Here is a 144,179-nt window from a genome sequence, read left to right as displayed (position 1 = left end):
CCTGAAGTCTGTGACTGCCCTTCTTGGTAGCACCAGAACATTTGACACGCTTCCAGCGAAATCTTCCTTGCTCTGCTGCCACCTAGTACATCTTTGTGTCTGGCTATCCTCACAGATGGGAAACTCTAAAGAGAGCTACAAGAATGATCTTGAGATTAATGAACCTTAGCTCCTTGGGCTTAAAAACCTTGGTGTATGCTAGAGGTGACTTAATGGTCTATGAAGTAATTTATGTGGCTGTATTATATCTCTGAGGGGTCAGTTTACTCAGTTGGTTAGATGGCTAGAGTGTATTGCAGATTAATATCACTAGTGCATATCAACTGTATAATTCGTGGAGGCGAGCTTCTGTCACTTTTGTCTCAACCAATTGTCTCTCTTTAATGCAGAGAGACGTCTCAGGTCCTCCGCATGGCTAATTACCTATCCATCTGCAGTGTCCCTATTGATTATTCCAGATTAGCAGATTAGAGAGGAGCCAGGACATGAATGTAAACAATGTAACAGTCGTAATATATTTGGATATCAGGCATTTGTTCTATTCCCAGAGAACGGAGTGTCTCTGGAATACATTGCTGGATGTTTAGGTGGATTCTGGCTTTCTGTGTGCCTTTGAAAATAAGCAAGACCAATCCCTGACTGGGGCAGAGATCATGACATATTGAAGAGCTGCAAAAGATAATACTTGCTCCATGAAATCTCCTGGACTGGCCCTGATAGGGAAACTATCTTGGTCGAGGATTAAAAGAGGAAATGATGGAAAATCTCAGCACGTCTGACAGCATCTGTGGAGAAAGAATAGAACCAACGTTTGAGTCAGGATGCTTTGACGAAGGGTCATCTTGACTCAACATTAGCTCTATTCCCACTCCACAGATGCTGTCAGAACTGTTGAGATTTTCTAGCATTTTCTGTTTGTGTTTCAGATTCCAGCATCCGCAGTATCTTGCCTTTATCTTGATAGGGGAACTATTAGAGAAAATCATCTCCACTTGGAGAGGCAAGGTTTGACCAGGGATAGTTAGTATGGCTTTGTCAGAGGGAGGTCATGCCTAACAAATTTGATTGTATTTTTTGAGGAGGTGACCAGGTGTGTAGATAAGGGTAGTGCAGTTGATGTAGTTTATATGGATTTCAGCAAAGCCTTTGACAAGGTCTCACATGAGAGACTTATAAAGAAGGGGGGATGTGAGGAAAATCTTTTTTACCCAGAGGGTCTGGAATGTGCTGCCTGGGAGGGTGGTAGTGACATTCTTAATAAGTACTTAAATGAGCACTTCGCACATCATCACATTCAAGACTATGGGCCAAGTGCAGGTAAATGGGATTAGGTCGATAGATCGGGTGTTTTTCACATGTCGGTTCAGACTCGATGGGCTGAAGGGCCTCTTCAGCACTGTATGATTATGATAATTTTCCCTAATTGGTCTTGTTTTTATTACTTCTCCTGGGAGATTATATAGCTGCAAGGGTGGGTGGGATAACTGTTTAGCTATGCTGGTGGGGAGCAAGCTTGATGGGTCCTTTACTTAGCTGTCACTCTTGTATATTTGTATGTCATCAATCAGAACATTTTTCATATTTCTTCTCATGAGAAACTTGCAGAATTCATCAGCTATTGTTGTCTTGTCCTTGAGAACTCGATCTTCCAAAATGTCTTTGGATTTTATATTATGTCCCTCAGGCAAAGTAATCTTCATCAAATGTCAAACCTGCTGCATGAAAATGTCAAGAGTGGCCTTTGCCTTTAAGCAAGGCTCTGGAATGATATTTAGTGGAGGTGAACTTTAACTCAAAAGGAGAAAGGCTCCCATTTATAGTGCCTTCTGTGACCTCAGGATAATCCAAGGCGCACCCTACAGTCAACGAGACACTGTGTAGCCAACCTGCTCACAGAAGCTGCGCGCAAGCAATAATGGCCAGGTAACCTATTCTTGTGATGTTGACTAGGGTATAAATATTGGCCAGGACACCGGGGAGGTTTCCCCTATTCGTTTGTGAAACAGTACCTGAGAGAACAAACAGGGCCTTGTTTAACGCCACATCTGAAAGCTGACACTTCTAACAGGGCAGCACTCCCTCAATACTGCACTGATATATCAGCCTAGATTTGTGTGCTTTGAATCTTGGAGGTGGGGCTTAAACCTTTTCTGCCTCACAGGCAAGAGTTCTGTCAACTAAGCAATCACTAGCAGCAGATGGAGCACTGTAAAGACACACTAAAGCCCACCTTAAAATGTTGCAGCGTTAACCTCAACACATGGAGAACTAGTGCACATTTGTTGGGTTGGTTGGAATGAATTTGAGGCTGCAAGATTGACTGCTAAAGTGTGAAAGGCAACACACCTTCCCACCCAAATTTAGCTGTCAAAGTATGTGTGACTGGATATATGATTCTAAGATTGGGTGGCACAGTGGTTAGCACAACTGCCTTGTAGCACCAGGGACCTGGGTTCGATTCCTCAGCTTGGTTCACTGTCTGTACGGAGTCTGCACATTCTCCCTTGTCTGCATGGGTTTCCTCCAGGTGCTCCGGTTTCCTGCCAGTCTGAAAGATGTTCAGGTTAGGTGCATTGGCCATGCTTATTTTTTAATCAGTGTACCTGAACAGGCGTCGGAGTGTGGCAACTAGGGGATTTTCACCGCAACTTCATTGCAGTGTTAATGTAAGCCTACCTGTGGCAATAATAAATTAACTTTAAAACTTTTAAACTCTTTTGTCAATCGGCATGCTTAATTTGACAGGAGACTTCACAATCATATACCAAAGGCAGATAGCATGAAATAACTCACATTCCTCGAACCTCTGAAGTTTCTACTTTCTGGGTAGTAAGTCCTTAATTCCTGCTCCACACTCTTGTCCCTTTTTTTTAAATACAGTTGAGTTGTGCTACTCTATGGCTTTAAGGAACTGGCTTCATGGTTCCACACTAGAAACTGCAGGGAGCATAAGCTTCTTATTTCCTGTTGATAGAACAGCGAGATGCCTCAGTCACATGTCCTGGCCCATTGGGGTGATTTCTTTCTTTCTTCTTATTTCTTACTATATCTGTAGAGATATATAACCCTCCATGTCCGGTTATGTTTCCCACTACTGCCCCTATAGACGTAGAGCGTGATGTTGTTGCTACTCACTCACTGTGGCTTTCAGTCGCAATTATCATTTGGTTGACATTCGATTCTAATGAGCTGGTGGAAAGTTTTAATTATCCCCTACTCGTCCATAATTCAGTCTTCAAATCATTGATTTCAGCTCTGGGGCCTTTCAATTCCTGAATCTTGCCCATTAAAATGTTATTCAGATGTCATTGGTTCTCTTTTTAAATGAGTGATCTATTCTTGGTGACTGATGTTCTTTCTTGCGAGATAACTTTGCCAGTTCCACTAATATTTCACTCAGTCAGGGTGTCCTTCCTTGGACAGCTCATATAATGGGTGCCTTGCCTCAGCAGCATACCTTTCACTATCCATATCCACTTTAGTAACTAAGAGTAGAATGAATTATTATAAGTCACTCCCATTAGTTACTTTTCCTGATAAGATTAAAGTTCACTTGAGTGTCACAAGTATGCTTACATTAACATTGCAATGAAGTTACTGTGAAAATCCCCTAGTCACCACACTCCAGCACCTGTTCGGGTACACTGAGGGAGAATTTAGCATGGCCAATGCACCTCGCCAGCACATATTTCAGACTGTGGGAGCAAACTGGAGCAACCGGAGAAAACCACCGCAGTCACGTGACCCAAGCCGGGAATCGAACTTGGGTCCCTGGTGCTGTAAGGCAGCAGTGCTAACCACTGTGCCAATGTGCCACTCAAAGATACCAGCTCCTCATCTTTGTGACTCATCTGATTAATACTGAGAATAATTGAGCCAAAGCAAAATACAGTGGATGATCTAAAATAAAAGCAGAAAATGTTGGAAACAATCAGTTGGCCTGGCAGTAAATGTGAAAAGAGAGAGTGTGTTAATGTTTTAGGGCTGTGGCCTTTAATCAAAACTGGGAAAGGTGAAAAATGTCATAAGTTTTGGATAAAAATCCTAAAATCCAAAATACTCCTAAAGAGAAACAACAAACAGGGTTAGTAAGATAGACAACAGGCTCTTATGTTAAAAGGGTATTAGGAAGAACCACTGGAAAACTCATCAAAGGTTTAATTGATCCGGAGACTTCCAGTCTCGTAGATCCTCAGTTCTGTGGTAGGCTCTTCTATGTTTAAAGGGCCAGACTGGACAGATGCAAAAGGCAGGCTCATTAACCCTGGATCCAGTGGCTCTTCGGCAGCTTCTGGCCCCTCAGTCACCACAACCATTGGTTGCCCTGGTCCCATGTTCTCCACCAAAATCCTAGTAACCATACCCGGCATCCCAAACTATTTACAAGGGTCTCCCATGTATCCCCTGTGTCCATTCCTGCTCTCCTCCTCGGGTGGGCCATGTGTTTCCTAAGCCTGCAGCCTTGTAGCTCCACAATATACGAGACCGGTCCAGTTCTCTCCACAATTTTACTAGCCACCCATTCCGGAAGTGTTGCACAATTTCTGACCAAGACTGTGTCCTCCACTTTAAATGCTGTTTTTGTTCCTGAATCATGATTTTTCTTCTGGAGGTTGCCTAGCCTCCACCTTCCCCGCCAAATTAGGGAATATCATGTCCAATCATGTTCTTAAATGGTGCCCCATCAGAAACTCGGCTGGCGTGACCCCTGTGGTCATGTTTGGAGTGGTGGTATATATGGTTAGAGCTGGCTATGCGTAAAGGAAGAGGCCTATTTACCTTTCTTATTGATGGTTTTAATGTTTGTACCGCACGCCCTGCCAACCGATTTGATGCTGGGTGGTAAGGTGCTGTCCTCGCATGGCAAATGCCGTTGGACTTGAGAAATTTTTTGAACTCTTCTGCCTTGAATGATGTGCCATTGTCCAACACAAGCACTTCTGGAATGCCATGCATGGCAAATATCTTATCAGTGATGGCCGTGGCTGTTGTGGACTTCATCCCTTGCACATCTAACCACTTGGAGTGTGGGTATAATATCATAAGAAACATATGTCCAGCAAAATCTATATGTAGTCTTGCCTAAGGTCAGCCAGGCCACTCCCGTAGATGCTAGTTTGTTGGTGGTGGTAAAGCCTGTTGAGCTTCAAAACTAGAGGATTGACTAACTATCCCTTTGTCAATGCATGGCCACTACACACAACTCCTGGCCAGAGCCTTTATTCTACTTTGACCTGGATGAGAGTTATGCAATTCTTCTGACAGGAGTCATCACCCTTGGAGTGAGGCTATAACTCTCACCCCCCAGAGTAACACCCCGTCTTCACAGGTTATTTCTGACCTTCGACTTTGGTAGGGTTTTAACAACTCTGACTTCTCATACTGCCACTCTTACGTGATTATCTTTCATACTTTCGCCAATAGAATCTCTGTCCACAAGTTAATGTGCTTTATGGCAAGATGTCTACCCAAATGCAGAGCTGGTATTATCTCTTGAGGAACCAGTGGTGCTGCTATTTTTTGTGGCAAAGGGAACCGGCTAAGTGTGTCTGCATGTGATATATGTATCATGGGTTGATGCTGAAACATATAACTGTATGCTGCTAAAAGAAAACTCACCGCCACACCCTTGTGGAGGCAATTGGTGGCACCAGCTTATCTTCTCCGAATAGACCTGACAATGTCTTGTGGTTTGAAACTATTATAAAATGTCAACCATAAATACACTGATGGAACTTTTTGACCGCGTGGATGACAGCCAAATTTTCCTTGTCTATTTTGGGAGTATTTCCTCACCGAATTGGAGAGTGTTCTAGAAGCGAAGGCAATGAGCCTTTCTGCACCATCAGGCATCCGGTGGGACAAAATAGCTCCTACTCCATATGATGAAACATCGGAAGTTACTAATAAGGGTTTATTTGCGTCAAAATACTCCAACAAGACAGATGATTGCAGAGCCCGTTCAACTTTTATGAAAGCTTTCTTTTATTCTTTTCCCCATTTCCAACTTTGGTTAAGTGGGGCAATAAGGGTGGAAACATTTTTTAAAAAATCTGCTGTGGCAGTTTACCATCTCCAGAAATTATTTCAGCTCGGATACATATTTTGGCTGTGGGACGTCCTTTGATGGCTTTTACCTTTTCTTCCAAGGGATGTAGTCCTTTAGAATTGACCCTGAATCTTAAGTAGGTAACTTCTTCTGATTGAAATGCACACTTCTCCTGTTTCAGCCTGACACCTGCTTCCTTAAACAGTCTCAATACTTCTAGGTTGATGTGGAGATGCCAGCGTTGGACTGAGGTAAGAAGTCTCACAACAGCAAGTTAAAAGCCAACAGGTTTATTTGGAATCTCGAGCTTTCAGAGCGCTGCTCCTTCATCACTCACCCACTCACCTGATGAAGGAGCAGCGCTCCGAAAGCTCATGATTCCAAATAAACCTATTGGATTTTAACTTTCTATTGTGAGACTTCTTCTAGATTGGATCTGTGTTCTTCAGTCAAGGTACCAGTGATCAGTACATTGTTCAGATAAACCACTACATTGGGGATGTCTTGCAAAAGACCCTCCATCGTACACTGGAAAATGGCACAGGCTGATGAGACTCCAAAAGGCAACCTTGTATATTGGCACAAACTCCTGTGTGTGTTGATTGTCACCAGTTTTTGCAAGTCCTCATCCAACTCCAGCTGCTGATGGGCATGGCTGAGGGTTCAATTTAGCATATGTTAAATCTCCTGCTAGTCTAGTGTAGAGATCTTCAATTCTGGGTATAGGGTATCTGTCTATCTGTGCTCCTCTATTGACAGTTAATTTGTAATCTCCACAAATTCTTACTGTATGACCCGGTTTCAAAATGGGGACTTTGGGTGCATCCCATACAGAGAATTGTAACAGGTTTTATGATAGCTAAATATTCCAGTCTCTTAAGCTCCATTTCCACTTTCTGATGAAGGGTATAAGGCACCAGGCGGGCCCCAAAAAAATGTAGGCATTTCTTACTGCTTCAGATAGATTTCAGCTTTAACTCCCCACTATACATCCTAATTCATGTCAGAAGACCTCAGATTATTAATATAGTTGCTCCTGAGAACCCCCATCCCTCAGGTTTAATGTTTCCAGCCAGTTTAGCTGTATTTGCTTAACTAATCATGCTCCATTAAACAAGGTCTGTGACCCTTGATTACCAAGGCCGGCAGCTTTGCTGCCTGTTTCTGATATGCCACAGTTACTGTTGCTGCACCTGAAGTCTGCAGTGTCTCTCTGGTATATGTGAGCAAAATGGCACCTGACTCACATAATCTTAATAGTTGGAGCCCTTTTTGAAGATAACAAAATGCCTTTTTCCCTATGACTGTGGCCGCCGCCCCTGTATTAACTCCCATTTTGAGTGCTTTGCCATTTACCAACAAGGTTCTCTCTACTGGAGGCACTTTGCTTAGCTGGACCTGGTTTAGGATGAATGACTAGAATTCCTTGCTGGGTTCCCCATCCAATATGTTTAAGGGAGTTAAGCTAATAGTCACTGCCTTTTTTTGTACTGACTGTACTGGTTGCTTTGCTCTGCAGCATGCCTTTAAGTGACCCTTCTTGTTAGACTTGAAGCACACACAGATCTTGCATCAATAAATTTCTCCCCACATTTGATTTGATTTATTATTGTCACATGTATTACCATACAGTGAAAAGTATTGTTTCTGCGTGCTATACAGACAAAGCTTACCGTTCATAGAGAAGGAAACCCCACCTCAGCCCTCACTGTTGCACCCACTCTAGGGTTGTTTTGCTCCACAGTCATTTCCCACCACAAACAATTTACCTCATTTGTAATGCCTGGCAAACATTGCAACTCTGTTACTCCCTGCTCCACACATTCAGTCGGCTGGACCAGCTCCACAGCCTTTTCAAAGGAGACTTTGCTCTCCGCAAGTAACTTTTTTTGTATTTTTTTAAGCTGTTTATACCACAGACCATTCTGTCCTTTAACGTCTCTGTTAATGCTGGGCAGAATTCAAAGTGCTCTGCCAGTCCCCTAAGTCTTGCTACAAAGCCTGAGACTGTCTCTCTAGGCTCATGGATAACCAAATGATATTTGTATCAGCATAATGATGAAGGGACGGGGGGTTAAAATGATTTTTGACCAGATTGTGGGTGAGACTTTGGGTGGGAATTTCCAGCTGCACTCGTCCCGAGACCGGAAAATCACACCCGAGGTCAATGGACCTTTGCCTGGTCCGGCCCTGCCTGCTAGGATTCCTGTGGCGGCGGGATGGGAAAATTCTGCCCTTTTGTATCTGGCGATGTTAATCTCCACACTAAACTGCAAGTCTGTGGATCACAGACTGTAAGCAAAATAAACTTTAGCTTTTGTCCAGTGGTTATTTCATTCGCCATGAAGAATTAATGCAGCCTCTCTATATATTGGCCCCAGTTGTCCATTTTGGTGTCAAAAGGCTCTATTTTCCAATTATAGGAGCTGTACTATAGGAAATGTACCTTATTTCTTCTGACATTATCGTATTCTCGGCGCTCAAGTCTCTTCTTCCTCTAGCTGGGCACTGCGTTCCCCAACAACTTTGATGTTTTGCTTCATTGTCAATGTAATAAATCGAGGGTGACTTAATAAGGCTTTATCAATAAAAGGCTTTATTGCCAACAGAAGAAATATCTGTATAGAGATATATATTTCTGTATATCTATGTACCGATATAGAGAAATCTGTGACTAGATTACAGTGCAACTGCTCTGCTTGACTCCCTAGCTCCAACTGCCAGTCCCTCCTCAATCCATGATGTGCAACCAACCCGCCCCCCCACCTCCCGCCAATTGACTCAGCTTACCATCGGGACAATCCATCGGGTCCTCACCGATCACATGGCCCTCAAGAAATGTCCCCCTTTGGGATGCCAAAAATCACATTTCCACCATAATAATGCTGAACTCTGCTTCAGTTTTAACTATTGCAAAACCTGGGCCATTGACTTGGAAAAATGTAAACAATTCGATATAAATATAAACTGTATAAAGGGAACCTTGATTTCCTTAACACAGTTCACAAATAATTTATCCAGCTCATACAAGATTTAATATTTTGAAATGGTCATCAGCATCTCTCCACAGATATTGTCAGGTTATCTGAACTTTTTTCCGTATTTTGTTTCTGATGTCAGATTTCCAGCAGCTGCAGTATTTTGCATTTTATTAATACTTTGAGTACTATTGCCTTAGGAGAAAGATGAAATGTGAGAAAAAAACTGTAACATAATTAAAAAAAGAGGAGAAAGCTGAAGTGCAGGTCAGAAGTCTCAGCGTGATGCTAATCTCATTACTAGGCATTAGCTAAACATAACGATAGAGACAAGTTATTGGCATGGTTTCAATATTGTGATTTGCAGAACAGCATATGCTTTTTTTTTTAACCTCTGTCTCTCTTGCTTCAAGTAAGAGTTTTAACACCAGGTTAAAGTCCAACAGGTTTATTTGGTAGCAAATGCCATTAGTTTTGCTACCAAACCATTTGCTACCAAATAAACCTGTTGGACTTTAACCTGGTGTTGTTAAAACTCTTACTGTGTTTACCCCAGTCCAACGCCGGCATCTCCACATCATCTCTTGCTTCTCCCAGGGTTTTTGCACCATTTTGAGTTTTCACTTTTCATGCGGGTGCATGGGGGCCTTTGTCTTCAGCTACCAAGTCCTGTTGGTCATGCAAATGGACCTGACCAACTTGAAACATCCTAACCCCGTGTGTGCGGCTCTTTCCCAGCTGGCGCATTCACGGAGGGCCTGAGGTTCATTAGGTCTTGGAGATGCTGACCGCAGAGCTAAAGATGGAGGTTAGTTTTAGTTCAATAACATTAATTTTTAATAATTTTGAATCTTTTCTTCGCAGCACATTTGGGGGGGGCGGAGGGGGAAGTGCGGTGTCTTGCCACGGCACACCATTTGGGAACCACTGGTCTGGCAAACCACCCAGTACAAGAGCTATTAGTAAGAAGTCTCACAACACCAGGTTAAAGTCCAACAGGTTTACTTGGAATCACGAGCTTTCAGAGCACTGCTCCTTCATCACTCAACTAATGAAGGAGCAGTGCTCCGAAAGCTCGTGATTCCAAATAAACCTGTTGGACTTTAACCTGGTGTTGTGGGACTTCTTACTGTGCCCACCCCAGTCCAACACCGACATCTCCACCTCAAGGGCAATTAGAGATGGGCAATAAATAGAATCATAGAGGTTTACAGCATGGAAACAGGCCCCTTCGACCCAACTTGTCCATGCCACCTTTTTTTTAAAAACCCCTAGGCTAGTCCCAATTGCCTGCATTTGGCCCATATCCCTCTATACCCATCTTACCCATGTAACTGTTTAAACTCTTTTTAAGACAACATTGTACCCGCCTCTACTACTACCTCTGGCAGCTTGTTCCAGACACTCACCACCCTCTGTGTGAACAAATTGCCCCTCTGGACCCTTTTGTATTTCTCTCCTCTCACCTTAAACTTATGCCCTCTAGTTTTAGACTCCCCTACCTTTGGGAAAAGATATTGACTATCTAGCTAATCTATACCCCTCATTATTTTATAGACCTCAAAGATCACCCCTCAGCCTCCTACACTCCAAAGAAAAAAGTCCCAGTCTATCCAACCTCTCCTTATGACTCAAACGATTAAGTTTGCTGGCAGATCTTTTGTCCTTCTTCTCACCCCTATCCCACCTCCCTTACCTATTACATTTCTAACTTTTTCCAGTTTTCATGACTTGAAAGATTTAACTCTGAGTAACTGAACCACCTAGGCAAGTTCCCAAGCTTGTTCTGACTCCTCTGTGAGTCAACTGTGGCTCAATGGTAGCACTGGTTGTGGGTTCAAGTCCCACTCCAGAGACTCGAGTGCAAAATCTTGGTTTACACTTGGTTGTGCTACTGAAGGAGTGCTGCATGTTAGAAATGCTGTCTTTCTGATGAGATGTTCCAGCAAGGCCACACCTGCTCTCTTTGCTGGATGCTAAACATCCCATGCACAGTTTGAAGAAAAACTGGGAATTCTCTCTGGTTTCCTGGTCAACCTTTATCCCTCAACTAGCATCATGAAGACAGATGATCTTACCACACTGCTGTGTGTGGGATCTTGCTGCGCTGTTCTGTGTGAACACCATTTTGTGTTTCAAAAATGCGATTTCTTCTATTGGATGTTAATGGGAAGGGGTTAGCAGCACCAAGGCAATATTTTTTTCCTGCAATGCTGACAGGCGGCACAGTGGCTGCCTCACAGCGCCAGGGACCCGGATTCATTTCCGGCCTCGGGTCACTGTCTGGAGTCTGTCGTGGAGTTTGCACATTTTCCCCCTGTCTACGTGGGTTTCCTCCGGGTGCTCCGGTTTCCTCCCACAGTCCAAAGATGTGCGGGTTAGGCTGATTGGCCATGCTAAATTGACTCTAATGTCAGGGGATTAGCAGGGTAAATGCATGGGGTTACGGGAATAGGGCCTGGGTGGAATTGTGGTCAGTGCAGACAAAATAAGCTGAATGGCCTCCTTCTGCACTATAGGGATTCTATGATTATTCTATGAGGTGCTTTGCTAAGAACAGGCGATGATTGAACAGATGTTTTTGAACTTTTCAGGTTATAATGTCTTGCTTTACGCTTCCTTTACACAAGAGGGAACTAAAAGGGACATTCCCAACATCAACTCTTACTCCCAAAGCCTGTGAGTCACAGGCAAGTTTGTCTTTGTATCATTGAATTAATGTTACTTCCAGTATATTGTGTCTTTTTGCTCCAATGTATTATTCTGCCTGTAACTATGATAGATTGTATAATTTTAGTCTGTAAACATTGTTCTGGTGACATGATAAATATCCAGAGACCGTGGTGCTGGTAAGCAAGCACAGATGCTCCAGTTAGGCCATGCTAACACTTGTGTCAAAGTCAATAGAACACTAGTTATGATTACAAGGGTGGGACTTCCAGTCTGTTTCACAAAATTTCTTAAACACAAGAGAAATGGGAGTGGGCAGGAGGGGTGGTATTTTCAATGTGGGTGAACTTGAGATTTGTGGGAGGGTGGTTGGTGAAATCCAGGAATAATGTGAATACTTCAACCTGCCAACTTTTATATTTGGCCCCAGTGACTCAGACTGTGTGTGTGCAATCTCCTTGACTTGTCAATTTCAGCTTGCTAATTATTCAGTTCGGATGATATTAACATAGGTTTTGCTATTTATCTCGAGCTGCGAGGATTTACCGGGCTTCCTCTGAAAGTCAGGTGCGAACCCAGCAGCAATTGAGTGGGCTGAAGACATAACAGGGAAATGTGGCAATAAGTACTGACACCTCAATGCTGCTTTCTGATCTGCCAATGTGAAAGAGGCTGAATAATAGGAATCAGAGCGTATGGTCAATGCATTTCTTTCAGGCTGGAGGAAAGCTTATAGTGGTGTTCTCCAGGGGTCAGTGTTAGGACCCTTGCTTTTCCTGATTATACATTAATGATCTAGATTCTAGATCTTGGAGTACAGGGGACAATTTCAAAGTTTGCCGATGACGCAAAACTTGGAAGTATTGGAAACTGTGGAGAGGACAGTGCAGCATGTCAAAAGGACTCAGACAAGTTGGTGGAGGGGCAGATATGTGGCAGAGGAAGTTCAATGCAGGGAAATGTGAGTTAATGCATTTGGTAGTTAGAACATGGAGAAACAATGTAAATTAAGGGGAATAATTCTTCACGGGGTTCAGGAGCAGAAAAACCTGGTTGCATATATGTATAGATCATTAAAGGTGGCAGGACAGATGGAGAATGGATGAATAAAGCCAGGCTATGCAGGCAGCTCCAGTCTTCAGTTGCTTCAGGAACACTGCCTTGGCAGTGAGTTCAAGGAACTGATCAGAACAGCTTCTTCCTTCTCTGAGGCCTGTGCTCATTTGGGAGGGTGACATCTAAACCCAGTTACATCAGTCAAGGAGCGGCCGTTCATCCACCTTGTCGACCACAGACAAAAGGACAATGGGTTTTGGGATTGTTGGCTGGTTTTCCCTGCTTTAGGATAGCAATGACTTTGGATCGATGCCTGATCTCTGGGATTATCTGAGATCGAAACTGAGTATGGCAAGCCATAAATGTCAATTAGGGTCTTGATTCCTTAAGAATTGAGTGCATGTCAGAAATTCTGGTAGCTGTTCGCGCTGTCCCTGCCTTTTTAGTGATAGAGGCAGCCGAAACAATGGTGCAAAAAGTGGCTTTTTACAGCTTTTTCACTCTGCATTTGCTTTCAATGGTAGTATATACCCTTGAACTGGTTAGGATGCAGGCCACAATGGCATATCACATGAGGACAGGGAGGCAGCACCAAGCCAGGGGAACAAATACCAGGGTTTTCAACTGGAGTGTGGTTTCTCACTGTCATATCAATCTGTCATTATCGAGGGAATCTAGGAATGCTGTTGCTGTAACTGGGTCTTGATTGACATTAAGCTCACTCCATCAGTCTGCTGGGACCAACTTGACATTTATTCTTTGCTGTAGCCACATGTGGACAGCCCCCACTTTCAGCAGTTGAATCAAGATTGTATTAATTTGGTTGCTCTGGATTGAATTCTCAACGCCATTCTTGAAGGTGGACCAGGAAATCTTGCGCAAGTCCCATCTTGGTTTGAGGTCCAAGGTGACTATTGCCACCTCAATCCTTATATTTACAATTCTGGGTCAGTATTGTGGATGGGGAAGGTTCTTGAGAATCTTGACCCAGCTGAAAAGCCATCCTTTGCTTTCACTAGTCGTGAAACAGAGGTCTGCTGAGTGGGCAACAAAAGGTTGTTTGGCTGTTTGGTATCATGAACAAAATGGATATCAAAGGCTGTGCGCGATCTTCTGGTTGTTCATTTGCTCATTCAGCAATGGCTGTTCAAATTGCTAATGTAGATTAGAAACCTGGAAATGTAGGGGAGGACGTAGAAAGTGCTGAAGATCAGAGGGACCTTGGAGTACATATCCACAGGTAACTGAAGGTAGCAGGGCAGGTAGTTAAGGCAGTTAAGAAGGCATATAAGATAGTTGCCTATATTATTAGCTGAGGTATATAATACAAGAGCAGGGAGGTCATGCTGGAATTGTATAAAACTCTAGTTAGGCCACAACTGGAGTACTGTGTGCAGTCCTGGTCACCACATTTACGAAGGATGTGATTGCACTGGAGAAGATACAGAGGAGATTTACCAGGATGTTACTTGGGCTGGAGGGTCTGAGCTATAAGGAAAGATTGGGTACGCTGGGGCTGTTTTCCTTGGAGCACCGAAGATTGAGTGGAGTCCTGATAGAGGTGTATAAGATTATGAGGGGCACAGTGGATAGGAAGGTAGCTTTTCCATTAGTAGAGGGGTTAATAATCAAAGGGCATAGATTTAAGGTAAGAGATAGAAGGTTGAGGAGAAACGTTTTCACTCTATGACTCTATATGGGATTAGTGCAACTTTAAAGATAGTTATTGTCGGTGCAGACTCGATGGGCCAAAGGACTCTATGACTTAGAGGGTAGTGGGAGTCTGGACTTCACTGCCAGAAAGGATGGTTGACTCAGAAACTCGTGTAACATTTAAAAAGTATTTAGATATTCACTTGCACTGCCAGAACCTCCAGAGCGATGAGTGTAGTCAGATCTTTGTTGAACGACATGGACACAATGGTTGAATGGTCTCCTTCTGTGCTGTATATGCCTATGAATCTATAGCTAGGTGGTTGGTAAGACGATAGTTCACTATATCTTCATCAGCTTATGGGCATCCATGATGGTCAATGTGTCCACTCTGACCATAATGGGGACAAAGTTGTCAGCTGGTGGAATTTCTGCAGCTTCATTAATTAGAGCAGTCTGGAGATATGTGATCATGCCTCCTTTTACATGGTTTCAACACAATATCATGTAGAATTCATGGATCAACAACAAGTATGGGTAGAATTATGGAAGATGGGTTTCTTGGAGCGTAAAACCTTAATCATTTGTGTTCTAAGTTCCTTTGACAAGATATCACACTTCACTCAAGGCAGGCCTTCAACATTGCATTAATAAATGAGGAATACTAGACTGATTGTCTTCATCAGTCCTTTGGTTGATACGTTCAATGCTTTCATGTTTGGTGGATCAGGAGGACACCTTCGGGCATATTGTCATCTGCTTGATATTCTTAATGAACTAGCACAAGTATATCGTCACCTTTCCTAAATGCCTCAAAGTGCAAAATTAAGCAAGGTATAACTTGACCCAAGCCAAAACTTAAAGTTATCTTTTGTGTATACAAACTGTACCAAGTTCTTTTACACAACTTGCAGTACTTACCTGGGAGAGGGGTAAAATCAAATTCAGGATTTATGCCCCAGGGACTAGATACATGCTATTATTTTAAACATTAGACACTGTCAAGTTAAATCAATACCTTATAGTAATTCTTCTATCTATTTCTTCTATCTATTTTAATATCTGAAGGACTAATTAAGCCCAATACCCGTTGCTGCATATACATCTTAAGTGCAGATTACCGATTTCTTAGGCCCTTGATAAAAAGGTCAAAAGCTATACCACGATCTCAGAGTAAGTCCATTAACACACAACACACTTAATGCAGGTGGGGATGGCAAAACTTGTAATTGTACAGTAAAGACCACGAAACAGCAGAAACCTGCTGCAAGATAACGTAACTTCATATTTTCCTTTAGCATAATTGGTTTGGGTCTCAGCTACACAATAGACTGCCTATCTATTTGGAGTTTTAACTTAATTGTAGGCAATTTTATTTTTGTGAGTTGGGAGAGCTTTTAGTCTATCCGCCTGTTTTATCTAATTTAGTGTTGTGTGATTTCACTAATGGTTAGCTGAAGCTTTTAAGCGAATCTAATATTCGGCAGAATGATGATGTTGTACTCTTATTAATGGACCAGCTTTATAAATACAGAAATACAAGACAGAAGCTTGTTCAATATAAAATTTCAGTGAGGGCAAAGTAATTGGTGGAAATTTTGACTGTTTTCACTGAAGGTCATGCTGCTGCAAAACACAACGCAGGCGGGGGCAGAAAATCCTACCCAATGTATTTTGCTTCTATATATGCAGTTATAGATCAATCTCAGTCCTGCTGTACCCTTCGTATGTGGCTCCACAGTGCAATGCAATCTCCCCCCTGTGCACCACCATAAGATTTCCACTCTCCACAGAGTTAACGGTCTATATCAGTGGCCAATGAGAACAGGAGCAGGTTGAAAAGAGACGCTAAATGTAGGAAGATTAGAGAAGCTTTAGCAGTACAGGTGGTGGCCACAACTTATCTCACTGAGGGGTATCTGCATACTTTCTACTCTTTTATTCAAAATTACATAGCTCAAAATGTTTGATGGTTTTATATTTAAGCACAAAATTCCCACTGCGTGCTCTTAATGGCTGGAAAATTTGTATCTTTTGTCTGCAAACAACAACTTCAAATATATCAGGAGTTGACTTGTATGAAGAGTTTCAGTGATAATTGAAAAGGTTTGTATCATGCACAGGTCAAAGTTGACTCAAATATGTTTGTGAAGCAGCAGCAAATCACAACCAAACAGATGAATAAGCTGCAGTTTTGCGAAAGAAAGAAGCGATCTGCTGCTTTTCCGCATCCTCGCCTGTCCCACGGAGACTTAACCAGCAGTTGCCATTCTACAAACTTGCCTCAACAGCAGCAATTGATCTCAGAATGTTCCTATTTGTGTCAATTAGACTTTGTGAACTCACTTGGGAAGGCTGCAGTGAATACAGCTCCATTTTAGCACTAAAGTAATGTAGGTTATGTAAAGCAGTATTTCTGTGATTACAAAGCAGAATACTCTTCATGAGTAATAAGGCCAGGAGATTGAGCCCAAGATATTTGTAAATGGTTTAGGACTGACGCAATTACATCTGAAAAGCTCAATAGGCAGTGAAATTATAGTGCAAACTTACTGCATAATTATTTTCAACTCCAGATGCCAAGGGTTGGTTTTGTGCAGAGGTTATGTCACCAGGCTAGTAATTCTATAAAACTGGACTAATAATCCAGACAATACAAGTTCAAAACCCAACATAACAGTTTGACTTCAGTTTTTTTAAAATTGGAAATAAATAACTGGAACCAGTAAAAGCTGTTGAATTGTCACAAAATCCCAACTGGTTCACAAATGCTCTTTTAATCAACCGTCCAGAAGCAGTCTGACTCACGTCCAATATAAATATATGGTTAGCCCTTAATGACTGCCACTCAAATGTTTCAATACATGATTGGGACACTAGGGATGGACAATAAATACCAGCCTTGCCAGTGATGGCCTTACCCTGAGAAGGAATTTTAAAAATGTTTTGGAGATTAGTGACAGGAGAACTTCATGTAAATCGAATTGAAAGGTATGGGACAATTTCAGTGAAGTGCCTCAAAGAGGAAACAAACATTATGGAAGCATTTCAAGGACCCTATAAGGCATCTGAAACCTTTGGCAGCCTTTAAGGGCATGGGTTTACAAGGGGACAGGTAAGAATGAAGGATATATATGTGTTTCTGGATATCTGCTGGAGCAGTTCATTACCCAGTCCCCTACTTGATTGCTGCTGAAGTAGAGATAGGGCTACTTGTGATTGGGAGGCTGCTAAGTGTGTCACTCCATGGTATCATTCCAATTAGTCAATATTGCAGCCTAGTTTGAGGCCACTGCTAATCACGGCCTTCCCTGGCGGTGTCAGGCCTGTGCTACATGGTAGATGCCAGTATTTCTGCAGTTAATGATGGGGCTCAGCATCTGCTGTACCAAGATCCAGTTTGGGCTGACATGTGGCAATTAAGATTCACACCACACCAGTGCCAGGCAATGTCCATCTCCAACAAGAGAGAATCTAACCATTGCCCCTTGACATTCAATTATATTACCATCATTGAATCCCCCACTGTCAACACTCTGGGGTTACCATTGACCAGACACTGAACTGGACTGGCCACATAAATACTGTGGCTACAAGAGCAGATCAAAGGCTACGAATCCTGCAGTGAGTAACTCACCTTCTGATTCTCCAAAGCCTGCCACCATCTATCGGGTACAAGCCAGGAGTGTAATGGAATACTCTCCACTTACCTGGATGAGTGCAGCTCCAACAACACTCAAGAAACTTGACACCATCCAGGGCAAAGCAGCCCACTTGATTGGCACCCTTTCCACAAACATTCAATTCCTCCCCCTCTGACTAACAGTGGCAGCCATGTGTACCATCTACAAGATGCACTCCAGGAACTCACTGAGGCTCCCTAAGCAGCACCTTCCAAACCCAATACCATCTAGAAGTACAAGAACAGCTGATATCTGAGAACAGCACCACCTGGAGATTCCCCTCCAAGTCACTCACCATCCTGACTGGGAATTATATCAACATTCCTTCTCTGTTGCTGAGTCAAATTCCTGGAATTCTCTCCCTAACAGCCCTGTGGGTATATCTGCATCTCAGAGACTGCAGAAGTTCAGAACGGCAACTAGGGATGGACAACAAATGCTGACCTAGCCAGCAACACCCTCATTTCATAAAATTAATGAAAATAAAGTAGAGAGGTGCCCATTTTCTATTGCTATCCGTGTGTGCCAGGGCCTAAAGAAATACTGTTTGTGAGAGTGCAGCCAATTGGGCAAACTGGCTCGTGATCACACTAGGTTTCCTTCATTCCTGGGATGTATTTGAGTGTTTCTGGTGAACTATTATAAAGGACAGTCAGCATTCACAAACCTAATACCCACCATCATGGACGTGTTGGTTCAGATCCCTTGGGAAGAGAAGACTCCACACCAATACGGTGTCAAAGTGAAGTGGGTGGATCCTAGCTGAAGAACAATAGAGGACCTCTCACATAGACAGACCTGTTAGTATCCATCCACAAGGGCTGGCTTTCTTTAGGTCAGGCCAGCTTAGAGCATTCCTGCTGGGAAACTTAGAATTATTAGTAATGATGCTGGGGGCAGAAAAACATCAACTCAGGACAACTGATAATGAGAATCAGAAGCATTTAAGAACCATCCGGAGGAAAAAAACTGTTCCAAAATATCTTAAAGCCACTTACTTTCATCATTTGTGTCCTCCTGTTTGAACACTAACTCAGCATCCAACATATCTGCCAACCAGAAAATCCATTAGGGACCACCTTCTCCCCAACCCAACTTGCCTGCTTTGGACAAGAGCTTTCTTCATCCTCACCAGATAGAACTAGAAATAGGAAGAGATTCCAAAAACAAGTGGAAATCTAAACAAACTGATCTCTGCTGAATCTATTGCTTTATCATGTCTTACCTGCTCTCTATTTTGGGCACATCATAGGGACTGAAACCAAATCCACTAGAGATATGGCAAAAACACTTTGCACTGAGAGTGTTTCTCCCTTGCCTCGTAGTCACTCAAGAGTTTAAATTACAAAGATGCTTTCCCAACCCAGAGCCTTTCTGGGTGGCCATTGGAGATGGAAATGAAACAATACAGCCCCGATTCTCCAACTTGTGCTTGTTGGTAGAAGAGCATTTCCATTCCAAAGCCTTGATGTTTCAATCCATACAATTCATTGCTGTTACAATCTTATTGAGGCCAGTCTTTGATCACCAATCAATTTACAATTTACAAAGGGGCGGCACAGTAGCACAGTGGTTAGCACTGCTGCTTCACAGCTCCAGGGTCCCGCGTTCGATTCCCGGCTCAGGTCACTGTCTGTGTGGAGTTTGCACGTTCTCCTCGTGTCTGCGTGGGTTTCCTCCAGGTGCTCCGGTTTCCTCCCACAGTCCAAAGATGTGCGGGTTAGGTTGATTGGCCAGGTTAAAAATTGCCCCTTAGAGTCCTGAGATGCGTAGGTTAGAGGGATTAGCGGGTAAATATGTGGGGGTAGGGCCTGGGTGGGATTGTGGTCGATGCAGACTCGATGGGCCGAATGGCCTCCTTCTGCACTTTAGGGTTTCTATGATAATCTATGATTACAATGTGTTCAGGACTCTGTTCAGTGGCTATGAAGTGCAGGTCAGGCCCTGAGTCTATCGACTGCTGGCCTGAGTGGAGCCAGCAGGTTTTAAATCCCCCACTGCTCCTTCCCTATCGGGCAACCTTCCACTCACCTAATAGGGCAGCTCATATTCCACAAGGCCCACAGGGAGATCTGTTGACACTCCTCCATGGCCATCATAACATCCCTCCCCCCAAAGTCTGTTTCATCCCCAACACCTCCGCCATGGGGGGCCTCTTCTGCTGTTTAGCAATCAGCTTGGGGTTGATTGGAGGCAGGACTGAATCAGGGGGTGTGAAGTGGATTGAAGACCTTTATTTCAGAAGGAAATGCTGTATAACCACCGATGGTGGTTCTTCTTGAGGTCTTGTGTCAGTGGATGTGCCGGTCTCTTCCGCTTCCATCTCGGAATCCGTGTCCTCATCACCCAGAGGTGCAGGAATGGGGTCGACTTCTAGTTGTGGCTCGATGCTGGAAGTTGTTGTCCCCATATTTGGTGATGAGGCCTGTACTGGCATAGGCTCCCTATGCCTGAGATAGTCCAGGTGCTTCCTGACAATTTTGCCCTACATTTGGACATTATGAAATACGGGCCCTGTTTTCTCCATTATGATCCTGGAGACCCAACTGAGGCCATCCCTAAAGTTCCTCATGTGGATGTGATTGCCAGTTTTGAACATTCTTTCTGTCCTTGCAAAATCATAGCTCTTTTTCTAGTTCTCTTGTTGGGACTCCACCTTCCCCCGCTAGGTTTGGTAACAGTGCGGGTAATCTTGTCTGAAGCCTCCGTCCCATTGACAATTCTGCTGGGGTGATTCCTGTCGTTGTGAGGGGTCGTCTGTAGTTGAATAAAAATCATGCCAGTTTGGTCTCTATGGACACTGGGTTGCCTCTTCGTGCCAAGCTTTAGTCTGCATCGCCCATTCAGCCAACCCATTTGATGATGGGTGATAAGGTGCTGTCCTAATGTGTTTGATTCCATTGGAAAGCAGCCAAGCAGGTAACTCCTGAGTCTTTCGACTGCTGGCCTGAGAGGAGGTAGCTCGTTTTAATTACCCCCTGCACACAAACCTACACACAGACATAGACACAGACACACACACACCGGTGCTTCTTCCCTATTGGTTGAGCCTCCACTCCCCAAATAGGGGAGGCCATGGGAAGATCTATTGATGTTCCCCCATGGCCATCATAGCAAGTATACTGACTTCAATGTAAACATTGCCCCCCAATATAGAGAAAACAATCCCACAAATTTCCCTTCTACCATTTTCAATTGTTAACATTCTAATCAGTCAGGCAAAGGGTAGATCTATGATTCATTAGTTTTCATTACCGGGCAAGTCATGGTTCTGTGTTAACATCATTACCGCTGAGTCAGAAACTTGAGAGTTCATGTCCCATTGTAGAGAGCTGAATACAAAATGCTCGCTGATACTTCCCGTGTCAGTAATGAGGGAGTGCTGCACTGTCAGCGGTGCCATCTTTCAGGTAAGATGTTAAGCCAAGACCCTGTCTGCTCTCTCTGGTGAATGTAAAAGATCCCATGGCAATATTTCGAAGGAGATCAGAGGAGTTATCATGGTGTCCTGGCCGATATTTTCTATTTGACCAAGTAAAGACTATTCATTTATTTTAGAATTACTATTTTGGGAGCTAACTATGTGCAAATTGGTTGCTGCATTTCTAACGTCAGAACAATGACTAGACTTCTAAAATTGTAGTCTGCTTTGAGGTAACCTGAGGTTATGAAAGACACTACAGAAAAACAAATTGATAACTTCAAGTCTTATATTAGGGGAAAGATTAAACCATTCATAATTTAGTAGTAAAATTGGGAAAGATTTTGCTTGATTAGCTCTTTATATAGAATCTTTCTGTTGGGAAACAATAAGAAATTGATGTAATTCTAAAGGCCTGGATTGTGCACAAGTTCATACTTTTGGTTTATGAAGGAAACTATGGCTAGTTGTGATGATATGGACAATCTTTTTACAAGCGAATGTATCTCTGGTTGGGAAATGAAGGGTAAGGCATTTGGCATGCCGACTCAGGTTATGTGTATTCCTGGAGGTTTCATCACATGATTTCTCACTGCACATTGCCCAGCCCCTACATTTTTTGAGGAAGTAACAAGGAGGATTGACAAGAGTGATGTAGTTGATGCGGTCTACATGAATGTTAGTAAAGATTTTGACAAGGTTGCACGTGATAGACCGGTTAAAAAGAATAAAAGTCCATGGGATCCGGGGGATATAGCAAGCAGGAACCAAATTGGCTTTGTGGCAGGAAACAAAAGGGTAAATGTTGATGGATGTTCTTATGACTGGAAGGCTGTTTCCAATGGTGTTCTGCAGGGCTCAGTACTCGGTCATCTGCTTTTTGTGGCATATATTAATGCTTTGGAGGTAAATGTAGGGGTAATGATCTAGAAATTTGCAATTAACACAAACAATTAGCTGTGCAGTTGAGAGTGAGGCAGATTGCTGTAAACTGCAAAGTGGCAAATGCAATTCAATCCAGAGAAGTGTGAGGCAATGCTTTTGGGGAGGTCAAACAAGGCAAAGGATTATTCAATAAATGGAAGGATAGAGAGAGGTATAGAGGAAGTGAGGGGACCGTAGAGTGAATGTCCACAGATCACTGAAGGCAGCAGGATGCATATGGAATGCTTTCATTTATTAGCTGAGGCACAGAATATAAGAGCAGGGAGGTTATGCTGGAACTATAAAAAACACTAGATAGGCCACAATTTGAGTACTGTGTGTATTCTGGCCACTTCATTACAGAAAGGGTGTAATTGCATTAGAAAGAGTGTAGAGGAGATTTACAAGGATGTTGCCCAGGACAGGAAAATTGCAGCTATGAGGAAAAATTGGATAGCTTGGATTGTCCTCCTCAGAACAGAGGAGGCTGAGAGGGGATTTGTTTGAAATGTACAAAATTGTGAGGGGCCTGGATAGAGTAGATGAGAAGGGCCTATTAATGTTAGCAGAGAGGTCAGTGACTAGGGGGCATCAAAGTGATTGGTAAAAAGATCAGAGGGGAGATGAGGAAAATAATTTTCACCCAGAGGATGTGGGGACCTGAAACTCACTATCTAAAAGGATAGAAGAGGCAGAAACCCTCATTTAAAAGGTGTCTGGAGATGCACCCCAAGTGCTATAACCAAATGCTGGAAAGTGGGATTAGGCTGGACAGCTTCTTTCTCATCTGGCCAAGACATGATGGGCCAAGTGGCTTCTTTCTGTGCTGTAAACTTTCTCTGATTCTATTCTCTGATTCTTGCCATTCATCCATCCTCTGGGTGCACTGTCTCCCCAAACGCATTGGAAAGCAAACAGACTCTTTGATGCCCGATTAGAATAAACTTGATTGTTAATCAAGCAGCCTTTTTTTTCCAATCGATAATTTGTTTATGGAATGTGGGGTCACTGACATGGCCAGCAAATATTGTCCATTGTTTAAAAGTTAACAAAAAGAACACTTTTCTTTTAATGTCCTTTAACTTATCTCATGGATTGCTCCCAGCAGTGCCTAGAAAATTGATCTTCAATTCCTGGAGGCTCCTATAGTGTTGCCAATCCTAGGTGCTTGACAGTGTAGAGGGATTAATTACTTGCAAGAATGCTCCAGTGTGCAAGCTTCAACTGGAACTTGCTGAGCGGATCAAATTCCTTTTCTGATTTTAAAGGTCCAATGGATTTTATATGCGCATTGAATATTGGACAGACAAACCCTTACTGACCCCATTCATAAATTTACTTTGCACATTTTGAACAGTAGATTGAGCATTTTTTTAAAATAAGTTTAGTATTAGCTCTCTTTAATGGGTAAACATAATGTGGTCTGATACACAAGGCTGAAGCTTCAATTTCCCTTCCATATATGTGCACACGCACGCGCATACGCACATGCACACCACCTCAAGGCCTTTATAGAGGGAAAGTTGACCAGAACTGTAACTCTGGATCACTATCTGTGGCCTAGTTTAGGACATACATGTGTTTGGCAACTGGAGAGTACAAGATTGGATTTGGCTGTGGTGCCTCCCAAAGTTGGATAACCTATTGCTGCTCACAGTGGGTTTGCATGTTGTTATATATTTAGAAAGGCTGCAGGTTGCTTTAAGAGCCAATTTGATGGTGATGTCATTAGGGTCTTGCAGAGGCTACTTTTTTTACTTTCAGTTTAGTATTTGATGCAGTACGGAGAGCAGCTCATCAATAAAACTGTTGTGTGTTTGTTTGAATCCGTGTGCAAACCATTTTTTTATTTTTACATTAAAACCCAGTATCCCTCACATAATTAGGACATTATACATATAAAGAATGATCACCTCGCTAGGAAGCCAGAGGGTGAAGGGACACTGAAGAACTGTACCTTAGTAGGGAGAGGAATGAGAGAGTAAAACTTTTTAAACTGAGTATTTTAGGTTGAGTGGCAAGAGAGGACCTTTAATTTTCGCTGCGAGCCTCAGTGAAGATTAATAGTACATGATAACATTGTACTCACTCAGCCTCGATCTTATGAGAAGTGGCACAATTCAGGGCTTTAACCGATGCAGCACAGCTATTGTTTGCTGCAGCTTTCCAGCTTAGCTGGTTTTCAGTTTATTGCATCAGGGGGTCATGTGTTTGGGCATGAAGGGTTCAAATAAAATGTGACACAAGGCCTGCTGTGAAACTGAACACAAAATATTCAACTTATTATGTTTAAGAAAAAGACAGCCTTTCAGATAACAAAAATCCACAGGATATCGAAGCTACAAAGAAAGACTTGTATTTGTGCCTCTCAGAATGTCCTAAAGTGCTTCACAAACATTGAAGTATTTTTGAATTGTAGTCATTGTTGCAATATAAAAAACACAGCAGACTAATTATGTATAGTAATGTACCACAAACAGCGCAATGATAAATGACCAGTTTATTTCTGATAGTATTAGTGTTGGCCAGGACATAAGGAGACCTCCCTTGCTCTTCCTCCAGTGCTGTTGTGGAATTGCTTGCATCCACCTAAGCTGGTGGGGAAAAGGTCTTCAAATGAGCCCTCATTGTAATTGGAAACTCTGTCAATGCAACACATCCTCACAAATGTGCAAAGTCTTTCAGATCAAAAATTCAAACAATACCGTTCCATACATTATGGGGGGCGATTCTACCAAAAAAATTCGAAGTGTTGAATTCTCGTAAAAACTGGAGTAAATCACGCTGGAGTTTCAGAAGGATTTACAAAATGAATCTCCCACACTCTGTGCACTGCAGAGTACACGAGCGTAAATCAGTCCAAAAAACTGGGAGGGGCCTATTGCTGAGATCGGTGCATGCGCAGTGGTCCCTATCTGTCGGTATCCCAATTGCTGGCTAGCTCAATCACTGGCCAACCCCACGACCCCAGCCCCCAGCCCACCTCAATCACTGACCTCCCTCCTTCTGTCACTGTGCCTAAAGGCAGAGTGGTAGTGGAACCCCCCCTACCTCCACCAATCACCCCCCGGAGGCCCCGCCCCTCTTGGCACTGCCTGATGCTCGAAGGGCAGTGCCGAGGTGCCCCTTGGGCATCAGCATTTTGCCCCTTGGGCAGTGCCAGGGGGCTGTGACAGGAGGCCCAGCCTGGCACTGCCAAGCTGGCAACGCCCAGGGGCACTCCCCAGCACTCAACCCTCTGTGGGGGGGCCTCAATTGCACCCCCCCCCCCCTTCATTCCAGCGGGGTCAAGCTGCCAGCTCCCTGCCAGTGGGGAGCTATACTAAACCCTGCTGGAGTGAACCACTCCTGGGGGGAAGTGGGGGGGGGGGGGGGGGGGGGGGGAGGGGGGGGGTGTAGGGGGAGAGCTTAGCGGGCCCGGAGATTTCAGTCCTGGGTCCGTTAATATTGAAATTGTAGGGAAATGAGGATGTGATGATTTATGCAGGTCCTCACCAGAAATACAGCTGCCGGAGACGCGCGGAGGCCATGGCGGCCAACAGAGACCCGCAAAAGGGCTTCCACTCGAGTCTCCTGGCCTGCTGCTCTATAAAAGCAGTGCAGCGGGATGGGAGAATCGCCCCCTATCTCTTTCTCCTCTTGACTACTACCACGATCAAAAAATATGCAGCTCTCTCTTAAACTTGGTGACACTCTCCACCTCCATCTATCTCTGCGCAAAGCTAAAATCAATTGTATGTTACTCTTTTTTAATAATTAATTGGAAAAGCTGAAATCTGTGATATGTCCAATGATTATCGGTCCAAATCGCAGAATCTTCCCAGTGCAGAATGAAGCCATTTGGCCCATCGAGTCTGCACTGACTCTCTGAAAGAGCATTCTGCCTGGTCTCACCCACTCCCCTGCCTTGCCCCAAGTCATTCATCTTAAGACTACCTACAAAGAATTTTGTGCTTCCTTGTGCCAAGAAACTCAAATTGAAATAACTTCCCAGGAACAGAGACTATCATTTTGTCAAATCCATCCCCTGTGCTTTGTAGCTACTTAAAAAGTAGCTAAAGTTCCTACTGAATTTTACGTTGCATTTCTATACCATTTTAAAAAAATGAGCATTGTTGTCTAACTCTTACTGAGGTTTATATTGCCTTTTAGATCGTAGAAAATAAAATGATAGAGACCTCATGCCTGATTAATATCCATCTACATTTCTGAAGATTTCATTCTTTGAGAACCTTTGCTTCCTGCCTTTGCTGTTGCTGAACTATAGCTTTGTTCCTTGAATGTCAATGTGTTAAACAACCCCTCAGAATTTGCTGTCAGAATATTGCTGAGGTTAATGATGCTCGCTATGTGTACCATGCTACAGCAACTTCAGGCGGGGGCAGATAGTGATTAAATCTGGAGATCCAGAAGCTGCTGTCTGATACACCACTCCATCATTGGCTTCATGAAAACGACATCTCATAGAATCATAGAATCCTACAGTGCAGAAGGAGGCCATTTGGCAAATCGAGTCTGTACCGAACACAATCCCATTCAGGCCCTAAGGGTGAACTTAGCATGGACAATCCACCTAACCCGCACATCTTTGGACTGCGGGGGGGAAAACGGAATACGTGGAAGAAACCCACGCAGACATGGGAAGAATGTGCAAACTCTACACAGTGACCCAAGCCGGGAATCGAGCCTGGGTCCCTGGCGCTGTGAGGCAGCAGTGCTACCCACTGTGCTGCCCCCAATGGTCCGCCTCACCATTCATTTGCACTGAGCAGCACAAAGTCGCTGCATTTGAAAGACGGCCACAGAAACTTAGAGCTGGTCTGAAATGATGCAGGAAACCATTCAAGGTCTTTGGTTAATTAATAAAACTTGTATTAGCTGATGGAGGGGGGGATTTTCTGGCCATGCTCACCCCAAACGTTGTGTGGGATTTTCCAGGTGTTCCCTCCAGTGGGACTGTAAGCAACCCCCCGCCATTTGCTCCCCAGCAATGGAGGGTGCCAATAACGGAAAATCCCATTGACAACAGCGAGACTGGAAAAGTCACACTCACACTGCAATGAAGTTACTGTGAAAATCCCCTAGAAGATTCTGTTACTGGCCAATGGCAGGCCATCTCTCCCGCCACAAAACATGTTATGGAAGGTGAGGAATATCTCAGCCATTAATTACCCTCTGGCACCAAACATTCATTCAATCTCATTCCTTCAAGTTTCCATTGTTGCAAATTTAAGGACATCAAATTTAAAAGTTTCTTTTCCCTTTCCTTCAGGAGCCGGCTATCTTGGAAAACCCATGTGCCTGCTCATCCTCATCAGAGGAGGGTGAGGTCCCCTTTCCTCCCCTAGAACACCTGTCACCTTCTAGACAACTCTGTGGATGGCAAACTGTCACACATTGCTAAGGTCACCAGCTCCCACTTGGAAGTTGTGAAGAAAGAAATGGCAGCAGTGGTTATCACAGCCACCGAAAGAGCAATCTGGTTTGAGGCTTCAGGTCTTCATGAATGAGATGACAATACTCCATCACCACCTTCTTAATGAAGTGAAGCCTCCTGTAGCACTGCTCCTGGCTAATCCTAACAGGGCCATGCTTCTCCTGAAAGACCTTCCTCGAGGTAGGGTCTTCTATGAGAGCCCTCTTTTTTTCCTCCATCCTTACAATGGTTCCTCTCTCTGCCTGTAATGTTTATGATGCAGAGCTAGCGATACTGCAGTGACTGTCCCCATACCATATCTATGCAAGGCATTGCCATTCTCTCAACCTATCTGTGGTCAACTGAAACTGTCAAACTCATCCAGAAACTCACCAAATGGGCTGAGTCCAAGTCAAATGTACCCCAGCTGAAACCTGATGAGTGGTTCTGCAGATAGCTCTAAAACAAAGCCAACACTGCTTGCTAGGGTGTGATCTTTCAAAGATGAATAAGGAAGATGTTGTCTGCACAATATTCTGTAATTGGCTGTTTACTCTGGAAGAGATCTTGCTGGAGGCAATGGTCCTTTGTTCAAAAATCTTTATTTTACATCCTGATAGCCTACAAAGGTTAGACAATATCACAACATAGCTAGAGCTACTCGCTGAGATACTTTCAATCATTTTCTGTCAGAGAGTGACAACACAATAACACAGCTCCTTATGCACATGCTCAGCAGCTACCATTAGAGTTACCCCATTACTTTACAACACTCCCCCCCACCCCCCCATCTTTATCTTTGTATCATTATATACATGTCTTCCTATACCTCCCCCTAAAATCTCTTCTTTTAAAGGGGAAGTCTCTTCAGGGATTTAATCAGTCTTCCTGAATGATTGTGACCTCCTTCTGGGATAATGGGAATCTGGTTTCTGAGGTCAGTTTCTGGGGGTTGCCGTGCCTGGTTTCCATCATTTGTGGTTCTGTAGTATTGATGATCTCCTGAGGTTCAGGGTACTCTGACCATGCTGCTTATGGTTTTATGTCTGCTGAAATTAGGCAGCTCTGTTCCTTTAAAGTCATGGAGTCATAGATTTTTATAGCACAGCAAGAGGCCCTTCGGCCTATTGTATTTGTGCTGGTCATCAATAATTTATCTATTCTAATCCCATTTTCCAGCACTTGGTCCATAGCCTTGCATGCAATGGCATTTCAAGTGCTCCTTTAAAGGATGCTTGACCAGATACAGTCTCAGTTGCTGCAGCTTCTACTTTACAGTACTTTCTTGGTGCCAGTCCCTGATTCATACGCTCTCTTCCCTTCCAAGAGTTGGAAAGTCATGAGCCCTGTGTCTCTGGTTAAAGTTATAAGTTTGACATGCTTGGTAGGTTTCTTCCTTTTTTACAATTCGATCTTCCACCACAACGTTTGGTAGCAACATGTGTGGAAGGAAAGGAAGTTGGATTCTTAGCCTACGGTCCATCAGAAGTTCACATGGGTCAAACACATCATGCAACGGCAATGAGCAATAATTAAGCAGAGCAAGCTCAAAGTCATCATTCTTCTCTAGTAGGTTTTTTATAGCATCTACTCCTCTCTCAGCCTCTCTATTTGACTGAGGATACTTTGGCAAAATTGCGGCATTCACAAACTCATAAGATGCTGCAAAGGATTAGAAACACTTGCAGGTGAGTTGTGACCTGTTTTCAGATATGGCAGTGTCCTGAATGACTTGTGTGGAGAACATTTTCTTCTTGGAGGTCATAACAGCTTCATAGGTGAGGCTATGTAGCTTTTGCATCTTTATCCAACAGGAATAATAGTCAACCATTATTTCCCTTTAGGGTTAAACAAATCCTGCCAAGGTGTTGCCAAGGAGGAGGGCAGAAGTGGCTCTTTCTGTGAATGCCTTCAACCTTCTGAATGACAGGTTTCTCTTCCTGTTTGTTGATTTTGCCAACTTTCATAAACAGATTTAGAGCTGCAGAGGCTTTTCTGCTCAGCAAAGAACATTCTTGATTCTTGATAATGCACAATGTTTCAGAAATTTCTCTATGTTTGTGTTTGTGTTGTTCAATATGACCTTTGACATTTAGCTTGATTCCACCCGAACCTTGGTGTTGAATAGAGGACAGTTACTTTATTCAACCATGAAAATCTGTCAAACAACACTGAGACACCAGTTGCTGTGTCCAGCTTGAATTCAGTTGGATGTCCACTTGCATCAATGTTAGTACTCCAATTCTATATTTCTGCTTGCCTTCATCAGCCGGGGCATTGAGTTTAAAAATTGGCAAGTCATGTTGCAGCTTTATAGAAGCTTAGTTAGGCCGCACTTGAAATATCGTGTTCAATTCTGGTCGCCACACTACCAGAAGGATGTGGAGGCTTTGGAGAGAGTACAGAAAAGACTTATCAGAATATCGCCTGGTATGGAGGGCATTAGCTATGAGGAGAGGTTGGAGAAACTTGGTTTGTTCTCACTGGAATGACGGAGGTTGAGGGGCGATCTGATAGAAGTCTACAAGATTATGAGAGGCATGGACAGAGTGGATAGTCAGAAGCTCTTTCCCCAGAGTGGAAGAGTCAATTACTAGGGGGCACAGGTTTAAGGTGCGAGGGGCAAAGTTTAAAGGAGATGTACGAGGCAGATTGTTTACACAGAGGGTAGTGGGTGCTTAGAACTCGTTGCCGGGGAAGGTAGACGAAGCGGATACGTTACTGACTTTTAAGGGGCGCCTTGACAAATACATGAATAGGATGGGAATAGAGGGATATGGTCCCCGGAAGGGTAGAGGGTTTTAGTTCAGTCAGGCAACATGGTCGGTGCAGGCTTCGAGGGCTGAAGGGCCTGTTCTTGTGCTGTAATTTTCTTTGTTCTTTGTTCTTTGATTAGTGGGGTAAATGTGAAGTTACGGGGATAAGGCCTAGGTGGGATTGTTCTCAGTGCAGACTGGATGGGCCAAATGGCCTCCTTCTGCACTGTAGGGTTTCTATGATTCTATGATTTCTAAGGTTATGCACCATCACCTTCTCAAGGGCAATTAAGGATGGGCAATGAATGATGACCTTGTCAGTGATGTTCACGACCCATGAACGAATTATAAAAAGGTGTTGGATAAATTCAAGTTGTTGTTTTGTAGCTCAGATTCAGAAACAGGGCAATAAGTGCTGAACAGAAAAGTGATTAACACCAAGTATCCGTACGAACAAGGAACAGTTTTTTCCTGTTTTTTCATAGAAAGATAGGAACATAGGAATAACTTCACACTTATTCACATTATATTCCATCTGCCATGTTCTAGCCCATTCATTTAGACTATCCAAGTCTTCTTAAAGCCTCCTTGCATCTTCCTCGAAACTTATATCCTCAACCAGTTTGTAATATTTCCAAATTTGCTGATGACACCAATTGGTCCCCACTTCTAAATTTATATTAATTATGAATAGCTGCGGACCTAGCAATGATCCTTGCAATACTCCACTAGTAGCAGCCTACCATCCTGAGAATGACCCAGTTAAATTGTGGGGTTTTAGCCTCTTCTACAGCAAAGAGCAAAAGAATAGGTAGCCACACCATGGATTACTTAACTAACAAATCAGAGTTTATTGAGATAGGTGTTGCTTCATCGCAGTCTAAGATGGGAGAGAGAGAGAACCCTGTGAATGCCTCTGGTGATGTCACAACACATTGGGGCCGACTTTACCAAATCGGCTCTAAGTGCCGGGTGCGGTCGTAAATCAGACCCGCGCCCAGCAGCCGTGCTCCAGCGCCCCCATACGCCTTTTTTTGGCGTGGGTCCAGTGGGCGGGGCCTAGCGCATTTGCATCTGTCAGGAGCACCGACCTGTGGGGGGGGGGGGGGATGTGACGTCTCCACCCCGTCACATCCCTCCCCCTACCGCCCCTCTCAGGGAAGAGATGTCACATACCCCCCCCTCCCCACCCCTCAGGGAAGTGACGTCACATCCCCCCCCCCCCCAGGGAAGAGATGTCACATTCCCCCCACCCCTTCAGGAAATAGATGTCGCATCCCCCCCCCACACACCCCCCCCCCCCCCAGTGAAGAGATGTCATCCTACCCATCAGGACCTCCGGAGCAAGGCCAGGATCCAGGATTGCAAGATGCTTTTGACGGACACCAGCGATCAAGGTAGGTCGGGGGCCTGGGGGGTCCGATCCGGCCGGGGGTGGGGGGGGGCTGCTGGCGGGGCCTGCGTCCCAGGGTGCTCCAATCGGGGAGGGGCGGGGGGTGGGCTGCCGGGGTGGTTCGCGGGGGCGGTCCGCGAAGGGTGGTCGGGGGCGATTCGGTGGTTCAGTTGCTGAGTTGAAGCCCTATCGGACTTGAATTCAGCAACACGGTAAATGCGCGGGCGCCGATCGGATCGGAGCCTCGTAAAGTGGGAATCCTGGGGCAAATTGGGCGCGGGCTTCATTATGCTGATTTAAATGCATGCAAATGCAGTTAAATCGGCCCGCTGGCTGATTTGGGCGTGCGCCAGATCGGCCATTGGTAAAGGCCTTGGGTCAGGTCTGGACCGCGTTTTAGGCCCGACGCCCAACTTTACCACGATTCGGGCGTGAAACTTTGGTACAATCGGGCCCATTGTGTGACTAATCACACAGATAGATGCATTGCTTTACAATACATAACATCCCTCCCATTTTACTTCAGCAGTATAACAACAAACTTTTAAACATTACTGATTATCTATTATGAACATCAGTTACATTGCCAAGTATTATTATCTACAATTAATACAAGTCGGCACAGTGGTTAGCACTGCTGCCTCACAACCAAGGATCTGGGTTCAATTCTGGCCTCAGGTCACTGTCTGTGTGGAGTTAGCATATTCTCCCTGCGCCTGCGTGGGTTTCCTCCCATAGTGCAAATATGTGCAGGTAAGGTTGATTGGCCATGCTAAATCGACCCTAGTGTCAGGGGATTAGCAGAGTAAATATGTGGGGTTACGGGAATAGGGCCTGGGTGGGATTGTGATTGGTGCAGACTAGATGGGCCGAATGGCCTCCTTCTGCACTGTAGGGATCCTATGAATTCTGTGAGTAATTTTGTGGGAGATGACTTCATATTGATAAGGTACGACATTCTAGAGTCTGATCTTTGACATCCCTGGTCGTCTGTTCCATATGAATATCAGGTGCTTCACCTTGTGAAGTTGCTTCATTGTCAGCTTCCAGAAATGTCGGTTGTTCTACTGGAGTAGACACTGAACTTGTTCTGTCGTGATCCTTGGATTTCACAACCTTGGGTGTCTGACAAAAGCCTTTCTGATACTATCTCCACTAATTCACAATTTATAGCAAAAGATTTGATCCGTCTGTCTCTGCCATATTCTCTCATTAACGAGTTGCACTGTATAAGAAATCAGGCCTGTCTGAGCTAGAATGGTTGCAGATACGCACTTCTTGTTTGTAGAGTAGTTTCTCGCTAAACTCTTTGTCCTTGTTTTTGATGTTTGTTCACGGTGAGTAAGTTGTGCTTATTGTTATTGCGCTATTATTGTAGTAGTGCCAGGTGGTGTGAGTAGATCAATTTGGATCTCAGTTTCCTTCTCAGGAACAACATTGCCGATTAATTTATTGCGGTGGCATGAGGGGTGTTCCAAAAAGACATGAGAAAGGTGTTTACTCTCCTGGATAATGGGCCTTCATCTTTGGACATGTTAATGGCATGCTTCAGTGACTGTACTAGCCTCTCCGCCAATCCATTAGTGGATGGATGACATGGGGCAGTCCTTATGTGTTGTATTGTTCTTAAGGTAAGTCACAAATTCCTGAGCTGTAAATTGCATCCTATTATCACTGACAAGTTGTTCGGGCCATCCAAATCTTGCAAACAGCTCATCCAACACTTCAATGGTTCTTTCCATCGTGGTGGATTTCATCAACCTGACTTCGGGCCACTTTGAATGTGAGTTCATTAGGACAAGAAATATTAGGACTTCAATGGGTCCCACAAAGTCAATATGTATCCTCTGCCATGGTTGTCTTGTCCAATTCCATGAGTGAAGTGGTTGTAAAGGTGGAGGTGGAGTATTCCACATTTTAGCACATGAGTGGTATTGCCCCACTATTTTTTCCATTTGTGAGCCAAGTCCCAGCCACCAAAAATAGCTTCATGTGAGCTCTTCCATCTGCATGACTCCTGTTTGATCTTCATGGAGTTCATCTAGGATCTGGCTTTGTAAGCATGGAGGAATTATCATCCTGATCCCCCAAAGCAATACTCCATTTTGGACAGTTAATTCAAGTTCCCTCATTGTATAAGGTCTGAATTCAGGATTCGTCTTTTGTTTGTCCAATGATGTTCCTCTTGTCCATGAACCCACCCATTACCAAGTCATCCTCATATGCTTTTGCATCTGAAATGATGTTACTGGGACATTCCCTACCTGGGAGAAGTATGATATGTTGACGTAGCTGCCTCGTGATGCAGTTTTGTCCTGAAATGGCAATCTCGATAAGGCATCTGCATTGGTATGCTGTTCTGATCTCTGGTGCTTGATTTCATAATTATGCACTGATAATATCAACACCTGTCTTTGTGCACAACTTGTGGCTTATGATGGAATTCCTTGGTATGGACCAGAAATTGTTGTCAACAGCTTGTGGTCGGTCAACAATGTAAATCGTCTGTCATACAGATACTGATGAAATTGTTTAATGCCAAAAAAATGCAAAGCACTTCTTTCTCAAGCTGTGAATAATTTTGTTCTGCACTTGATAACATTCATGATGCAAACACTATTGGTTGATCCTCCCCAGTTGCCATTATGTGAAATACAACAGCACTCACCCTGTAGGGCGACGCATCACATGCTAGCTAATTTTTCAGCTATGGATTCAAGTAGACCAATAGCTCAGATTGCTTGAGCATGCCTTTAATTCCTTTGTACGCACTTTCACATCTTTTGCCCAATTCCATTCTTCCTTCGTGCACAAAGTATGAAGTGGCTTTAGTAATGTTGGAAAGTTTGGGATGGACTTCCCGCAGTAATTTATTAGTCCTAAAAATGATCGCAACTGTGACACATTCTGTGGTCTTGGCGCTTCCAGGATCACTGTCATTTTCTTAGGTTTTCTGTGGAGGCCAACCTTGTCTATTACGTGACCTAGATAACTGATGGATGATTTGAAAAATTCACATTTTTCTTTCTTCATGCTGAGGTTGTCCTTCGGGGTTTGTGAAGTCTGTTATGTCCAATATGCCTTCATTATGTGGTCCTTCTTGCCACAGCCTTTACATTTATTTTCTCTGCTCCAATGTTGATGTCGCAAGTGCCCTGCCTGGGCGCACCTATGGCATGCTTGCATTTTAAGAGTTTCTTTGTCAGCTCCCATCTAATGTATTTTGGCTCCAGCTCCAATTTGCGAAGATTCTTTCGCAGCCAATTCCATGGACATTGCAATCTTGACAGCATGTTTCAGTATTAAAGTGCTTTTTGGTGAGCAATCGTCTTCGAATTGCGTCATTTCGAACACCACAAACAAGCCTGCCTCACAACGTGTCTTCGAGGGTCAAGCCAAACTCACAATTTTTTGCTTGCCTTCGTAATGTTGCTACAAATTGTGATATATTTTGCCCTCTTCTTGACTCCATTGATGGAATCTGATCTCTTCGCAATTATTAGTGGTTTATGTGAAAAGTGACTTTCGAGAATCTGGGTCAGTTCCTCGTAGGTTTCTCAGGATGAACGAGGCTCTTTACTAATGTAAAGGTTTTACGCTCTACTATGCTATGGAAAGTGGCGACTTTAAGTTCATTCAGTATCCTGTTCATTGCATGATAAATTAAAATGTTTTTCTGGAAGCATTCCATTTCCACATTTTCCTTGAACACTTCCATGGTGCTGCCTTTGCCCGCCATTGCAGTTACTGGTTCTTGGGTCGTAGTACTTCTTTAACTTTTTCTCCCCTCTTATTGCTTTTTCTCTTCCATCTTAGACTGAGATGAAGCAACACCTATCTCAATAAACTCTGACTTGTTGGTTAAGTAATCTGCAGTGTGGCTACCTATTCTTTTGCTCTTTGCTGTCGAAGAGGCTCTTCCAAATTTAATTTGTGTTGTTTCTTTAAATTATTTCTTGACTGGATTGTGACTTTAGGAGAAAAACATTCTGATTTTTTTTTCTATTTATTTTTATAGCAAACACCAATCTGCCTTTAAACTAGAAGATTTAAATTTAAGTTCTGATTTTTCTTTATTTTTGTTGGTGTGCTTGCCTTTCCCTCTCCCTGAGACACAGTGCCTGAAGCGGTTTTGTGCAATGATGCGCGGCCTGAAAGACTCTCTGATTTTTGGTAAATAAAATTATCGATTTTAGATTTACTCCCTTATTCACATTAGTTGCTCTTTTTCTAGGGGGTTTTGCCCACCAGTTTCTTTAATTAAGCAGTATTGCTGTTATGTTCACTGACGATTACTTTCTGAGTGCTCTGATTCTCCAAGTTGCCTTGAGGTCGCATTAATTAAAATACTAGTGAAAGGATCCAGAATGCTTTTATCAGCTTGAAAGTTAACATTCACCGTCAGCAAATGTGAAAATACCTGTTTCCATGGCTAAATTTACCGCACTTTTGATCAAAGGTGTGGGGGTCCCCTGAAAATCGACTCTTGACTTGAAGTCCAAATGAATTATTTCTTCTGACTGTGGTTCCTCATGGCCATTGTTGATGATCTTCCTAGAAGGCACAACTTGTCACCAGTTTTGTTCCTTACTGTTACGTTTTAGGGTCTTAGCCTCTTTTACATCAAAGAGCAAAAGAATAGCTAGCCACACTGTGGATTAGTTAACCAACAAGTCAGAGTTTATTGGGATAGGTGTTGCTTCATCACAATCTAAGATGGGAGAGAAGTAGAACCCTACAAGTGACTCTGGTAACATCACAACATGTCTTGTGACTAAACACACAGAGATACATTGCTTTAAATTTCCTCCAATCCCCTGCGCTCTAATTTTATTTACTAACTTCCTGTGTGGGACATTATCAAAAGCCTTCTGAACATCCAAATACACACACCCACTAGTCCTCCTTTATCTATGCTACAAGTAACATCCTCAAAATTCTCCCAACAGCAAGTTTGTCAGACATAATTTTCCTTTCATAAATCCATGTTGACTCTATCCAATGTTATCATTCTTTTCTTTATCTAACATGTATTTGAATGAATCAAACTGCTTCTCCCATCTCCTGAGGGAGTCTATTCCGTAGTCTGATTGCTCACTCCAGATTAATTTTGAATTCATCCCCTTTCAAGAGCAGGCATTGTCCTGTAAGAGCTAATTCAATGATAAAAATAAGTGAATTGTAATGAAGAGTGACAAGCCAGATAGGGAATGATCTATACGAGCCCATTTGAATCAGTTGAAGGATGTAAATTGACTGGATTTGAATACAGCAATGTGACCCATCTGCCTGTATATCAGATGTGCATCTGTCCACATGGCCAACACAATGTACAAGTGGTGAGCCAGGTGACCAGGATTGCAAAATCCACTATCCTAAACACAGACCAGGGAATGACAATGCACAATTAACCCATCCAGGAAAACCTCATTCTGCTGTTGATTTGAATGATACCCAGCAAGCAGCCCAGTGGTAAACATGCCGTTGAGTAGCTGCATACATGAGTAAGGGCTGATATCTGTGCAAAGATAGCACTACTCTAAGCCAGTCTGTACATCTTACAGGGAGGTGTATTCTGGCTGAAACAGGTGCTGGAAACAGCTGGGGATGAGAGTCCAACCTGCAGGAAGACTGGCAATGATTCAACAGGGCAGAATGCACACAGCAATGGAGGCCTTGAAGGACGAGTTGGGTATGAGGAGAGATGTCCTCTATCTACTCAGGGTCAGGAGGCCCTCTAGTCAGACTCTGAGCAGAGAATGAGAGCAGGTAACCAACATGATCGATGCAGGCAGTGTAACCCTGACATCCTGGAGACAGTGCCGTCAATGGTTAATGACCTCACAAGTGGTCAAAGTCAATGAATTCACCATTCAAATTGTTTGCTTTAATTTGTTCATAGGATGTCAGCATTGCTGGCTGGACCAGAATTCATTGCCCATCCCTGATTGTCCTTACATTTCAGAGTCAACCACACTGCTGTGGATCTGGAGTCGCATGTAGGCCTGACCAGGTAAGGACAGCAGATTTCTTTCCCTGAAGGACATTAGTGAACCAGATGGGATTTTACATCAATTGGCAATGGTTTCATCGTAATCAGTAGATTCTCAATTCCAGATATTTTTTATTGAATTCAAATTTTATCACCTGCCACGGCGGGATTCAAACCTGGGTCCCCAGAGCATTATCTAGGTCTCTGGATTACTTAGTGTAGTGAGGATATCACTGCGACACTGCCTGTCCTAAATGCGACAGCCTTACAAATGAACTGCTAGCCTCAGCGACTGAGCGACTGTTCAACTTACCACTTCCATTCATTCACCTGTCAATAACCTCTATCGATCATGATGCATATGTCACATTCACAGTTTCAGCACAGTCTCACACACTTAGCACTGTTGGAAGCTTCAAGCCAACGTCACATAGCTTGCACACACTGCCAGCTATTCGACTCTGTCAGCACATCACTCAAATAGATTGCACCACACTCACTGATACACTTCCCTATCTCTTGCTGAACAAGGAGGAAGCAGCATCTAATGAGCAAGGGTCAGATCTGACTTAACTCCACAAGGAAGTCTGTGCCCTCCATCACAGGAGCAGCTATGACTGAGGCTGTAACTAGTGGTGAGACTCAATACCTCCTTCTCAAATCCCACTTTCTCTCTCTGAGAGGTGGCAGTGTAGCACAAGCAAGTCCTACTGCTTAGGCGCACTAGGACAAGCAAAGGCAATCTGAAGACACACACTAAGGGAACTTACAAGAGCGATGAGTTGATTTGTGTATGGAATATTGGATGCTGTGATTTATAAATTTGATTTGAAATGTTTATTTTGTGTCGGTTTTTATTTTTGCCTTATGGCCAAGTGGACGATGTGAAGGTCTGTGGCAGAGGGAAGACAAGGTAGTGAATGGGGAATTAACATTGTGTCCTCTGGCATGACAGACAATGAGTCAATCATGGACAGCCAGGCCAGAGAGGGGATGTGTTGGTTGTGTCCTCTTTTTCTTGTTCACATCTTCCTCCTTCTCAATCTCTTCTTCAACTGTTTCCTCTGATCCTGGTAACAAGGTTATGCCCTCATGCAGCGTGCAGCAGACCATGACAAACCTTTCCACCCGCTCTGCAGGGATCTTCAAGAGTGATCCAGGTAATGGGAGTGTTGTTTCAGTACCACAAGGCCAGCTCCATCACATTGCGTGCTGCAGCATGGTTTGCAATATTGAAAGGTGTGGACTGGAGTCATGAGCCAAGTGATGTGGTCAGTAAATAGCTGTAGTCACCCAGTAGTCATGCCTTGCTGTCATGGTGCCCCGAATGCACATGGTACAGTGGACAGCTGCAGAATGAAGGCACTCTGCTGTCAAGTAGCATTGACCTGTATCATTCACTAGTAATGGTCCGATACCATCCCAGTAAAACGGGGAAATAACAAAACTGATCTGAACTGGTCCTGTTTAATTTTAAATGGATCATTAGTAAAACAGGGACATGAAAGTAGTGGTCTGAACTGTTTTCTCCTTCTGGGATTGAAGGACTGGAGTCCCTTCCGTTCTTACAATTACAAATCACCTAATGGAGAGGCAACGCTCCAAAAGCTCATGCTACCAAATAAACCTGTTAGACTTTAACCTGGTGTTGTGAGACTATTAACTACAATTACAAAGCCAGTGGAGTGGACCGGGCAGATCCTAATCCATTTCTTGTTGCTCCAAAATTCCAATTCCAATTCCAATTGAATCCAGTGGCAGTACAATTCAGAATTGACATGTGGTGTCTATACAGAGGTATGGGTGCACTCAATGGCACCCTACACCATGTAGGAAGCCAGCAATTCATGCGTCACTGTGCCTGCATCTCTCTTAAAAGAGAATGAAATGCATTCCACTCATTGCAAACAGTGACCTCTCTTATGCAATAGTGGACAATAAATGAAGAGATGTTGCAGATATTTCCTGTTCCAATCTGGAAGATGCCCACACATAACATTTCCATTGAATCCGTACAGTGCGGAAGGAGGCCATTTGGCCCATCGAGTCTGAACCGACTCTCTGAATTAGCATCCTACCCAGGCCCACCTACCCTGCCCTATCCCCATAACCCTGCTTTACCATGGCTAATCGACCTAACCTACACCAAGGAGAAATTTGGCACAGCCAATCAATCTAACCTGCAAATCTTTGGAGTGTGGGAGAAAACTGGAGCACCCAGAGAAAACCCACACAGAAACGGGGAGAATGTGCAAACTCCACACAGACAGTCACCCAAGGCTGGAATTGAACCTGGGTCCCTGGCACTGTGAGGCAGCAGTGCTAACCACTGTGCTATCGTGCTATAGGCACCTTGACAATCATATGGCAATACTTTCCCTGCCCTGCTCTGAAACTGCAACTCTGGCTGCAACAGGTGACAGATTTCAGTGTGGACCTCCTTGGTGAAGTGGAGATATCTGACATGCTGGTCCTTGCTGAGGTTGAGGGAGGAGAATTGCTCCTTGAAGACCCCAGCTGGATATGGTTGTCTGCAGTGAGCAATGCTCACCTCCACCTCCCCCATCCTCTTTAAGCAGCCTACCCTCATCTGTGTTGCCTCTGCTCGCTCTCCCTGTCATGCTTTGGGACGGGGGATGGGGGGAGGCGGTGTATAATCTAGCACACCCACCTCTGGGAACAAGAAGTCGAAGAAGGATCCTTGAGGAGCAAGTCTTTCAACTCCTACCAAACTGCTCCCTGTTCAGCATCTTCCACCGCCTTCCCTATAGACTTTATCACCTTTAACTCACATTACAAACCAAACTCTTGCAGCAACAGGCAGCAAATCAGCACCTCACGTGAAAGTAGTTGATTTTTTTAAATAGCACTGGTGAGGGGTGTTCAATCTGCTGAATGTTTGCTAAGCCGCTGAAGATTAATAGGGATATGCTGGAACATTGGGCTCTAAAATCACTATGCTGGCCTTAAAATAGTAATACATGGCAACTGATGTCGGGATTAGCCTTCTTTGCATCCACCTGCCACATGTTTCCTGCACCTGCTTTAACACCCTACTTAAGATGGTGCATGGTGCAGCTCGCATTATATGTGTACGTACTGCAGATGCCATTTTGGAACCAAAACGACATCAGTAGTGTGAAAATGTAGGTGCTACCCAAGCCAGGAGCAGGCAGATCACATCAGATTTCTGCCTGTGATCTTCTCAAAATGGGCATGAACCTCATATGAATCTGCAAATGAATATCAGTGATATTGAAATCACCAATGTTTTCATGGGAAATGTACCATGTGCTTCAATCACAGTTATAAATATAGCAATTGAGGTTAGGTACTTTCTGGGCTGAGCAAGCTCCTGCTTGGCTACAACAGTGACCACACTTCACTGTACCATCAGCTATATAGGACTTCTGAGCAGCAAGGTGCTATATCAATGCCGGTCTTCCTTTCTTTAAAGGGAAAGTAGCCTGCGTGGACCATGAAAATGGGTTCAATATAGGATTTTTGAGAGGTGAATTGTTTAGTATTAGCATTTGTTTCTTTATTGGACTTGTATTTATTTTTGGAAGAATCCCAGCAACATTCCACCATCCCTGGCCAATATTTTTGTCAACAAAATTTCCCATTGTGGCAATCACAATTATGGAAACAGGATTTCCAATGGCACTTCCTCTCTCCTTGCTGTGTTATTTGGAAGAAGATGAGCAAAAGAGTAAAAAGAAAGAAACAAGGTAGGTTCAATTGTATCAGAGTTGGCCTATCCGCCTGCCCTTAACCCCACAGCCTTGTCTTCAGATCCAGACACACCTTTGACAAAATAAACAATTAGAACTGCTTTCCTAGGCAAGAAATGCAGTCTACTTGAATCTGTGAGATACACTTGAATTCACCTACACATACACCTTTAGGTGTCTTCTGTGGCTCAGTGGTAGCACTCTCTTCTCACCACCCAGCCTGAGTCAGAAGGTCATGAGTTCAAGTCCAACTCTAGAGCCCTGAGCACAACATCTTGTCCATTGGTGTACTGCAGGAAGTACTGTCTTTAAGATGAGCCAAGGCTCCATCAGGCCCTCTCAAGTGAATGTGCACAATCCCATGACACTATTTGACGAAGAACACAGGAGTCGCTTCCCAATCGCCTGCCCAATATTTATGCCTCAACCAACATGTGGAAAACACTTGATGTAATGATTATTGCTTTGCTGTTTGTAAAAGCTTGGGTGTCTGCTATTATGAAGTTGCATATATAAGGTAAAAAATGTGGTGTTTGACAAATGTAAATATTGAAAAGAAATGCGAAGAAAACCAAAATAAATCATATAGCATTGTCTCTTTAAACACCATGTGTCTTTGTGCTTGGGATTTTAACCTGCAGAAAGCAGGCTGCAGAAGCCAACTTTGCAACATTTGTATCCAAAGCAGCAGCCAGAGTCCCAGCAGAACAAAACAAGTTTTTGAAATTGGACCAATGAGTTTAAAGCAAGCACTCAAAGACACAGAACCAATTTAATTCAAACTTGAGTGTTGTTGACAGCCTCAAGCCACTCAAATTGCAGGAATACTGTGAGGTAAATCTAGGTATTTAACTCGGACAAGGGGTTAGAGTATGCTTGCTATCTCTTGGGGGAAGAGGGTAGGTGAGGCTCTCATATGAAATACTGCAGTTTTAATGTATGTCTTCATAAAATAGAAGGAGAAACCAACTCAAAGTATTCCAGACCGAAGTATCAGAAGAAAGTTCATATTTCTAACTGACGCCTGGTATTATATTATTTGAGCGTGACTATACTCTGTATTGATTTATTTCATTATTCCTGAATGAGTCTTGTAATTGGAACAGCGTTCTATTTGGGAGTTTATTCAGTTTGTTAATTGTCTTAATAAGATTGTCACCAGTTTTAAAAAATAAAGATCTGTTAATTGTTCATGATAGAGAGTGGCAGATCCTGCTTTAATTTACCAAAACCAAGAGCTTCCTACTATCTCACACACTCTTACTTAAGATTACGAGGCAAGATATATCCTTTTGGGGGGTTCCAAAATCACGCAGGGGAAACATCTCCTCCGTGTGGTAACATTGCTCATTGGCTGCTGCATTCCCTACATTACAACAGTGCAGTACATCGCTTTGTCCTATCCTGAGATTGTGAGTGTCATGACCTAAATACAAGTTTTTATTTAATACCTCAAAATGCCAACTACTGCAGTGCTTAGATGAATTGAAGCTGCAGATGAATTGAAAAGGCTGAAGCAGTTCCTAGGGCAAACAACATCATTGTTCCTTTACGGAAACCCAATAGAGTATTGAGGTTCTACAAGTCTTTTCCACATAGCAGCAACCCTCAAATTCCAAGTTGTGATTACTGGCACCCGGGCAGCCATTTGTCAACAGACCAACATTGGGTAAACAACAATGTTACAAGTTAACAATTAAAATTGAATGGAACGATATTAATTCCCAAAGTGATATTGTGCAGCATTTTCAGCTGGATCTCTTTAAGATGATATTTGGTTAATGTGTTCTAAACATCAATCTTTGGCTTCTTCTAGAGCATTCCTAGCAGCAGAAGTTAGGGAAATATTATCAAGTTAGCTGGGCCGACACTATCCCATTTACCTAAATCAAATCAGATTGATTAACTAAGTCAGGTCTATATGTAACAGGACTATGATATAACACTGAATGAAGTGTCTCTTGTCGGAGGCATCTAGTCCAAGTCCCCTCACATGGATATGTATTAATTAGCTGTATTTCGTTTAGCAGTATCAATGCTAACTTGATTAATACCATCCAAAGGTTGAAGTATTGGCAATAACAGTAAAAGTAACATAATACTCTGCTTCCATGTCAGCAGAGTCTAAATATAAAGCATAAGAATATTTTATATGCATCACAATTTTGGAGCATTAGTTGGATTTTCCTTACAACAGTGGTAGTTGAGGTCAATTCAGTACTGGCTTAGTAAGGTTCAGATTACAGTCTGTATTGAACATCTCAGTGAGAAGATTCTTGTATTAAAGGTGTCCTTTGGAGCACTAAATTACACACCATTCATTTCCAACAGGCTGGTTGCTATGGTGTTGGCAGTTCTGTTTTCCTCTGGGATATGTGGGCCTCGTCTCTCACAACACCTACAGTGAATAACCATCATTGGTTCATGCACAATGTCTTCCTAGCTTTAGCCAGCTTTGCAAATGCTTTAACACTGCTCTGACTTTATGTCTTAGGGATTTAAGCTACAAAATAAACTATTTAAACTATAGTTTGTATTGTATTTGATACAAACACTGAAATCTTTCTGCATCTTCAACTTTTCACCCTTAATCCTTTTCCTAACTTTCAAAGATCCTCCAAAAACTTTCTCCAAACATTCTGTGACCGCCCCCTTCTGATTTTAGTGGATGAAGAACCAATAGAATCATAACAAATTGTTTTGCGATTGTGACTGGGCCTGTAGGTGGTGCTATGCAATCATGTTATGCAATTGGTTAATTAAGCAAGCAACAAGAAAAGGTCAAAGTTTTATTCTCCAAAAGTGGGTGTCGCTGGCAGAATTGGCAACTATTGTCCATCCCTAGTGGCCCTGAGAAGGTGGTGATACTCCTGCAGAGAATTCCAAAATTTTGCCCAAATGTTGGAATAATACATGCCCCAGCCATCGTGATGTGTGATTTGAAGGAGAACTCAAATGGTACTTTCATCATATTACTGCTTGGCCTTCTCAGTCTTAGAGGTTGTAGGATTGAGAGGTGTTATCAAAGTAAATTGGAAAGTTGTGCCAGTGGAAGAGAGGGTGGATATAGAATCCATTTTCTTCTGGACACTGTGGATCTTGTTGAATATTTTTCTGGTGAGTGATGAATATTCCATCATAGTTGAACTTTAGCCTTGTAGAAAATGATGGAGAGATATTCAGGGGTCAGAAGGCCATCCACTCATTGAGTCCCTAACTTCTGCCATGCTCGTACAGTCACAATATTGTTCTAGTAGGTCCAGTAAGCAGATGTTGATGGTGGGGTGGGGGGAGGGCTCAACAATCATGATACTAATGGTTAAGGAGATGTAGTTGGATCGCTTTTGTTTAGTTGGAGTGTTTGCATTTAATGATTAGTTTTAGCTTAGTTTGTACACAATTAAAGTATGTCAACCCAATATAACTTTATGTTGAATTCTGGGGCACGATCTCATCACATGATTTGGTCCCAGCATCACACTCAAAATTGGGTTGACAATGGCTTATTTGACTATTTCCTCGGGTGGATGGAGCTATTATAAGGGGGCATAACTATAGGGTTCATGGTGGGAGATATAGGAAGGATGTCCAAGGTAGGTTCTTTACTCAGAGTAGTTGGGGCGTGGAATGGACTGCCTGCAGTGATAGTGGAGTCAGATACTTTAGGAACATTTAAGCGGTTATTGGATAGGCACATGGAGCACACCAGGATGATAGGGAGTGGGATAGCTTGATCTTGGTTTCAGATAAAGCTCGGCACAACATCATGGGCCGAAGGGCCTGTTCTGTGCTGTACTGTTCTATGTTCTTACTTTGACTGTGTACAAATTAAACTCAAACTCAAATCATTAAGCATCAATTTCCCTACATTGCACTAATATGAGGTGAACATTATCTGACATTTGATTATTCTTCAGGTCTTTCTCGAGCTGGCAATTTTGTTCCATAATTGAAAGGTTGTGTTGGAGTTTAACTCTAGAACATCAACAAACAGGCCACTGTCATTGAGACAGCCAGTTGAGCCAAGGAAAAGTTGCTCCATGAAACTCTTGCACTGCGTTCGTTCATTAGCAAGCTGTTTATTGTTCAGTAAATCTAAATGTTACCGTAGTCCCAGAGGAGCGGAGGCTGCTCTCCCCTTTGAGGGGCGGGCGGAGGGGAGCTGGCTGGTGGTGATTTTAACCTGAGAGCCACTACACCTCAAGCAAGGGGCAAGGTTGAGAAGGTGGGGCCTTCATGAATAACCACAGCCAATAACCTCAACCATGTTGTTTGTTGGACCAGTTGTCCAACTAACTGACCCCTGTTATTGATGAGTAAATGTTGCTTTATAGCACCATAGGTGGCTTGTTCCATCGCATTGTATCCAATCCAGAGGATTCTGATATGTTAGAAATTATCTGCTTCCAATTGATTTGTTCATGTGGATATACCTGGGCAAATCCCCACATTATCAGGTAAATGGCGGTCTCCAAGTTGCATTGGAATAGTTTGGCCAGTTCTGCTGCAAAACTACCATTGCTCTCTTCAGTGCATTTAGCTGCTTTGGAATGTTATGCAGAGTGAACCCAACTGACTGGACATTGGAAATCCGTATTTTTGAGGACCTTGACAATATCACCCACTTGGTACTTTTGGCTGACAATTCTTGCAAACACTTCCCTTTTTCCTTGGAACTCCCTGTGAGGCTGTAGCATGATTGAAGATAAGGATGTACAAAGAGCCTCTTCTTCCCATGAATTGACTGACTGTCCATCTGGGTTTTTGACTGGGTGGGATAGAATTACAAAAGTTTGTTCTGATCTGTTGGTAACAGAGGAGGCCTGGATGTTGACTGGTAGTCATAATATATTATTGCATCTCTTGTATTCAACTCAGAGAATCATGCCACTCTCGGCTTGTTCCTTGACAATGCCAGAGCTTTTGCAACTTTGGACACCAGTCCTCCGATTTTGTGGAGAAGGGTGTTACTGGAGCAACTCACCTTGGATTCTCTTAATCTTGCTTGAATGTTTGACAGAATGTTCTACTTCTGTTGATTTATATAGCTGACTGGCTTGTAGGCCACTTCAGAGAGAGCTGCATATTGTGAGACCAGAATTGCATGTTGGGTGACAGGTCCCTATCCTTGAAGGTCTCTTGAACCTCCTGGATTTAAACTGGACCAATCCAATTTAAATAACTTAATTTACAACTCTGAAAGAGCAGTCAAGTAAATAGATCTTTTATATCTGGTTAAGAGTTATTTAACTTTTGGAGCACCAGCACTTTTCAAATCACCAGGCTCTCCATATTCCAAAAGAACATACTTTACACTTTCGAGTAAGAAAGCTGAAAATAGGAATGGATTCCATGGAGTTTGAGACTTGAGTTGTCGGGGCTCAGAGCCACATCTGGCCACAAAGTTGCTGATGGGATGTCCTGATAGAGATGAATTAGAATCATAGAATAGAATCCCTACAGTGCAGAAGAAGGCCATTTGGCCCATCGACCCTGCACCGACAACAATCCACCCAGGCCCTGTCCCTGTAACCCCACTACCCTGCTACTCCCCCTGACACTAAGGGGCAATTTAGCATGGCCAATCAGCCTAACCCCCAGACTTTGGACCTTGGGAGGAAACTGGAGCACCCGGAGGAAATCCACGCACACACAGGGAGGATGTGCAAACTCCACACAGTCACCCAAGGCCTAATTGAATCCTGAAACTGTGAAGCAGCGCTGCTAACCACTGTGCCACCATGGTGCCCCAATTGCATAGAGTATGCAACACAAAAAGAGACCATCTGGCCTAACAAGTCTATGCTTGTGTGTATGTTCCAAATGAGCCTCAACTCACCCCATATTTTCTCCCTCATGTACTTACCTAGCTTCCCCCTTAAATCCATCCCCATTAAATTTTCACCCCAATTCGTCCAAGTGGTAAAACGTTTGTATTCTAACCAGTCCAAAGATGTGTTGGTTAGGTTGATTGGCCATGCTAAATTGATCCTAATATCAGAGGATTAGGGGGGTAAATATGTAGGGTTACGGGAATAGAGTCAGGGTGGGATTGTGGTCGGTGCAGACTCAATGGGCCAATTGGCCTCCTTCTGCACTGTCGGGATTCTATGATTCAATTAAGGTTGAGAAATTTTGGGAGTGCATTGAGATTTTTACTTGGTGTTCCACTTCAGATTATTGGTCCAGTTATGAAAAAAAAACTTAAAGTTGAAAGACTGCAAAAGTCTGAAAATGTGCCTGTCCAGTAGTTGTTTGCAGTTTGTTTCTGGGCTGGGTCACACACTATTATGATTTAGATTTGCTTTCTCGCTCCAAAAACGTCCTTCTAATTTTATATCTTTCTTGCCCAATCATTAAAGTTTTTGGTGCAACTTTGGGATCATTATGTCTCTCAAGCCTAGTGACAAATTGATGGCATCTGGCACATGTTGTGGGAAAATTACCACCGGAGTCAGACTGGAGGTTCAACAATGCAGCTTTATTTCGGACATGAAGCTTCGAGGGTGAAAGCACTGGTACTCCGCAGTAGTTTGGCAGCTACCTTCTCAATAATACAATAGGAGTTGAGCCCTTTTATACTTTTCATAAAATAGATAGTCCGGACATTAGCCATTTAACACATCGTTATAGTTGAGTAGGCAGATCATGATGATCGATAGGTTAACACATCGGGGCCGATTTTACCAAATCGGGATTAAGTGCCGGGCGCGGCCGTAAATCAGACCCGCGCCCGGCAGCCGCGCTCCAGCGCCCCCATACACCTTTTTTCGGCGCGGGTCTAGTGGGCGGTGCCTAGCGCATTTGCATCTGTCAGAGCGCCAAACTGCGCATGCGCAGTTCGGGAAGAATCTGACAGAACGCGCCCAGGCACAAAACAAAAAGCAGAGAGCGGAGAGAGCCTCTCTGCCGTTCATCCTCTGGTCGGGGAGGGGGGGGTGGTGCGGGGTGGGGGGGGGGGGGGGAGAGGGGGTGTGACTTATCATTCCCTGGGGGGGGGGGGAGAAGAGGGGGTGTGACGGATCATTCCCTTGGGGGGGGGGAGGAGAGGGAGTGTGACGTCTCATTCCCTGGGGGGGGGGGGGGGGGGAGCGTGGAGAGGGGGTGTGACGTCTCATCCTCTGGTCGGGGGGGGTTCTGCTGCGTGTCTGTGGCCGATCCCTCCTGGCACCATCACTGGTACACTACCAGCCACAGATTACTCTTCTTGCAGGTGTGAGAGAGCGGGAGAGCTGGCTGTGGCTGGTAGTGTACCAGTGAATGATCCGTCACACCCCCCCCCCCTCCCCCACCAGGGGATGATAAGTGACACCCTCTCCCCTCCCACCCCCCCAGGGGATGATACGTCACACCCCCTTCCCTCCCACCCCCCCCCCCCCTCCCCAGGAGATGATATGTCACAATCCCCCCCCCCCAACCAGGGGATGATAAGTCACACCCCCTCCCTCTTACCCCCCCAGGGGATGATATGTCACACCCCCTCACCCCCCAAGGGGATGATAAGTCACACCCTCTCCCCTCCCACCGCCCCCCCCCAAGAGGGCGATGTGGGCCCGCCCCCTCTCCTCATCCCCCCCCCCCCACCCACCAGAGTTCCAACTGGGCCTACCCCCCCCTCCTCCGGCAGACGCCAGCGGACCTGTGTGAAGCCCGGTGACTTCAGCCGTGGCTCGAAGTCAGTGTCCAGGAACGTGCTGCAGGCTGTCGAAGGACTGAAGGTGAGCGGGAAGGATGGTGGAGGGAGACCATGATTGGGGTAGGTTAGGGGTGTGCTCTGCCGGGAGGGCCTGCCTCCCAGAGGGGTCCAATCCCGGGAGGGGGGGGTCTGCCGGCCAGAGGGGTCTGATCCCGGCGGGGGGGGGCTACCTCCCAGAGGGGTCCGATCCCGGGAGTCTGCCAGGGTGGTTAGAGGGGGTGTCCGCCAAGGGTGGGCCTTGGCGATTCCCCTGCCGAATAAAAGTACAAGTTGGACTTTTATTTATCAGGTCGGTAAAGGCGCGGACGCGAATTGGGCCGAACGCTGGTAAAGGGGGAATTGATGGTAAAGTTGGGCGCACACTTCATTATGCCGATTTAAATGCATGCAAATGCATTTAAATCGACCCGCTGGCTGATTCGGGCGTGCGCCGGATCAGCGCCCGGATCGGCCGTTGGTAAAGGTGCAATTGGCCTTGGGTCGGGTCTGGACCGTGTTTTAGGCCCGACGCCCAACTTTACCACGATTTCGCGCCTGAAAACGGGCGTGAAATTTTGGTAAAATCAGGCCCATCGTTACAGTCAGACAGATACAGACATGGGCATTTAACATCGCATTGTTTCATAGAATGGATACATTTCCTCCATCAATGACTATCAATGACTAGTTTCGCTCTATACATACAGTGATTGGTTTTGCTGCATTTATGTATTTCTGTCCTCATCTATGGCTAATCTCTTTATCAAACCTTATTGTCCTGGGTCTGTCCTTATCTTTACAGTGCCTCAAGCTCTTACTGGCTTCCTGCAGTATTTGTTCCCTGCATGTTTAACTTTAAATAACTGTCTGTGCTGCATGTTTTAATTTTAAGTAGCTGTCTGTGCTAAAAGTCAGTGCCTGCTTAATGCCTCTTTCCAGGTAACCATTTTATGTACCAGGCAGCCATTTTGTGTGTCAGGTACCCATCTTTGTGATTTTTTTTCCCACTACACACAGAAAGTGGGTCAAAGGTTATCGAGTAGGTTGGTCAAGAAACTATAATTTGTAGCCACAGGTTGGCAAAGGCATCTGGAGGGCTGGAACTCAACCAGCTATAATGTGTGCGCCCTCTATGATCACACCTTGGGCAGAATTATATCATTTTTTGACTAAGTGTTAACGGGAAAAGAGGTGTGTTGCCCAGCGGCTCCACTTTTCCCGTCATATTTTTTGACACATAATGAAAAGAAATCCTGGAGGTGGATTTCCATAACGTCATGCAGGCAGGCCAGACTGAGCCAGCAACCTTGGCTTTCAAGAGATTGGGAAGCCTTTTTTAGAGGCTGTGGATGCTGGAATAAATGAGGTATTCATGCTTGAGATTTTTGACAGTAAGGATATTAAGCGGTTATGGAGAAATAGTGGGTTAATGAGTTTGAGATACAAGTCAGCCATGATATAATTCAACAGTTAAACAGGCTTGGGGTGGAGAGAGGGTAAATAAATTACTGTTCTTACCTTCCTAAAATCAAAAGAGAAATTAAGGTGTTGAACATTCAGCTGGATGGGAATTACTCCCTATGGCATTCGCATCAGTAAATAATATTAAGAAGTAATTTGGCATTCTTGCTGCAGTGATCCAAGTGCTACCTGTGGTTGAAGGTCTATAATTCCCAATTATAGACCTTGTGTGTCAGCACTGACTCATTCCTCATCCCAGTAATCAATATTTCTGTTGGTGTTGATGCTTGGTGCAAGTTGGAGGGCTGTCTAATCAAGCGTGTCGGCCCTTTGAGTTGCTAAGGAAAGTTCAAATAGTTTGCAGAAGTAAAGCAACTGAACAACACTCTAAAATCCCTTTCATTTGTTAACTCTTTATTTCTCTGCAGATGGTGCTGGACCTGCTGACTATTCCCAGCAATTTCTGTTTTCTGAGGAAAATCAGCTGTAGTTTTAACGCCTTCTCACCCACTGACTGCTGCCAGAGGATGTGGGTGGCAAAATGAGAGAAACTTCGTTGTTACATCTTCTACGAGCCAGGCAAGATACTCCTGGCCACAGCTCACACCTGAACACTGGTTATTTGGACGTGATGGCAAAGGGCTGCCAGTGATGGTCAGTCTGTGGCCTGGCGGTCACTGGTGTCATCAGAGGAAGAGAGAAGTACTGATGAGAATGTTTGGAGAACATTCATGAGAATGAGTCTGTGTTTGGGGTGTTCCACCTGACTCCTACCTTAATTCCAGCAGGACCCAGTGGATATTACCAAGGACCAGGTTGTGATGCCTCCCCACCATTTTAAGGATTTTCTGGGAAATCTTGTAAGGGGAAGAATTTCTGATTCCTCTGGATGGCTCCAGGACACAAGCAGTGATGGGTTTCCTACACGGGAAGCCACACCATTCCCTGGCTTAGTTGAGACCTGTTAGCTACACCAAAAGGGGTAATAGAGCCTGCATTTAAATGGATGCAAATGAATCCAGGGGAGTTCATTTGGAGGGGGTCGGGGGATGGGGGCAGTGGGGGGAAGGTTTTGTTTCAAATGCCGAAGACAACCTGAATGCCTTATAACATAACTCCAATCTTAAAACATAAAATCTGGACAGCACCCCTGACTGATTCTCTATAGATTGGGACCCAAACGGACATTGAATGGGACCAGGGACTGGAAACTGCCTTGAGCACAGGCAATGCCAAATATTCTTGCTGTGTGAGACACTCGGGCATCCTCCATCGCGTCCACACTGCCACCGGCTCGCTGGAAATATTGTTTTCCTCCAACAACCCTGTAAACATCAGTGGGCGCAATCCTAGCGTAACCATGGAAATCCTGGCCCATGGACCTTTGGGAGCTCTGACATTGTTGAGTCAACTAAATGACTTAATATCGCTGGCTGAAACAAATTGGATGTAAAAGGAAAGGAAAGATCACTAACCGATTCAAATGGAAAAACAAATTCTGGCTGAACTGCTCATTTGTCACCTTAATAAATAAGTGATGTCCACAAATGGAAATGTCAGCACGGCATTTGTTAACAAAATGGCGCAAAAATACTGCCTAACAATTGAACTGTCTAAGTGGCCCTTTTAAAGGAAGCTGGTGTCAATAGGACTGAGTTTAATGTACACCTTTGTTTGAATCTTGTCCATTTATGTTTTCCTTCCTACGCGTTGCCGGTTGTTCTCATGGAGCTTCTTTCACTGGGACTCCGGGCTGTGGCCATTACCAGGACTGCTCTATTTATTTGTGAGTCATTTGTAATTTACAAACCACTCGTCAGCTACAGTTCTTTTCTTGTCTGCATCAGGAGGAAGCATTGCACTGGCTTTGGCCTTTGAATGAACATTGTCACCAAGAAGTTACCATGTCACACTAACCTACTCAAACCAAATTAAAATTGTTACATTTAAGGGTTTAGGCAATCTGAGGCTTTAAAAAGAAAATTCATTCACCAACTATTAAACCCCATGAGCTGTATCATTCTATCAATGTGTCACAGATTTAACCCCCTTGTTAATTCTGTCGCCTTATTATTTTATTCTGTACAATTGTTAGGAATAGTGTATAACTTTTAGAGTTGAATATATATATTTAGATGTTAATTAAGGTAAAAAGGCTTTCAGTTTCACGTAGGTTTGATATGAGCATTGATGCCTAGAATTCTGGATGAATCTCTAGTTGAAAGGTCAGTCTTTTGGGTTTCTTTATATATACATTTTTAATGGGGTTTTACAACTCCAGAAGTTATGCGATGGGTTAAAATTGGATTCGAAATTTTGTAATTTTGGGGAAAAAAACAAAATATAAAAAATGGGCTGCTGCCTAACAACAGTAGTCAAGTGACCAAGAAAAAGACAGGGAAGCGTTCAGTGTGCAGAGAGTGAAGACAGGAATTTTCCAGCTTTCTGAGATAATAAATTCTACAAGGCTACAGGGAGACTGAATTTAGGGAACTTGTGTTTAATCTGCAGTTGAGGCAATAATGGGTTTAAAATCCGGTTTTGGGTCTTTTGGGTTATGAGTTCGGCTAGAAGCATAAAGAGAATGTTCGAGAATTCACTGGCACATGTGCCAGTCCCAAGCATGGAGGCTTTGTGTCACATTGGTGGTAACTCTTCACTGGTTAATGTGCCTGAAAAGGTATTGCTGAGCATAGGAGTGGTGGAAAATTGAATCCTCTTCTGTCTTTTGTATTGAACTCTTTCCAACCTTTCTTCCTGGTGTAATATAGTTCATTTTTCTTGTTCAATAAATATTTTATTCTTTGTGCTAAAAGTTTGGCAGCATACTCTTGTGAATTTGCTCAATCATTTTCCTCCGCAGTTTCAAAACAAAAGGACCTATCAAGCCAGGTTTCACCCTGTGATATGGCTTGCCTATTATTGATATCAGCTGGAAGCTGGAATTGTAAATCAATCAACTTCCCCTTTTTTTAGTTCTAGTGCAGCCTCCCTAAATAATAGATTAACCTGTCTTGTTATTGTTTTCTTCAGTTTTTTTTCTGATGGACCCATATTTCTGGAATTTTGAACTTTTATCTCAGACACTTCATCTTGTAAATGACTCAGCACTGAAGTTTCACTCTGCTATTTAGTACTTAATTTCTGTTAAAAGTTATTGTGTACATGTGTTATTGGTCCAGCTGTAAAAAGCCACCAACATTTAAAATGAGTTAAAATTGGTCAAGTGAGTTCATGCTGCACAATATCAGCAACAAGGTTTAGTGAATTTGTTTTTGTGGGCTTCCTTTCTAATTTTATTGGTGTGTCCACACCGTTCTAAGTTGTTACCATTAATTTTATCATTTCCTTGCTTTCCAAGGGTTGAATTTTGGCTGCATTTAACCCCCACTGGGAATAGGCTGATAGCATCCTCCTGAATGTTGTCGGGCAAGACTTGCTGTCCCAGCAAGGGGCGGCACGGTGGCACAGTGGTTAGCACTGCTGCCTCTCAGCGCCAGGGTCGCAGGTTTGATTCCTGGCTTGGGTGACTGTCTGTGTGGAGTTTGCACATTCTCCCCGTGTTTGCATCGATTTTCTCTGGATGCTCCGGTTTCCTCCCACACCCCAAAGATGTGCGGGGTTAGGTTGATTGGCCATGCTAAATTGCCCCTTAGTGATCGGGGGTTAGTAGGGTTATGGGGATAGGGCCTGGGTGGGATTGTGGTCGGTGTAGACTCGATGGGCCAAATGGCTTCCTTCTGCACTGTAGGGATTTTATGATTCTATGTCCCCTTCCTGCCAATGACTCAGCAATCCTTCTCTCGGCCTGCCCAGGCAAGAGACACAGGAAGAATGATCAGCGTAGGTGAGGTTGGGAAGTGAACTGAGGGAAAATGGAAGCAATTTATTTGGCCCACTGTACTGCATCATTTTGTCAGGTTCCACATCTTTATGGCATATCAGTTGGGCTGCCAACCCTCCAGGATGGGCCTGGAGTCCCCAGGAATTAAAGATTTTCCAGCTGTGCTTACCCCAAGGCTGGAAATTCCCACCTGAGGTCAACGGACCTTTTCATGGTCCGGCCCGCCCGCTACGATTCCCATGGTAGGTGGGATGGGAAAATTCTGCGCTAAAGATCCACAACCCTGGATTAAAAATCATCAGACACTGAAAAAAATGTTATCTGTTTTTCTCTTTAAACATCTCTTTACCAGATTTTAAAATACTGAAAATGAGGGGAAAAGGATTGTTTGGCTGACAGTCAAACATCACCCAATTGGGACATGAATCATTTTGCTTTTCAGTTGGTGTAGGAAGGCAGTGCATCACAAGGATTGGCCAACTAACAGCTAGAACATGGGGCAAGTCATGTGATGAAACCTCCAGGAATACATTTAATCAGAGTTAATAGCCCTATGCATCAGGTGCAATCATCCTTTAATCTCGATGAGTGCTACATTTTCTTTTAAATTAGTAGAGATTGGTTTCAATCTATCGACCTCTGGTTTATGGGCCCAGCATGCTTCTCTTCTGTCGACTTGCATCCACTATTTTGCTGGATTAATGTTTCCCAAGCTTGTTTATCTCTGGACTATTAGAATCATAGAATGATAAAAAACTTAAAGCACAGAAGGTCCCTCATGCCAGCTACACACCACCATTTTTTGTTCTTAAAACACTGGATATAAAATCCAAAGTTTCAGAACTAAAACATCTAAATAAAATTCCAGCAAAATGTAATCAGTATTTCATTCAAGTAAAGTACTTTGAAATGCTAACTTCAAAGTCTATGCCACCAAGTTTTTGTTAGAAGCCTCACTTCTGTAGACCGAGGGATTGTCATCATTTGCAACCGAAATGTTAATTGTAGATGACCATTTCCATTTAAAAGAGTGCAATTTTCATTAAGATGGGACAAAATAAGATTACAATTTGATGCATGTGAATGCTGTGGTGACTCGGGCCAATACAATGCTGCCATTGTATTTTAGAGTCTGTTTTACAGTGTAAAATATCAATGAAAGTATGGCATGGGTCAATATTTAAATCAGCCTTAATTTTCTGGGACGTTTGCCCTGCTGCAACTTTTCTTTTGCTCTAACAATGAACATTTAATTATAATGGACCAGATCTGGCTGGAGCAGGCATTCTTCGCACATGCCATTAGTTAGACTTATGCTGCACCCTTCCGCTCAAATATTTCTTTCCTTTGTAAGTTGTTGGAAGTGCAAATTGATAACAGAGGCATCTGGGACCAATGGTATAGCCCTTTAACCAATGCAATTTGAGGAATGCCAAAGAAAGAGAACAGAAATAGAGAAGGAAGGTGGAATAGAATCAACAGACAGAGAAATAAAGAGGGAAGAAAGAATGGATTAAGATAGGGAAATGAGAGATAGAAAGGGTTTTTTTATTTCAATTTTTACAAATCTCTTAATTTGCTACATTCAAGAACAAGATTTTATTCCCTTCCTGGGCAAGAAAAAAAATTACTGTACAAATAATTATCTCGTGGTTGAAAGGGACCGACTAACTTATGTTGCGAGTATAATTTCACATTTAATTTGAAAATCCAACCAGTTCTGCAAAATAGCAGGGAGGCTAAGGGTGAACAAGACTTTGAACTTTACAAATACAAAGTCCATTTTTGAGGAAGTGCTCTGTATTTCGGTTGTGAAGAATCAGGACACTTTCCAATTGAAACTTTTCGATACATTGCTGACAATCTCACTTAAAGCTAATAAATGTCAAACAGACAATATGAACAAGAGACCAATAATGCAGTTAGAATTCTCTTTCTGTGACAATGCCAGAACTCTACCACCTTACCCGCCATGGAATCGGAGCAGGCAAGGGTCTGACAACGGAAATGTCGGTTGACCTTGGGTGGGAATTTCCGGTCTCGCCTGAGCGAGGCCATAAAATCCCGAAATTGTTTCAAAGATGCTTCATTGACTAGAAAGCACTTTGAGACTTCTGTGACTGTGAAAGGAGTTATATAAATGCACATCTTTCTTTCTTGGATTAGAGATATCCATTTACTTCTAATTTGCCTCATGGCTTTCACCATTAATGTTGATTCTCCTGGAAATTCAACAAATGTGTGGTTCAGCCTTGATATGAATGTATGAAAGTGTATCTGCACTATTTGGGGTCATAGAAGAGCAGTCTTTCTCCAATTCCTCAGTTAAAATGGCTTTATATTTAGTAGAAACAAGGGCTTTTGAGGATTTCCAAAATATCGATTGTATGAAACCATGGACTTTAGGTTTTAACTTGTGAGGCTCGGACTGTCAACCTTGACATGTTTCAAAGGGTTTTGATCCTCACCACGAAACAGCGTCATCCTAAGAAAAACTGTGCAATCATTACAGAGAATTATTTATCTTTATTATTAGTATACAGCAAACATACTAGAAAGTCAACAAATAAAGGAAAAAAGATAAGATTGCAGAATTGGCATGACTTGGTGCTCACAGCACACAGTATAGCACTAACTGATTATTGAAATTCCTTGAACTCATCAGTCTTTACAGGCCCCTGGAGACCTCCAAAAACTCATGAACCCTTATTTACAATCTTGTACAATGCCCACATTTCATCACTTCCACATTGCAGTATTTTCAATGCAACACAGATGCAACAAAGCTTTATGAACGCTGAACTTTCAAATAACTTAGTAATATATCGAGCTAATCTTGCAAAGTGTCATCCAATTCTTTCATTGAAAATTACAGGTGGATCTTTTTATATTCTTTACAAAGAGAGCTATAAAGATTGAAATGGGTTTTCGAGAACATTAATGACAATGTTTACAGACTGCAATGATATGAAGGTGTTGGAAACACTGATTTTGAACCTCTGCCTATGCTTTGTGGCACAGTGCTTTCCAAACTTCGTTGTGTTTTGGCTATGTGCTACAAATATTGATTTTTTTTCTTGTGGACCCCATGGTCAGAAAATAGAAATATCTGTCTTTATTTTGCTCAGTTTTAAATGAGGCCTCCAGCGAACTGTGCCTTGTGAGACGTCTGGGTGATTTTTTCTTTGTTTTCTGATACTGATTGCACGTATGTGGGCTGTACATGTGGTCAGCTGCATTGCAATTACCCTGTCTAACAATTCGGCGAGAAAGGCTATCCTGAATGAGATGATTACTGTTTGCATCAACAACGTGATTGACTGTTTAAATGACTTTGCCCTCATTGACAAGTTTGTAAATGCATCTTGGCGATAGCGGTCGGAATGAAAAAGTAATTTCATCTGTTGCCAAATGTCAGAAATTGAAATCTGAAAGGATGCCTGTGCCATGGCTTCATTTGTACTGTGATTTGAGGTTGTTGCATTGCAGGCAATGTTGAAAAGAGGCTATCTCTACATCAAAGGAAAATAGTTCTTTATAATTGAAGAAACCGCCTGCGGACTTCAAACTTTCAGTCACAAAGCCTCAACATGCATATGGAACCAATAAAAACTTCATCAGAAATAAATTTGTATGGTTGCCATTAAACTAGGATTCAAACAGTCAGTCAAAAGCAACAATTACTTTTGCTGTCTTGGCCTTAAGTTTTTAAATTTAATTATTGCATTAAGATGTTTTTTTTTGCATTTATGTTATTGTATCTGTAAATAAACACCAGCCAGTAGTTTTAGATTGTATACAATTAAGAAGAAAAGAAACGTACAGCACAGGAACAGGCCCTTCGGCCCTCCAAGCCCATGCCGATCATGATGCACTAACCAAACTAAAAAAAACCTTACTAAGCAATGTGCCATTTTTGCACCTTCTGGAGTGACAGGAACGTATGATGAGCATCCCTCGCTGGTGAGTAATTTAGGTGATTCAGTGTTGTTTGTTAGATCTGCCAATCAATACTGGACGGAGAATAACAGCTCACAAGAGATTTGGTCTGTTTATAGAAAATGCAATCCAGCTGAAATTATAAGAAAGTCGATGGGGATAAAGTATAAACCACTACATGGCGGGGAGTATCAAAAGAACAGCAGCAGAGAACCTGCTATCCCTTGATGTGGTACGAACAAGAGAAGCACCGTGACGATATGGGAACTACAAGTTCTCACAAATTCAGAATTTATATTAGGGCCCAGTGGACAGTTGGGGAACCCATTATGGTCACCCCAAGTTCCCTGCAAAAGGTTTCTTGATCCCAGTTTCTCAACAACACACAACTTGCCCAATATCAAAATTGCAACAAAAAGCATGTGTTTCAGTGTGTCTTGCTCTAGTGTTCTGCAAAGTTAAGTTCCAGTGATACACCATATAAAATATTTAGAATCAATGAAAATGCAACTCTCCCACAAATATTGTTAATCAAGGATGTCACAGAACAACTGCAGGACATTCTTCTGGGGGAGGGTGAACAGCAAGAAGTCGTGATCCACATCAGTATCAAAGACTTAGGTAAGAAGGGGAATGGGGTCCTGCAATCAGAATTTAAGGAGCCAGGCAGAAAACAATAGCTAGCAGGATCTCAAATGTAGCAATCTCTGCATTACACCTACTGCCACATGAAAGTGAGTACAGAAATAGGAGGATAAGACAGATAAATGCGTGGCTGGAAAGATGGCGCAGAAAGGAAAGCTTTAGATTCCTAGGACTGGCTCTGGGGAGCTGGCATGTCAAACGGGTTGCACCTGAACAGAGCTATGACTGAGTCCCTTGCTAGTTTTGATAGTGCTACCGGGAGGACTTTAACTTGGCAGGGGTGTGGAAACCAAGAGGAAATATTAGAGAGGAATACCAGGATGCACAAAATATAGGGAGGGACAGATTGCATTAGTATGGAGAATCATAGGTTAATAAGTGAAGTCAGAGTAAGGGAGAAAGTAATGATATCTAAATCAGGGTTACTATGCATGTATGTTAATGCATCATTTGCAACTCCTCAGATACTGAAGCAGTCCATGACCAAGTCCAGGCTTGGTCTGACAAGTGCCTAAAAACATTAGCAGCAGGCAATGACCATTCCCCACAAAAAAGAATCTAACCAGTACCCCTTGACATTCAACGGCATTACCATTGCTAAATCCCCACTATCAAACTCACGGAGGTTACCATTGACCAGAAACTGAACTGGACTAGCCATAAAATACTGTGGCTACCAAAGCAGGTCCGAGGCTAGGAATTCTGCAGTGAGTAACTCATCTCTTGACTCCCCAAAGCCTGTCCATATTCTACAAGGCATAAGTCAGGAATGTAATGGAATATCATCCAATTGACTGGATGGGTGCAGCTCCAACAACACTCAAGAAGCTTGACACCATCCAGGAGAAAGTAGCTTGTTGATTGGTGCCTCTTCCACAAATATTCACATCTTCCACAACTGATGCAGTGGAAGCAATGTGCCAGCAATGGATACCGTCTATGAAATACACTGCAGCAACTCACCAAATCTCCTGAGAGATTTCAAACCCCTTCCAAACCATGATGATTACTATCTCCTTGAACCGCTGCAGTCAATGTGGTGTAGGTACACCTACCGTGTTGTAATGGAGGGAGTGCCAGGATTGTGACCCAGTGACATTGAAGGAATGGTAATATATTTCTAAGTCAAGATGGTGAGTGGCTTGAAGTGGAATACCTTCTTTGGACAAGGCAACAGACAAATGGGAACACCACCGCCTGGAAGTTCCCCTCCAAGCCACTCACCATCCTGACTTGGAAATATATTACTGTTCCTTCACTGTCACTGGGCCAAAATCCTGGCACCCCCTCCATTACCTACACCACATTGACTGCAGTGCTTCAAGAAGGCAGCTTTCCACCACCTTCTCAAGTGTAGTTTCAGATGGGCAATAAATGTTGGCCTCACCAGTGATGCCCACGTCCCATGAAGGAATATTTAAAAAATATAACGATGAGTGCCATTGGCATCACTGCTACTTTGACAATAAATGTTGTCTTGTTTTATATATGACTACAAATATCAGAATCTGGGGTCATAGCTGTGAGTTTGAAGCTGAGGTACAATTTAGAAGGAGTATACTTACTGTTCTATATCTAACCTGTGAGTGCTTGAGGAAAGGACTCCACTGATTCTGTCACTCCTCACCTTGATAAGGGTGAAACAAGTGGAATTAACATTTTTGGGTTATTGTAAGCATTGGTCAAAGTATGTGTTAGCTCAAGCATGAGGATTGTGTAGCAATTTTAAGGCATGGTGGCACAGTGGTTAGCACAGCTACCTCACAGCGCCAGGGACCTGGGTTCGATTCCCAGCTTGGGTCAAGTCTGTGCGGAATTTGCACATTCTTCCCGTGTCTGTGTGGGTTTCCTCTGGATGCTCCAGTTTCCTTCCACAGTTTGGAAGACATGCTGGTTAGGTGCATTGGCAATGCTAAATTCTCCCTCAGTGTACCCGAACAGATGCCGGAGTGTGGCGACTAGGGGATTTTCACGGTAACTTCATTGCAGTGTTAATGGGGCGGCATGGTAGCACAGTGGTTAGCACTGCTGCTTCACAGCTCCAGGGTCCTGGGTTCGATTCCCGGCTCGGGTCACTGTCTGTGTGGAGTTTGCACATTCTCCTCGTGTCTGCGTGGGTTTCCTCCGGGTGCTCCGGTTTCCTCCCACAGTCCAAAGATGTGCGGGTGAGGTTGATTGGCCAGGTTAAAAATTGCCCCTTAGAGTCCTGAGATGCGTAGGTTAGAGGGATTAGCGGGTAAATATGTGGGGGTAGGGCCTGGGTGGGATTGTGGTCGGTGCAGACTCGATGGGCCGAATGGCCTCCTTCTGCACTGTAGGGTTTCTATGATTTCTAGGGTTTCTATGGGTTTCTAATGTAAGCCTACTTATGACACTAATAAATGAACTTTAACTTGAAACTTTAAAAAACTACTCACTTTAACTTTGTCAGCATTTTCAATCCAAAATTATGTAGGTAAGTTAAAATGGCCACACTCGGATACAGACTCTCAAATACTCACTCAATGTGTATATTGTCTCAATAATGCCAAACAACTTAGCACTACAGGTTTTGACAAATCCAGAAGTGATTCTATTTCCCTGGCACTATCATTGACTATTCTGAACCTCATGTTTAGAGCGATGAAAGTGGACAAACATGCAAGTATTTTTTAAAATTCATTAACAGGATGTGCGCGTCACTGACTGGGCCAGCATTTATTGCCCATTCCTAATTGCCCTTGAAGGCATTTAAGAGTCAACCACATTGCTGTGGGTCGGAAGTCATATATATATAGGCCAGACCAGGTAAAGATGGCAGATTTCCTTCTCTAAAGTTTATTAGTGAACCAGATGGTTTCACGGTGGTCATTAGACTTTTAATTCCCAATTTTTACTGATTTCAAATTTCACTATCCGCTGTGGTGGGATTCAAACCCATGACCACGACACTGTGTCTCTGGATTACTAGTCCAATGGCAATATCACTATGCCATCACCTCCCCAAATTATGCATTCCTTAACGTAGCATATATTGAACCATGAGCTCAATGTGTAGATATCAGCAAGGCAAGAAAATAGTCACAGAATGTACTTAACTGCTGAAGCAAAACTTGAGGATGTGTCTGTTGGCATTATACTGGTTCAATGTAATGTAGACGATATCTAATCTCATCTGTGAATGATTCACGCTTTCATTGCAATAAAATCTAGTTCAATTCTATTATTTTTAATCACCAGAGAAGAGTGTAGAACAAACCTTTCATAAAAGATGATGTATGTACCCAGTATTAAATGCAAATTGTTGCTGCTGAAAATCAGATCAAATTTGGACTTTATGAATAATAAAAAGAGAAGAAATGTTAGGAATAGAAAATAGCTTCCTCTGTGAAGGCCAGATTTTAACCCACCTAAAACTCATTCATACACACAGTTAAAATCAGGCTGTGATCAGTGTCTGAAAGAGAATATACATTTCAGATGGGAGTAAAATAGGATTCTCTTAACCTTTTGATTTTTTAATCATCTTAATTCTGTTTCCTCCAGTGACTATGACCTGAGTTTCTGCTCTCTCAGACAGCTGTGAAAGCTTCTGCGACATTCTTGTCAGCCAAGTTGACACTGGTTGTGACAGCCGACTCTTTTCGAACTGGGCAGCCTGGTTGATGTTTTGTGCAACACGGGATTTGTCCACAGAAATACATGTATATCCAGGGGTTTGTACAACTGTTTAAGTTCCCCAAGAGCATGAGGATGGTGAAAACAGCACCTGTGGGACAAAGAAAAGAAATTAAATGAAGGTAGCTGTCACAGAAGTACAAGCTTCATTGCCACTCTGGTGTCATTAGCTAGTAGAGTTAAGTTTGCATAGACAGTCATGTTCTAGCATGAGTCAGAGTCATATCCGAATCTTCAGCGTTGTAGGGTAGGGAAGTGTGGAAAACTTTGCAAGGGATTCCTTTGAGTCTGTGCAGTTTTGCTCCCATCAAGTGCAAAGTCACCTTTTTGGAAATGTACTTTTCCAGTTTGGGAACAAAACTGGACATTGTTGTCTCTCATCGCAAAGGAACATTCCATGTTTAGCATTAACATTTGGAGTCTTTCATGAACTCTGAAGAAAAACCATATTGGGCTTGAAACATTTACTCTGTTTCTCTCTCCTCAGATGCTGCCAGACCTGCCTTTATTTCAGATTTCTAGTATCCACAGTATTTTTCTTCTTAAAGTTTATTTGTCACAAGTAGGCTTACATTAACACTGCAAAGAAGTTACTGTGAAAATCCTCTAGCTACCACACTACGGTGCCAGTTCAGGTACACTGAGGGAGAATCTAGCATGGCCAATGCACCTAACCAGCACATCTTTCAAACTGTGGGAGGAAACTGGAGCACCCGAAGGAAACCGATGCAGACACGGGGAGAATGTGCAGATACTGCACAGGCAGTGACCCAAGACAGGAATCGAACTGGGGTCCCTGGTGCTGTGAGGCAGCAGTGCTAACGACTGTGCCACCGTGCCGCTCTATTGTTCCAGGGTTGAAGTTTCCCATACATATACAGAGCTTCATTGTTGTTAACCCGGGAGTGAGTGGCAGCAATCGATAGTTAGCAGTCGAACATTGATCGTGGAGCTTTGCGAAATACCAATTTCAGATCACTGAAGTATAGCTGCAGTTAATATCTGTCTGTCACCCATCAAGGAGGATTCGTCTCCCCCACTCTGAATCCAAACAAATCACAATGCCATTGTAGTAAATGCATCTTAGTTCTGTGTTGTCTACAAACTGACAGTACAGAAATGTTTTTTTTTTACTTTAATTCATTCATGGGATGTGGGTGTCACTGGCTAGGCCAGCATTTAGCGTCCATCCCTGAGGGCATTTTAAGAGTCAACCACATTTCTGTGGATCTGGAGTCACATGTAGGCCAGACCAGGTAAGGACGACAGATTTCCTTCCCTAAGGACATTAATGAACCAAATGTTTTTACAACAATCAACAATGGTTTCATGGTCATCATTAGATTTTAAATTCCTGTTAAAGTACTCACCATTACTGACCATGGAAATAAGGATTTTTTATTTTTGGATACAATTCACTAACCACCCACCCATGAAAGAAGTATTACTTCTCCGTGATTTCAATCTAGCTGTCCTAGTGTGAGGAATGTTACTGTATATTGACTTTCAGCCAGCCAACAGCTACATCTTTGGCACAAGATTCTCGATGAAGACCAGATGCATCTTGAATTAGCCTTGCTGGGGGGAAAAGAGTTCCTGCGATTCCTACATGTTTACACCATGGGAAGGTTTCCCATCTTTTCTGTTCAATGAAATTATCAAGGAGTTTTAAGAATGGAACCTTCAAGTCAGACACCAACCTGACTTGGAGATGTATCTCCTTCATTGTTGCTAGGTCAAAATCCTGGAACCCTCTTTGCCTTCATGTGGACAGTAACAGTTCAAGAAGAAGGTTAATTATCACCTTCTCCAGGGCAACCAGGGCACAACAATAATTGATTACCTTACCTTGTCTGAAAAATTAATATATTAAAAACTAATGCCTGACTGGTTTACATAGAAATCATAGAAACCCTACAGTGCAGAAAGAGGCCATCTGGCCCATTGAGTCTGCACCGACCACAATCCCACCCAGGCCCTACCCCCATATCCTTCACATTTACCTGCTAATCCCTCTAACCTACACATCTCAGGACACTAAGGGGCAATTTTAGCATGGCTAATCAACCTAACCTGCACATCTTTGGACTGTGGAGGAAACTGGAGCACCCGGAGGAAACCCACGCAGACACGAGGAGAATGTGCAAACTCCATACAGGCAGTGACCCAAGCCAGGAATCGAACCCAGGTCCCTGGAGCTGTGAAGCAGTAGTGCTAACCACTGTGCTACCGTGCCACCTATGAGTCAACTCAAAGTAGTGAACAGAGGGAATGCGTTTGCTGTCTTTATCACATTAATGCAAAGACCAGAACCATTCATGCTGGTTCTTTCCCATCAGTGCATTCAAAGTTTTACAATTAATTACTCTATAGACTTCTGTTCATAATGGATTCAAGTGAAGTTCATTTTAAATGGCTACAGCAGATTAAAGTGCACAGGCCCAACAGCTGATCTGTGTGATTTTCTGTTCAAGAATTGGAGATAAAAAGGAACATCTCCAAGTATGAGTACGATATATCTGCCTAACTGACTTCATCAGTGCTCATTGCATTTCCTCTATCGCCCCGTCCCCCAGAAACCTTTTGTATGGTTTCATTTTTTATCTTTGTGGAATTAAATATCCGCATGATTTAAAATTTAAAAATAATATGTTATGAAACTGCAGTGTTGTTTCCTAAACAAAACTAGTGGGGACATTAGGATGTAATATAGTGTGAGTGCATGGGTGGGTGGGTGCGTGCGTGCATGTGTCCATCCGTCCTCCGGGTGCTCCAATTTCCTTCCACAGTCCAAAGATGTGCAGGTTAAGTGGATCGGCTGTGCTAAGTTGCCTCTTAGTGTCCACAGATGTGTTGGTTAGGGGAATTAGCAGGGTAAAAATGTGGGGATATGGGGATAGGCTCTGGGTCAGATGCTTAGTCAGAGTGTCAGTGCAGACTCAATGGGCCAAATGGCCTCCTTCTGCATTAAGGGGTTCTATAATTTTGGCCGACACTCCAATGCAGTACTGAGGGAGAGCTGCACTGTTGAAAATGTGAAGGTGCAGAGGGGGGCCTCCTCCAAATGCCTTTTGGGTAAGAGGCCCCTCTGCGTTTTCATGTGACTATGAAGGCTCCTCTGGCACCATTGGAATATCATCTTGCCCCCCCCCCCCCCACCCAAGCCATGGCCAACATTTATTCTCAGTCCAATGATACAGAAATAGATTATCTGTTGTTACCACACTCCTGATGGTGGGATCTTGCTGTGCGCGAGTTGCCTCCTTCACTCCCTACGTTAGATCACCGCATTGGGCACGCAATGCTCCCGGGCGCCGTGAAAGGCGCTATATGAATATACATTTTTCTATTTAAACATAAAATTGAGAGTCAGCCGTTCTGACAACTCGCCAATATATTCTGCAGAAGTTCAACCTGTGATAGCAATCGGCTGAGAATCATTAAGCTAAAAGCAAAAGACTGCGGATGGTGGAAAACAAAAACAGAAAATGCTGGAAAAACTCAGCAGATCCACAGATGCTGTCAGCTGCAGAGATTTTCCAGCATGTTCTGTTTTTGTGTGACTGAGAAGCATTGTTATCAACATGGAATACTCCAGTGATCTCCCTCTCCGCCGCTACTTTAACTGAACGGTTGTGAGAAACACTTCCTCTTCTCTATAAAAGTAAATTACTGCGTATGCTGGAATCTCAAACCAAAAGAGAAAATTGTATAGAATTTCAGCAGGTCTGGCAGCATCTGTAAGGAGGGAAAAGAGCTGGCGTTTCGAGTCCAGATGACCCTTTGTCAAATGGATCCAGATGACCCTTTGTCAAAGCAGATGACTCTTTGTCAGATGCTTTGACAAAGGGTCATCTGGACTCGAAACGTCAGCTCTTTTCTCCGCTTACAGATGCTGCCAGACCTACTGAGATTTTCCAGCATTTTCTCTTCCTCTTCTCGTCACACAGAAGGCATTTCCACTAACGCGATACATTGGGAAAGTTAGTCCTGGAGTTTGTGTTGGTTTATTTTCACTGGAGAAGGGATAGTTTTGGAAGGGTCTGGAGGGAGGCACAGGGAAAATAAAACTGGGAATGATGTGAGGGTGTTTTTTTAAAGGGAGGTAGCGGTTTGAAAAAATGTTGGCAGGACTTACTCTCATTGATGTCACTGGGATACCAGGCTGTGCACAGCTGGACTGTGAAATAAGGTGCCCAGCACAACACATACACGAGCACAATGACCACTGCCATCTTTACTGTCTTGTTCATGGCTTTGGAGATGCAGTTCACGTTACTGGCCCTGGAATGCACTGTGTGCGTCTCGGTCAGCTGGTGGGTCTTGGTGTAAATGTTCAGCCGGATGACCCTGCAAATTCTGACCTGACACATGGTCAGAACGACGGTGGGGATAAAGAAGATGACCAGGAAGATCCAGGTCACGTAAGCCTTGAGCCCCCAGGGCTGGACGAACTCTGCCCAGCACTGGACCAGTCCCGGGGCCACCTCTGTCTTGGAGAAGATGAAGAGCTGAGGCAGGCTCAGGACCAGGGACAGGATCCAGCTGGTGCAGGTGGCCGTGTTCCAGTACGCCTTGCTCTTCTGAAAAGTCACCATGGGGTAGCAGACCGCTTGGAACCTGTCCACTGTCATCACCACCATGGTGTAGGTCGAGGCGAACATCCCCACCAGCTGCAGGTAGGCCACCGTTCTGCACAGCACATCTGGCCCCAGGAAGATCTCCGTGATGTCCCAGATGAGCTGGGGCAATACCTGGAACACAGCGACCACCAAGTCGGCAATGCTGAGGTGCATCAGGAAGATGTACATGCGGCTGCTTCGCCTCCTCCTCCTCCACAGGATCCCGATCAGAAAGCTGTTGCCCACAGTGGCCGCCACAAAGATGATGCCCAGCACTGCCACCTCGGCTTGAGCCAGCTGCTCATCCCTCTCAGAGTGACCAAGAGTGCCCAAGGTGCCATTTGGGAGGACGTGCCACCTACTATAGCCACTGAAACCAGCACTCTCACTCAAGGAGAGGTTCTTCATTGCTTCCTTAAGAGGGCAACGTGTTGCCCTGTGTGTGTGTGAGCTCTGAATGAGCCCTCGTCCCTTCCCTTCGGCTGCCCCTGTCCAAGGTGACTATCTGCAATGTGCCAGCTTGTCCTGCCGGCTGGGCAGCTCGGGGGGTATCCCTTCTTGGATCTTTCTCTGCATTCAAACGAGAGGCAGCTTGCGAGCTCTGCGGGGTTCAGTTGGTTCGAAACATGTCCTTCTCCTCTTCTCCTTCGCATCTGTCTGCCACCGCCAGCGTGTTTTATAGAGAGAGCCTTCGGCTGGGATATTTTGCATTCTTACCGTAGACAGATGTACCAATCGGCGCGCAGAATGCAACAGGTAAATTTAGAGCCGAGGAAACTCACACCTCAGAGAGAGAAGAGGGAGATCAGGGATTCAAAACAAAGAGAAAATGATTTATTTCTCTTTAATTATTGTTCAATCTTAATTCAATTGTTGATTAATTTCACCTCGAGGTGAAATCCAAGGTCCCTTGTCTATGGCACTTCTCTAATTCTGAATCTCTCCTTTCTAACTCTTTCTGTATCTCTCCTTCTGAATTTCTCCTTTTTAAATTTCTTCTTTTAAATCTCTTCTGAATCTCTTCTGAATCTCTCAGGAAGAAATAATGGTAAATAATGACAAATTTATTCACTTCGAGTCATGAAAATAATGTCATTAATGCAATTAATTCTGTAATTTCCACTCCATTTGGAGAGTTCTATTCTTACAAATCCTGCCGCTAATGTCCTGTCGTGTCCTGTGAAAGCCGCACAGAAAAATGAAACTCATCTCAATGTGTGCGACTGATTTCTTGACTGGAAATAAAACACACACAATCACTGCTTGCTTTCCTTAACGTTGGGAAGCAAATGAAATACTAACACCGGAGGCTGTACGGGCGAATGGGTGGATGAACTTCGGTTTATTCACTGTTGCAAAGATTTATTCTTCTCTCTCCCAATTAAAACCTTTTGAAAATTATTGAGCAATACCGGACGGGAAGGACAGGAAGTTGTTGGAGGGACAGCGGTCACAGTAAACTTGTGAGTGAGCATGAAGGGCAGGAGAGAGGTGGATCAAAGGTGACCGGGGAAGAATTTGTAAAGCCTGAACCAGGCAAACATAAAGGGCGGAGAGATGAGATGTGTGGGGGTAAATGTCAGCCAAGAATTCGAGGAGATTTGATTCCAAGACAGGTTGGTCTCACTCAGTGTGCATCTTCTTGGAAACATTGATTTTAAAAAGCGCGATCTCACCGCCTTCTGGGTCGTTTAAAATAAATTCTGATCTTGCCTGCGGCAACCAAAAACAAACAAAACGGGTTTTCTAAATCCAGAGAGATACTCCACAGATTTGTATTAAAGTATTCCGTTATTTTTTTTCTGGGCCAGCCGGGTGAAACCCGTCACTTGGGAATTCTGAAACTGAGAAATCTCTCAGAATTAGATTTCCGAGAGGGAGCCGCGCTGAGGAAAAGGCAGCGAAGGGAAGCAACGGGTTCCCGAAAGTCAAGGCTGCTCCCAAGGCAATCAATTTTGGGTGCATTTTATTAAGGTGACGGTTCAGATCACCCAGACCAGGCAGTTCCAACCTGCCTGCCGCTTTAAAGGGACGTTTTTAAAAAGTTCCCACACCACCTACCTGGTAACTTTGTCAACTTCGTTTTTTATTCTTTCACAGAATGTGGGTGTCGCTGGCTGGGCCAACATTTATTGTCCATCCCCAATTGTTCTTCACAAGGTGGTGGTGAGCTGCCTTCTTGAACCACTGCAGCCATTATTTATTTATTAGTGCCACAAGTAGGCTTATATTAACACTGCATAATGAAGTTACTGTGAAAACCCCCGAGTCGCCACACTCCAGCACCTAACCAGCATGTCTTTTAGACTGTGGGAGGAAACCGGAGCACCTGGAGGAAACCCACACAGTGACCCAAGCCGGGATTCAAACCCAGGTCTCTGGTGCTTTGAGGCAGCAGTACTAACCACTGTGCTACCGTGCCACCCTCTGTGTTGTAGGTACACCCACAGTGCTGTTAGGGAGGGAGTTCCTGGATTTTGACCCAGCAACAGTGAAAGGTGATATATTTCCAAGTCAGGATGGTCTGTGGTTCGGAGGGGTTCTCATGCATTTGCTGCCCTTATCTTTTTAGCTGTAGGAAGGAAGGCGCTGTCAAAGGAGCCTCGGTGAGTTGCTGCAATGCATCTTCCATATAGTACACAGTGCTGCTATTGTACATTGATGGTGGAGGGAGTGAATGTTTAAAGTGGGGGTTTGGGTGCCAATCAAACAGGTGCTTTGTCCTGGATGATGTTGAGCTTCTTGAGCATTGTCGGAGTAGCACTCATCCGAGTGAAGGGTATTCCATCACACTCCTGACTTGTACCTTGTGGGCGATGGAAAGGCTTTGGTAAGCCAGGAAATGAGCTCCTTTTTGTAGAGTTCCCAACCTCTGACCTGTTCTTGTAGCCATGGTGGATGGTCCAATTCAGTTTCTGGTCAATGGCAACCACAAAATGTTGATAGTGGGGGATTCAGCAATGATAATGCCATTGAATATTAAGGGGAGATAGCTGAACTCTCTCTTGTTGTAGCCGGTGATTGCTTGGCTCTTGTGTTGTAAAAGTATTACTTGTCACTTATTAGCCCAAGCCTGAACGCTATCCAGGTCTTATTACATATGGCTACAGACTGCTTCAGTTGTTCTGCTGTTGTTCTACATACATGTTCACCTCACTGTGAAGCAGCAATGAGGACTTGTCAATTCAAAAATGGCCAGATGCCAATTGTCTTATGAGTGCATTGAAGCTCGGAGTTGTACAGCTCTGTCTCGGCGATCAAATAGTCTAAACATCTCCTTACTCCTCCCCACCCACTATATCTACAAGTCCAAAACTAAGCACTTTGTAACTCTGCGCATGAATCCTATAGCATGTGTCCAGGACCCACTTTGTTACAAAATGGGCAATCTACATTCTTCCGTTAATTTGAAGTTTTCTTTTACTGCAAATAAATCAAATTATCCAATAATTTGAATTAAGCAACTTCAGTGAAAAGGCACAAAAGATTCTCTGTTTGAGAAAAATTAAATTAAGTGTTAACTCAAACTAACTGACAACAAATTACTATGAGTAAACTGTATCACTGACTTGAAACCAATGTGTTTAACCAAGATTTTAATACAAGTGGTCTGAGTGCATGCATATAGATGTTTGCAGCCCCTTTCTCCCTGGTCAGAAAGTTGCATGGAAACCAAGGGCCCGATTTTACCATTTTGATTCTAAGTGCTGAATCTGGGCACAATTCAGATCCAACTTGGAAAACTGCTCTCAGGTGCCCCCATAGCCTGAAAATAAAATTGCGAGTCTGAATCGTGCTGTGGGTGGGGCTTATCATGCCTGAAGCGCTGCAGCTCCGACCGGAGCTTTGAACTGCACATGCGCGGTGAAAAAAAATGGAAAAATGCTCCCCTGTCATATCGATCCCGGGCCGCAAAAAGCGGAAAAAGCGGCCCAGGAGCAAAAAGCGGGAGCGATGGCCCCCACAGATATCGCCCCACCCCCACAACATACCTATTCCCCTTATCCACCCATCTCCCCGCTACCCAGACCGATCGCGACCCTCTGCCCCACTTCCCCCCCACCGATCACCTGCAGAATGGCAGCGGTCCCCCCTGTCCCCCCCACCGATCACCCGCAGAGTGGCAGTGGTCCCCCCCTGCCCCTGCAACCCCCACCAGAGAATGATCGGGCCTCCCTCCTCCCCTTCCCCACCAGAGAACTATCTGGCCCTCCCTCCCCCCTCCCCGCACCAGAGAATGATCGGGCTTCCCTCCTCCCCCTGACCAGAGATACATCTGACCCGTCTCCTCCCTCCCCCCCACCAGAAAATGATCAGGCCTCCCTCCTCCCCCCCCCACCCCACTCACCAGAGAATGATGTTGCCTGCCTCCCCCCCCCGCCCACCACCAATCTGAGTTACAAAGCCATAGGAAACTTTGAACTTATCTCTTCAGAAGCTGGAACGCCCGAAACAGACCTTTGCTGAGCATGTCTGTTTCGCACTGAATCTGGACGGGCGAACGCGATGGTAAAGGAGGAAATGCTGGTAAAGTTAGGCGGGCAGCCCATTAATTCAATTTAAATGCATGCAAATGCATTTAAATCACCGTTGCGCCCGTTCCGGGCGCAGTTCGGATCGCAGCCATTTTCAGGCCTTGGTAAAGTGGGCATCTGTGCGGACGCGGGCACGGATTGCCTCACACCTGACTTTACCAAGTTTTCACGCCCGAAAACATGCGTGACACAATAGTAAAATCGGGCCCCAAGATTGTAGTTTGGGTATATTGGTCCAGTATTGCTCATTTCAATTCAGATCAGGGACCAGAAGAGTTATAATGTTCTCAGTGCCCAAATAAAGCCAAGACATAGTATAACATGGTGATTTATGGTAGTGACAAACCAAATATTTCATTTAATTTTAACCGTTTCTACCACAACTCTCTTACATAGCCTGTTCCTGTTCCTATATCTTCTGATAGCTTTTTCCTCACCATTCATTTCAACAAAGCCATCATGATCTATCCTAGTATCTTCATCAACCATGTTCTCTCTTTTTCTAGTTTCACGCATCCCATTTCTCCATCCCCTGCTATATTATTTTAATCCCTCCACTACTTTACCATTCACCCTTTTTTGATGCTGTATTTTTGGCATATTCTTTGCTTATTCCAGAAATGATTAGGAATTGTGAACCATTCCCTCCTCTAGTAGGCTTATATGCACAAGTTAATTCTTCAAATTTTCCTCTCCTTAGCCTATTTGCACGTGGCACAGGAGGAAGTCTGAATGTTACCAACCTTGAACGTTTGCTTGTCAATCTGGATGGTCTGACTGCTTAAGTACCCCGTACAAGATCTCAAATATTCTTCTATTATGGCCATGAGTTCCCAGGACTGCAAAATTTGGCTGCTCTGATTACCATTTCACAAAGATAAAGCAAAGTATTGCAGATGCTGGAATCTGAAACAAAAACAGAAAATGCTGGAAAATCCCAGCAGGTCTGACAGCATCTGTGGAGAGAGAATAGAACCACCATTAGTCCACCATCTGGCTTCTATAACCTTCTGGAATGTGCTCCCAAGGAGTCTGATGGCTGTCCTGGCCTTCCTTTGACTCGTGTTGATGCAACTTGGGTTCCACCGCTGTAAAGGACTCTCCGATACCATTGCTCTCAGTTGAGCAATGCATGTTGCAAGAGGCCCATCCAAAAATCAGAGGACACCACTGTCTGATGTCCCCTATAGCTCCTGAGCTCTTTTCTCTGCATTCTCCAATGATAGTGCTATCTCAATGGTCTTCTTGAACTCCAAAGTAGGTTCTGCTAAAAACTTTTGTTGGACTGTCATATTGTTAATTCCACAGACCAGTCCATCTCACAACATGTCATTCAGGGGTGGCCGGAATTCACAGAGCTCTGCCAATTTTTGTAACCTTGTCAGAAATTCGGTGACAGATTCCCCAGGAGTTCACCCTGCCATGTTAAACAGTATTGCTGGAGTATTATGGAGGGTTTCGGGAAATAATAGCCTTTAACAAAGTCTATCAATTCATTAAAAGTTTTGGAGTCAGAGGCATCTGAGTAGGTCAAGCTTTTTATTACACTAAAGGTCAGGACCTTGCATGCCATCAACAACACCACTTTCTGCTTCTTGTCCCCCTCAGTATTGTTGGCCTGAAAAAAGTAATGCATGCACTCTGCATATTAGGCCCAGTCTTCAATGCTTGCATCGTAGGCTTCAAGTTTACTAATAAGAGACATTTTTCTTTCTGGACGATTTGTCTTGGCAGTAAGGATGGTCCAGAGCAAAGAAAAGATACTCACTTGACTCTTAGTCACAAATATAATATAGAAACATAGAAATTAGAAGCAGGAGTAGGGCATTCGGCCCTTTGAGCCTATTCCACCATTCATTTTGATCATGGCTGATCACCGAATTCAATGTCATGACCCCCCCTTCTCCCCATATCCCTTGATCCCTTTAGCCTCCAGAGCTATATCTAATTTATTTCTGAAATCAGACAATGTTTTGGCCTCAACTACATTCTGTGGTCGTGAATTGCACACATTCACATCCTCTGGGTGAAGAAATTTCTCCTCACCTCAGTTCTAAAAGGTTTATCCCTTATCCTCAAAGTATGACTCCTAGTTATGGATTCCTCCACTATCAGAAACATTTTTTCTGAATCTACCCTGTCTAACCCTGTTAGAATTCTATAAGTTTCTATGAGATCCCCTCTCACTCTTCTAAACTCCAGTGAATATAATCCTAACCGACTTAGTCTCTCCTTATATGACAGACCTGCTATCGCAGGAATCAGCCTGATAAACCTCTATAGCAAGGAAATCCTTCCTCAGGTAAGGACACCAAAACTGCACACAATACCCCATCACTGAGGCCACTCTTCGTCACCACCACCCTTTATTTAGAACGTGCTGATATTGTCACTGCAGTGTACAGGTCAAGCCCCAAAGTTTTTCAATTGCCGACCTGAGTGGAGTCAGCTGCTTTAAACCCCTGCTGCTCCTTCCTTATTGGGCAAGCCTCCGCTCATATTCTACGAGGTCCATGTGGAGGTCTATTGATGATCCCCCATGACTATCATAAAAGTAAGCCTCTTCTTTAATCTAATATTACCCTTAACTTTCTGAATGAGGCATAGTTGCTCGTTGAGTTTTTGTTCTTCAGTAGAATGTATTTTTGTTGCAGATTTTAAATTGTTTCTTTAAATTTTCCCCACCATTCATTTACCACCATACCTTTTAGTATGTTTACCCAATGACCCCAGCCAATTCTCCCCTCATACCTATGTAAATTGGTCTTGGTTAAGTTTAAGATTTTTGTTTGTGATTGAAATACATCACTTTCAAACTTAATATGAAACTGAATGATGTTATGGTCACTATTTTGCAGTGGGTCTTTTGCCATGGCGTTACTAATTATCCCCACTTCATGACACTATATTCACTTTAAGATAGCTTTATCCCTGGTCAGTTCCATGATGTACGGCTCCAAGAAACTATAGCAAAACTAGTTCTCTCTTTCTAGATTTTATAAAAGTAATCATAGAATCATAGAAACCCTACAGTGCAGAAAGAGGCCATTTGGCCCATCGAGTCTGCACCGACCACAATCCCACCCAGGCCCTAACCCCATATCCCTACATATTTACCTGCTAATCTCTCTAACCTATGCATCTCAGGCCACTAAGCGGCAATTTTAGCACGGCCAATCAACCTAACCCACACATCTTTGGACTGTGGGAGGAAACCAGAGCACCCGGAGGAAACCCACGCAGACACGAGGAGAATGTGCAAACTCCACACAGACAGTGACCCAAGCTGGGAATCAAACCCAGGTCCCTGGAGCTGTGAAGCAGCAGTGCTAACCACTGTGCTACCGTGCCGCCAATGTTTTCAGGATGTGAGTGATGCTGGTAAGGCCACGTTATTGCCAGCTCTGGATATGCTGAGAAGTTTGTGGTGGGCCTTCTTGTTGAACTGCTAGTTTTTGTGGAGACAGAATCAAGCTATATAGGGAATTCCAAGATATTGACCAAGGAACAATGAAGCAATGGTGATGTAAATCTACATTAGATTGTTCGGATGTTAATGGCTCAAGCTCAAGGCATAGCATCTAATATCCCAATTAGGCACTTAACAGCCTTGCGGAATCAACATTAAGTTTGATAATTTCAGACCATGAACTCTTTAAATTTTGTTTTTTTTAACCTTGCGCTGGTTTGAATCTGATTTTTTGTGATTTTGTTATCAGACAGAGCTGATCATTAGTCTGGCATGTAAACTCATTCTGGATAAATGCTTTGTTTTTTTTACTCCAGGTATTTTCATTCTCTTTGCCTTTTCATGACATCAATGTCATTTAATCTATCCTACTCTCTATCCTATCCCAGTGGGACAGCTAAGAAAATTGTTCGATTCTAGAAAATGATTAACTTCTTGACTGGCATTCTGGCTTTATTCTCCTCCCCACAGATGCATTCGGATCTGCTGGGATTTTCCAGCATTTTCTGTTTCAGATTCCAGCATCTGCAGTATTTTGCTTTCATCATTATCTGACTCTTGTCAGCCCATGCCTGGGTACGATCCAGATTCAGCTGTGGGCTGGTTCATTAAAAGGTGAGTTGTTAATAGAACTGAACACTAAGGAAAAGTCAGCACCAGCCCCACTCCTGACTTTATGATTTAGGGAAGATCATTGATGAAGCATCTTATGATGCATGTGCTGTGAGGATTTAATAAGAACTAGGAGCAGGAGTAGACCACCTGGCTCCTCGAGCCCGCTCCGCCATTCAATAAGATCATGGCTGATCTTTTTGTGGACTCAGCTCCACTTACCCGCCCGCTCACCATAACCCTTAATTCCTTTACTGTTCAAAAATTTATCTATCCTTGCCTTAAAAACATTCAATGAGGTAGCCTCAACTGCTTCACTGGACAGGGAATTCCACAGATTCACAACTCTTTCTGTGAAGAAGTTCCTCCTCAACTCAGTCCTAAATCTGCTTCCCCTTATTTTGAGGCTATGCCCCCTAGTTCTAGTTTCATCCGCCAGTGGAAACAACTTCCCCTGCTTCTATCTTATCTATTCCCTTCATAATCTTATATGTTCCTATAAGATCTCCCCTCATTCTTCTGAATTCCAATGAGTATAGCCCCAGTCTACTCAGTCTCTCCTCATAAGCCAACCCTTTCAACTCCGGAATCAACCTAGTGAATCTCCTCTGCACCCCCTCCAGTGCCAGTATATCCTTTCTCAAGTAAGGAGACCAAAACTGTACACAGTACTCCAGGTGTGGCCTCACCAGCACCTTATACAGCTGCAACATAACCTCGCTGTTTTTAAACTCCATCCCTCCAGCAATGAAGGACAAAATTCCATTTGCCTTCTTAATTACCTGCTGCACCTGCAAACCAACTCCTTGAGATTCCTGCACAAGGATACCCAGGTCCCTCTGCACAGCAGCATGCTGCAATTTTTTTACCATTTAAATAATAGTCCATTTTGCTGTTATTCTTACCAAAGTGGATGACCTCACATTTACCAACATTGTACTCCATCTGCCAGACCCTCACCCACTCACTTAGACTATCTATATCCCTTTGCAGACTTTCAGCGTCCTCTGCACACTTTACTCTGCCACCCATCTTAGTGTCATCTGCGAATTTTGACACACTACACTTGGTCTGCAACTCCAAATCATCAATGTAAATCGTAAACAATTGCGGTCCCAACACTGATCCCTGAGGCACACCACTAGTCACTGATTGCCAACCTGAAAAACACCCATTTAGCCCCACTCTTTGCTTTCTGTTAGTTAAACAATCCTCTATCCATGCTAATACATTACCCATAACACCGTGCACCTTTATCTTATGTAGCAGCTTTTGGTGCGGCACCTTGTCAAATGCCTTCTGAAAATCCAGGTACACCACATCCACAGGTTCCCCATTGTCCACTGCACATGTAATGTTCTCAAAGAATTCCACCAAATTAGTCAAAAATGATCTTCCCTTCATGAGCCCATGATGCGTCTTACCAATGGGACAATTTATATTCAGATGTCTCGTTATTGCTTCCTTGATGATAGATTTCTTCCCTGATGATATGCTACAACAATGCCCTAGGGCTGTGATGATTGTAGGTGCTCTACATTTGATGAATTGCTAACCCAGGTTCCTGTTTACTATTCAGGTGGATGTTAAAAGATACCATTGTTTGATTCAAAGAAGAGCAGGAAGATCTGGACAATACTCCTTTATCTACCAATATCGCCAAGAAAAAGATTAACTAAACTTTCCTTCATTGCTGTCTGCAAGATAATGTTTGCTGTTTTTGCCTATCTAATTACAATTACTGCATTCTAATGAGATTATTTCATGTGAGGAATTCTATTAATTTTTTTTATTGCTAAAACAGGCTGCTGAATAATCCAGAGACCCAGGGCAATGCTCTGGGGACCTGGGTTCAAATCTCATCATGGCAGATGTTGAAATTTTAATTCAATAAAAAATCTGTAATTAAAAATCTAATGGTGACCACGCAATCATTGTCGATTGTTGTAAAAACCCATATGGTTCACTAATGTCCTTTATGAAAGGAAATCTGCCATCCTTAACTGATCTAGCCTACATGTGACTCCAGAGCCACAGCAATGTGGTTTTGTGAAGGGGAGGTCATGTCTCACTAACTTGATCGAGTTTTTCGAGGAAGTGACGAAGATGATTGATGAGGGTAGGGCAGTGGATGTTGTCTACATGGACTTCAGTAAGGCCTTTGACAAGGTACCTCATGGCAGACTGGTGCAGAAGGTGAAGTTGCATGGGATCAGAAGTGAGCTGGTAAGGTGGATACAGAACTAGCTCAGTCATAGAGACAGAAGGTAGCAGTGGAAGGGTGCGTTTCTGAATGTGGCATCCTGGCTGTGACAGGTGGCATTCCTCAGGGTTCAGTGCTGGAACCTTTGCTGTTTGTAATATATATAAATGATTTGGAGGAAAATGTAACTGGATTGATTAGTAAGTTTGCAGACGACACAAAGGTTGGTGGATTTGCGGATAGCGATGAGAACTATCAAAGGATACAGCAGGATATAGATCGGTTGGAGGCTTGGGCAGAGAGATGGCAGATGAAGTTTAATCTGGACAAATGTGAGGTAACGCATTTTGGAAGGTCTAATACAGATAAGAAATATACAGTAAATGGCAGAACCCTTAAGAGTATTGATAGGGAGAAGGATCTGGGTTTACAGGTAGACAGGTCACTGAAAGTGGCAACGCAGGTGGAGAAGGTAGTCAAGAAGGCATACGGCATGCTTGCCTTCATCGACTGGGGCATTGAGTTTAGAAATTGGCAAGTCATGTTGCAGCTTTATAGAACCCTAGTTAGGCTGCACTTGGAATATAGTGTTCAATTCTGGTCGCCACACTACCAGAAAGATGTGGAGGCTTTGGAAAGGATTTACCAGGTTGTTGCCTGGTATGGAGGGCATTGGTATGAGGAGAGGTTGGAGAAACTTGGTTTGTTCTCACTGGACAATGGAGGTTGAGGGCGACCTGATAGAAGTCTACAAGATTATGAGGGGCATGGACAGAGTGAATAGTCAGAAGCTTTTTCCCAGGATGGAAGAGTCAACTACTAGGGGGCATAGCTTTAAGGTGTGAGGGGCAAGGTTTAAAGGAGATGTACGAGGCAAGTTTTTTACACAGAGGGTGGTCAGTACCTGGAACTCACTGCCGGGGGAGGTAATGGAAGCAGATACCATAGTGACTTTTAAGGGATGTCTTGACAAACACATGAATAGGATGGGAATAGAGGTCCCTGGAAGGGTAGGGGGTTTTAGTTCAGTCGGGCAACATGGTCGGTGCAGGCTTGGAGGGCTGAAGGGCCTGTTCCTGTGCTGTAATTTTCTTTGTTCTTTGACTCTTAAATACCCTCTGAAATAGCCAAGCAAGTTGAATCAAACCACGAAAACATCTCAAAGGAATGAAACCAGATGGACCACCTGGTGTTGACCTTGGCACTGGAAACAACCATGGCAAACTCAGCCCTGTCGACAATGCAAAGTCCTCCTTACTAACAATAGACTAGAGCCAAGATTGAGCGAGCTGTCCCGCAGGCTTGTCAAGAAACAGCCTGACAAATTCATCCCATGGAATAAACTTTGCAATGTCCCAGATATCATCATCACCATCTTTATGTTTTGTCTTGTCCCATTGATAGGACAGATCCTGTAGAGGTGTTGACACAGTGGTGTACAGTCAGGAGGGAGTTGCTCTGCGAGTCCTCTACATCAACTGTGGACCCCATGAAGTCTCATGGCATTAGGTCAAATATGGACAACAAAACCTCCTGCTGTGGAGACAAAGTTCCATCTTTAATTTAAGTCCCATTTTTCACCAATATCTGTCAGGTGTCCAGCTGACCAGTAATCTCCCCCACTCTTACCACCTGGCATTGACATATGCTGGAAGTATTTATAAGCTGATACTGAACCTCTTTAGCCATGTTGTGAACACACCTTCCTTGACCTTCAAGTCCCTGAGTGACACTTGAACCCAGACTTTCTGGCTCAAAGGCAGGGGCACTATCCACTGTGCCTCAAGACCCCTTTGATTTCTAAACTGCCAGGGAACAGCTTAAAGCTATTAAAGTGCTGGACTGAACTTCATATACTATTTCCAGAGAAATATCATTAAATCATCTTAACTAAAGCCTTGCATTGGCCATCTCACTCCTTATTAAAGTAGGAAATCCCACCAAACCTGTACAAACATCCAACAGGGGAGGTGATGATCTAGTGGTATTATCGCTAGACTATTAATCTAGAAATTCAGTTTATAGGGGCAGAATGGTGGCACAATGGTTAGCACTGCTGCCTCATAGCGCCAGAGACCAGGATTCAATTCCGACCTAGGGTGACTGTGTGGTGTTTGCACATTAAGACCATAAGACATAGGAGCGGAAGTAAGGCCATTCGGCCCATCGAGTCCACTCCACCATTCAATCATGGTTGATTTCAACTCCATTTACCCGCTCTCTCCCCATAGCCCTTAATTCCTCGAGAAATTCTCTGTGTCTGCGTGGGTTTCCTCATGGTGCTCCGGTTTCCTCCCACAGTCCAAAGATGTGCAGGTTAGGTGGATTGGCCATGCTAAATTGCCCCTTAGTATCAGGGGGATTAGCAGGGTAAATACGTGTGATTATGGGGATAGGGCCTGAGTGGGATTGTTGTCAGTGCAGACTTCATGGGCTAAATGGCCTTTTTGTGCACTGTAGGGATTCGATGATCCCATGATTCCAAAATTTAATCTGTCCAAATAGCTTCATACCTGCAAAGTTCCTTGTTGCTATTTAACTGAAAGTTGACATGTTCAGTATGATTATTAACAAAGATCTCTCAAGCACTTCCAAATCCCCTTGATAGATGACCAAAAATGTGCAGGTTAGGTGGATTGGCTATGCTAAATTGCCCCTTAGTGCCAGGGGGACTAACTAGGTAAATAGGTGGGCTTATGGGGATAGGGCCTGGGTAGGATTATGGTCGGTGCAGACTCGATGGGCTGAATAGCCTCCTTCTGCACTGTCGGGATTTTATCTAATATTTTGCCATATAAACTATGTGTACAAAATCCATCCAGTGGCAGGGAATATGAACTCTCATGTTTTGTCACTGTCTCTAGAGACAAAGGACGTTTAAAGTCCAATCTGACTCTGCTTCAAAACATCAAGGAGTCATCTTGAACTTTCCAGCTAACTTTGTTTGAGATGTTGTCAGACCGGCTGGATTTTCCAGCACATCCTGTTTCTGTCCCAATTAGAAAAGCTGGGATCCATTTGTTGACAAAGCTGTGTTTTCCCTCACCAATATGATTAGAAAACGAGGGAGGAGAAGGGCAGTACTATTCCCTGTGAGTGTTTTGAACTGACATCCAGCCAATTTGGACATCCACTGTCAGCATTGCAGTGTCCACACCTCTGACCGCCAGTAACCCCGGCACCGACATCACAGAGAACAGCTGGGCGGGGCTCAGCCTGCCTGCTGCCCTTTGATTGGAGGAGGCTGGCGGTGGCCTGCCGGGCCCAGCTAATGGGCGAGCTGCTCTGGAGGAGGGGGGCGGGGACAGTTAGTGATTGACAGATTCAGGCCCAGGCCCAAGTCCGCGGAGTGTCGCTCGCTCGCTCTCGGTGTCCGTGTGAGAGGGGCCGCAGCTTCCTCGGATGATAGAGTCTTGGCGGCCGGGCAGCTGCTAGCTGCCAGAGTCCGGTTAGGATGTCCGATGTGGCTCACCGGGCGGGTAAGCCTTTCCACCTCCGGTTAGCCCCCAGGCTGGGTCTGCTGCCCAGAGCTGGGCCTGCAGAGCTCCCTCGTCCTGTCAGTGCCCCCATCCTCAACCCAGTTATTCCCCCGTCCGTGGGAGCGCCCCTCTTGCATCTTTGTTTTGTCTTTGTTGACAGCTGTACAGGGCGTTGGTGAGAGCACATCTGGAGCAGTGTGTGCAGCTGTGCTCCACCTTCATCAAGAACAGCTTTGGAAGCTAAAAGCAAATTACTGCGGATGCTGGAATCTGAAACAAAAACAGAAAATGCTGGAAAATCTCAGCAGGTCTGACAGCATCTGTGAAGGGAGAATAGAGCCAACGTTTTGAGTCTGGATGACTCTTCGTCAGAACTAAGAGCAAAGAAAATTGGAAGAGATTTATACTGTGGTGGGGTTAGAGAGGGTTCATTCTACTGATAACTCGGATGGGGAAGTTATTGTAGAAAAGTATAGCACAGGAACAGGCCCTTTGGCCCACAATATTGTGCCAAGCATGATGCCAAATTAAACTGAGGGCAGCAGAGGCCATCTTTGCCCGTCACTTTGGAACAGCGTTCGCCTACCTTATGAGGAAAGGCTGGACAGGCTGGGCCTGTATCCATTGGAATTCAGAAGAACTGAGAGGTGATCTTATTGAAGCATAAGGTCCTGACGGGACATGACAAAGTAGATAGAATCATAGAATCCCGACAGTGCAGAAGGAGACTATTTGGCCCATTGAGCCTGCACCCCAGGCCCTATCCCCGTAAACCCACATATTTACCCAGATAATCCCCTTGACACTAAGGGGGAATTTAGCATAGCCAATAAACCTAACCTGCACATCTTTGGAGTGTGGGAAGAAACCCACATGGGAGAACGTGTAGTCTCCGCACGGACAGCGACCGAAGCGGGGAATCAAACTTGGGTTCCTGGTGCTGTGAGGCAGCAGTGTTAACCATTGTGCTACCATGCTGCCCCAGGCAAGGTTGTGACAATGTTTCCCCTTGTGGGACAGGTTAGAACTTGGGGGCACAGTTTAAAAATACGGGGTCTACCATTTAAGACCGGGATGACAATTTTATTTCTCTTGGAGAGTCATGTGTCTTTGGAACTCTCTCTTCTGCAAAGAGTAATGGAGATGGGGATTGAGTAATAATTTTAAGGTTGGGGTAGATAGATTTGGAAGTGAAAGGTTATTGTGGGTAGGCACAATGTGGAGTTGAGGTCACATTCCGATCAGCCACAAATTTATTGAATGGCAGAACAGGTTTGGGTTTTTTTTTAGAACAGAGAAGGCTGATGGGGGACCTGACTGTGGTGTATCAGGATATGACAGGTATGGATAGGAAGCAACTGTTCTTAGTTGAAGGGTCAGTAATGAGGGGGCTTAATTTTAAAGTGAGGAGCAGGAGGCTTAGAGGGGATTTGAGGAAAAATATTTTCATTAAGAGGGTGGTGGGAGTCTGGAATGCACTGCTTGATAGGGTAATACAAGCAAAAAACCTCAATCTTTAAAAGGAATGTGAATGAGCACTTGAAATATCGTAACATACAAGGCTATGGGCCAAGTGCTGGAAAGTGGGATTAGTGTAGATTTAGTGTCATTTTATCGGTGCAGACTCAATGGGCTGAAGCGCCTCTTCTGTACTGTATGACTCTGTGGTTTGAGGGTGTTAATTTGTATGCATGTGTTTCCCGTACAAGGCTTGGACCATCCCCATGTGCAAAGATAACCTCCCAGTTTCAACACAGTCCACCATCTCCTTAAAACCCAGCTCTCACCCTGCCATCCTAAATGAGTGGGAGAGGCTTATGGGCTCATTTGTTATTAAGGTTGAGGCCATCCATTCAGTGTCTCCTGTTGCATCTCCTCCTTCCAATTGTTCACCAAGCCAGACCCTTGTAAACTACCACCCTCGCGCCAATGTTTTCCAAAACATCTTTGCTGCAAATGCTTATTTAATTCTCTCTGGTTGGATTTTTGCCCCTACCACAGACTGGAAATGACTCTGATTATATTGACTGTTTCAAGTCAAATATGGTGCTTCTTTGGAACTGGTTTGAAATTCAGAACCAATTCAAAAGAAGAGCCATATTGGTAAGAAATAACTTTTTTCAGGAATAATTAAGTTATTTTGGACTCAAAACGTTGACTCTCTTTCTCCCCCTACTGATGTTTCTAAACCGACTGAGCTTTTCCAGCACTTTCTGTTTTTATTTCAAATTTCCAGTGCAGCAATATTTTGCTTTTATTTTATTCCCCTGTGACTATGATGCATTTTCCCTCTTTGTTATTCTCATTCCATCGGCAGTCTTTGACACAGTTGACCACAGGAGTCTGACCTCACTTGTGTTCTAGGCATGAGGGATTGCCGGGTAGTCACACAAGTGGGGTTGCCTACCTGATTTCCCTCATCCCATTCCCTGTTTGATTTGACGAGTGCTAAGATTCATTCTCATGTTCCAGTTGTCATGTTTGTCTTGTTTATTTATTAGTCACAAGTTAGGTTGATTGGCCATGCTAAAAATTGCCCTTGGTGTCCTGAGATGCGTAGGTTGGAGGGATTAGTGGGTAAATATGTAGGGATATGAGGGGTAGGGCCTGGGTGGGATTGTGGTCGGTGCAGACTCGATGGGCCGAATGACCTCTTTCTGTACTGTAGGGTTTCTATGATTTCTATGATTTCTATGAAGTAAGGCCTACATTAACACTGCAACGAAGTTACTGTGAAATTCTCCTAGTCACCACACTCTGGCGCCTGTTCGGGTCAACGCACCTAACCAGCACGTCTTTCAGATTGTGGGAGGAAACCGGAACACCCGGAGGAAACCCACGCAGACATGGGGAGAACGTGTAAACTCCACACAGACAGTGACCCAAGTTGGGAATCGAACCTGAGTCCCTGGTGCTGTGAGGCAGCAGTGCTAACCACTGTGCCCCCCATGTTAGTATGGTTCAGCTAACTTATCGAATACATCTCCAAGGAGTTAGCAGAAGTATATTTTGCTTTCTATAAGTTTTTGTTCTTGTTTTTATTTTGGGGATAATGTTTAAGTATAGGGTGTGTTACAAGTATTTCTAGTAACATTGGGAGGGCCAGTATATGAGAATAATTGCAGCATTCCATGCGAATGCATTGGTATGTACAATATGTTTCACACATTTGCTCGCATGCAACTTTATTGTTGATGTGCAGACAATGTATTGGAAACACTGATTTTTATAGTTTTAACTGCTATATCAGAAGTGTCTCCTTACTAAAGAGGATTTAATCTGTGGCAAGAGCTAAAGATGATAGCATTGGTCTTCCCAATGTTTAACTAGTGGGAATTATTTAAGACCAGATGTCAGGGAAGCAGTCTGAAGTCAGAGAGACCTTGGGGATTAAGCAAGGTGGTGGTGGGTTGGAGCATCAGAATATGCAGAAACTGATATTGCGTCTGTAGATGATATATAGATGGAGATGAGTCGGAAGTAAATGATAGATCCTAGAATGATTCCCAAGGTGAAATAGGGGAGATGCTTTGAGGAATATGATAAAAAGGAAATGCAATGAAACTAGTCATATAGTGAAATTGTTCTGCCTCCTACAGTAACTTGGTGTAAAGATTTTCAATTTATTTTGACTGATATTGTAGTACAAGCAAAATTTGCTGTTTTGAACATTTTCTTTCATATTCACAAAGCAGTTAATGCTCTCTTGTGAATGTCAGAATTTCTTCTATTTAAAATGATTCCCAATTTCAATTCCATTGATGATATAAGTCGATTCATGATTAATCTCCTGAAATGTCAGTATTTTGATTCGCCTTTATGAACCAATTGAGCTTTGTTCTCATAGTTCACTGATTACAGCTTTATGATAGCATAGCTTGTTCACATACCAATATTAGATGAAACATAGGTTTAATTGCTCACACACGACCCACTCGGTGATCAATAGAAGTATTATCTGAGCCATCCAGCATAAGTTCATAGGTTGTTTTTTATTCTTTCATGGCATGTGGGCATTGCTGTCTAGGTCAGTATTTATTGCCCTTGAGAAGGTGGTGGTGAACCACCTTATTGAACCCCTGCAGTTCACATGCTGTAGGTGCACCAACAGTGCTGTTTGGGAGGGAGTCCCAGGATTTTGACCCAGCGACAGTGAAGGAATGGCGATATAGTTCCAAGTCAGAATGGTGTGTGCCGTGGACGGGAGGTTACAGTGGTGGAATTCCCATGCATTTGCTGCCCATGTCCTTCTGGTAGGTAGAGTTCATGGGTTTAAAAGGTGCTATTGGCAAAGCCTTGGTGAGTTGTTGCAGTGCACCTTGTAGATAGTACACACTGCCACTATTCATGGTGGTGGAAGGAATGAATGTTTCAGATGGTGGATTAGATGCCAATCAAGTAGGTTGTTAAGCTGCTTGAGTGTTGTTGGAACTGCACTCAACCAGGCATGTGGAGAGTATTCCATCACTCTCCTGACCTGTGCCTTGTAGATGATGGACAGGCTTTGGGGAGTCAGGACTTACTGTAGGAGTCCCAGTTCTGATTTATATGGCTGTTCCAGTTTGTTTTCTGGTCAGTGGTAATCCTCAGGATTTGATAGTTGGAGATTCAGCGGTGATACTGCCCTTGAATGTCAAGGCCAGATGGTTGGATTCTTTCTTGTTGGAACTGGTCATTGCCTGGCACTTTTGTGGCATGAATGTTATTTGCCACTTGTCAGCCCAAGCCTGAATGTTGTTCTGGTCTTGCTGCAAGTGGACACGGACTGCTTCAGTATCGAGGAGATGCAAAGGGTGCTGAACATTAAGCAAACATCAGCGAACATCCCCACTTTTGATATTATTTTGGAGGCAAGGATATTGATGAAGCAATTGAAGATGGTTGAAACTAGGACACTACCCTGAGGAACTCCTGTAGCGATGTCCTGAAGCTGAGATGATTGACCTCCAGTCACCACAAGCATCTTTGTTTGTGCTAGGTGTGACTCCAACCAGTGGAGAGTTTTACCCCAGTTGCCATTGATTTCAGTTTTGCCAGGACTCCGTAATGTTACACTTGGTCAAATACTGCCTTGATGTCAAGGGCAGTCACACCCACGTCACCTCCTAGAGTTTAGCTCTTTTGTCCATATTTGGACCAAGGCTGTAATAAGATCAGGAGCTAAGTGGCCCAGCAGAGTCCAAAATGAGTGTCAGTGAGCAGTTTATTGATGAGTAAGTGATTCGTGATAGCATTGTCAATTTCACTTTCCATCACTTTGCTGAATAAATGAGAGTAGACTGATTGTAATTAGCTGGATTGGACTTGTCCTGCTTTTTGTGGACACAATGTACCTGGAAAATTTTCCACATTGCTGGGTAGATGCCAGAGTTGTAGCTGTACTGGAACAGCTTGGCTCGGGGCTCTGGAGCATGAGTCTTCGGTGCTATTGCTGGAATATTATCGGGGCCCATAGCCTTTCCAGTATCCAGTGCCTTTAGCCATTTCTTAATATGATGTTGAGCGAATTGAATTGTCTGAAGACTGGCATCTGTGACACTGGGAATCTCAGGAGGATCTGAGATGATTCACTCCCTCAGCACTTCTGGCTGAAGATGATTGCCAGTACTTCGGCCTTTTCTTTTGCACTGATGTGCTGGACATCTCCCTCATTCAGGATGAGAATATTTGTGGATGCTTCAGGTTGAATGAACAGTTAGTGCTTACTTGAATCAGGTAGCAGTTGAAACACAATTGATCTCAGTTCGAAATGATGAAGAGGTTGGACAGAGTTTCTCTGATTGCTCTCTCAGGGCACCTTTTGATGCGTGGTATCAGGCATGTCAACAGATGCCTGTTGCGGTCAGGTGATTCTGTCTGATCACCCGTGAAGGGGAGGGCCATTGTCTAGCAGAGGTTACTGACGGTGACTGATACTCATGGAACCGTAGCCCAGCAGCGGTCAAAATAGGGAAAATTCAAATTCGGCAGAGGAGGAAAAGTAAACCTTTTAAAGCTCACCCCAAGCATTTATTATTTTGCAGACTTGTTCCCTCCAGAATTATTAATTATCATTCAAAGTCACTCTGGTATTTCCCTGACATGAAGACCATAAAATTGATGCCTAATACATGAACTAAACATACTGGAAAATGGTTAGTCCATATCTGAAAAGACAAACATTAGTTTGCATTTGGGCCTGTCATTATTAGGTGTTCCAAATTGTACTGTTTGTTGACCTGCTCTGCACTACCAGTATTTTCTGTTCTCATTATATTTGGATTTCTATCGTTTGAGTTTTTATTCTGTAGCATGCTCCTGTTGTCATCATTCCATTTAGCATCAGGAATATGGAGAGCAAAACTCATCTCCATGCAGATGGGAAAAGGCCTCAGACTGGTATCACTAGGTTTATTTAGTGCATTAGTAGAGGTATGATTAAATTGTTTTGGTGCTCTTATTTTGTCACCAAGATCTTCTCACGATTATCCCCATCAGTGAAAAGATTTGCAGCATTTGTCTCATTCCATGTGTGTCTTTCATCAGAGAGTGGAAAACTTAAGTCTTGTATCTCAGAATTTATAATTGTGCTCTGGATGGTAATCAGGGTTCGAGTAGAGGTAATTTATAGACATCTTCTGCATCCAGCCTATATTGATGAAAATCTTACTGGCGGCGCTGATTATTTACATTCTGTACTCTCCGCTATGGTGCAGGTTGCAAGGTTGAACCTTGAATATGGAAGTCAGTCTTAGGAGGTTTTCCTATATTAATTTTGTAAGTTGCTGTTGTTAATTCATAACATAAAAGGAATATAATTTGAGCTGAGTTCTGTCAAGTAGTTGGAACTTTAAAACAATGTGTTGGCTCTCAACCTGTGAGAATTCTGGATCATAACCATAAAATCTGGAGTGCATGCAAAACTTAACCAATTTAGAAACTGGGTGGGAATGGGCACTTAAAAGAACACTTTTCTTAACTATACCATTATCAGAACACTGGTACCCATCATAAACTACAGTTTAACTCTCTCTTTCTTGGAAAGACGGAGGATGAGGGGAGACTTAATAGAGTTGTATAAAATTATGAAAGGCATAGATAGGGTGAACGGTGGGAAGCTTTTCCCCGGGTCGGTGGTGACGTTCACGAGGGGTCATAGGTTCAAGGTGAAGGGGGGGAGGTTTAACACAGATATCAGAAGGACATATTTTACTCAGAGGGTCGTGGGGGCCTGGAATGTGTTGCCGGGCAAGGTGGTGGAGGCGGACACACTGGGAACGTTTAAGACTTATCTAGACAGCTATATGAACGGAGTGGGAATGGAGGGATACAAAAGAGTGGTCTAGTTTGGACCAGGGAGCGGCGCGGGCTAATTGTTCTTTGTTTCTCGTTTCAAGGCTTCATTCTATGATCATCTTGCTGGTGCCAGTACAGAGTGAGACTGCGGATAGTTGGGAACCTGTCTCGGGGGCAGGGAATTCATATGGTGTTCGTGGAAGTGGAAATGACTAGGGTTGGGAAGCATTTTCCGATCAGGGCCAGTGTGATCTCCTGGACTTGTTTCGATCGCCTCAGGGGGTCGGAGAGGAATTTCCCTGATTTTTTTTCCCCATATTGGCCCTGGGGTTTTCACTCTGGGTTTCCGCCTCTCCCTGGAGATCACATGGTCTGGAATGGGGGGGTGGGGGTGAGTTAATAGGTTGTGATGAACAAAGCATCGTAGCTGTGAGGGACAGCTCGGTGGATAGGATATTAGTATGTAGATAGGCTGGAAAATTGGGCGGGGATCCTGGATTCAGGATTCAATCCTGGACCGGGGAGCGGCGCGGGCTTGGAGGGCCGAAGGGCCTGTTCCTGTGCTGTATTGTTCTTTGTTCTTGTTCTTGTTCTTCAGTGAGCAATCATTAACTAATGTTTGTTCTCAAGAATTATTCCCTTGGATTGCACAAAAAATTGAATTCATTTATTATTGTCACATGTATTGGGATTTGAGAAAAGTATTGTTTCTTGCACGCTATACAGACAAAACACACTGTTCACAGAGTACATGGGGAGAAGAAAAGGAGAGGGTGCAGAATATAGTGCTGCAGTCAAATTTCTAAGCGATTTTTAAAAGAGCCTTATTAGAAAGCTTAAAAGAATTAGTGTGCAGATTTAAGAGCATGGAACAAGAGTAAAAGATGGAATTAGAAGGTACCATCTTGTAGAAAGACATCATCAGTCCTCCTCCGTCTATAAGATGCCTTTTGTAACTATAACCATATGTCGAGAGTAGGGGACATTCACTGATGTTGGGAGGAAAAGTGATGGCCAGCCACCACATTCAGCAAGTAGGGAAATCTCTGCATGTCACTGAAATCACAGCAACAGTTGAGTGCATCGCTCTCATATTGTGTCAATGAGATAGTACCTTTCCATTCCTGAGTTGTGTCTAGAGAAAATACTTGGAGTTTTAGATATATGGCACAAAGTTCAGCCAATTCTAGTAATGGATATTGTCACTTAGTGGTGAGAGTATTTTGAGTGTCTTTGCTGCAAGTAGTGTAGTGATTTGTGTGATTTTCTTTTGTCCGCTTATTGGTACCAGCACACTTGAATTGATCTAATAATAGCATGGGAGAATAAACTCACACATTAAATTCCCTATTACAGAATAAGTTGAAAGCAATAATCCATGTGATTCTTTTGGCAATTTAAATTTGTTCCAATAATAAAGAGAATTCGTACTTTAAAACTATTCTGTTGATGTCAGTCGAGACTTATGAAAATAATTCACAGTTGATCTCTGTTTTATTTTTCAGAAACCGAGAAGAGAACTAGGTGACGTACCAAGCAAAGGATCGTTGTGGAGTTTGTGAAGCACTGCAGCATCCCAGTTATGCCTGAGTTTGAGTCTTGAAATGCAACCTGTATATTCCAAACAGCACAAAATCTTTCACTTAAGTTGCCATCCAAGAGGATTGTGCATTTGAGAATTACCGTACAGATAGATACTTTCACTCATTCTGGACCACTTCATCAAAGCAGGATACCGTCCAGTAAGAAAGGCCCAAGAAATCCTCATGCACATTCACTGAAAATGGATCGAACGAGGAGTAGCACTTATTGGTGATCCAGCTAACTTGAAAAAGCACACATTTATTTTGTAAACCTGCATTGTGCAGCAAAGTACCTCCCCTCCAAAGGGAACAACACCCTTGAGGCAGCGCATGTCTCGAATCAAGAGCACTTTAGACTCTGTGTCAAAAGCTGTCAGTAGTACACACACCGAGCTCATTGGAAAACTGGTACGATTGAAGCCCAGTCTAAGTATTTCAGCAAAAGTTTCAGAAACCCAGATAGAGGTGGCATGTGAAAGTCCAAGGAAAGAAACCGCTTCCAAGCCTGATAAAGTCCAGGATGGTTCGGATCTAAACCAGCTGACAAAAAATACCGTCCACTCAGTTTCCTCCTCGGTTATTGGCTTAGAATCTGAAGATAAATCTAAGGAACCATCCAGTACTAGTGCAATTGATAAAGAGAGTCTTTTCCATATCAGCTACATCACTACAAATTTTGGAGAAACATATAACTTTCTGGCAAACCATATCAATAGTTATTTTGGGCATGCAGGGCAAATGGATATAAAGAAGAATGATAAATTGCCTTTGTGTGACCCTGGGGCTGGAACAGATCCTACATGGACAGCATCAAAAGTTAGTGGAATTGATGAGCAAAAAATTGATGATTTAAGTAGTTGTGGTACTCATTCTGCTGAAGCCGGAGAATCTTCTTCAACTCCACCTACAAAAAAGAGTTTTGCTAACTTACTTTCATACCCAACAAACAGTGTCCAAGCGTTTGTGGATACCTGCTTTGGCAGTTTTGTTCCCAAGCTACGTATTGAATTGAAAGAGAATGTTGAAGTCAAGAAGAAAAAGCAAAAGGGCGTAAGTGCAGTCAAAGATGTCGAGCAAGCTAGTGAAAAAGAAACCAAGTCAGTGGATGATAAAGCCAAGCATTTGAATCTTCAGCGAGAAAAGGTAGAGTTGGGAAGTTGCTTCACTGCATCCATACAAAATGATCTGTTTTTGCATTAATACGTTGATAATGAAGAGTAAAGGTTGACTTGTCTTTGTTGTCATCGTCCTTTTGTAATTTTAATTTCCTAGTTTTCATAGAATCCTACAATGCAGAAGGCAGCCATTCAGCCCATCGAGTCTGCACTGACAACAATCCCACCCGGGTCCTATCCCGGCAGCCTCACACATTTACCTTCCTAGTCTCCCTGACACAAAGGGGCAATTTAGCATGGCCAATCCACCTAACCTGCAAATCTTGCAGGGAAGAAACCGGAGCACCCGGAGGAAACCCATGCAGACACAGGGAGAATATGCAAACTCCACATAGGCAGTGACCCAAGCCGAGAATTGAACCCAGGTCCCTGGCGCTGTGAGGCAGCAATGTTAATCACTGTGCCACCGTGCCACTCTTAAGGTTCTTGATGACCTTAATTATTATGATTTTTAACTTAACACGGCTTAACTTGTGAAGATGGTTTATGTATGAAGACTTCACCATTCGGTGATGTATTGACATATTTGGTTAACCAGGTGTCTGGAGTACTTGACAAGCAGACACTACATGCTGTCCTGTGCACATACTCCCAAACTCCCATGCACAACATTCACACATCACCTCAACTCCAAATGGAAATGTAGTCATAATTGTTATAAATTGAGAAGTATGGTTTTGAATTTTGGATGGACGAAAGATATGCGGAGCTTTGTTCAGTGGGTGGCACGCTCTGAATTAAGGGGTTGCGGGTTTGATCTTATCAAAGGTTACTCAAGTGTAGTGACAGCGAGCACAATATCGTCTTGAGGAGCTACCTTTCAGAGGAGAGGTTAAATTAACAATCTGTCTGGGTTTTTTTCCCCAATGGTTCAAGTGCATGTTAAAGAATCTAGGAAAGACAGAAGCATCTGAAGGTACCTTGACCCATGTTATACTTAACTGGACATTTACCCTATGGTTATTTATAGGACCTGATTATCATAGAATCCCTACAGTGCAGAAAGAAGCCATTTGGCCCAACGAGTCTGCACCAACCACAATCCCACCCAGTTCCTATTCCCATAACCCCACATATTTACTTTGCTAATCCCCTGACACTCGGGTCAATTTAATATGGCTAATCAACCTCTTTGGAGTGTGGGAGGAAACTGGAGCACCTGGAGGAAACAAATGCAGGCACTGGAAAAACGTGCCAACTCCACACAGACAGTGACCCGAGGCCAGAATAAAACCTGGGTCCCTGGCACTGTGAGGCAGCAGTGCTAACCACTGTGCCACCGTGCTGCCCCTGGTTGGCTTGACTAAATTAACATGTTTAGGTATTTGGACATGAGCAGCAATTGTTAACCTGCTTTCTCTTAAGTTTTCATTTTTGTTTTCTGCTTTCCCCACACTGTGTTGCTTATTTTTAAAGTGGAATTGAAAACTGACATTCAGTGAGCCAGCATAGGCATGATGGGGTGAATGGTCTCCTTCTGTGCTGTAAGATTCTATCATTCAAATGCTTATCCCTCAACCAACACTAACTTTTGTCTCATTGCTATTTGTGGACCTTGCTATGCACAGAATGTTTGCTGTATTTGCCTACACAAGAACGATAACTGCACAATGAATACTACATATCAAAAAACAGACTATTCACTTGTGTTCAGAATTTTGTCAGACTGGGTCAGTGGACCATTTTCATCTTTGGAAATGTTGTCAATTAAATACTTAGTGACAAAAGCTGTGATAGATCTGTACTATAACTTGATTGATAATTAGGCTAATTGGACTGGATAATTGGGTGTTCTTGGCACAGTTTCTTAGAGCAACTCATTCTAGCACCACTGGAGAGCAGGTTATACTAGATCTGGTAATGCACAATGAGACACGATTGATTAATGACCTCTCAATTATATAATTAGCAGTGTTCATAATATGATTGAACTTTTAGTGTGAGGAAGGAGTGGATCTCAGACTATTTGATTTTATTTTATTATTGTCGCACTGTATTGGTATACAGTGAAAAGTATTGTTTTTTGCATGCTATGCAGACGAAGCATACTGTTCATAGAGAAGGAAAGGAGAGAGTGCAGAATATAGTGTTACAGTCATAGCTAGGGTGTAGAGAAAGATCAATTTAGTGTGAGGTGGCAGCAGGCTGTTTTTGAGTCGGTTGGTACGTGACCTCGGACATTTGTATCTTTTTCCCGATGACTGCTTTTCCGAGACAGTGGGAAGTGTAGACAGACTCAACGGATGGGAGGCTGGTTTGAGTGATGGACTGGGCTTCATCCATGACTCTTTGTCGTTTCTTGTGATCTTGGGCAGAGCAGGAGCCATACCAAGCTGTGATACAACCAGAAATGATGCTTTCTATGGTGCATCTGTAAATGTTGGTGAGAGTTGTAGCTGACGTGCCAAATTTCCTTAGTCTTCTGAGAAAGTAGAGACGTTTTAAGTTTTAAACTTAAGTAAGGTCAATTATGAGGACTTGAGACAACAGTTGGCTAACGTGAACTGGGAAATTAGGTTGCGGGATGGGTCAGTAGATATGCAGTGGCAGATATTTAAGGAGATATTGCAAAGTACTCAGAAAAGGTAGAAGGAAAGACTCTAAGAGAAGAACGCACCATCAGAAGCCAACTAAGGGAGTTAAAGTTGATATCAAATTGAAAAAAAAAGTCCGCAAAGATGAGTGACAGGTTAGATTGGACAGAATGTAAAGAACAGCAAAGAATGTCGAAAAGATTAATAAGGAGGGAGAGATTAGAGTATGAGAGAAAGCTAGCGAGAAATATAAAAGCAGATGGTATAAGTATTTAAAAAGGAAAAGAGTGAGTGAATGTTGATCCTCTAGAGAGAGTCTGGAGAATTAATAATGTAAAATGAGAAAATGGTGGTTGAATTGAACAGATGTTTTGTGTCTGTCTTCGTTGCAGAGGACACAAATAACATCCCAGAAACAATTGTGCATCTGGAACTGAAAGGGAGGGAGGAACTTGAAATAATCACAAGCACCAATGAAAGGATACTGAGAAAATTAATAGAATTTAACGCTGACAAGTTCCCAGGCCCTTTTGAGCTTCATCCCAGATCTTAAATGAAGTGGCTGTTGAGATAGTTGATGCATTGGTTTTAATTTTACAAAATTCCCCAGATTCTGGAACGGTCCTATCAGATTGGAAAATAGCAAATGTAACTCCTTCAATCAAAATAGGAGGGAGACACAAAGCAGGAAACCATTGGCAATTCAGTTTAATGTTTATCATATAGAAGATGCTAGAATCTATTATTGAGGAAGTTATGGCAGGGCATTTAGAAAATCTCAATGCAGCAAGGCAGAGTCAATATAATTTTGTGGAAGAGATTTATTTGGAGTCCTTCAAAATTGCCAAATGATACAGAACTGAAAGATAGATGTGTATTTCTACCGGGTCAGCTTAATGGTTCAACAGGTTAAAAGCCAAGATGTTGTTTATGAAAAATATTTGTACCTTTTTATCCCAAGTGAAGATTAACCTTTTTAAAGAGCAGTCACCATTCTGACAAGCAGGTTAACCAGCTTGTGCACATGACAGTCCCACGAACAACAGTGAGGTAACTGATTAGTTAACCTGTTTAGTGATGGTGGATGGATAAATGCTAAGACTCATAGAATCTTATAGCACAGATATTTTGAGAAGAATAAAAATGAAAAGTAAGGACCTCCAAAACCGCAAGTTCTAGGTTCCAGTGTAAGCTGCATGCCTGGAGCTGCGATGTCATTGTGGCCCCCATTGAGTCTCAGCATTCATCATTCACCACTGTCAGGATCGGTACATCTGGGCCAATGTTTCCTCTCGTGGGGAAAGACATAATTAGAGACCATCAAGAAATCCATTAGGGATTCAGAAGAAACTTCTTCACCTGCTCCTCTTCTGAGGTACTGTGGGATTCCTGGGTCATAAAGCAGCCTGATGACACAAGAGATCTGTGATTGTCTCTTTGTATCCCCTGCATGGTTTTGACTTTCTTGTGCGTGGAGCACTCTTTTTGGTTCAGCGCTCAATTTACTTCATGTGTCTACTGATGCCCCTAAAATTATTCATTTTCACTCCAATCTTGACATTTCTCTATGAAATGTTTGATGCATATGTTTTTTTTCATCCAATATGCAGCACTGAATATATTAAGCTCTATTCTGCTATTAGAAAATGACTTGCCTAGCTCATTGTAGGACCTAGTTACATCTAGTTACTATCCCTCTAGTTTGGTATTGTCTACAAATTTGGTCTCTTTGTATTAATTCCTTGGTTGTGCCTTGATTTTCCAACATTATAGCTTGTGTAACAATATGGAACTTAGTCAAATTGTTTTTGAAACTCTTGCTTCGTCTGCACAGAGCTTTCTCCAAAAAGATCAAGCCACCAGGGAGAAACTGCACTTGTTGAAGTCCAAAAGAGTCGCAGTGACGCAATGCAAAGGTTTAATTTCTTTCATCGCTGCTTTATCGCTTCTCTGCCTAGATCATTGCCAAGTTCAGTGTGGATAACCGGACCAGAGCTCTAGTAAAGGCATTGCACAGAGCCTCTGATGTCAGAGTCTATATCAATCGAGTAGAAGAGCTAACTTACCATCTTCTGGAATTTCCTGAAAGTCGGGCTGTGGCTGTCAAGGTAACCGTGAGATTCAAGTTCTTGTCTATTTTTTCCTGAGTGAATTGATTGACATTTGCAATGTATTCATAACTCACCCCCCTCCCCCTTCCCCTCCAAAAATCACTCTGTTTTGCTCCACAGCATATCAGTCTAGGACTAAACATGAATCCATTTTCTAAAGCTGTCAAAGGAGCACTAATTGATCTCCAATGACATTTCACATGGGACATCAAGAAAGAATATTGTACTTTGTTCATGCTGGGTGTAGAGGGGCAATTGAATTTGCGTCAAGAGAGTTGGGTAGGATGTAGGAGTGTGGGAAACTGAGAGTGGATGGAATCCTTTCAGTGGGTGGGAGTTGCAGGGGCTGCCTCAACTTATATGTGCTATCAGTGGCTTGAGGCCTCACTAGAGTAGAATAGATATGGGAGGTTGCAGGACTTCCCATCTCCAAGTGATAGAGTATGTGTTTAATTCCAACAGTTGCTTGTAATGGGTCAGTGAATTGTGCCCTTGAAAGAACAGGGTTACAACAGGTTTCAGATACAAAAGGCTGAAATTCCATGCAGGAAGCTCCTTTGCAGGGCTTAGAAAGAGAGAGAGAAAGTGTTGGGGTAGAAGCATGGAGCTGTGTGGACCCGCAGCCGATGGTGAACGTTTTATTTTACAACTTTGTTGGTGAGAAAATGCTGCCCAAGGAATTAGCATTGTACTGCAAATGGGCCATCTGGAAATAGGGTTGAGAGAGTAGGCGGTGGACAGATGAGAAGGCCAGAGTCAGTGGGAATTGGACCATCCATGTCTAAAAATGTTTAAATGCAAAATATTAAGTTGATGTAGGTAGCAAATTGTAAAACGCACAAGACTTGAATTGAGAATAAAAATCAAATTAATATGAAGAATTCCAGGCTGGGGCAAGAATGTGAGAGGCTGACTGGTGGCTGCACAGAAGAGCCAAGAAACTTTGGCAGGGGATGTGAAAACCTTGCTCTGAGGAGGGAAATAAACAAAGTTAACATGATTTATGCATTTAAAATATATTTTAAAAATTGAAATGAATGTTTCACCTATTCTCTCAGCTGACAGAAATCCATTCGGGGCAGTAATGCGATTCAGTTCGAAGAGGACAGTGCTTTACAGTGTCACTCAGTGGCCAGAATGTGAAACTACAGATAGACCTAAATCTTAGATCGCCAGAGTAGTCACATTAATGACTAAAATGTCATACCTCACACTCATCTGTGTTTAAATTCATTTGCTGATTATTTGCCTAGTCTGCAAGCTTATTAATTATAGATTAATAAATATGTGTAATAGTGCAACTGCTGTCTCTTTTTAAAATGCATCAATACAATTTGTCTGGACCAGAGAAGGTTGATCAATGTATTTAATATTCCTTCTCGTATGTTAATGTAATTATATCATTTCTAATTTAATCTTCTGATAGTGTCCACCTGATCGCTCCCCCTGCCAAGTCCTGAAGAAAAGTAATTATTTAATATTTCTGCCATTTTGCTGTCACTTCTATCTATGTCAAAGTGACTCCTATTCCCATCCTGACTTTACTTTTATTCATCCGCCTGCAGAATATTAGATTATTTGTTTTATGTTCCTTGGTAAGTATCAATGGATTAAATAAATTGACAAAATTGTAAAGAATTACAAAATAAAAGAGCTGCTCAATCTATTCAAAATAAGCCTGCAGTTAAAATTGGGCTTTTAAAGCCTCGTTCAGCAAAAAGGTAAATTTTAGTTACAGTACACGAGGTGCTTAGGAGGCCTTGTGATGCAGTGGTTAGCATCCCTACCTTTTACAGAATATTGAAATTAGAGGTGCCAACCTTATGTTATAGTTCATATCTTTGAGACCCGTCTGATTTGATTTGCCGGTGATATTTCTGTGGGTTGAAGGAGCTAAGCAAAGGTTAATTGAAAATTTTTAATTTCAGTTTAGCTGAGGAAAAGATCAATTTCTATGGCCTTGTTCAAATGGATTGAGCACTCCAGACTTGCACTTCTGTACTGTGTACACTTTGTAGAAGCTTTCAAAACACAACATTTCATCACCAAAAGAGAACTCGATTTATTTTGCCTCCTTTCATTTTAGACGTTAGTGTGAGGCAATATAGGCTTCAGTGGTCAAATTTCTGCCAAGAGCAGGTAGGATGTTGGCTGTTGTGATTTAAGTGAGGCATGGAAGCTACTCAATCTATTCAAACTAGACCTGCAGTTAAAATTGGGAACTAGCTTTTAAAGCCTAGCTCAGCAAAAAAGTTAATTTTAATTACAGTATACTGGGTACAATGGCACTCACCTGATGTAGGAGCAGTGCTCCAAAAGCTCGTGCTACCAAATAAACCTGTTGGACTTTAACCTGGTGTTGTGAGACTACTTACTGTGCCTACCCCAGTCCAACGCCTGCAACTCCACATCATGGGTACAATGGAGGCCTTGTGATAGTGGGTAGCATCCTTGCCTCTAGGCCAGAAACTCCAGGTTCTAATTCCACCCCAGAAATTGATGGCTAAGGGAGGTGTGTTTATAACACCTTTATAGCAGCCAACAGGTCAAGTATCAACCTGCAAAATCCTTTCAACATGCCAGTGGTTGGTGGTAAGAGCAGGAGAGAGTTCTGGTCAGCCGCGCTTGATGTAGAGTGCCCCCCCACCAAAGCTATATGCTCCTGGTGACAGGCTAGCAACCTGTTCCAGGAAAAACTTGCTGCGGAAACAGATGGAAGTCTGCTTGTGCACCACTGGTTACAGAAAGTGCACCAACAACACTAGGTTCTGGTATTATACCTTGTAGAACCTATTCGATTACTTAAACACACAAGAGACTGTGGGCAGTTGTACTGAATATATATCTTGCCTTCCATTGCATTTTTCATTAATGTTTCACTTTTAATTTGGCAAGAATAGTTAGCTGTGCATTTTTATTTCGTTGAACATGAATTATAAATCCTATGATGAGCACTCTAAGCTTTTAAAATGATCTTGTTCTTCTTGAAAACAGGAGAAGCTAATTCCTTGTTTATTACGTCTGAGGCAAGCAAATGATGAAACCCTTCAGAATGCAGTCAGGGAGAGTCTGGCTTTGATTGGATATACAAACCCTATCAAAGGGCGTGGCATTAGAGTCTTGACTATAGATGGAGGAGGAACGAGGTAATTAAATTTCTGATTTTAATAAATGTTTCAAGTGAGGCATTTAAAATTGCATCAAGCTAGCCCTCCATCTACACACTGTCATCAATCAACATGCCATCTGACCACCAAATAGAGTCGATAGTTCCTAAGGTTTTTGCTGCTTTTTGCTTGGTCTCTTGGAAGCCCATCTGTGACTTTGATTTAACACTTGCCTTTTCTTTTAGAACAAAGAATAGTACAGCACAGGAACAGGCTTTTCGGCCCTCGAAGCCTGTGCCAATCATGATGCCTGCATGCCCAGATACCTCTGTATGTTAATGTTCCTAAGGGTTCTGTCATTTACAGCATAATTCGTACCTAAATTTGATCCTCCAAAATGCATCACCTCACATTTGTCCAGATTAAATGCTATCTGCCATTTCTGTGCCCAAGTGTCCAATCTATCTATAGCCTGTGTATCTTCTGACAATCCCCAGCACTATCAGTAACTCCATCAATCTTCGTGTCATCCGCAAACTTACTAATCAGACCCCCCCATATTTTCCTCCAGATCATTTATATATACTACAAGCAACAGAGGTCCCAGCACTGATCCCTGTGGAACGCTACTAGCTACAGAGATCCCTGCAGAACACTACTGGCTTATAGGAGGGTTGATTGTTACTTAGCTTTTGCTTGGTTCTTCCAAATTGAAGTGACTTTGCCATTACACAACATTATAAGTTAAAATCATTGTCAGTACACTGGGGAAGGAATCACAGATCACAGCAATGGAATAATGGTTTCTTAAGGATGCTCCATTGAAAGATGACTTCAACCCACTTAACAGATCATGTGGGTTGGTTGTCCAACATGTCTGCCAATCTGCGCAAATAGGCAAATTTCCTCAAAAACCTTATGGAGAGTGTGGACATCCACACTGATGCATTAGGAGTGCTGAAGTCAGATTTCCCAGGAAAGGGAATAAGGGATGAAGGTCCACTTGTTTGGAGCAAAATTAGGATCAGTTTCGCCTAAAGTTTAGAATTTTAGTGGATACTAAACGGGTAACAGCTTTGACAAAGGGTCGTCTGGACTCAACGTCAGCTCTTTTCTCTCCTTACAGATGCTGCCAGACCTGCTGAGATTTTCCAGCATTTTCTCTTTTGGTTTCAGATTCCAGCATTCGCAGTAATTTGCTTTTATGCAGGTCACAATAATCATTATTAGCTTTTCATAGAGTAACTGAGCAACATTTATTAGTAACAATCATATAGGTATTATCCTCCCTTTAGAAAGAACTGAAAGACTCACAACATACTTGGGGTTAGGGACTAAGCTTGCCTTCTGGTTAATAGAAACTTTCTAAGCCTTTACTGTGTAAATCTAATCCAGCAGATGCTTGTGGGAAGATTTCACACTCTTCAATTTAAACTGCAATACAGTCGCAAGAGAGGGAAATCTCTTTCTTCCAAACATCAGAGGCAAACACAAGCTGAAGGCACTCATTGCCCCTATTTCATAGCAAAATGATTTTTCAGTCTGTCTGTGAGATATAGGATGGGATTTTCTGGCCATGCTCGGCCCAAAGCCAGATAAACCCACCTGGGGTCAACAGGCCTTTGCATGGCCCGCCCCCGCTCCCTGTCTGTTACGATTCCTTTGGCAGGTGGGACCGGAAAATTCCACCCCACCTCCACTCAAGTAAAAGTTGTGTTTTCCAATGACCATACAAGTGGGCAGGCAGACATGACTGATTAAAAGGAAAGAACAAGATTGCCATTGGCTGTTTTTAAAACCAGATGAACCAGTCCAAAGAAAAAGTTAAAAAGTAGAAAAGTAGTTAATTGCAATTGAACCCAGCTAAACAACAATAAGAATTTTGAGAGTAGCAGATCGCCATGGTGTAGAGTGACTTGTTTAATCATTTCCTTGCCAAAGCCTTCACTGAGCATCCTGCGGATCGAAATTGGCTAATTCATTTGGATTTCAATGTAAATCAGAGTATAGGAATTGAGCAGTGAGGGACTCTCCTTCTGACTCCCCTGGGGTAACAACTTACTCAGGAGTGGAGAAATCGCAAGTGGTTCTGTTTAAAGATTTAAAGTGGTTTGTTTATTGAGCAGCAACATTTCAAATATAACATATTATCAGAATAAATCAAAGGAGGCATATAACAGCTGAGAAGGTTTCTTGGCCCAGGATCGGATGGACAGAACAGCCTGGTCTCTACTCTCTGCCATAATAATCTCTTCCACATCTTTCGGCTGATCAAGGTATTCACCAAAATCTAGCAACCCTAGAGCTTCTTCTGACATTTTTCCTTGATAAGTATACATTTTTACATGTTATTTTTGGGGGCTGATGGATGTCTCATGCTAATCACTTGTTCAGTTACATGTTCTTAAGTCTTCCATTGCCAAAGGGCAGGTGTTTGAAGTATACTGCTCCTATTCCAGCCTCTAGTCTACGAAGTCATACTTCTGCTTATCTCTTGCTAGGACATCTTGTTAACCTTACATAGGCTGTTTCTTTAGATATGGGAGATGCAATCCCATTTTGTCAACCCCAAATGTCTCTCACAAAGGTCTATGCCAGAGTTACGTCTTTGGCAGAGATGAGAGGCCTATCTTGTCCTGCATCTTTGTCAGCTCTGGCAAAGGGAGAGAGCGAGAGCTTTTTCAATAAGGTTCAGTTATTTTCTTAAGATCTGATACAGAGTGATCTGGTGCTTTTGTGCAGTAATCAGAAAAGGTTAGCAGGCATGTACAGCAAGTAGTGGGAAAGACAAATCACAGAATTGTTACAGTGCAGAAGGAGGCCATTCGGCCTATCATGTCTGGACTGGTTGAGCAATTCACCTAGTGCCATTTTCTTGCCTTCTCCCCATAACCCCGCTGATTTGTTTCTTTTCAAATAATCATCTAATTCCTCCTTGAATGCCTCAATTGAACCTGCCCCCACCGCACTCTTATTGCATGCCAGACCCTAATCGCTCGCTGTTTGAACACTTTTTTTTCTCGTATCGCCATTGCATCTTTTACTAATTACTTTAAACTTGTGTCCTCTCGTTCTCAATCCTTTCAAAAATGTAAACAGTTCCTTCCTGTCTACTCTGTCCAGACCCATCATGATTTTGAATACCTCTATCAAATCTCCTCAGTCTTTGTTTACAAGGAGAAGAGTCCTAACTTCTCCAGTCTTCATAATTGAACCTTTCGCCCCTGGAACCATTCTTTAAACCTCTTCTGCACTTTTTTCGATGCCTTCACACCCTTCATATAGTGTGGTGCCCAGAACTGTGCACGGTATTCCAGTTGAGGTCTAACTAATGATTTATACAAGTTCAACATAATCTGCTCGCTCTTGTACTTTATGCCCCAATTAATAAAGTTCCAGGATACTTTTTGCTTTATTAACTACTCTGTTGACAAATCCTGCCACCTTTAATGACTTGTACAAGGTCCCTCTGCTCCTGCATTCCTTTTCAAGTAGTACCCTTTGTTATGTTCTTCCTACTAAAATGTATCACCTCACGTTTCTCCTCAATAACCTTCATCTGCCACCAATTTGCCCACTCTACCAACAAGTCTATACCCTTTTTGAAGTTGTACACTGTCTTCCACACATTTTACAAAGCTTCCAAGTTTTGTAAAATCTGGGAGTTCTTAAACTGTTCCCAATACACCGAGGTCTAGATCGTTAATATTTATCAGGAAAGCCAGGGTCCTGATACCAGCCCCTGGGGAACTCCACTATCAACCTTCCTCCAACCTGAAAAATTTCCGTTAATCATTGCTTTTTGTTTTCAGTCCCTGAACCAATTCCATGTGCAATAACTTTGCTCACAAGTCTGTACAGCGTTATATCAAGTGCCTTTTGGAAGTTCATGTACACCACTTTAATCGCATTGCATTCATTGACCCTCTTTATAACTTCTTCAGAAAACTCCAGCAAGTTGGTTAAACATGATTTTCCTTTAAGAGACCCATACTAACACTCCTTAATTAACCTGCATTTGTCCACGTGACTTTTAATTCTGTCTCAAGTTATGTTGAAATGTTGGCCTTTATTGAAAGAGGATTAGAATATCAAAGTAAGAAAGTCTTGCTACAGCTGTACAGGGCATTAGTGAGATGGCACCTCGTGTACTGCATACAGTTTTGGTCAACTTACTTGAAGAGGGATATAGTTGTAGAAAAGGTTCATTAGGTTGATTTCTGGAATGAAATGGTTGTCTAGAGAAAAAGGTTGAGCAAGTTGGGTCTGTACTCCTTTGAGTTTTGAAGAGTGAGAGGTGACCTTATTGAAACGTAAGATTCTGAGGGGGCTTGACAGGTAAGGTGCTGAGTGGGTGTTTCCCGTCTTGGGAGAATCAAGAACTAGGGGGACACTGTTTAAAAGAAATTTAAGACTGAGATGACGAGCACTTTCTCTCAAGGGTCATTTGTCTTTGGAATGCTTTATCCCAGAGAGCAGTGGAGGCTGGCTGAGTCATTGAATGAATTCAAGGCTGAGTTCAACTTTTAATCTACAAATAAATCAAGGGTTATGGGGGCGTGAAGGAAAGAGAACTTAAGGCCATAATCAAATCAGCCATGATCTTAGTGAATAGCAAGGCTCGAAGGGCCAAATGACTTACTGTTCCTATTTCTTAAGTTCATATGACAGTCTTTATGGTTAGTAGCTCTGTCTCAACTTTCCCCATGTAGTCTGAAGAATTAATGAAAAACATTTTCTGTCATTTACTCTAAAGACCCACAAAGATGGTAATTTCTTTCTAGAGAACACTAAGAGAAATGTTACAGACAGGTGGGGGTTTAATTTCAAACAGCCCTGATTTCTCTCTCACCACCCATCCATAAACAGAAAGGTGGTTTTTGATTTCCCCCGTTCCCCACACTTCATAAAATATAGAGGGATGAGGGAACAAAAGAGGTATAGGGTGAAGGCTCCAGACAAAATGAGAATTACTGAGCTGTAGAGAAGTAAAGCATAAAGCCCAGCTGGGTATCACAGTTGGAACCACTTGAAGTTTGTAATTTGAATTGCATTTTTGGATGGATCTCAGTGCAGTGCAATGCCCAGAGGAAGGTTGCACTTCTGAGCAATTGCCATGCTAACTCTTACCTCGGAACTTTCAAAGGGAATTCCCCAACATGTCTTTGGGGTCCCCCCTCTCCTCAAGTACTACGCTGGTGAGCTCTTCCCTTCCCCCCCCCCCCCCCCCCCCCATCAAGTACTACGCTGGTGAGCTCTTACCCCCACCCCCCCGACACTACAGCTCATTGTTTCCCATGTCTCCAGAATCGAAAGTCAAATGGTGTAATCCTTCATCAGGCTGAAGCTAATGCAGGGTAATCCACTTTTCCAATAGTGCTGACTTCTGCAATGGACGAAACATGCAGAAATGAAGTAGTTTTGTAGTACTCACAGGTACAGAAGTTCAGACATTTCAGTCGGAGCAGTGTAGATGAGGGCAAAACTTGGACAGAGCTCTTGTTCTGCTGTTCTGTTGATGGAACGCAATATATTGCTTTATTTTGCTCCACAAAGCAATATTACAGGTTCTAGCAGTTGGGGGGAATCGTGTGACATAACTTCCATTTCTTCCCCTTTGACAAAGGATGTAAATTCCTGGTCTGGATTCTTGAGAGAGTTGATGTTTCATCCATGAATAAGTTTACCAAAGGTTTCTGGGTCCAAAGCTTGCAGACGGATCATCTGCATTGGCCAGGGCTTCACCTCAGAAATGCAAACAGGGCTTTGGGCATTTCTTTTGCAATCACGGGGCGGGCTTGTGGGAGTCGTTAGTGGGTCTTTAGAGGTAACAAGGCTGCTGTGGTTTTCTGAAGGCTAAAATTTCCTTTTGTGTAAGTCATTACTAGTCATGGCTTCACTAAGTGTAAAAATTCTTGTTCATTATATTTTTAAAACATTCATGAGGTAGCCAGGATGATGTAGACATATATTTTCTTTCATGTCTTCTTGGCAGAATGACAGAAGCTATTTTAAATTTATACTTCATATGCATATCCTGCAGATCATTTGGATGAAATGACCAAATGCACTTGACTAATAGCAGGCATTGTTTCCATTTAGAAAACAAAGCCATGAGCCCTTTACAATTTAAATAAAATGTGTAACATTGATGTTGTCTTTATTTATAACCTTATGGGTTCCCTTTTCCATCTTAAATGTTTTTTTCTGATCTTTCCACAAAGTATGTCATCTGTTGAGAGCTGGATTGAGGGTATAGAGATGTTTGAAACATTTTTTCAGCTAAAGCAAATTGGTGTTCTGCAGAATTGGGGATCAGTTAGTGTGTGGAAATGATAGTGACTATCATGTGATTATCCATATATTCAGCATAATAGGCTGAATCCTCTTCCCTGTGTTGACTTCCCTTACGCAGTCAACCCTTGTCTCAATTTTGCCAGCAAGATTTGCATTCCTGGGAGTTGTTCTTGCAGAACTTTGTCAAATGCACTGAACCCAGAGAGCTGATGGGTAAATTTCTGAAGTCTGGCTCACTGCTGGGATATTAGACTCATTTGGGATCAAGTAGTTCTATGTGGTCAATAGGTCTGACAGCATCTGTGGAGTGAGAATAGAGCCAACTTTTTGAGTCAGGATCACCCTTTATCAGAAATCTGACTCAAAATGTTGGCTCTATTCTCTACACAGATTTTTTGTTTTGTATTTTTATTCCAATTCAATCAAATCAAGTCCAATTCAGAGTCTCAACAAGTTGAGACATTCCGGATCCAAGCTGACAAGCCAGGGCTCTCACCTCCTGTCTTGGGCTTGATCTACATGATCCAAGCTGATTGGAGTAGGCAGAGCTCCTCCTCCAAGGCTTGATCTCATTTGCATCTTAGCCAAAAGGCCAAGATGCCGCTTTTAAGAATTGCTTCAAATGAAGCTAAAATGTAACCTAATGACTTCAACCAAGCACAGCATGTTGATACTACACTTGATCTTAGCCAAAAGGCCGAGAAGCTCTATTCCCCTCACAGATGCTGTCAGAGCTGCTGGCATTTTCTATTTTTGTTTCAGATTTCAGTATCTGCAATAATTTGCTTTTATCTTAGTTCTATGTGGTCACTTAGGTCATTATTGCATCTCCCACTATGTTCACCTTGAGTGTTTTATCTCATCATGAAGCCCTCCATTGTTTCAGCAATGTTAGTATTGATGTCTGTGCAAGTGCCCCATACGAAAAGTAACTAATTTGACAGAACTTGAACACATGCAAAACAGTTTCCCAGTTAGCTGCATTGATTTGTGGTGAGTTATTATGTATTCGGTGCTTCATACCAAATGTGACTTTCACCAATGCTAAATAATCTGCAGGTCCCTCTAATTTGTATATCATTTAAGATCAAGTGTAGTATTGACATGCTGTGCTTGGTTGAAGTCATTAGGTTACATTTTAGCTTCATTTGAAGCAATTTTTAAAAGTGGCATCTTGGCCTTTTGGCTAAGATGCAAATGAGATCAAGCCTTGGAGGAGGAGCTCTGCCTACTCCAATCAGCTTGGATCATGTAAATCAAGCCCAAGACAGGAGGTGAGAGCCCTGTCTTGTCAGCTTGGATCGGGAATGTCTCAACTTGTTGGGACTCTGAATTGGACTTGATTTGATTGAATTGGATTTTTAAAAAATTGTATTTCATTTGAGATGGGAGCATTAAAAAGTAATGTTTATTTGCAACAAATAGAATGAAACATTGTGTTTGTAGCAACAATATTTGCTGTGCCATTTAATTTAGAAATTGTTGATTCTTTTTTACATTCACCATAAAGGCATGAACTAGGGCATGAAAATAGATTGAGCAAGTGTTGAAAGAAATATTTTGTTACAGGGGACTGGTTGCTCTTCAGACACTTCGTAAACTTGAAGAACTAACTGGAAAGCAAGTCTATCAACTCTTTGACTACATCTGTGGGGTGAGCACAGGTAGGTTACATGTTGAGGCAAGAATCTAAGTCTCAATATAACTAAGCATGCCATTCAGCCACTTGTAACCTATGATCAGTTCTATTTATTTCCTTGAGAGCATTGTGTTGTTCCTCGTATGATTTTGATTCTAAGGAATTTACTTTGACTGCATCCAAATGTCCATTACACTGATCATTCTTTATGGAACAAGAGCTTAACTAGCATCAGTCCTAAATTTACTTTGACAGTTTGGATCTGTGACCGGACAGTCTGGTGATTATGCTGTGATAAAATTGCTGGATGGATTTTGGTGGTGAAGCATATTTTCCCATTGAAACACCTCTGCCATCTAGAAGATATAATACTGCTAGCTTCCAAAACTAAAAGGACAAACTTCCCTCACTGGTATCAGGCTCAGCTAGATTCTTCAGTCATGTTGCATCCCTTACTACCTTACTTTGTGTATAACTAATTCTAATTTTGGGACCACAGCTCAACTCTGTAGGAATCTGTAGGTTGCCATTTATTGGTGGCACCACAGTACAGTCATTGCGCATGGATGAGGGATTGATCTTACCAAACCAACAACATGTGGCACGGTGGCAAAGTGGTTAGCACTGCTGCATCACCATGCCAGGGACCTGAGTTCGATTCCAGCCTTGGATGACTGTCTGTGTGGAGTTTGCACATTCTTCCCGTGTCTGCATGGGTTTTCTCCAGGTGCTGTGGTTTCCCCTCTCAGTCTAAAGGTGTGCAGGGTAGGTGAATTGGCCATGCTAAATTGCCCCTTAGTGTTCAAAGATGTGCAGTTTAGATAAATTGGCTGTGATCAATGCACAGGGTTATGGGGATAGGGCCTGGGTAGAATGCTCTTTTGAAGGGTCTGTGTAGACTAGATGGGCTGAATGGCCGCCTTCTGCACTGTAGGGATTCTATGGATTTCTATTTGTGCCACATTTAAACTTCTAGTCAGACTTTAACTTTCCCTTCAAGTTCTTTAGGAAGCTATAAATGTAATTCAGAACTAGGGTTCGTGTGCAGGGGATTAGTCCTTGACCAATATTTATGGAATAACAAGCTGATGTCACCCTGCCCCTCATTCTGTCTGTGTAGCACGCAAGAAACAATACTTTTCACTGTACACTAATACATGTGACAATAATAAAACAAAATCCATGAAGAAAATATTCCTTAATGCATCAAATTGAAGTTAATGTCCCAAAAAAAAAATTGATTGAAAGGTTTGATCAACATGATGCTGTGTGGTTTTAAAACGAGTTGTTGTACTACTTATTAGCAGCAACAATACGCCAAAAAAATTATTTGAAGCATCACATACCTTTTTTCCCCCCCTGTAATCTCATAAACTACATTTCCTTCCCATTTCTGTATCTAGTGTGCAAGTATCCAAACTCGCACCAAGTCCTGTTCACACGTCATCTTTGTGCTCCCTGAACTACATTAGCTGATTACCTGGTTAAGCAACACCTTAATTTCAAAATTCTCATTCTCCTTTTCAAATTCCTCCATTTCTTTGCTGCTCCCCATTCTGTAACCGTCTTCAGGCCTACAACCCTCCAGGTTCTCTGCTTTCCTTCCTCCTGAATATCTCTGATCTTAATTGCACTGTCATTGGCAGCCATGCTTTCAGCTTCCAAGGCTCAAAGCTTTGGAATTCCCTCCCCTTGTCTTTTCTCCTTTAGGGTATTCCTTAAAACCTGCCTCTTTTGACCAAGCTTTTGGTCATCTGCCCTAATATCTCCTTATGTGACATGATGCCAAACCTTACTACTGTGAAGTGTCTTGAGACATTTTACTACATAAAGGTTCTATATATTAGAGGAATTCCGTGTGTTCTACCAAATTTATGTCGAGTGCTTTTCTTAAACACCAGAGGGCACTGGTTGTTACATTATTCCAAAAGGATTGGTATTATTATTCGAATCAAAGCACTGAATCTATGTCCTATACAAGTAAACAAAACATAAGGAAAGATAGGTATGATGATTCCTGGCTGCATCCTTCAAAGGGAAGAATCTTACTTTATAATTAGCAAATGCTTAGATGCCCAATAAACTATCCAGGCTTTCAAGCCAAGCAGGGTCTTTAGAATGGGGAAGTTAACGTATTAAGGAGTTGAATATCTCCTCTGCTATCTACAAGAATTCTACCTAAAATTAATTATGGCATATAACACCTTTTTTTCCCGTTTTAAAAAAATGAAAGCATTGTAAATAACTTACTGATCTGTTTTCTTCAGTGATTAATAGCGTATGAAACTGAGTAACAATAAAAGGTGTCTTGGCTTACCAAGTCTGCTCAATCCAAACCTGCGTGTGATTATTCTTCTATGGATATGCCTTCCAGATCAACAGTTGATTTCTTTCTTTAGGAAAATTGAGCTTATTCCCCTCTTTTTTTTTAAAGGAAGAATCCAGCAATGCTGTCAGTATCTTTTTCGTACCCCACATTCTCCCCCATCTGTCGTCACCCCCATCATTTATCGATCCAGCTTCATTTTTACCATACCAATCAATTCAATGTTAGCTATCGTGTCCGCGAGTCTTTTTCTCATCTCCATTATCACGAATGAGAAGTGAAGGAGGGATGAGCTCGTATAGGAAACAAAGTTTATTCTCCAGGATTGTGAATTTCGTATTTGCATCTGTTCATCCTGTACTCAAACTGCATGTTAAATATCAGGCTTATTTCAACCTCTACATTACTCTGAAAACCCAAATCATGTTTATCCTCAGTCATGTTCCAATAAATCTAAATTTTGTTGGGGAAGATTTTTCTTAATTAGCTAACTCCTTTAGATTCCAGACATTCTGGTCACTCCTGCTAATCTGTTTGCCATGCTCCAGTTTAGGTCTCAAACTCATCTGTTTCAGTTGACTATTTATCAGAATCTGTGGTGATATTTTACAGATGAGTTTGAGGCCAATTCTGGTTTCAGGTTTGCCTCATTTAATACCTGCCCCCTCACAGGCTAAATAATTTCTGGGTATTGTTAATCCAATGTATTATTCTGTCTCTACAAATGAAGGCTTTCTTTAACATCGCAGTTCGTTACCGACTGGATGCTTTAGCAATTCTGCTGATACTAATGAAAACCAGTTTCACATTGAACCCTTCCATGTGACAGACAGGCAAACCTTCATCCCCTCTACCTAGGGTGGATTCACATGACATTGTAGTGTCTCCAGAAAATAGGACTTGTCAATTTTATACATGTCCACTGCAATTTGTTCCCACATGCAATACCCAATATGTTCACATATCTCATGTTCTCCATTTAATTGGTTATCTTGAGGTCTGCTTCATCCTAGTTATCCACCCAGAGAGCTCAGCATCATTAAAAAAATTAATAGTGTTATCATTCACAAATTTGGGAAATAGCAGGATCTGGCAACACATCCCCGTGGAACTGCACTGGTTAGCATTTCCCATCATAGAACATTTTCTACTTATTAATATTTTCTGTTGCCAGCCAGTTCTCAATTCTCGATGACAATTTGTCAAATAATTTTAGTGTTCTTTTATAGGCTTTCATGAGGAACTTTGTCAAACACCTTTTTTTGGAAATCCAAGTAAACTCCATCTATTGAATTAATCTAGTTCAGTAGCTTATTAATTATCTGTTTCTTCTAATAGCCTGCTGACTGGTCCCCAGGACATCTGTGTTCTTTAATAGCATCCTGTGGAATGCTGGTTGTGGCTTAGTGGCAGCATTCTTTGAGTCTGGGTTCAAGTTCCAGTCTTGAAACCAAAGTATATTATTTTGGCTTACTGTTCTGTGCAGCACTGCAGGAGTGCTGCACTATCAGATGTGCCATCTTTCAGAAGAGACGTTAAACTAACATTCCCTTTGACCTTTCAGCTGATAGTGAACTATCACACTATTTCATTAAGGGTAGGGGAGTTCTCTCGGGTGTTTTGGTCAATCATTATCTCTTAACCAACATCGTTCAAGCATATTTTCCAGTTATTTTCACATTGTTGTTTGTGGGACCTTGCTGTGTTTTGAATGCCCTCGAGTGCTATGCAATCGTAAGCATTTTCTTCAGGAACTTTTCAGGTATAGAGGTTACGTTAACTGATCTGTAATTACTAGGTAAATGCCATCACTGATTTTTTAACAAGACTGCTTGTTCACCGTCGTAATAAGTTCCAAGTTGTCAGTGAGTTCATTTAGCATCTTGGGGCCAACATATTGTGGTAGTTGCTAATAAACTGTCAAGTGCTAATGTACAACTTGTGTGCTCATCTTGATTCCCTCAAGTTGCTGCCACCATTGGTTCTCAGCCTTGCATTGCACAGTCAAAAGCCACTCCTAATTTAACTGGATGGATAGGTCAAAGTCTGTAAATGCAGTGCCACCTAATTATAATTGTGTAAACGGACTTAATTTATTGATTTGCAATTTTTATTTTCAGGTGCCATACTGGCATTCATGCTGGGGTTTTTCCAAATTTCACTGGATGATTGTGAGGAAATGTACCGGAAGTTAGGAACTGATGTATTCAAACAGAATGTGATAGTTGGAACAATGAAAATGGGCTGGAATCATGCCTTTTATGAGAGTGAGCCATGGGAAAAGATACTGAAGTAAGTTTTTGGATTTCAGTTTATCTCTAGTATAGAGCCTTAAAACTCAGCAGGTAGCTGTGACTAAGCAGAGATAGACATTTAGGGTGGCAGCCACATCAGTGTATATGCCAGTATAATAAGAGAAAAGTGATTTAAAAGGAGGCTGATTTTCTGCTAGCATCAGTCTTCTTGCAATGAAGGAGTTATGAGGATGATGTCCCATGCTAAAATTATATCAATTGAATAAACGGCACTAATACAGCGGCCTGGTCTGCTGAAATAATTAAGCTTCTTAAATCTGGTTTATCTTTCCAACATTGACTGAAAACAAGTGTTTTATTCCTCAGGAGCATATTTTTTAAATTGTAGCCGTCAGCATCTCCTCATTGTAAGTTGTTGCTTAGTACACTCTTGTAAAATTGACACGAGCCCTTTTGAGATTTGCTGCCACTACACTGCCCCAGGACCACATGGCCTCCCTCTAAGCACATTAGCACAGGAAAAACAATACTCAGGACTATCTCATCCTGTAATACTTACTTGCAGAAATTGTTGTTGCCTAAGTTCACTTAAAAATAACCATCGTTGACTGGGCCAGAGTTATCTAACCACACTGTAGGTCAGGTAAATGTGCAGATCAAGAGATCATGTGGATTTTCAGGGTGCAAGTTGTAGCTTCCAACAGTAATAACTATCCCTGTGAGATCTTCCTTTAATAGTTTTGGGGACAGTGGGAAAGAACAGCACTTGGGGCAGCTGGCCTCTCTCTCTCTCGTCACTAATTGTCCCAGGAGCCTGGCATTATAAGGGAAAGGAAAATGAATAACTGGTGAAGCCATAAATCCTTCAATTATGAAAATGCCCTTGGGCTTTCTCTTGGTTATGAATTGAGCTACTCTTGTGTGGAATATAGCGAATACTTGTTGTAAGAGCAAGGAATTCTCTAAATATTTCAGGCAAAATGCACCCGAGAAAGTTTCACATTTTCTTCAATATCCTCAAAAAGGTTTTAGAAAATGTGCAACATATAAAAGCTTTAAAAGCCAAAGTTCTTTTGACTCCCTGGCACCTTCAGGAGCTTTAGTGTTTGCAGTTGTCAATGCATTATAATACCAGAACTTGAATTCAGAAATTCATTCTTTATCATTTTGATTTTAATTAAATGAGGATGCTCACTGACCTGCATTTCTTTTACTCGAAGACCACCATTTGTAGAACTGCACTACTTTTAGCTATTCAGTCACATTACTATTTCATTGCTCTACCCTCAATGAACAAATTCATTGAGTGACAAGGTCTGGGAAATGCACACTGACACAGCAGTGATGAATAATTCAACTCCTTGTAGCTTTATCTTTTGTTGAGGTTTAGCTTGGAGTTCGGATCTTTTATAACCATGGCTAATAATGTTCTCAATTATAGAGAAAGAATGGGTGAAGAACTTTTAATTCAAACTGCAAGGAATCCTAAAAGTCCTAAGGTGAGTTATCCTTTGTGTTGTAAATTTCTGCAATGCATTTGTTCTTGGTGGACTGACTTAATATCTTGTGTACTGTTATAATCATTGCCATCAGTCTTTCAATGAAAAAAATGTACTGTAGTCTTTTGGAACTGAATCTCATTAGTACTAGGTTGAAGTGTATATTTTGTCTTAGTGGAAATAATTTTGGTAAATGCTCCCGAGTAGAATTTTACTTCAGCACAATTAGAGATGATCAATTTTGCGGAGAAAATATAGATAGAAATTTGGCCATGATGACAGAAGTTTGGAAGCAACCCAGTTACTTCAAGCACATGAATATAACGAGAGATCATGGAATGATTGCTTATTTTTTAAATTAGTGACAGGTGAAGCTAAGCAGTATTGTGTACTGAATGCACAATTTCCAAAACAGACTAAGCTTAAATTTAAAACTTTAACCAAGGTATCTACATTAGCTGTGACTTGTGTCATTTTTGCTCCAATACTTGAGTTGCTGCGAGTCTTTGTATGAAAATTGTAACCAGTGGAAAAATTGATAAGATGTTGTTCCAGGAGGAGGAGGGGCGGGGTGAGGTCTTGATTGAGGGATACATGAGAAGGCTAATGTATACAATTTTAGGATGGTTGGGAAAAGGGGGACTATAAGAGAGTTGGAAATTAGACTTTAAAGATTAATGTTTTAGCTTTAATCCCATATAGCTTTGTGCAATAAGAGCATTGAAATTTAATCTTTTGTGATTATGATTTTTGTTTTGTGGATATAAATGCTATTCTGAGAGTCAGTACCATTGATATTAAATGCAGTGTTAAAATATTACTTTGTAGGCATGTACACACAATCAAAAATGATGTTCCTGTTTGGAGGTAAAGGCTCTCTTTATGCAATTCAAATTATTTCTTGATCTTCCTTCCTGGCAAATGGGACATTTTATCTTCGGGATGGTGAACACGGCTACATGTGGCAGCTTAGTTTAGATGGTAGTGCTCGCTCCTCTGGGTTTACAAGTTGTGACCCTGGTTATGTAATCCCAGCTGTTCCCCTGATACAGCCCTCATCTCTGCTCCTTTAAATTCAATGGTCATGAGCCTGAAAGGCTTGGCAGACAACTGGTTCAAATGGTTCTTTGCCACCAGTTCTGGCTGTACCACATTAAGCATCATCAGGTCCTGCTGCCATCTGTGAAAACAGTTTAATCAAAACTTGTAGGGACTGCTTGGCTGAGCTCACAAAGTATCAAACTACTCGGAGCATGAATTTTCCAGTATTCTAGTCACATGCCCACACCTGAGAGAATTGACAGATCACAGGGAAAAGAGCACTATAGTACATAAACAACAGCAATCGCCTATTGTCAAGCTCAGTACAGGCACGTTATATTCTTTCAGTCAATACTTCTAAAAATTGTTCACAAACAAGCTGTTAGGCTTGATGCAAATCACGTGATATTTGGCATTTCGACTACTAACTGTTAAGTCTTCGATGAATACTTGATTCAATATGAATGTAAGTGAGAGTACCTCACAGCCATTTGTGGAATTCACACATCTTCGTTTGAGGATGGCTCTGGTTCCACCTAAAGACTTCAAGTTTCCAGACTGCTTGTTTAAATTTTTCATACTGAATGAAAGGTAAGATAAAGACGCAGTGACTACTATCAACTTCAATTTGTTTCGCGTGGGCCTCTCCCATCCAAATTAAACTGGGTGAGCCTCAGAAATGTTAACCCAGCAGTCATGTAATTGAAGCTTGATCCAGCAGTTCATCAGAACCATCAATCGTCAACCAACCAGAGAACCAGACTCTAAAACTAGCTGCAAGTGATCTAACAGCCAAAGTACTTAACTGTTCCAGTTTCAAAGTTCTTATAAGAACCAAACTCCTAGATATTCGACTACAAGAAACCTCGCAATCTGCAATGAGCCCATTACTTTACAACGGCCACATTTCAATTTTAAATCTCGCATCCATTCAAGAACTACGGGGGGGGGGGGGGGGGGAGTTGTGTGCGCATGTGTGTTAATTGGAATACGCACTCAAAGGGTAACAAAACATAAATCTTTCCATATAAAACGAACTGATTATGGACAATAAAAGATGAGATACATTCTGTCTGTGACACTGTAATAACTTGTCATTTTGAATTGGTTGAATATAAATGAGGTGAAACTATCATTCACAAGAAATGTTCTTAATTTGATCTGGAAACTTTAATATCCACTCCTATCCCTAAAACTTACCTCTCCACGTACCAGTAAAAAAAATCAATTGGGTTACCAAAATTATTCCCCACCCTCCCCCTTGGGTACTAGAATAGCTGTGTTGCTGGGGTCCTGTGGTGTTCCTCTTTGTCCTTTTGGGTCCAGTGAGATTAAGTCTCATGGTGTGGTTTAAACAAAGATGTCTCCTGGAGTAAAGAGAAGGTTGGAGAAGAGAGATGGGAAATATATATAAGGGTATATATTACTTAGTTAAATTACTCAGTGTACTTACTACATAGTGAAGGTTCTGGGCGTGATGTGATACCTTTAGGAAAGGTATAATCATGAGGATAGGCCAAGTTGTAAACGAGGCACTGGTCATGGCAAATGTCATCATAGACAGCAAATTGCATCAACCCAAGCATGACAGACAGTTTTAGCTTCAATTTGATACCAACAACTGCTGCGAAAAAAGTGGTGGACAAACAGTTCCGTTCAATTAGGAATAATGTACAAGGATATGACTTGAACATTGAGAGGGAACCTTAGTGGCGGTAGTTGTAATGCTGTTGTTGGCTTTGACTGAACTTCTACTCGTTTATATCTCCAACCATGATCAGAAATATAGACATTTGTCATTTTATTCCTCCCTGGCCAGGCAATATTTGTGGTTGCTCTGCTGAAATTGGCAATACTGCATCGGCTTTGGGACCTCACTGCACTGTAACTCAATACCACATTGCACTATAGAGTAACATTATAGAGATTCTTATTAGAACCGTGGCCAGTTCATGATGCTGCTTTAAAATCATGTGTTTTTACAATATCTACAAAGCCTTTATAATTACCAAGTTCTGCTGCTTATCATTGCTCCTGGAAACTGCAAGGTCGGCAGATTTTTTTTCACTCTAGTCATTTCTAAGCCTATCATTCAAGACAGGTGAGCCTTTGGCACGTAGTAAATGTGTGGTGCTGGAAGAAGTCTCATTCAACTTTAATGTGGAGTTACTGTCCCATATGGCAACTAACTAGCAAGCTGAGGTGAAGAAACGGAATGTATTATATCTGTGTGCTATGAACTAGAATAAAAATTATACTGGTTTGAGATAACGCACTGAATTTTTTAGTATGGTAAAAACAGCAGTCTACATGTATACCACAAAACAGTGCTGTTTCAAACAATCAAACCACTTCATTGATCAGTATTTAAATGTAAATTTGGAGACATCTAATTTCATTAATAGAATTATTTGTTTTTTAGGTTTATTTCAAAGTCTTTCCATTTAGCCATTTTTAAAAGCTTTCTCAGTCTCTTTTGTTAGGCCAGAGAACCCCGTAGACATTGCTTTGGCCAACTGGATTGCAATATGCTAAGCTGCCAACTAAAACCTTTGAACTGGTGCCTTGATAATTTCCTCAGATCATGAGAATGATCAATTAGGATTAGCTACAACACAGTCCATATTTAATTTCCATCAGAAAAAGCATCGACTGTCTACCCAAGGTAATTAAGATTAATGCTGACCAGTAGAAAATAAATGGGTGAATATAATCAACAAAATTTCAGTTGGAAAATAATGCAATAAAGAAATTAGCTTTTCATTGTTAAGATTGACTTTAAACAATTTTAGGTAAATTTTATGCATCATTTTAGAACTTTTTCTTAATCTATCTCTATTATCTGTCAAAGTGGGTCCCTTGTTACATTCTGCAAATTTACTATGCAAACATCTCTCTCATTAGTGCTGTTCCTGATCCTAATTCATGTTTCCACAATGTATAAGTGTGGTGAAAACTGTATTTATTCAATGAATTGATTGTTTTAAAATGGGATTTATTCACATACAAATATATATTCAGCAGTGTTGTAAAAGCTATTCCATTATTATATAAATTATCCAGAGGTGAGAGCAGTGTATAATCTTTGATTCGTCTTTGCTTTAAAATTTAAAAATGGATTCAGAAAGGTTTTAAATTAAAATAGTTCAGAAAATGAGAATGCAAAGAATTCTGCAGCTGAAAAATTGCATTCCTGTATATTTCTGATCTACTTCTGAGCACGGAGCTACAACAAAAAATGTCTGGGTCAAGGGAAAAATTTTTATATGAATGTTGAATAATATATTTTAAAGAAAGGTTCTTGTAAACTATTTGGAACTTTGAAGTTTGGCCCTGATTATTATTTTGCTTCCCTGCACCAATTTGTAGTATTAGTATTCACAGACACCTACATTTCTTTGCCCCCCCACAGACCCTAATCTCTTCCCATTAAGAAAGCTTTCTGATCCGTCATTCTTGGATTGAAAGTAAATGACCTCAATTTTTTTTTCACATGGAAATCCATCAGCCACATTTTGCCTACCTATTTAGTCTATGTCACTTTTTGGTCCCAACTACACAGCTTACTGTGGTGTTACCTGCTTAGGTTTCACAGTGTACATTGTGAAAGGTAAGAGGTTGTGCGAACCATTTCCAGGCAATAAGCATGTTTCATTAAATCACAGGCAGATTAATGTGATCACATGAATCCATTGCTAAATTTGTTTTTCATCACAGCACGGTGGCACAGTGGTTAGCACTGCTACTTCACAGCTCCAGGGACCTGGGTTCAATTCCAGCCTTGGGTGACTGTCTGTGTGGAGTTAGCATGTTCTCCCCATGTCTGTGAGTTTCCTCCGGGTGCTCTGGTTTCTTCCCATAGTCCAAAAGTGTGCAGGTTAAGTCAATTGGGCATGCTAAGTTGCCCCTTAGTGTCCCAAGATGTGTAGGTTAGAAGGATTAGCTTCTGTATGGGGTTAAGGGGATAGTGCGGGAGAGAGGCCTGGGTAAGATACTCTGACAGAGAGTCGGTGCAGACTCGATGGGCCGAATGGTATCTTCTGCAATGTGAAGATTCTATGATCACTCTTGAATACCTCCTTTATGGAAAATTCCATAATTTGTTTTAAGAATTAAGTATCTTCTGGATAGGATTTGTTTGTTCTTTGAAGACATGTGGAATTGATGTTTGGTGAATAAATTACTGTTCAGTGCAGTTCAAGTCGAAGGTCTGAGCCCTATCTCTAACCTACATCGTTAGTACTCTATTCCAGTGGGCAGGTGTGTTGGCCTTCATTTTCCTAAGCTAGAAAAGGGAAAAAATGAACCAATGCTTTTATTCCTAACTGCTGTTTTGTCACTCCTGTCACAAACTGCTCCTATGTGGGTGCCATTGGGAGCATAGAATACGTGGGTGGGAAAAGGCCTTTTGGCCCATGGTAGCTTAACCACTTTCTACTCCCGTTGTAATATGCAACTAAAGTTAACATTACTAATACCTTTGGCTCCATTACTTTTCTGGCTCATTATATTTAGCACTTCAATAAGTATGTTTCTTCTAATGTATGTTTTAAGTGTACTTTTTAACTAATTTAAATTTCTCTTGGCCTACTTTTTCCTGCTTAACATGAAGTAATGTTCTGAATTTACCTCATTAATATGTACCTTTTAATATTTTATATTCCTCAATGAAGCTTCATGATCTTAATTCTAGATTATAATAAAATACCTTTAACATAGCAAAATTTTTACAGCACTTAACAGAAGCTTAACTGGACTAAAATTTTAGAGCTCAAACTTTGGTCTTTGCTCATAACTAATTTGCCTTTGTACAAGTAATCTGCTGGGTTGGTCTCTCCTTTTCCCCTCCAACAAGTGGCATTATCAGAACTGCACATGGTCAGTATAATAATTGCAATGACAAGTGCATTATAAAATACCAGCATAATCTCTGGAGCCTTACTGTCCTGGAAGTATTTCCGGATTCTATCTACTTGTTTCGATTGCTTTTTCTTACAGATATTGAACCAGTTAAGTCTATCATCATTGCCTCATTCCTTTTTGATACTCTGTCAGACTTGCTTATCATATACATATGCAATACTTTTTATTTATCCCTATTAAAATGTCATTTGGCTGTCCAAATTTAAATCACCAATTTAAATCTTGTCTGATTGTTAACTACTTCGGCTGGTTACTGCGGTGATTTTGATCTTGTTATCAAACTCATTAGTGTGGATTAAGATTAACAACAGTCCCAAGTACTGAAGCTTGCTGAACACCACTCAAAACCATCATGCGTGGAGTCACATACAATTGTGAGTTATCAATGAGAATTAGGACAGCATAATTTGGTGGGTGGGGGAGAGAGAAGAGGGAGTTTGTAAATCATGTAAGCCAGAACAGAAACTGAGAAAGATTGAATGCTTCTCCTGTGCACAAGATTACTGAATGCAATCTGGAGTAAGTAAAAGTCGGGCAGCATGGTCGGTGCAGGCTTGGAGGGCCGAAGGGCTTGTTCCTGGGCTGTGATTTTCTTTGTTCAAAACAAAAGTATCAAGTGTCTCCCCAAAAGTGTGAAACTTGTTCCATCAGGATTCTCTATGCTCTGCCACGCTCCCCCATGTTTTCTCCAATCAGTTTCATCTAATCATAGGAATAAGTCTTATTGGCTTTCTCTGTAGGAAAGTGCGTTGTTTTCAATAATAGTTTTTTTTCACTAATAAATCAAATGTTTAAGTGTAATCCTATTTTGACACTATGATTAGCATTGTTACTCTCAGTGTTCCCGTGTAATTGTGTTTTTATATGAATGGCTGAATTTCAAGGAATTTTTTTTTTTTAACGAATATAAATTCAGAATGAACATAGAACATAGAACATAGAACATTACAGCGCAGAACAGGCCCTTCGGCCCACGATGTTGCACCGACCAGTTAAAAAAAAACTGTGACCCTCCAACCTAAACCAATTTCTTTTCGTCCATGAACCTATCTACGGATCTCTTAAACGCCCCCAAACTAGGCGCATTTACTACTGATGCTGGCAGGGCATTCCAATCCCTCACCACCCTCTGGGTAAAGAACCTACCCCTGACATCGGTTCTATAACTACCCCCCCTCAATTTAAAGCCATGCCCCCTCGTGCTGGATTTCTCCATCAGAGGAAAAAGGCTATCACTATCCACCCTATCTAAACCTCTAATCATCTTATATGTTTCAATAAGATCCCCTCTTAGCCGCCGCCTTTCCAGCGAAAACAATCCCAAATCCCTCAGCCTCTCCTCATAGGATCTCCCCTCCATACCAGGCAACATCCTGGTAAACCTCCTCTGCACCCTCTCCAAAGCCTCCACATCCTTCCTGTAATGTGGGGACCAGAACTGCACACAGTACTCCAAGTGCGGCCGCACCAGAGTTGTGTACAGTTGCAACATAACGCCACGACTCCTAAATTCAATCCCCCTACCAATAAACGCCAAGACACCATATGCCTTCTTAACAACCCTATCTACTTGATTCCCAACCTTCAGGGATCTATGCACACATACACCTAGATCCCTCTGCTCCTCCACACTACTCAAAGTCCTCCCGTTAGCCCTATACTCAACACATCTGTTATTCCTACCAAAGTGAATTACCTCACACTTCTCCGCATTAAACTCCATCCGCCACCTCTCGGCCCAACTTTGCAACCTGTCTAAGTCTTCCTGCAAACTACGACACCCTTCCTCACTGTCTACCACACCACCGACTTTGGTGTCATCAGCAAATTTGCTAATCCACCCAACTATACCCTCATCCAGATCATTAATAAATATTACAAACAGCAGTGGCCCCAAAACAGATCCCTGAGGTACACCACTTGTAACCGCACTCCATGATGAATATTTACTATCAACCACCACCCTCTGTTTCCTATCCGCTAGCCAATTCCTGATCCAATTTCCTAGATCACCCCCAATCCCATACATCTGCATTTTCTGCAGAAGCCTACCATGGTGAACCTTATCAAACGCCTTACTAAAATCCATATATACCACGTCCACTGCCTTGCCCCCATCCACCTCCTTGGTCACTTTCTCAAAAAATGAGTTCCACAGTAACTCAGAGGAGAAAAGTACATTCTCGGTGCTGCTTGATTTTATACATGAAGAATGTTGTAGGTTCAATCCTCTTGATTTTTATTAAGTTAGTACCCAAGCAGTGAAAGTGCACATTTAACCTCAGTCTTTTGAGCAAACCATTGAAGGGGAAAGCTATGTACTTAAAACTGAAGAACCTCTTACTATTAAATTGGCCACAGAGGTGGAACGTTGGAAAAGGAAAGTCTATATCATCATCCTGGAGAGCTTTCTTGGTTCATAATTTGCATGATTTCTGGTAATATTTATGCTGAACAAGGCAAAGGTTAAGTAGATTGATTTTCATATTTAGGGTGGACATACTGGACTGAATTTTGCCAGCCCCTGGGTGGTGGGAATGGAGGCAGGGGGGCTGTTTTTAAAAAAGAAAATCCCAGCAGACTGCGTAGGGACAGCTCTCCATTGTCCTGCTGATGGGAAATTTCAAATTTCCCAACGGTGGCCCAGCCTGCAAGGTTGACAGAGGCAGTCAGCAGATTTTCATAATTAAGAATACTGTTATCAAGGGCCATTATACAGGGCAGCCAGCACTTTGGCAACAGTCAAGTGGCCTGCCACCATGGCAGCTTCCCTGTGGCAGCTTCCCTGTGGCAGCCCAGGATGGAGAGGTTGGGGGGGGGGGAGGGGTCAGCAAAGTTGTAGGCTCCACGAGTGGGGTGATCGGTGGGACCTGCTCACATGACCATCCTGAACTTATTGTTTCTGCTGGTCTTCACAAGGCCACCTTGGAGTCTCCAACCTTTCTCGGCAGCATCCACCTTTCCTGGTCGCTAATTTTAAGGTGGGCTTATAAGCAGCAATTAGGAGGCTTCCTGTAATGTAATCACTGAGCTGGTCTTGCTGCTGGCGAGTGCAGGCATGGGACCTGAGATTGGAGTCCTGAAGCCCATGGTAAAAATTGACTCACTATATTGGGTGCCCGAAAGTCAGTACGGACTCCATTCATTGAGCCAACTGCAGAATCCATGTGAATCTCTGAAATGGAAATTTTACATGGAAAAGTCATGCCATAAATGTTCACTGCTGGGTCAGAAATACATCTGGTCTTGGTGTAGTACAAATTGTGTGTTGAAGGAATAACATCGTTCAGAGTTCCAAGTAAAATATTTTTACTTATTCTTTGATGGGATGTGAGCATCACAGGCAAGGCCAGCATTTGTTGCCCATCTCTAATTGCCCTTGAGAAGGTGGTGGTGAGCTGCCTTTTGAACTGCTGCAGTCCAATTGGTATAATCATAGCCACAGTGCTTAACGTATTTGTAATGAAGATAAATCAAGCAGCACGGTGGCACAGTGGTTAGCACTGTTGCCTCACAGCGCCAGGGACCCAGGTTCGAGTCCCGGCTTGGGTCACTGTCTGTGTGGAGTTTGCACATTCTCCCCGTGTCTGCGTGGGTTTCCTCTGGGTGCTCCAGTTTCCTCCCACAGTCCAAAGGTGTGCGGGTTAGGTGGATTGGTCATGCTAAATTGCCCCTTAGTGTCAGGGGGACTAGCTAGGGCAAATACATGGGGTTATGGGAATAGGGCCTGGGTGGGATTGTGGTCAATGCAGACTCGATGGGCCGAATGGCCTCCTTCTGCACTGTAGGATTTTATGCTTCTATGAACATTTGATTCCTTGTTGTAAGTAGTGTTTGAGGATGGCGTTGAATGAAAATGTTGCTCAGCTACTTTGCGTTGTGACAAAGTTGAGGGTTGCCATTGTGGCATTTTGTAGCCACACCCTCTTTATCCACCTTCATCTGCCAAGTTCCCAGTTTTAAAATAGCCATTTATCTATGGTGTAATGCCTGGTTCCTGCTTGCCACTACCTTATAGAAAAGCTATAGCTAAGACAAGGCAAGTGCTTCGCATCACCTAGCAGCTGTATAAAGAATAGCACAGATGTATGATAATGAAAATGAACTGTCTGCCCGTTTGGCTGCGCATGACCCAATGAGATCTACGCTAAGAGAAGCAAAAGGGATGGGGGCAAATATAAACTTTTAAGTGAAGTGTGGCTAAACTCGACACCGTATGATTTTTGTTTCAACTAAAATAAAGTTCATTGATGTTTCATATTGCAAAATGCTTAACACTACTGTCAAAACATTTTAAACCAAGCGGCACAGAGAGAATTTTTGATTGTAACCTTTGACAGTTATTAGCCTGAATCTGAAGACAAAATTCAATGATATATTGGTAGAATGGGATTGAAAAAACACAACTTGAGTTGCAGGCTGATGCATTACATACAGGGATTAGTGGTTAAATTAATACATTGCTTCACAAAAGTTGAGACAGTCATTTTATTCTTTTAAATCGTGCAGTTAAATATTTATCTCACTTGACTTTTCAGGTGGCAGCTGTAAGTACCATAGTAAACAAAGGGACACCACTGAAAGCATTCGTATTCAGGAATTACAATCATCTTCCCAGTGTAAGATCGCACTATATGGGTGGTTGTCAATACAAACTGTGGCAGGCAATTCGAGCATCCTCGGCAGCACCTGGCTATTTCCAAGAATATGCAATCGGCAGTGACCTTCATCAGGTATGGCTAGCTGCAATATACCACATGCATGTACCTTAACTGGTATATTATTCTGCCACTTATTTTAACGAGAATAATGATCCAACTTGTATTTATATCACACCTTTCATGTTCTCGAAGTTCCAAATCAATTTACAACCAGTTAATTACTTTTAAAGTATAGTCATGTCTGCTGTGTAGATAAATGTGGTAGCCAATTTACATACTGCAAGATCCCATTAACAGCAACGAGTTAGTTCACCACTTTGGTGGAATTGGTTGAAGTATCAATATTAGACTGGACTTGAGCTCTCCCTGATTCTCATTGATTAGTGACATGGGATCAACCAAACATAAATCAGGAGGGAATGGAGTAAACCATTCTGTTGCTGGTTTGCGTGATGTTCTTTTTGACAAATCTGAGTGGAATGCCTTCTGAAGTGTTTGAAGTGTAATGTGAAAGATGGAGTCAGAGTTTCCAAACTGCTGTTTATCTTGGACATTTTGTGGAGATGCTGGCGTTGGACGGGGTAGGCACAGTAAGAAGTCTCACAACACCAGGTTAAATTCCAACAGGTTTATTTGGTAGCACAAGCTACCAAACATTTGGACATTAGTTGGACAATATTTGAAAGCATTGTGCATTATTTCACAATTTACTGGCAGTGTCTCGATCATGTTCTGGGTATGACAGTTGTCTTATGAAGAAGTGTATAGGTGATACATTCGTGAAGTGAAGGTGACTAAAAACTAAATATATGCAGTAATAAATGCACCGCACGTTACATTTGAGTGAATTCAAATAGATGAAAGCAGTAAATGAAACTACAGAGATAACATAATTTTAACAAGAATTAGGACAATTTTTGCCCTAATTTGCCCGGGATGGTCCTTCCATAGCCCCAGTGGGCAAAGCCTGATGTAACATGATGCCATACAGACCAGAAAGTTCCAGATTTAATTATTTATCTATCCAAATTCAATTGATGTAATTTGGAGCAGATTTTGACATGCTGCAATTGGCATCTGTAACCCATGGCTCTGTGAGAAAAAGCCAACATTTCCAAATGATACAGCCATTTACTTCTGCATCTTTCTGTTTAGTACACTGTGTTCACTGCTCACAGTATGGTCTCCTCTTCTTCGCGGGTACCAAATGCAGACCTGGTGAACGCTTTGCGGAGTGCCTCCATTCAGTCCTTGAACATGATCCTGAGCTTCCCCTCACTTGTTATTTCAATCCTCCACCTGCCTCTCCCTGACTTTTTTGTCCTGTCCACAGTGTTCTTTGCTTAAACAAAGGAGACTACAAAGGGATGAGGGAAGAGTTGGCTAAGGTAGACTGGGAGCAAAAACTTTATGGTGGGACAATTGAGGAACAGTGGAGGACTTTCAAAGCGATCTTTCACAGTGCTCAGCAAAAGTATATACCAGTGATAAGGAAGGACTGTAGAAAAAGAGATAATCAGCCATGGATATCTAAGGGAATAAAGGACGGTATCAAATTGAAAGAAAATGCATACAAAGTGGCAAAGATTAGTGGGAACCTAGAGGATTGGGAAATCTTTAAAGGTCAACAGAAAGCCACAAAAAAAACTATAAAGAAAAGTAAGATGGATTATGAGCGTAAACTAGCTCAGAATATAAAAACAGATACGAAAAGTTTCTACAAATATATAAAACGAAAAAGTGGCTAAAGTAAACATTGGTCCTTTAGAGGATGAGAAGGGGGATGTAATAACTGGAAATGAGAAAATGGCTGAGGCATTGAACAGGTATTTTGTGTCGGTCTTCACAGTGGAAGACACAAATAACATGCCAAAAATTGATGACAGGAAGGCTATGGCAGGTGAGGACCTAGAAACTATCGTTATCACGAAAGAGATAGTGTTGGGCAAGCTAATGGGGCTAAAGTCTCCTGGTCCTGATGGAATGCATCCCAGGGTACTAAATGAGATGGCGGGAGAAATAGCAAATGCACTAGTGGTAATTTACCAAAATTCGCTGGACTCTGGGGTGGGTTCCTGCAAATTGGAAAACAGCAAATGTGACGCCACTATTTAAAAAAGGGAGGTAACTATAGGCCGTTTAGCTTAACTTCTATAGTAGGGAAAATGCTTGAATCTATCATCAAGGAAGAAATAGCGAGACATCTGGATATAAATTGTCCCATTGGGAAGACGCAGCATGGGTTCATGAAGGGAAGGTCATGTTTGACTAATTTGGTGGAATTCTTTGAGAACATTACATGTGCAGTGGACAATGGGGAACCTGTGGATGTGGTGTATCTGGATTTTCAGAAGGCATTTGACAAGGTGCCGCACCAAAGACTGCTACATAAGATAAAGGTGCACGGTGTTACGGGTAATGTGTTAGCATGGATAGAGGATTGGTTAACTAACAGAAAGCAAAGAGTGGGGTAAATGGTGTTTTTCTGGTTGGCGATCAGTGACTAGTGGTGATCAGTGGTGTGCCTCAGGGATCAGTGTTGGGACCGCAATTGTTTACGATTTACATTGATGATTTGGAGTTGGGGACCAAGTGTAGTGTGTCAAAATTCGCAGATGACACTAAGATGGGTGGCAGAGCAAAGTGTGCAGAGGACGCTGAAAGTCTGCAAAGGGATATAGATAGTCTAAGTGAGTGGGTGAGGGTCTGGCAGATGGAGTACAATGTTGGTAAATGTGAGGTCATCCATTTTGGTAGGAATAACAGCAAAATGGACTATTATTTAAATGGTAAAATATTGCAGCATGCTGCTGTGCAGAGGGATCTGGGTGTCCTTGTGCAGGAATCTCAAGGAGTTGGTTTGCAGGTGCAGCAGGTAATTAAGAAGGCAAATGGAATTTTGTCCTTCATTGCTAGAGGGATGGAGTTTAAAAGTAGCGAGGTTATGTTGCAGCTGTATAAGGTGCTGAGTGAGGCCACACCTGGAGTACTGTGTACAGTTTTTGGTCTCCTTACTTGAGAAAGGATATACTTGCACTGGAGGGGGTGCAGAGGAGATTCACTAGGTTGATTCCGGAGTTGAGAGGGTTGGCTTATGAGGAGAGACTGAGTAGAGTGGGGCTATACTCAATGGAATTCAGAAGAATGAGGGGAGATCTTATAGAAACATATAAGATTATGAAGGGAATAGATAAGATAGAAGCAGGGAAGTTGTTTCCACTGGTGGGTGAAACTAGAACTAGGGGGCATAGCCTCAAAATAAGGGGAAGCAGATTTCGGACTGAGTTGAGGAGAAACTTCTTCACACAAAGGGTTGTGAATCTGTGGAATTCCCTGCCCAGTGAAGCAGTTGAGGCTACCTCATTGAATGTTTTTAAGACCAGGATAGATAAATTTTTGAACAGTAAAGGAATTAAGGGTTATGGTGAGCGGGCGGGTAAGTGGAACTGAGTCCACGGAAAGATCAGCCATGATCTTATTGAATGGCAGAGCAGGCTCGAGGGGCCAGATGGCCTATTCCTGCTCCTAGTTCTTATGTTCTTATGTTCCAGTGAAGTACAACACAGGCTTGAGGATCAGCGCCTCATCTTTCTGCATTCTCCACCTTCTGAACTTTAACACTGAATTCAATAACTTTGGAGCAAATCTCTGCCTCCGTTTTGTTTCTTTTTTTTTGCTGTTTCAGTTTTTCTCTCTTTTTTAACTTTGCAGTCGGACAGCTGCTCGCTCGCCATTCACACCTCGTACTTGAACCCATTACCACATAATGTTGGTCATTTAATCTCTCTTGCCTGCCACACTATCGCAGACCTTCAGTTTTGTTCTTCCCCCTTTTGCTTTCTCAAAAATGATTACATTTCTATCTTTCCTCGTCTTCTTCTGAAGGGTTATCATCGACTTGAGATGTTATCCCTTGTTCGTTCCACAGATGACACCTGAGCTGCTGAGTGTTTCTTGTGTTTTCTGTTCTACTTACAATCTTGATTGTGACTCAGTAATTCCTGATGCACAATAATGAAAGACCAGTGCTGGGCTCCACTAGTTTTCCCTCTGTGGTCAAATAGTTTGGTGATCTTTACCCTGACTGTTCCCAGAATAGGATTTGTTCAGTTTTCATACCATTGGCTCAGTCATATTGGCGAAAAATATTTTGAAATTATGAATTTCTTAATGGAAAAGAGAGCAATACAAATGAATGCTGCTTCAGTTCTGATATCTGTTGAATTCTTTAAACTTAGCTTAGCCTTCTGTTCAAATCACTGCTTAGCCTAGTCCTTCCATTTCTCAAAAATCGCCTCCAGCTTTTGAAAACTGTTATGTTCCCTCAATGCTAATGCCGTGTACTTTCTCACTTCTTTCGTCCCATCATTGGCTTCAGCAGTCTAAGTCCTTAACGCTGGAATTTCGTCCCCAACCCCACTTCCTCTCCTCGTTCAAGACTCTGCTGAAAATCTGTCTTTCAATCAAGCACTTAGATCACATGTCCTAATGTCTCTTTGTTCGGCTCAATATCATTTTTTAGTCTGATTGTACTTCCTGTGAAATACCTTTGGGCTGTTTTACTGTGTTAAAGTCACTATATTAATGCAAACTGTCATAGGCAGTAAAAGGAGAATTAACACTCCCTGATTTGTGTACGGGAATAATCAGCCAAATATCAGACCTCTCATCCCTTGAGGAAAATCAGGTTACGTAGTCAGCATGTGAGAAGAGTGTTGGATATAGCTTGGAGACCCACTGTGCTTACGGCCTACTAATGCTTGCTGGTTGGAGTTAGGAATGAACACTGCCAACTTGGGTGAGGTACTAAATCGACAGAAGTCAGCACCGTGAAGAGAAAAGGAAAAATTGACCAGAAGTAATGATTGAAAGGGAAATGGGAAGTAGTGTATCACAAACCCAAATTCCTCATTTTTTTCTCTCTATTTTAAATACTCTCATTATTGGTGCTAGAACATAGAACAGTACAGCACAGAACAGGCCCTTCGGCCCACGATATTGTGCCGAGCTTTATCTGAAACCAAGATCAAGCTATCCCACTCCCTATCATCCTGGTGTGCTCCATGTGCCTATCCAATAACCGTTTAAATGTTCCTAAAGTGTCTGACTCCACTATCACTGCAGGCAGTCCATTCCACACCCCAACCACTCTTTGCATAAAGAACCTACCTCTGATATCCTTCCTATATCTCCCACCACGAACCCTATAGTTATGCCCCCTTGTAATAGCTCCATCCACCCGAGGAAATAGTCTTTGAACGTTCACTCTATCTATCCCCTTCATCATTTTATAAACCTCTATTAAGTCTCCCCTCAGCCTCCTCCGCTCCAGAGAGAACAGCCCCAGCTCCCTCAACCTTTCCTCATAAGACCTACCCTCCAAACCAGGCAGCATCCTGGTAAATCTCCTCTGCACTCTTTCCAGCGCTTCCACATCCTTCTTATAGTGAGGTGACCAGAACTGCACACAATATTCCAAATGTGGTCTCACCAAGGTCCTGTACAGTTGCAGCATAATCCCACGGCTCTTAAACTCCAACCCCCTGTTAATAAAAGCTAACACACTATAGGCCTTCTTCACAGCTCTATCCACTTGAGTGGCAACCTTTAGAGATCTCTGGATATGGACCCCAAGATCTCTCTGTTCCTCCACAGTCTTCAGAACCCTACCTTTGACCCTGTAATCCACATTTAAATTTGTCCTGCCAAAATGAATCACCTCACATTTATCAGGGTTAAACTCCATTTGCCATTTTTCAGCCCAGCTTTGCATCCTATCTATGTCTATTTGCAGCCTACAACAGCCCTCCACCTCATCCACTACTCCACCAATCTTGGTGTCATCAGCAAATTTACTGATTCACCCTTCAGTCCCCTCCTCCAAGTCATTAATAAAAATCACAAAGAGCAGAGGACCAAGCACTGATCCCTGTGGCACTCCGCTAGCAACCTGCCTCCAATCCGAAAATTTTCCATCCACCACCACCCTCTGTCTTCGATCAGACAGCCAGTTACCTATCCAATCGGCCAACTTTCCCTCTATCCCACACCTCCTTACTTTCATCATAAGCCGACCATGGGGGACCTTATCAAACGCCTTACTAAAATCCATGTATATGACATCAACTGCCCTACCTTCATCAACACACTTAGTTACCTCCTCAAAAAAATTCAATCAGATTTGTGAGGCACGACTTGCCTTTCACGAATCCGTGCTGACTATCCCGGATTAATCCGCATCTTTTTAAATGGTCGTAAATCCCATCCCTAAGGACCTTTTCCATCAATTTATCAACCACCGAAGTAAGACTAACCGGTCTATAATTACCAGGGTCTTTTCTATTCCCTTTCTTAAACAGAGGAACAACATTCGCCATTCTCCAGTCCTCTGGCACCATCCCCGTGGACAGTGAGGACCCAAAGATCAAAGTCAAAGGCTCTGCAATCTCATCCCTTGCCTCCCAAAGAATCCTAGGATATATTTCATCAGGCCCAGGGGACTTATCGACCTTCAGTTTATTCAAAACTGCCAGGACATCCTCCCTCCGAACATCTATTTCCTCCAGCCTATTAGCCTGTAACACCTTCTCTTCCTCAAAAACATGGCCCCTCTCCTTGGTGAACACTGAAGAAAAGTAATCATTCATCACCTCGCCTATCTCCACTGACTCCATACACAAGTTCCCACTACTGTCCTTGGCCCTAACCTCACCCTGGTCATTCTTTTATTCCTCACATAAGAGTAAAAAGCCTTGGGGTTTTCCTTGATCCGACCCACCAAGGACTTCTCATGTCCCCTCCTAGCTCTCCTAAGCCCCTTTTTCAGCTCATTCCTTGTTAACTTGTAACTCTCAATCGAGCCATCTGAACCTTGTTTCCTCATCCCTACATAAGCTTCCCTCTTCCTTTTCACAAGACATTCCACCTCTTTCGTGAACCATGGTTCCCTCACTCGGCCATTTCCTCCCTGCCTGACAGGGACATACCTATCAAGGACACCCAGTATTTGTTCCTTGAAAAAGTTCCACTTTTCATTAGTTCCTTTCCCTGACAGTTTCTGTTCCCAACTTATGCCCCCTAATTCTTGCCTAATCGCATCATTATTATCTCTCCCCCAATTGTAAACCTTGCCCTGCCGTACGGCCCTATCCCTCTCCATTGCAATAACAAAAGACACCGAATTGTGGTCACTATCTCCAAAGTGCTCTCCCACAACCAAATCTAACACTTGGCCCGGTTCATTTCCCAGTACCAAATCCAATGTGGCCTCACCTCTTGTCGGCCTATCCACATATTGTGTCAGGAAACCCTCCTGCACACACTGCACAAAAACTGCCCCATCCGAACTATTTGACCTACAAAGGTTCCAATCAATATTTGGAAAGTTAAAGTCCCCCATGACAACTACCCTGTGACCCCCACACATATCCATAATCTGCCTAGCAATTTCTTCCTCCACATCTCTATTACTATTTGGGGGCCTATAGTAAACTCCTAACAACGTGACCGCTCCTTTCCTATTTCTAACCTCAGCCCATATTACCTCAGTGTGCAGATCCCCCTCGAAGTGCCTTTCCGCAGCTGTTAAACTATCCTTGATTAACAATGCTACTCCTCCACCTCTTTTACCAGCTTCCCTACACTTACTGAAACATCTATACCCCGGAACGTCCAACAACCATTCCTGCCCTTGTTCTACCCACGTCTCCGTAATGGCCACAACATCGTAGTCCCAAGTACCAATCCACGCCCCAAGTTCATCTACCTTGTTCCGGATGCTCCTTGCATTGAAGTAGACACACTTCAGCCCACCTTCCTGTCTACCGGTACCCACCCTTGACCCTGATACCTTCCCCAATACCTCACCACCCTCACTGACTTCTGGACTACAACTCCTTTTCCCACTCCCCTGACAAATTAGTTTAAACCCCCCTGAAGAGCCGTATCAAATTTCCCTCCCAGGATATTGGTGCCCCTCTGATTCAGGTGCACCCCGTCCTGTTTGTACAGGTCCCACCTTCCCCAGAATGTGTTCCAATTATCCACGTATCTGAAACCCTCCCTCCTACACCATCCCTGCAACCACATGTTTAACTGTGCTGCTCTATTAAATTTCCGAAACACAGGAAAAATGACCTGGCTACATATAATGGTAACTCCCAGTTATCATGATATGTCACTTTCGTTAGAGTAAATGTTCAGTGACAACTGAAGCCTTGGCTCTTTCGTGGTTGACATTTCAGTTCATTTGAAACTGTAAGTCATGTAATGAGTTTACAGAATATGTTCCATTTTGTAATTTGGTCACAAGCTTCTTGTAAAATGAAAGGGTTGTAAAGTCATAATTTAAGCTGTCTGTTCTATCTGTTACAGTCCAGGTTTTATAGGTTTTCACATAAAGCATTCAATAAACTGTGATGAAATAATCTCACAAGCAATTAAAATATTTTAAGAGCCTTTGGTTACCCATTTTAAACTTTTATTTCACCGTATAGAGAATTGAACAAAAGCAGAAAAGAGCAGAATTGTTCTTATTCACAAATAACCACTGAAGGTCACTGAAATCTTTTCTGTCATACTGTTTTAAGTCATCGATACATTCCAAGTGCTTCCTCACAGCTGTTGTTGCAGAACGGTTGCTATGGATTCAACGGAGTCATTTCTGATGAGGTGCTGCAGGCCCCTCCAGTATAATATAGTCTTATAGATTTCGCAGTCTGCAGTGATGTGAAGAATACCTATTCTCCAAAACTGCACACAATGAAATAAAATTGTAATACCCATTTTAGTCAAAACTCTGTCATTGCAAAACTGTTTTCTCCAATCACTGCCAACTCTGCAGTTTTGAGGCAAGGTTGCATTTTCCATTTAGCATTTTTTTTCATCAAATCAGAATGCCAGAGAGGAACGTGTTTCAACCTGTCAGGTTGGTTCCTATGCAGGCGGCAGACTGAAACACCTGAAACGGTCAGCATACCAGGAAGCCTGCAGGGACACCAACTTTCTCTTTCAATCTGAGTGTGTTGTTTGGCTTTTCGGAAACCGGGTCTGCTCTTGGAATATGCAACTTATTCATCAACTGCATTAATTTGGAATTCTGACATCAACTCTGTAATGATTATTGATGGGGCTGAGCAATTGACAGGCAATGTATACTGAGATCTAATACTTGCTTCCTTGCCTAAGTGAAAGACTTTTGCAAACAAAACTTGTTCTGAAGTTGCACTTTCACTAATTTAGTTTTGATGATTTCCAATATTTTGGAGGTAATTACTTGGTATTTTATTTTGCTCTTTTGATCTTCAATTTCAAAGAGAGTAGGGTTTGCCTGGAGTCCTTAATTGTGCTGGCTGCTTTTCTGAGGCAGCGGGAAATGTAGACAGAGTCAATGGATGGGAGGCTGGCTTGCGTGATGGACTGGGCTTCGTTCACAACCCTTTGTAGTTTCTTGCTGTCTTGGCAGAGCAGGAGCCATACCAAGCTGTGATACAACCAGAGAGAATGCTTTCTATGGTGCATCTGTAAAAGTTGGTGAAAGTCATAGAGGGTATGCCAAATTTCTTTAGCCTCCTGAGAAAGTAGTGGCGTTCGTGAGCTTTCTTAACTATAGTGTTGGCGTGAAGGGACTTGGACAGGTTTTTGGTGATCTGGACACCTGGAAACTTGACCATTTCCACTTCATCTCCGTTGATGTAGACAGGGGCATGTCCTCCACTACTCTTCCTGAAGCCGATGACTATCTCCTTCGTTTTGCTGACATTGAGGGAGAAATTATTGTCGCTGCACCAGTTCACCAGATTCTCTATCTCTTTCCTGTACTCTGTCTCGTCATTGAGATCCAACCCAATATAATGGTGTCATCAACAAATTTGAAAATCGAGTTGGAGGGAAATTTGGCCACACAGTCATAGGTGTATAAGGAGTATAGTAAGGGATTGAGGAGACAGCCTTATGGGGCACCGGTATTAAGGATGATCATGGAGGTGGTGTTGTTGCCTATTCTTACTGATTGCGGTCTGTGAATTAGGAAGTTCAGGATCCAGTCGCAGAGGGAGGAGCTGAGCCCCAGGCCACGGAGTTTAGAGAGGGGTTTTGTAGGATTAACCTCAGAGGGACCTCAGATTGGTGTAAAGAGAGGTTAAAGATATCTACGAATACCCCCGCCAGTTGGTCTGTGCACGATCTGAGTGCTCGTCCGGGTACCCCATCCGATGATGACCACCTAAATCCCTTGAGGATTTGGTTGAACCTCTATGACTTATTGAACTAGGTTTTTCAAAGGACGTGCATGCAAGTTTAAAAACCATGGTCAGTTCAATGCATGTTTTTTCAGTGATTTTATTGGAAGAGACTGGAGGACCACTCTGATCAGCTTTCTTTATGAAGCTGTTATTGCATTGGGACAGACTCCCCGTCACAGGTTATTCTAATCGAAAGTTGGTGCTAGTAGCCGAGAGTAAGCTCAAAAAGGAAAGGAGAAATAGAAGCTAAAATTTAAATAAGAAAGCTCTAAATCAGTGATAGACAACCTAGGCTAGTGAATGGGTCACCTGAATGGCCCCCCTTACAGGGGGCCACAAGATTGTTATTGGATTTGTTGATTAACCATGACCCTATGTATTAACTTGAATACATTTGATATATGCTGAATATTTCACCATAAATTATAGAAAATGCTGAATCAATCCTATATTAATAGAACTATCATCAACTTCAAATGGTAAAAACAAACGAAATGTTTACACACGATAAGCAGAGAGAGCGCATGGCTCTTGCAGTCAATGTGTGCAGTCAGCATGTGCCCTTGCTTTACATGTGCATCACTTCTGTCATACTGGTAGGTAAAAAAAAACTATACGGTTGGAAATTTGGCAGAATGTGGCAACCCTACATGTGGGCAATGGTCAACAAAATGTCTCATGGACTAAGAACCCAGATGGGCAACAGGTTGCCCACCACTGCTCTAAGTGGTTTATATGACTGACTAAATGTTCCCTTTTTGGAAGTTGTTTGCCAACTAAACATTTTCTTTCCCTCTTAGAAATGAACATTATTGCAATGTAGCTCAGTTTTTTAAAGATTAACCAACATGGAATGATTTATCTTCGGAATAATTTAATCTAGAAACATGTAATAAATTATCTTGTCGCTGGCGAGTCCCATTAATAAGCACACTCAAGGAGCAGGAGCTTTCAACATCAAAGGGAAAGCTAACTATTTATTTGTGATATCAAATGAATATTTGCATTCTGACTCTGGTAGATCACTTATTCATTCCATGCATCCAGTAGAAAACAGTAGGTTCAGTAAAACATTTGCAAATGTAGCCACTCTATTTTTACAGAAGACTTCTGGAATGAAAACAGAAATCTTTTGCATTACCCAAAGGGATTGGGAGCATCTAAAAATTAAAAAAAAAATGTGGATGGAGTAGTGGTTTCAGGAAATAGGTCACTTTTTTCAGATGAAGAACCATCCTTCATTTACAGATGCATAGAGGCCATTTTTATTTCCTGATCCAGCTTCCTGGATTTATTCTTTTCTTCTTTTCCTCTCTTTTTTTAAAACTACATTGTGCACCTTCATCTTGATATAAAATGCTTTATCTCGCAAAGGAATTGATAGTTCTGCTGGCAGGATTAATACTGCAGATTTAATAGGTTTCGCATCTGAGCATGTATGACAGACAGGTCATAAAACACTGTTTATGTAGGAAGCTTGTAGATTCATCATCCTGCTTTGTAAACTACAAGTTAGTTATTTATTATAGCTTGGTCAGAGGAGATTTAAAATATATGCACTTGGAGAAAGAAAGTGGTATTGCGAAAAAACATATGTTGGAGCATTATTTTCTGGGTTTTTTTCTATATTTGTCCCATAGGCAAAGGATATGCGTTAAACCGGGTACATTATAAAACAGTGGTTTCCATTCCTTGTGCAGGATTACTTTACAGCTGATTGAAAATCATTTCAGCTTTTCCTTTTGTAATTTGTCACAACTGGCATTTTCTTTTATTAGATTAGATCATTCATTCTCTCTTTATATGAATAGTATGCTTGTGTCAGTGAGCACCAAACTCATTCTTTGGCATCATTAATCAGTCCCTGTTGCAGTTCATTTGCTAGAGTCATGAGCACTTTATAATCCATGTTACTTTTAAGTGAAGTCCTGCAGTCATCTTTGTCACATTTTTGACCTTACCATTTTCTGTACCTTAATTTGTTTCATGTGACAGTTAACTGACAAATAAACCATGAGTGTAAAAATGCATACACATGGACCTGCAGGTACTATAATAAACTCAATCTACAAAATTAATAATTCATTCACATAGGATAAATTGATTATTCATAAGGCTACTTTGATTTATTGTAAGCAGCTCTTGTGGTTAAGGAAACATCACAATGACTGAAATCGTTCAGCATTGCTTTTGTGATAAGGTTTTATTTTACTTAAAATCCTATTAACTACTTGAAATAGATAGATACATATTTCCAGCTTCCACAATCTGTTTTGAGGTGCTTGACAGGATATCCAGCAACCTTTGACAATGACTCCCCTGACAATTACATGGTCAGATTATCACATGCACCAATTTGCAGGAACACTTCTAACTAAAATAGGCAAAATGTTAAGTACAGATAAACAGCTAACAGTACAACACCCACCTCACAAAACTTCGGATCAGTAGCTGCAACATATGGACAGAGTGGGCTCTGAATAGGGATCTGTAGGATTTTTACGTCTTCTCATCAGTCCCTCCTAGCCTGTAGTTTGGCTGGGATCTGCCAGGCACTCCTGCCAAACAACAGCCATCTGTTCTTCACAAACTGTGAAAATCATAGAATCCAGAATCAGGACATCCCTCCTTCAGTGGAAAAGGACTCTAGGATGACAATGAACTAGAAGCAACAATCCAAAATGAATTGAAATCCTACCTCACTGATATGACTGCAGAATTCAGCCCATCTCCAGATGCAGGAGAAAAAAGGGAAAGCTGCAGGAGATGTAACTAATCCTGTACAATACAATATAGCTTATCTGGTCTATTTACCTAAAATGACCATTATGAAAGTAATGCCATTGCTCAGCATGTCTGGGGTTGTAGGGCACCTTACACCTTGCAAATAAAGGGCACTTGATCCAAGCCACTTGGCTGTCCCAAATTTACAGGTTTCCTTATAGTTTGACAGTTGATATTTTTCATAGAATCATAGAAACCCTACAGTACAGAAAGAGGCCATTCGGCCCATCGAGTCTGCACCGACCACAATCCTACCCAGGCCCTACCCCCATATCTCTACATATTTTACCCACTAATCCATCTGACCTACGCATCTCAGGACACTAAGGGGCAATTTTTAGCATGGCCAATCAACCTAACCCACACATCTTTGGACTGTGGGAGGAAACCGGAGCACCCGGAGGAAACCCACGCAGACACGAGGAGAATGTGCAAACTCCACACAGACAGTGACCCAAGCTGGGAATCGAACCCAGGTCCCTGGAGCTGTGAAGCAGCAGTGCTAACCACTGTGCTACCGTGCCGCCCTTTTGAATATGTGATTTTTGTTTTACTGAATTCGCTTTTGTAAAAAGCAATTGTTTTGGACAGAATCCTAATTAAAACATTTCGCTTGTTGGATCTGGGTTTGATTCCAACTTGGGGTAATGAGATGAAGGGAACATTTTCTTCCATGTTTAAAAAGGTCCCGAGTGAATTATGTAATTACAGTCCAGTCTGGTGGCACAACATCATCTGTAATTTCCCACTGTTTGGCCTCAATAATTTCCCACTGTTTGGCCTTTCTGAAAGAGGTTAGGAGAATAGTCAATATGGAAGATGTTGGGTGTGGCCTTCCGCCTGCTTACTTAAGCCTGTTTCTGATTTTTTTTTCCCTCACTTTTCAGAATGGGTTTAAACAAATTTTTGATGATAGATATTGAACGTGTGATTTAATTAATAAAGGCACCCCAAAATTGAGCCTTCAAATGACGAGCCCCAATTGACTTCCATTATGCTGGGTCAGTTGATCTCAACTGGCATGACACTGGAGGCTACAATTGCTCTCATGTCCCTGGACAAGATGTGGAGAAGAGAAGGATGGAAATCAGCCAAAGTTTCTTTCTCGGATGACTATTTAATGACTGCTACTGGAAAGTGTTCAGGTTTGGAAGTAGAGTAGACAATTTTGGACTTGACTTTGATGCTTTACAATCTACAAATGCCCACTGGTGAAGAGTAATTCCATCCTGTTACAACAGAATAACTTCACCAGTAGAATTATAACTCTACAAAATGTATGCCTTTGGAAGAGGAGAATTTGGTAAATATCCGGTTGAATATTGTTGCCAATATGGTTAAATAATCGGTTTGTTTTCCCTCCTATAGGATGGCGGTTTGCTCATTAACAACCCATGCGCATTGGCCATACATGAATGCAAGCGTCTATGGCCAAACACACCATTTCAGTGTGTAATCTCCCTTGGAACAGGACGCTACGAAACACTGGGGAAAAACAATATGACCTATACAAGCCTCAAAGCAAAACTGACTAATGTAATTAGCAGTGCCACAGATACAGAAGGTTAGTCATTGTAAGATAACTGCAATACCAGATTTTCTTGGTCATTAACTGAGCTCCTGTATTCTGATTTGCAACCATCCTGATGCAGAATTAACATTTGTCAATGCTACGAAATATCAGATCAAATAAAATAAGTTTTAAAGCAGCTCAAAAGGAATGGATTTGATCATTAACGGTGACAAAAATTGAAAAGTAGAGGTACTAAAACATGCGTGATTACTGAAAACCTGTGTGCATGTATATAGCCAAGCTGTGAACATAATGCCATGATTCAATCCAATCTTGTGAACTTTCATGCTACAGTCTTCACTTGGGCCTTTTTGCATGTGACTCTGGCAGAGGTGATTAATGAGAGCATTAGTGACTAAATGTGGTAAATGTGCATCGAGTACAATCTATGATGCATGCAGCCATTCTTGATGAAAGACCAACCATTAATCGACTTTTAGCATTGGAAAGGTTTTTAAGCATGTCCCTCTTTCAGACATTTTAAAGCTTGGCCTTCAATGGAATAAATGCGAATAGTTTTGCATTTTTAAAAAATTCTTTCAAGTGCAGTACCCGTCCCCTGCCTCCTTGTGATGAGCTGATTTGGAGACCTATAAATGCTGTCTTATATCCAGGGGCACTTATCTTTTAAAAAGAAAATGTCTCATTTTAGTCCCATATAATGTACCGTAAACCATGTACTGTCCATGTGTTTGTCTTTGCAAATTACGGAGGCCTCACAAGCTGCACACAAACTTTAAATTTGCACTCTAGTTAGCTTGCATTTGTCGAAAGTTTCTGACACTAGTACACCTTGATGTTCTAACTTGCGAATAATTTCCCCAATGAGGCAACACTGCTAATTAGTAGTCTTCTCGAAACTTCCAGTCCACAAAAATTGAAACGAGGAAAAACTGCCAATGAGAAATATAAGCACAAGGAGGCATGAGGCAATTGGGCAATGAGTGCCAGTTTGTGGAATACTCCTGCTTTAAACCAATGTCATGCTACATGCGCTCTGCCTGAAGGCAGGTCCCTGGCTGATATTCTGCTGATGCTTGATCCTGAGCCATTTTCTTGGTAGGTTTTTGTCAGTGGTGGTTTGCCAGCGCTTTCTAATCACAGCAGCAGGGTAAGGAGGCTGGTCCTAAGTTTACTTCAGCCGGAACAGGGATCAAACCCACGGTTTTGGCATTATTCTGAACTATCTAGTCAACTGAGCAACCCCCCCACACCCCCTTCATCCGTTAAACCAGTGCCTGCTTCCATTTGTTTTTGATTTTATTTCTGAGAGCTGAGTACCACTTCCATATGCTACAAAAGCTTCAGTTATATCTGACGAGTTCTCTAAAAGTGGCACTATTTGATTATAAACCATCCTTTATTCTTGGTGTTAAACAACAGCTGACTGAGACCCCATTTGATACATGAAGTAAAGGTGGCGAGAGACTCTCACATCTTTATCACTGGAATTTGTGTCCACTGAGGGCTGTTTAGTGAGCTTTACTAAAGGATATTTTGTGATATTTTAAATAATGTAGGCAAACCTGCATTGCCATTGTTCATGATTAGTTTAAGTCTGGAGCATTGTTGGGCTATTTGAGCTGCTTACTTGGCCTGACCTCTTAAGATCATTGCTGTAAATGGGCAAATTGAAATAAATCTACTTACTGTCATAAAGCTGATATAATGGGGACAATTTTGAGCCCGCTGTCTCTGTCCCCGGGAATGGGAGGGGGTGGTGGTCAAGATCCTGCAAACATCTCGCTGGCGAGATAGCGATTTCTGATTTTTGCCCTACCTGTCATTGGGATCCCCTCGAGGACGTAAAGGCAAGTATAGTCCCTGGGGGAGAGGGACATGGCCAAGCATTGCCTAGCATTGCCCCTGACACAGGTTGGTACTGCCCCTTGACACAGATTGGCACCGTGCCATTTTACCATTTTTGGTGAGAATCTGCCCAATTTTAAGCAAGTTATATTTGTAGTGTTAGGAACAAGATATTGCTTTCTGGCCAGTCTGGGGCCCTGTTTGCATACATGCATTTTAATGAGGTTTTACAACTCTTGAAGTGAAGAGATGTGCTACCAAGGGGTTAGCAGTTTAGGGAAGTTAAAACAAAAACATCAGTAGAAAAATTATGCTGTTGCTTAGAACAGGGGTCCAGAGGAAGAGAAAAGCAGTTTTAGTTTCAATTGGTATGGATATACCATAGAGTGCTAACAGAAAGGTCTGAGACTCTCTGGCTGAAAATGATCTGGAGATGCCGGCGTTGGACTAGGGTAAACACAGTAAGAAGTCTCACAACACCAGGTTAAAGTCCAACAGGTTTATTTGGTAGCAAAAGCCACTAGCTTTCGAAGCGCTGCTCCTTCAGCGCTCCGAAAGCTAGTGGCTTTTGCTACCAAATAAATCTGTTGGACTTTAACCTGGTGTTGTGAGACTTCTTGCTGAAAATGATGCCAGACTGCTGAAGAACTGAGTTTAAGGAACTCTTACGTTTTGCTCTAAAGTTAAAGTAATGGTGAGCTTAGAGTGAGTTTTCTGGATGTTGAGGGAGATACCAATTGTGGAAAGACTTCTATTGAACTGAACCTGCTCTATTCTTCAGTTGGATCAAAAATTTACAAGATTTTCTCGTGTCATTTTATATTTTTAAATATAGAGCCTCCCACTTGTTTTAATGGATCCCTGGCAAATAAATTTGAGACTTTCCAAATTGCTATGCACTATCTGCTTTGGCTTTCTACTGTTGGCTGCATCTCCAGCAGTTCAAAATGCTATGCAACCCTGGCACTAAAGTTACACTTCTATGGCATGGAAGCTGTTGTAGGAAATAGGAATGCTGCACTTTCACAGCAAGGTACTTATTGAACAAGTAGCCTTGGATCTGTGCTAAACTTGGCCAAGAGGCATTCCTTCTGAAAATGCTTACAGTGTAAAACATTCTTTCTTAAAATATGAAGCAAGAAAAGTTCATTTATCTCATCGAGCCCATTCATCCAGTATGCAGACTCTACCATCAAACATTGAAAGGTGATGTATATAAAATTACACAATGCGCACAACTGTCTTTCAGCTTTTCAATGTAAACCTCATTTGTTTTTTTTATATGTATCTGCTTCATTTTATTTTTAACAATTCTTGAACTCTCCTGAGCGGTTTTTTTTAAAACATTTATTTCAGAAGTTCATACCATGCTTGATGCACTTCTGCCTCCTGACACCTACTTCAGGTTCAATCCTTTCATGAGTGAGGATGTAGTGTTGGATGAAAACCGGAAGGAGAAGTTAAATCAGTTGCAGATGGATGGGACCCGGTACCTTGAACGGAATGAACCGAAGCTCAGGAAGGCTGCTCAGATACTTAGTCAGGAAAAGGGCATGCTTCAGAAAGTATCTGACTGGTTTAAATTAAAAGCGGATATGTACGATGGCCTTCCTCTTATTTCAAAGCTGTAAGATTAAAAATGCTAATTTCTCAGAATCTAGTTAACAAACCCATCAGTGTAATTCCGTCATAGTGACTAAAACAATCTGCAATGCTTCAAACTTTAAGAAGCGATACTGAATTTCTGTTAATACTTGAAGCAGGTTATTTTTAAGAGAAGTACCAGTGCTGCTTATTTTCAAGATTACTCGTGAAGTTCCATTCTCATCATGCTTATTAATTGCCCCATCCTTTGTCTTTGACTGCTATGCGGATGATGCTCTGTACATTTCCATGGATATAGCATATCTACTCTGTGCTGAGTTTTGGTTTGCATTATTTATTTTGCCGGCAATCAAATATTTGTGCTAAATAAAGTTTTTATAGATATTAACGTATGAATATGGTTTTAACCACTTACGTGATCATGATATTTGGAGATGTAATTAGTTAATTTGTTCCCCTCCCTCTGCACCCAACAAAAACATGCCTTACACCCCACCTTGCAATTTTCACCCTCTAGCACTTCAAGATATTTCTTTGACCAGGTTTATGTGAAAGCAGCTCAGTTTCTTAATGAAGGCACTTGAACATGCTTCATTTATACAATGAATAATGTAGAATTTGTGTCTGTTGTTTAAGTATACACTTTATCCTATTTCCTGATAAACTAACATGCTACTTACTACATTTCCATTTTCTCTTGCATATCAATAAACTTTGTAGTTTAAAAACAGCACAATGTTTACTTTTTTTCTTAGTTTGTTGGATTCTGCCAGTGTCTTTTCTCTGATGATGCTGCACACGTTCTGACACCTCATTCAAATTTCTCCTATTTATGTCTGTTAGCTTTGAAAATGTCCACAATTATTCAACTGGAGGGATGTCAGAATTACGCACATGCTTCTGTGTAGGTCTTTTTCTTTTTAATTTATTCTTAAGACGTGGGCAAGCATTTGCTCATTCTTAATTGTCCAATTTTCTATTCTTAATGTCCATTCTTAATTGCCTTTGAGAAGTTGATACCACTGCAGTCCATGTGGTAGATACATTTATAATGTAGAGGTCTGCCAAGCAGCAATCCAAATTGGTCACTTTTTACCTTTCCTAAGCCAGAACACAGTGGCCAATTGTACTAATGCAGTAAGTTGTACCAATCAAGTAAATGGAAAACCACTTACTTGGAACTGCACAATAGCACAGATTAGCAAATGAGCCTGAGAATATTCCTGGTCTGCACGGTTCAGCTGTTTCTTAAAAAAACAATTGAGGAAAGTCTCCAACACAATTGTTTTTTATCAGTGTATAGGCTTATATTCATTTTTTTCATTTTAAAACAGTTGCTATGACCGGAAGACTGACTTGCCTTTAGCAAGTGCAATGAAGGTTCACTGGACTGGTAACTGGGATGAGGGGATTGTCCCACGAGGAGAAATTGAGTGGATTGGGTCAACATTCTCTGGAGTTTAGAAAGAGATGATTATGATCTAATTAAAACATATAAAATTCTTGAGGAGCTTGACAGGATAGCTTCTGAGAAAATATGTCTCTTGTCTATGGAAATAGAGAACATGGAGTAACATTTCGGAATGAGGGAAGAGGATTGTGAACCTTAGAAATTCTCTATCCCAAGAGCTGAGGATGCTTAATTGTTGATTACATTCAGAATAGAGGTTGGCAGTTTTACGGAGACTAAGGGATATGAGGATCTTATGGGAAGGTGGAATTGAAGGTAAATGAGTACCCCTGTTCTTGTTGAATGGTGGTGCAGGCTCAAAGGTCTAAAGGGTCAATTCTAGCTTCCATTCTTTTATGTACTTGTATGATTTGTTTATTCATCTCTCAAATCCAGGCAGTCCTCATGACATTAATCCACCGACA

General features: G+C 42.5%; 2 protein-coding genes and 1 non-coding gene across 5 annotated transcripts; 1 reads left to right on the top strand and 2 right to left on the bottom strand.

Annotated features, from left to right (window-relative positions):
* Positions 1–62,840: 62,840 nt before the first annotated feature.
* On the bottom strand, positions 62,841–67,976 carry LOC144499227 (vasopressin V2 receptor-like). Its single transcript, XM_078221347.1, has 2 exons — positions 67,085–67,976; positions 62,841–63,037 (listed from the first exon to the last, which is right to left on the bottom strand). Exons 1-2 carry the CDS (start codon positions 67,974–67,976, stop codon positions 62,841–62,843), a joined length of 1,089 nt encoding a protein of 362 aa, XP_078077473.1.
* A 1,057-nt stretch (positions 67,977–69,033) lies between these two features.
* pnpla8 (patatin-like phospholipase domain containing 8) lies at positions 69,034–143,034 on the top strand. Of its 3 annotated transcripts, none has more exons than XM_078220223.1 (10): positions 69,034–69,184; positions 90,647–91,867; positions 96,392–96,541; positions 99,539–99,690; positions 107,518–107,612; positions 112,034–112,205; positions 113,610–113,667; positions 124,170–124,364; positions 138,686–138,881; positions 142,056–143,034. In XM_078220223.1, the coding sequence occupies exons 2-10, from the start codon at positions 91,055–91,057 to the stop codon at positions 142,328–142,330; spliced, it is 2,106 nt and encodes a 701-aa protein (XP_078076349.1). In that variant the 5' UTR covers positions 69,034–69,184; positions 90,647–91,054; the 3' UTR covers positions 142,331–143,034. The 3 variants fall into 3 exon arrangements, with proteins under 3 accessions (XP_078076349.1, XP_078076348.1, XP_078076350.1); XM_078220222.1 differs by lacking the exon at positions 69,034–69,184 and adding an exon at positions 81,688–81,866; XM_078220224.1 differs by lacking the exon at positions 69,034–69,184 and adding an exon at positions 87,907–88,000.
* LOC144499393 (U2 spliceosomal RNA) lies at positions 106,459–106,657 on the bottom strand. Its single transcript, XR_013498853.1, has one exon. It is a non-coding gene; the product is annotated as a U2 spliceosomal RNA (small nuclear RNA).
* Positions 143,035–144,179: the final 1,145 nt, after the last annotated feature.

Source organism: Mustelus asterias, chromosome 9 (assembly GCF_964213995.1).
Source record: "Mustelus asterias chromosome 9, sMusAst1.hap1.1, whole genome shotgun sequence".
Lineage (NCBI taxonomy): Eukaryota > Metazoa > Chordata > Chondrichthyes > Carcharhiniformes > Triakidae > Mustelus > Mustelus asterias.
This window is presented reverse-complemented; position numbering and strand designations above follow the sequence as displayed.

Coding starts and splice junctions, on each gene's coding strand:
- LOC144499227 (XM_078221347.1), bottom strand. CDS start 67,976: ATGAAGAACCTCTCCTTGAGTGAGAGTGCTGGTTTCAGTGGCTATAGT. Junction 63,038..67,084: donor TCCCAGTGACATCAATGAGA/GTAAGTCCTGCC, acceptor TTTGTCCCACAG/GTGCTGTTTTCACCATCCTC.
- pnpla8 (XM_078220223.1), top strand. CDS start 91,055: ATGTCTCGAATCAAGAGCACTTTAGACTCTGTGTCAAAAGCTGTCAGT. Junction 99,691..107,517: donor ATAGATGGAGGAGGAACGAG/GTAATTAAATTT, acceptor ATTTTGTTACAG/GGGACTGGTTGCTCTTCAGA. Junction 113,668..124,169: donor GGAATCCTAAAAGTCCTAAG/GTGAGTTATCCT, acceptor TTGACTTTTCAG/GTGGCAGCTGTAAGTACCAT.